Raw genomic sequence first — 144,179 nt, forward strand, 5'->3', positions numbered from 1 at the left:
CAACTCATCATGGCTTGTTGCATGTAGGCCAATGGGTAAAACTACTTTTTGATTGCAGAAACAAATTAGTTCCAGACAGAGATAGTCTTACCATGTCTTTTCAGATTAGCTTGGGTTCTGCCTTCCCACCAAACCAAGGCAGTGCCTCCTAGGCGTAGGCTTGCCAGCTGAATCTTGCTCTTGTCTGAGTCGATGTTCTGTACTCTGCAATAAACATCAATTTGTCTAATCCAATTGTCCAACTTTTCTGCATTTAGCTCTCCATCATATATAGGCAAATCAAATTTAACATCTAACTTGATCAAAGATGCTTTCTTGTTATGTACAGGGCTATTAGGAGGTGTGAGAAAGCTTTCCTCTTTCCCTTTTCCTTTTGAGTGGTCATGGAAATGTGATTCATCTTCTCCTTTGTCTTGTTTAGAGCTTGATGAATCTTCATCCTTATGTTTTCTAAAGTCCTTATACATTTCTTGTACCATGGAATTTATGGCTAGGAAACGTTCTATAAATTGAGGGTCTGGACCCATAGGACCTTCCTTTGACATCGTCTTTCGAGGATAGACTCTCCTAATTTTAGGATTAGTTTCGACCAACTCTCCTTCTCCTAATTTGAGCTTTGATCTAGTGAGCATTCACAGCTAAGCCAACACAAGCTTGTCTAACCTTACAACCTAAAGCTTTGATACCACTTGATCTGAAAATCACCCTATGAGTGGTCTTAGTTAAAGATTTATTAAATGAAGGTATTACAGACTCATGTGCTGGTGTGTGTCCATGTTATTTTAGGCAATGGATCGATCAAATTGCAAAATACACAGATACTAGTAAATGGAAAACAACAGAGAAACACAATAAGCAAATACAAGAACACAACAAATTAATAAGGAGTTCACCCTATCCTCCAGGGCTACGTCTCCGGTCCAGCTTTCAGTGGTGGCCTTATTTTATTGTGTCTTAAGCAGAGAATTACAATGAAGGAGCTCAATATGAGTCTCTTGAAACAGAATTGCTTGGCAGGGTGGTTCTTGGATTCCCCAAGCCACTAGAGTGCACAAACTCTTTTCCTTACCAGCTCTTGACCTTTCTGGTCTTTAATGGAAGGAGCCCAATGTGGTGCTCAGTCTTGATAGATCCTCTTAGGGATGGCTTGAACCTCTCAAGCTCTCTGGTGCTCGATGCTACCTGTGGTCAGCTCGGCCCTCTGTCTTTCTGCTTTTTGCTTCACTGTTTTTTCTGCGTTTTCTCTGTCTTGTTCATTTTATTCTCCATCTTCGGTGTCTTCTGCTTTGTCTGTTCATGGCTTTAAAGCCATTCGATCTCATGGCTATTTGATTCCCCTTCCACCTCCATCGGATTGCCTACTGCAGCATCGCTTAGAGTTCCCTGTCTCAGTGTCATCATCAGACTCATAGGGAGTGGCCACTTGTCCTCCTAAAAACTGCGCCAACTTTTTCCTCGTCTGTTTGATTCTTCGATTACGTTGTGGAATGAGTCATCTGCCACCTCGGTGATCAAATCGGACGTCAAACTTCTCTCTATCGCGGCTTAATCCCCTATCAATTCCGGCTTTCCCATCGGGCGTGATCTCAGCCATTAGATCCGGAGCCCCCAGATCCGACGCCATTCGCTCATTTCACGCAGTTGACTTGCTCAACTGTTAGCGCGCGATGAGTAGCGGTTTTCTCTATCCTCTGCATGCCACGCGTTGGGCGCTGAGTGGAATCACTAGGTTTTGGCCAAATTTGCTTACCGCCCAAGGGTGCCCCTGATGAATATCATTGGTTTTTGGAGCGTGGGCCCCGCCTTTAGCCTTTAGCGCTTTTTCCCCATGGTTCTCCCGGCTTCCATGCAACTGAGCAGTTGGGGCCTCTCCTTCTCGAGGGGTTTTGTCCAGCGATGCGCGATTAGCACTAATCGCGCATCAGAAATTGCCTCCTTTTCCCGATCCGGGCTTCCCACGTGCTAGTTCCGCTTCCTACGCAGTCTCCATGGGCCTCGGTCAGCACGTTTTGACCGAGGTCCTCGTCGTTCCACGCTGGTTGCTAACTGCCACTGTTTAGAGGTTTTTCTGATCGCTTTGTGCTCTTAGAATTCAAAGTTTATCCTGATTTGATACAGTCATGGTTCTCTGATAATTCTTCATGGATCCAATTCGGATCATCCATGTATGAAAGTTATTGAATGTTTGAAAAGCATCAGATTTTTTCTTCAATAAATAAACCCAACACATTCTAGTGTAGTCATCAATAAATGTCATCATATATTTATTTCCATTTGTAGAAGAAACAGGCATTGGACCACATAAATCTGAATGAATGAGTTCAAGTTTTCTATGTGCTCTGGAATGTGAATCATGAAAAGACTCTTTGCTATGCTTTCCTAGAATGCAAGCATCACATTGCTTAAGTTTCCTAGGAATTGTAGGCAAACCAGTAACACCATTTTTCTTCAACAAGCGGAGATTGTCATAGTTCAAGTGTCCAAATCTAGCATGCCATAATAAACTTGATGGAAATGTACCTTCTTAATAATTATAATTGTATGAGAAATTTTGTGCACAAGCAGAGGTACCCTGCAGCTTGAGAAGCCTTTCTTCTTCTATTCCCGTCATGACAAGTGAGTGATTTGATGCTTTTCTCACCTCAAGTTTGCCATCAAACATATGAATGGAGTGTCCTTGCTGGCGAATGTGGACCAAGGACAACAAGTTTCTCCTAAGCTGTGGGAGATATAAAACATGATGCAGAAGAAAGTCTGGATGACCAGGCAATTTAAGCTTGATTGTACCAAGCTCTAATGGCTTGAGTTTTGATTTGTCTGCAAAGTATATTGCTCCATCAACATTGTCAGAAAATTCTTCAAAAAAATCTCTTCTAAAAGTCATGTGGCAAGTTGCTCCTGAATTAAGCAACCAATCATTTTTCCAAGAAGCAAGTGAAGCATTAAATAAGTCTTCATTTAATCCAATATTACAGTGTGCCACAACATAGTGAGTGGATTCAAGTGCTTTACCTTTCTCTTTGTCATTAGTTTTACCTTTGGGTTGGTTTCTTTCATGCTCAATTCTGTCCCAAGGCAACTTGCATGTGGATGCATCATGTGATCCATCTCTTTTGCAGCATATGTAGTGCAAATCTGACTTTTCTCCTTGAGAGTGTTTGCCTCCCCTGCCTCTGAAATTTCTTCCTCTTCCTCTTTGACCACCTCTTCCTCTCGAAGAATTTTGAGAAAGATTCTTCTCTCTATGTGCAAGGCACACAACCTCTTCAGAAGACTGAGGATCTTTCTTCTTCCCAAAAGCTTTCTCTCTTTCAACAATTTTTTTCACAAGGGAGTCAAAGGTAATATCTTTGAGGTTTCCATTTGCTTGCAATGACTCAAGATAATTTAAGTGGGATAAAGTGCCTTGAGAAAAGCTATCAGAGGAATGTCCAGTTCAACATAAGTGACTTTGATATCATGCATAATAGATTTTACTTCTGATGCAAGAGAAAGAGGATCGTCATTTTGTAATTCAAGGGTGAACAATTTAATCATGAGTTGAACAACTTCAAGTGCCGAGTGTGAGTCATAGAGTTCCTTCAGTTTTTGTAAGGCTTCAAAAGCATTTGAAAATGGCGAAATATGGTGACTCACCTCTTCATTTACTAGTGTTGTAATCAATGCATAAGCCTTGCTGTTCTTATTTTCCCAAATGACGAATTCCTTGTCTGAGATAGGCTGTTATGGCTCTTTGTCTCCGTCTCCAACACACACTCCTTTCCACAACTCATTATAAATGAGTGTGTTTGATTTTCCGCGACCATTCTGGATAGTTCTACTTCCCGGTGAGAACCACTCCCACTATAGATATCAATGAGCGCATTTTAAAAACGTACTGTGTAAAAAAATCGCTCTTCTGCTGGTAAAAAATGACACACGAGGTTGACGTAGGAGGTTGACGAAAATGAGGTGCTAGTCTGTAATTCAACTACTAGTTAACTTTGTAACCAATCAGTTAGGCTTAAATCTGGTTTTGTAGGTGGATTTTCCCCTTGAGGGTCCCGCTCACCTGACCAATCACTGTCGGTCCCTTGTTGACTTCTCCTTTTATCAATCGCTTCAATCCACACTGTTGATCTCACTTCTCCAGATCCAATAGATATCGTGTTGTCCACTCACCAACTAACCCGGACGATCTCCACCGTCGATGTCGCCCGTGCAATTGAACGGCTGTTGCGCAATCTCATAATGGAACCAAAAGGAATTAAAACCCCAGTTCATAACCTTATCGCGTTCGAAATTTAAATTAACTCACATGCATCTTCCGACGCGATCACCGTCAAATCTGACCCGTCTAATTGAATGGCTATCGTGTCACCCGCTCACCAACTAGCTTGGCCGATCTCCACCGTCGATCAATCCCGCTTGATCCAATGTCTATTGCGTAATCTCGCGTGAAATCTTGCATGATGTATAACAAATTGAGAACGTGCGAGAAAAGTGGTTTTCTTGTGCTACGTGTCGCCTGCTAGGGTTAATCACGTGAAATTTAGGAATAGCATTTCCAACCTTTAAGGCACGTGAGATACTGCTTACCACTTGTCAAATACTACCCACGTGCTTAATTCAAAAGACGCTTAAGAAAAGGTTTAGCGCTTAAACTCAGTATTAATGCTTAACACTAATTGACTGTGATTTATAAATAAAATGTATGAATAGAGAAAAATACCCGATTAGGGTCCAAAACATCGATACACAGTCATAAGAGAATTTCATTCATCGCACCCGTGTTTAACACTATGAAACCAAGAGAGTGATACCTCAATTGCGCTTGTGGAGTAGTTTCCTCACATAACCAGCCGAACATTTGTAGAGTTGCCAGAGAGGGGCAGCAGTTGCAAGAGAGAAGTTACAAAGCAGAGAGGGAAGCCAAAAATGGTGCTGGCTCTGATACCATGTTAGACCAGGAGGTAACTCCTCAAATGTAATCGTATTATTCATTCAGGATGTTCATTATTATATACAAGAGGAAGTGACTGTTCAGTTCATCTCTTGATGACTCTCCATTTTCTCTATTATTTATTTACACTAATTACAGTTGTTCACCCAATCCCTATGATGAGGTGTCAACAGTATGGATTGATAATTATTATCAAATTTCATTGCTTTTAAGGGAATATTTTGGTGCCATATAACTATTTATTTCCATGCTCTGAATTATTTTGTAGTCTTTTGTAGGAAACTTAAAAGGCCATGTTATGCCCACAAAAGATGCAATGAAATGAAAACCTGATAGGCGGTATATACTTGCTCAAAAAGCTTAAGTTGCAGTATATTGGTTTTTTTAACAAACTTGTAATAGAATTTACAGTTACTGCTGCATGGTCTGTGCTGGGAACAACTGCTTGCTAGCCTTGGGGTATTGCAGAGTTGTGCTTGGAGTAATCTCAAAGAGAGATGACAGAGATGAATTGTTAGCTTTACATAAGTGTTATTATATGTATTAAAACTAGGTCGGTTTGACTTAGAATCAACCTAGTTGATCGAACCATACCCTTGTCGGAATTGATTAGGTCAATTATCTGGTTTAGCGGCCGGTCCATTACCGAATTGGCTGAGTTGGTCACTGATTCGGTAATAGACCGGCCCGGGCGGACTTGAAATCACATTTTTTTCTGTTTAAACTATTTCATAGCCCATCTACCCCTCTCCCATGGCTATAAAGGTGATCCAACCCCCTCATATTTCCTCATAGCTATCTCATTACATTTATGTGAGCATTTGTGAGGAGTTTGTGAGAAGTTGGAGTTGGTCTTTGGAACAACATTGAGGAGTTTCTTGGGCAATCTTTGGAGCATCATTCAGGAGGTTCTTGGGCGATCTTTGGAGTAGCATTGAGGAGTTTTTTTTTCCGGAGCAGCATTTTCCATTGAAGAGTTGGTTTTTGGAGCAACATTGGTTATGCGTTTTTGTTCTGATATCTATATATTACATGTATTGGACAGTGCGTTGGGTGCCATTTTGATATAATAGACATATTCATGAACATACTTTGTTCATATGTTGTCTTCTCTCTATTATTATAATGCTTTGAGTTTTGAAACATGAATGAAAATCTTTAAAAATATGTTTTTTCATAAAAAGAATAAATATTTAATCTTTTTTTTTACAAAGACTAAGTGGATATGGAGTCAGAGTCTACCCCCGACTTGTTCCGAGTCTAAGTCTGAGTTTTAAAACTATGGTGTTTGCCCCATTTAAACAATGGATCTTGCAAGTAATTTCAACCACTATAAGAACACAAGGCATCAACAAAGGTGATAAATAACCAAAGGCATTAAAAGGTGGTGAATAACCAAAGGCTGTAACTTGGTCAGATACCGCATCAACAAAGTTCATGAATAGCCAAACGAGTAAGCTGGTGAGATGTCTTTGCAGTGACAGATGAGTTTGCAGTTAGATACAACATTAACAGAGGAGGTGAATAGCCAAAGCCTTTAAGTTGGTAAGAGGTGAATAACCAAAACTTTTAAGTTGGTAAGATTTGCTTGTAATGACATGAAAATGGACAATGAATGGTCACTGACATTGATTTATCAACACCATCAATCACTATGATAATGGATCTCATACTACAAGAAGAAACATTAAATGATCTTCCAATGGCCATCCGCACAACCATTGTAGACATCTTGTTTTTTCATTCTCTTTGGTCCTTGGTTTAATCAGGAAATTAGGTTCTTGCATGGGCTGGATTTGTGTTATCCTTGCCAAAAGGCGTAGCGGATGAAAATGAATGAGAGATTTGAGAACTCATGTCAAGAGGAGAACGCATCACAATGCTTAGTTATGATAAGGATATCTTTTCTTTTCCTTGCTAATGAGCTTCATTAGCAAAACTTAGACCTAACAGTTATCCTATGCTTTGAAAGGTTTCAAAGATGAAAGACACAAGTATTTTCCCCAAAGAGGATGTAGGATGATGTCATTTTAAGGAATGAAGCACCCACAGATTTGTGTTTTAGTGTCAAAGATTTATATGTGTTAGTGTCAAGTGCTATTGTAGGTAACTTTTTGAAAGATAAAGAGTTTAAAAGTTGCAAAATTTTTCACACGATTCACTTTCAGAGAAGATAACATGATTGCTATTTTGTTTCATTTTTACTAGTAGACTAAAATAGAACAAAGTCAAGAAGCAAAAAAAATTTAAATAAAAAATTGGTTATTCTTTTTCTTAATCACTTTCAAAAAAGATAACATGATTGCAATTCTATTTCATTTTTAATAAAGTATTGATTATTCTTTTTCTTAATCACTTTAAAAAAGATAACATGATTGCAATACTATTTCATTTTTAATAAAGTACTGATTATTCTTTTTCTTAATCACTTTCAAAAAGATAAAATGATTGCAATATTATTTCATTTTTAATAGAATATTGATTATTCTTTTTAATCACTTTCAAAAAAAGATAACAGGATTGCAATTTTATTTCATTTTTACGAACAGAGTAGGAATCATAGAACAAAGCGGACAAGCAATACTTTTTAAATAGAAAATTGATTATTCTTTTTTATGTTTGTCACGTCGGAACATTTGATATATGTGTGGCCTCTATGAAACAATCAACGCTTTTTCTCAGGAATTGTTTAAATTTCTTAGTATGTATGTCAGGGGTGCCTCTTGTAATGAACATTTGGACCGTGGAAACAAAACATACATTTCCTGATTGGTATAATAATATCCGGTGCTCTTCAAGAGGTACTTGTGTTGTTCTCAAAACATTGGTGTAGACATTCCAGAAGCAGAAAGAAGCATATGACCTTGCTGCATTGGTTCAAAAAAGTTCAAAACATAGTAGTTGGGCTTAAAACTTCACAAACACATAATATTATCATCGGTTTATGCACATCTCTTGCTGTACAAAATACTCCTATTAATTTTACATGTATTATTGAGTAGAGTGGAGTATCACTTAAGCACATGCCTCCTTTTGTTAGTATTATATCAAAATGACTTGTATCTATCTATTACAGAAATTTGGAGGAGCATAGATGTTGTATACTCACAAATTAATTTGTATTTTTTACAATAAAATTAAATTACAAGCCACATAAATAGTGGTCATGAAATTTAACACTTTCTAAAATAAGAAAATATTGTTGAGAGAATCTTTCAACAGATTCTAACTACTAATAAACAAAATCTGCCTACATTTTAACGTAAGTATTATTCCATGTGCTTTTTTTAATTCTTACATTTATATCATTACAAAGATTAGTACAAAAAGGACAAATTACAATTCACATGACACCTCTATCTGGGTCTTCTTGGGCACTTATCCCCACTTTGAAGTCTCCCTTCTTTTCACCACCACAGTCTTTGAGCTTCCCTTTCAACTCATTTAAGACATAACTGCCTCTGACCATTTTTGATGAAATTTGTATAATTGACATAACATGTAACCGATGTTCTTGAAGCCCGAAGCACAATAAGATCCATCAATATATAACAGATTCACACAATTAACAACAAGATCCATCAGTATATAACATATTCAAACAATTAACTTAGCAATACGTTTTCTCTTAACAACAAAATATATTAAAAATCACTAGTTTAATTATATTCCTCCATTCATTAATTAGTTTCGCACCTTCAATTTACAAACCACAAAATATACCCAACTGAAATGTTATGCCAGACACACACTCTATTCCCACACTCGATTTATTTATTTAGCTTTGCTATGCTAAGCCATATCCGATGGAAAGACAAAATGATTAAAAAAAAACAGCCTGAAACCCTGTAATCAATCTAAGATGTGGATTGATGCGAGGTGCAGGCCAGAATTCATGCCGGCATACGAATAATCTACCGGCTGCAATTCGGATCATCAATACAATTAATGTTATAGCGGAGGTTGTGCAACAAAGCATATGAAAGTAAAAATTCTCAATAATGTTGGAGTGCCCGACGCCCTATAACGCTCTGATTATTTCTTTCAAATACGGTCTAGAAAATGCATTTGTGTCTTCCTATACAACGAACAAATACGCCTCTCAAGCGGGCTGCACCGATGCTCTCTAATTGATTGCAGCATTGGTCATTGAGGAATCTGAGATCTTCAATTCACGGGGAAGGAACCATTGCTTCGCCGGCTAGGAATGCGATTTCAAGAACCACGAATGGGGTGACAACAAAATGTGTACATGTGCGGAACCCTGTCTCCCTCGTTGGAAAGCAATTAATATTTCAAAAATAAAACAACTCCACGAATTACAAGTCTCCATCGGATCAGAATTTTTGGAATCAGAACCACCTTTGGAAGCTGGCCCACGTAGATGTCAACACAACATTGTATGCAAATTGTCTCACCGCCCATCTCACACAGCGTCAGCTCCAGTAAAAGATACGTGTTTTGGGACAATCACAAGCATGATTCCTAACCGTGGAGGAGAGAAATATCCTGAAAAATATATTCTCTGTGAGGAGTCGCCATATAAACACTAATAAACAGGGAATCCTATCAGGTAAATGACACTGTCGCCATCCATTAAATTTACATAGCCGGGCTCTCATTCTCGTTGTGTTAGAACATTAATCACCCCTAATCGTATGACGGCCATAGTGGGCGAGTCATCAATATTAGTTGGAAGTGGCGAGTGTTGGTGAAAAATAAATGACAATCAAGCTCAATCTATGTGTTTGTGAATGTAATTATTAAACTCTTTGATAGAGTCTTCAGTTTCTGTCATGGTATTAGAGCCGAGGGTTTCCGCTGTGGTTGCTGTTCGAGGAAGAGTGAGAGTTGTGGGCTCTGGGGTGGCTGTGTGTAAACTTGGAGCCAGCGGCAGCCTGGATAGCTGGCTAATCCTTGGGTGCGTGGAGTGTGGTTGACGGAGCCACTGCAAATCAAAGTGTGGAGAAAACCTGCGGTTATGGGTAGAGCTGAGTGAGGGAGTTGGCTGTTGTGAGTTCGCTGTGCCATTAATAGACGTTGCCGAATGCCTTTAGGTCGTGAAGAATCGGTTGTGTGAATAGCCAAGTGTTCGCTGAAGAGCCCATTGAGTGACTAAGGAGAACCAAAGTTGTATACCCCATTGTGCATAGTTAATCAAATCAATAGTTAAGATGTGTTGTGTGTTTACTGAGGAGAGTCTCCAAGGATCCGTAGCCGCTGTGAGGTGAAGTAGGGCGTTGTTCCTGTAAATGTGTTAGAAAACCTGCACAGATGAATCTAGCTAGTAAAGGTTGAACACACAGCTTTGCAAAGCAAAAACACTAAAAGAAAATCGAAAGAAGAGAAGAATGATTCAATAGAAAATTATGTTACAATGCTCATGATATAGCATTACTGGGTGAAGATCCCAAGGTAATGACTATATTGGTGATCAATGAGAAAACTCAACACCTACAACAAGTTCCGGAGATAACTAGTCAGTTGCAGAGTTAAAGAAGGAGCAAATCAAGGAGTAAATCATGCAAAAGGAATTTTGCATGCAATCCCATGCTCTAACTAAAAGTCCGCATGTAGATGTGTAGTAGTTCCAACATGCAAAAGGAATCTTGCATGCAGTCACATGCTCTAACTAAGAGTCTGCATGTAGGTGTGTAGTAGTTCCAACACCCCCCCTGAACACCACTATGGGGAAAAATAGAAAATGGGCCCTGGCAACTAAGGCCAAAGGTCACCCAAAATACAGTGCAACTTGTACTAAAATTGAGGAAAGAGGGAAAACCTCGTGGGAAAAACCCCCCCTCAAAATACAATGTAATCAAAAGAGAAGAGGAAGAAAAATACAGTTGCTAAGCAATCGTGTCCTTCACTCCAAGACGATCACGCAAAGAGCGAAACTTCTGCTCAGTGAATGTCTTGGTGAAGATGTCTGCAGTCTGTTCTGCTGAAGGACAGAACTGCAAATCAATGACCCGATCATGTACTAAGTCTTTGATGTAGTGCATATGGATCTCTATGTGCTTCGTCCGCTGCCGCTGTACTGGATCCCTGCAAAATTTGAGAGTGCTCTGGTTGTCACACCAGATGACAATGGGCTGGTGGAACTGGACGCCCAACTCAGTGAGGAAGTGTTGTAGCCACAGAGCCTGAATGGTGATGTTGACTACTCCTCGGTACTCAGCCTCAGCTGAAGAGAGAGCAATAGCAGCTTGCTGCTTGCTCGACCAACAGATAGGGCCAGATCCTAGACTGAGTGAATATCCGGAGGTGGACTTGCGATCAATGCTGTCTCCCGCCCAATCAGAATCTGTGAAGCCAAGGAGATTCAATGCAGTGCCTGCTGCATAGTGAATCCCGAAGGTGATGGTGCCCTGCACATATCGGAGGATGCGCTTGGCAGCATTCCAGTGTAGCTCATGCGGCTCCTGCATGTATCTGGAAACTGCCCCTACTGCGTATGAGAGATCTGGTCTGGAGTGGGTGAGGTACAATAAGCTCCCCACTAGCTGTCGGTAGAGAGTGCTGTCAACTAATGGAGTGTCACCTCCATCCTCAAGGCGGACCCCAGACAGAAAAGGAGTCGGTGCTGGCTTACAGTCAGTCATGCGAAATCTCTCGAGGAGATCCCGTGCATACTTAGCCTGAGAGAGTTTGATTCCTGTGGCATTCTGGCTGATCTCAAGACCAAGAAAGAAGTGTAATGGACCCATGTCTGTCATCAAGAACCTATCATGCAAGGCCCTCTTGACTGTAGCAATGGCTGAAGCTGAGCTGCCAGTGATTAGGAGATCATCTACATACAAAACTAAGATAAGAAGAGAATCATGTGTCCTAAGCATGTAAACATTCGGATCAGACTTACATCTTTCAAAGTTTTGTGATAAGAGAAAAGAATCCATCTTCGCGTACCAAGCTCTCGGGGCTTGCTTAAGGCCGTAGAGAGATTTCTTCAGTCTGCAGACCAAAGATGAATCCTGAATGAAACCATGTGGCTGCTCCATGTAGATCTCCTCAGATAGGTCTCCGTGAAGAAAGGCATTCTTCACATCCATCTGATGTACTTCCCACCGCTGGGCAGCCGCAATGGCAAGTGTAAGGCGTATGGAATCCATCTTTGCTACTGGAGCAATGGTCTCGTCATAATCAATGCCATGCACTTGTTGGAAGCCTTTGGCTACTAGCCTTGCTTTCCGTCTGGTGATTTGCCCATCTGCAGCACTCTTGGTCTTGTAGACCCATTTGCATCGGACAAGTTTCCTTCCTGAAGGAAGGGGGACCAGATCCCAAGTCTGGTTCTCGAGGAGGGAGTTATACTCCTCCTCCATGGCGGACTCCCAAGATGGATGCCCGGCAGCCTCAGCATAAGACTATGGATCAGAAGACTGAACCAAATGACAATGCCAGGAGGGCAATGGTTTAGTGGCAGTGAGGACAAGAGGAGGCTTAATAAACTCTGAGCTAGTCCTCTGTAGATCAGAATTATCCCCCACAAGACCATTTCTAGCAGCTGGTTGGTCTTGTGCATATATCTCACGTAAGCTCCTTGTTCTCTGATTTATGACAGGGGAATATGATTCACTGCTGGAAGCCCGATCTGGGCTTGGATGTGGATCATCATTTGCATGCACTAGATTTGTATCTGAAGACTCTGTCTTTGCATCTGCATGCTCTTCCTCGGCATCTGCATGATCTGTATCGGCATCTGAATGCACTGAGTCATCATCTCGGACATGAGGTAGATAAAAAGTGTCTGCATATGGCGCTTGAGGTGCATGCGAGAGACTTTCCTCAAATTTGACACTTCGCTCAATGATGAGCTTGTCCGTAGAGGGAATCAGGAGTCGATATCCCTTCACACCATCAGGGTATCCAACAAATATGCACTCAATGCTCTGTGGATCAAGAGCTTTCCTCTTTTCAGAGGGAATCTGGGCCCATGCTCGAGAGCCGAAAACATGGAGGTGAGTGACCTCTGGTTTAGTGCCGCTCCAAGCCTCAAAGGGGGTCTGGTCCTTGACAGACCTATGAGGAGATCTGTTCTGGATGTAGTTAGCACAATTAAGTGCTTCGGCCCAAAGCTTATGAGGTAGTGACTTGGCATGCAACATGCAGGAAGCCATCTCTTTGAGAGATCGATTCTTTCTCTCAGCAACTCCGTTCTGCTGCGGAGTGTATGGAACTGTATACTGCAACTGTATGCCAGACTGAAGGCAAAGGTTCTGAAGTGCTGTGTTAACATATTCCCCCCCATTGTCTGTATGGAGGGCTTTGATCTTTCTCTCTGACTGTGTCTCAACTAGTGCTTTGAAATCTTCAAAGTGCTCAAAAACTTCAGATTTGTTCCTGAGAAGATACACCCAAGTATACCGTGAGAAATCATCAATAAATGTAAGCACATACCTTGCTTTGTTGATGGAAGGATGAGGAAAAGGCCCCATGAGATCACTATGGATCAGATCCAGAGGAGAGGATGCTCTGTGAGTCTTGCCGGTGTCAAACTTTTCTCTGGGATGTTTGCCAAGAACACACCCTTCACAAACTCCTTTGGAGAAACTGATATTTGGCAAGCCTTCCACCATCTCATTCTTGCTTAGCTGCTGCATATACCTGTAATTTAAGTGACCAAACCTCTCGTGCCAAAGCCTACTACTATCATCAGCATGTGTAAGTACTAAGCAATAAGGAGGATTCAGATTCAATAAATTCAGAAAATGTATACAGTCTGGCTCCATTGTTTACCTCACCAGTTTCAATTTTGGCATTTCTATGTAGATCATATATGTTCACTGCATCTGGAGTGAATTCCACTCTCTTTCCGGTGCCGGAATGAGTGATCTGATAAATTGAAAGTAGGTTTACTGAAAGTTTTGGAACATGAAGCACATCTTCAAAGCTTCCGTGTAAAAGTTGCACTCTACCTTTTCCGGTGACCTCAATAGGTGAGTCATCTCCCATGAGGATGGGAGGTCCTTTGCATGCATCCAAAGAGGAATAGACTTCCTTTGCAGCAGCCATATGATGTGATGCACCAGAATCTATAATCCATGCATCAGGAGAAGAATTAATTGCAACTAAAGCATGAAAATTGTTACCTTTCCCGTGTGGCGGATCCTTAGTTTTCTTCTTGGCGCCCTGAGGGATGTGGTCCCCAAGGTTGTGCTTCTGAAGGATTTCTGCCATTTGGTCAATTTGTTTCTTCATGCAAGAGGATTCTGGATGGAATCCTCTTTGACAGTAGGTGCATCTGTTTCCTTTCTTCCCTTTCTCATTTCTCGAGCCGGAGGAGTCATTGAAGGGCTTGGTGTACCCTTCCTTCTTTGGATGGGAATGTGCTTTTCCTTTGTCTTTTTGCTGCTGATTTTTCTGATTTGAATCAGATCTGTGATTTTTATTGTGGCTGCCATCATGCACAGCAAGTGCATGTGCTTTTGGAGGTTTGATTTTCCCCATGCCAATGAGTTTATCTTGCTAAAAAATAAGGGACTCCATAAATTCTTTGAGAGAAGGCATAGTGTAGGATTTACCTGTTGCGAGCCTTACTGAATGAAATGTAGACACAAAGACGGAGTATTCCGGTCCGAGCTTTGACATAATAGAGAGAACTTGGCGACTCTCCTCCTTGGATTTGTCAATTCCACAACCCTTGAGTTGCAGCAATAGATCATTATATTTGGTGAAGAAATCTTGAATTCTGTCATAGTTCCGTGGATCCAATGATAGCAGCTCCACTTCGAGCAGATGTCCTTTCATCTCATCCTGTTTCCCGTAGAGCTCTTCAACCTTTTTCCAAATCTCATTGGGAGTATTGCAGGCAAATAGATGAAACTGCAACTCTGGAGAGATGCACATGTATATGGATCCATGGGCCTCATCCATACGGTTGAGGTACTTGGATTTCTCTATGGCTAAAGTGGGTTCCACTTCTGTAGCCATGGTAATCCTGTACAACCCTTTACAACGAAGGTATCGAGCCATTTGGTCCTTCCATTCATGATAGTTGTACGGTGTTAGGATCGATGCTTTGGGAAACTCCATTTTTCTGTCAATCTTCGATCTCCAAGCTGTAATACTTGCAAAATAAAGTACTGGTGCGCCTTTTATCTAGCAACCTGTGGGCTCTGATACCATGTAAATGTGTTAGAAAACCTGCACAGATGAATCTAGCTAGTAAAGGTTGAACACACAGCTTTGCAAAGCAAAAACACTAAAAGAAAATCGAAAGAAGAGAAGAATGATTCAATAGAAAATTATGTTACAATGCTCATGATATAGCATTACTGGGTGAAGATCCCAAGGTAATGACTATAGTGGTGATCAATGAGAAGACTCAACACCTACAACAAGTTCCAGAGATAACTAGTCAGTTGCGGAGTTAAAGAAGGAGCAAATCAAGGAGTAAATCATGCAAAAGGAATTTTGCATGCAATCCCATGCTCTAATTAAAAGTCCGCATGTAGATGTGTAGTAGTTCCAACATGCAAAAGGAATCTTGCATGCAGTCACATGCTCTAACTAAGAGTCTTCATGTAGGTGTGTAGTAGTTCCAACAGTTCCCTGTTGTGATGTGAAGTGAGAGGGGTGAAAGCCTGGAGTTGTTTGTTGCGGTGGTGTGCAGACAAAGCATGAAGATGTTTGTTGTTGAAATGATAATTTCAACTGCAGCACAAAAATTGTCATGGGATTTGTTAACTCTTTTTTTTCCTTTGCGATGCGATCTTATCGCTATCGTAAATTGCATCCACGTCCTGTTGCCTTCGTTACGCCCTGTGTTTTCTGCCGATTGTGATTCTGCGATGCGATCCAATCGTAAATCGCAAATCGCACCCATATGTTAATGCTCCACTTTTTTTCTTCCACCGACGTGACGTTGCGATGCGATGCGATCACAAATCACATATCTCACCTTCTTCAAACCGATCTCAGCCGTCTGATTAAATCAACGGTTGATGTACAGGCTTGCAGCAATTTGAGTGACGTGAATTAGAAGTTTCATTGACCGCCAGTTTTGTCAGTAAAACAATAAATTAAATTTACTATGGTTGATAAATGTAGGTAAAATATTTAATTTTATTATTATTTTTGTATGCACAGGAGTTGTTTGTTTTAGGGCACAAGTAAAACAAAAGGGTAATGTTTTTGTAGTTTTTTGGAGAACTTGCAATGTAAGGGAATGCGCAGCAGCGCGAGTAATTTTTTTTTTCTTTACAAAGTAGTGTAAGAATTTGAAAGCAGAGGCAAAGTTCTTTTGCAGCAACGTGAATGAAGAGGTTTTTTTTACACACAACAGTGTAAATTTTCAAAGGAGAGACAGAGTAAACTTTTGTGTGGAACTGAAGCGTTCATGTTGTAATCCCAGGAAGATTTTTTTATTTTATTTTTTGTAACAGGCAATTTTATTAATGAGTACAAGTTTCTCTGTGCATATGTTGCACTCTATTCTTCAGAAAACAATTTTAAGAGCATTTTTTTCTGTTCAATTTTGTTTGAAATTATCAGAAATTCCCAACATGGTATCAGAGCTTGTCCAGGCTCTTTGAAAGTGTCAAAGAAGCTGAAGGAAGGATTTCTTGTTGCAGTAGCTTCTCCAGCAGAGTGAAGACTCAGTCAAGAAAGAATTCAAGGTATTTCTCAAGTTAGTTCTTGTGTTACTGTTGAGGACAGTCGGTTCCTTTAAATTCACAGTCAAGTATTTTGAAGCATAGTTAAGAGTGCAAGAATGGCTGGAGCCAGCACTAGCATGGATATCTGTAATACCCAGCTCCCACAATTTAATGGAAAAACCTATGACTATTGGGCAATAACTATGAAAGCTTTGCTTGCTTCCCAAGACTTATGGGAATTTGTTGAGGATGGTTTTGAAGAATCAGCAGATGAAGATGAGTTTAATAACTTAACTCAGGCATAGAAAGATCTGTTGAAGAGCTATAAGAAGAAGGATTTTAAAGCCCTCTACTTTTTGTATCAAGCAGTGCATGAGAGTGTGTTTCCAAGGATAGCAGCAGCCAAGACATCCAAAGAAGCATGGAAAACTCTCAAGATAGCCTATCAAGGCATGGAGAAAGTGAAGACAGCAAAACTACAGTTGCTGAGGAGAGATTTTGAGAATCTATGCATGAAGGAGTCAGATAATATTGACTCATTCTTCACACATGTGATTGGTCTGGTTACACAGATAAGGTCTCATGGAGATATTCTTGAAGAAAGGAGGATTGTGGAGAAAGTATTGAAGATCTTACCCTCAAGGTTCAATGTGATTGTCACCACCATAGAAGAGACAAAGGATCTCACAAACTTCTCAGTTGATGAACTACATGCATCACTGATAACACATGAGCAAAGATTGAGTAGAAATAAAAACTCATTTCTAGAGCATGCCTTTAAGAACCAGATGTTCTTTGGAAGAGGAAGAGGTCAAGGCAGAGGAAACAAGAGAGGAAGAGGCAGAAGCCAAAACAGAGGTGGAAGAAACAGTCCAGCAAATGCTTAAGGAAGAGATAGCAATCCAAATCAGAACCAAGGCCAAGGCAGCAGCCAACAAAGTGGACAACATCATGCTCAAGGACAAAGGTATGATAAATCCAATGTCCAATGTCACTATTGTAAAAAATATGGGCATTATGAAAATGAATGTAGGAAGAAGTAGCATGATATGAATAATAGAACTAGTGCAAATTTCACTAGAGAAAATATCAACCAAAATAATTTGTTTTTAGCTTGTAATATGGCTGAAGAAAAGAGTGAAGATGTATGGTTTCTAGACTCCAGTTGCAGCAACCATATGACAGGAAACATAGCCCTGTTTTCTATGTTAGATCAGAATGTGAAGTCACAAGTCACACTAGGGACTGATAACAAAGTTTCTGTTATGGGAAAAGGAGAAGTAAATGTCTTAACAAAGAAAGGTGAAAGGAAAACCATAGCAAACATTTATTATGTTCCTGGAATGAAATGTAACCTCTTAAGTATTGGACAACTTATTCAAAATGGTTACAATGTTTTCTTTGAGAATGATGTATGCACCATCATGGATAAAACACCCAGCGAACGATGTATTGCTAAAGTAAAGATGACAAGGAACATGATATTCCCTCTCAAAATGAAAGCAGATTTAAAAAATGGAGAAGAAATAGCAGCAGTGACTCAAGAGGCTTTCCAAAGCGAACCAAAAGATGAAAATTAGTTGTGGCACTTGAGATTTGGACATCTCAACTTTGGAGGTCTTAACTTATTGAACAAAAAATGAATGGTAAGAGGATTACCATTGATAGAGAAACCAGACAGCCTTTGTGAAGATTGTATCTTGGGGAAAAAACACAGAGAAAGTTTTCCATCTGGGAAAAGAATAAGGGCAGAAGCACCCTTAGAGATTGTCCATTCAGAATTATGTGGACCGATGCAAACTCCATCACTTGCAGGTAGCCACTATATACTAACATTTATTGATGATTTTAATAGAAAAACTTGGGTTTATTTCCTGAAGAACAAAAGTGAAGTGTTTGAAAGATTTTGCAATTTCAAAGCACTCGTAGAAAACCAAAGTGGGTTGCATATCAAAGTTCTAAGAACTGATAGAGGAGGTGAGTATATCTCCAAAGAATTTCTACGTTTTTGTAGAGAAAATGGAATTCATAAGTAGTTTACCACTAGGTACACTCCACAGAAAAATGGAGTTGCAAAAAGGAAAAATATGACAATCATGGATATGGCGAGGAGTATGTTACAGGCAAAATATTTCCCAAATGATTATTGAGCTGAAGCTGTACACTGTGCAATGTACATTTTGAATAGATGCCCTACAAAAGCAGTCATGAACAGAGTGCCGGAAGAAGCATGGAGTGGGACAAAGCAAGGAGTCACCCACATGAAAGTTTTTGGATGTGTGGCTTATGCACACATTCCAGATCAACTAAGGAAGAAGTTGGACAACAAAGGGGAGAAATGTATTTTCATTGGATATAGTGAGGAATCCAAAGCTTACAGGTTGTATAATCCATCCACCAAGAAGCTTATTGTGAGTAGAGATGTTTAGTTCATTGAGGAGGAAGTTTGGGATGGAAGCATAGAGAAAATAGTGAATGTTAAAAACTCTTTGTCACATGATGAAGATGATGAGGAGATGGCTGAAATACATCCCCAAATAGTAGCACCAACACAAGGGTAGCAAGAGACACCCTTGAGGAGAAATGAAAGTGCTTCTCCAAGCACAACACAATGAGGAAATTCAAGTGCTTTTTCAAGCACTTGTACACCAAATGAAAGAGGTAAGAAGTTCAGAAAATTAAGTGACATTTATGAACAAGAGGCAACAAATGAATGTATGAATTCTTTGTTTGCTCTATATTGTCATGTTGATGACCCTGTTTATTTCGAAGAAGCAATTAAGGGTAGGAAATGGATAGAAGTTATGGATGAGGAGATCAATGCCATAGAAAGAAACAAGACATGGGATTTAGTTGAACTACCAAAAGGAAAGGAAGTCATTGGAATTAAATGGGTCTACAAGACCAAGAGTAATGCTGAAGGCAAAATAGAAAGACATAAGGAAAGAATAGTTGTTAAAGGATATAAGCAGCAGTATGGGAGAGACTATGAGGAAACTTTTGCACCGGTTGCTAGAATGGAAACAGTGAGAGCAGTGCTGTTCATAGCAGCACAAAACAAGTGGAAAGTTTACCAAATGGATGTGAAGTCAGCATTCTTAAATGGAGTGTTAATGGAAAAGGTTTAGATTGAGCAACCTCTAGGCTATGAAAAGAAAGGCCAAGAGCACAAAGTATGCAGATTGAAGAAAGCTCTTTATGGACTGAAACAAACACCAAGAGCGTGTTACAGTAGGATAGATTCCTATTTACTGGAAAATGGATTTGAAAAATGTGAGGGAGAACCCACCCTCTACATCAAATAAAAGGATGGTAAATTATTAATTGTTGTGTTATATGTTGATGATGTTATTTTCACAGGTAATGATGATTATCTTATTGAAAATTTCAAAACAGCCATGAAAGAGGAATTTGAAATGACTGACATGGGTTTGCTGAGATACTTTTTAGGAATAGAAGTAGAACAAAATGGAAATGAGATTTTTATTTCACAAGCAAAATATGTTAATGAAGTGTTGGAAAGATTTAATATGTAGGAGAGCAAAGTAGCAATCACTCCCATAGTGATGGGATTAAAACTCAGCAAAGAGGATAGTAGCAAGGATTTTGATCCTAGTTTGTACAAGAGCATAGTTGGCAGCCTCATGTATTTGACTGCAACTAGGCCTGATATAATGCATGCGGTTAGTTTGATTTCCAGATTCATGGAGAGGCCAAAAGAAGCACATTGGCAGATATCAAAAAGGATTTTGAGGTGTGTTAAAGGTACTAAAAGGTTTGGCATTTTATATACTACTTCAGAATGTTCAAATTTAATAGGATACACTGATAGTGATTGGGCTGGAAGTATAGATGATCGGAAAAGCACATCCGGTTATGTTTTCCACATGGGTTCAGGAGCCATTTCATGGGCTTCTAAAAAACAGCCTATTGTAGCGTTGTCTACAGCAGAAGCAGAATATGTGGCAGCTACAGCAACAACATGTCAAGCAATTTGGATGAGAAGGATGTTAAGGAGCTTATGCTAAGAGCAAACAAAAGAAACTGTGATTTTTTGTGACAATAGCTCAGCTATTGCATTATCCAAGAATGCTGTGTTTCATAAGAGAACAAAACACATTGACACAAAGTTTCATTACATTAGGGAATTGGTAAACAATGGAGAAATTGTTTTACAACATCGCAGAACTCAGGAGCAAGTTGCAGATATTCTGACCAAACCATTGGGGCAGAAAAGTTTTGAGTTTTTGAGGAAATCTCTAGGTATGACTGGTAACCCAGCAATTGAAATTAAAGGGGAGTGTTGAAATGATAATTTCCACTGCAGCGCCAAAATCATCATGGGATTTGTTAACTCTTTTTTTTCTTTCTTTGCGATGCGATCTTATCGCTATCGCAAATCGCATCCACGCCTTATTCCCTTCGTTACGCCCTGTGTTTTCTGCCGATTGCGATTCTGCGATGCGATCCGATCGCAAATCACAAATCGCACCCATATGTTAGTGCTCCACTTTTCTTCTTCCGCCGACGCGACGTTGCGATGCGATGCGATCGCAAATCACATATCTCACCTTCTTCAAACCGATCTCAACCGTCCGATTAAATCAACAGTTGATGTACAGGCTTGCAGCAATTTGCGTGACGTGAATTAGAAGTTTCATTGACCACCAATTTTTTTCAGTAAAACAATAAATGAAATTTACTACAGTTGGTAAATGTAGGTAAAATATTTAATTTTATTATTTTTTTTGTATGCACAGGAGTTGTTTGTTTTAGGGCACAAGTAAAACAAAAGGGTAATGTTTTTGTAGTTTTTTTGGAGAACTGGCAATGTAAGGGAATGCACAGCAGCGCGAGCAATTTTTTTTTTCTTTACACAATACTGTAAGAATTTGAAAGCAGAGACAGAGTTCTTTTGCAGCAGCATGAATGAAGAGGTTTTTTTTACACACAACAATGTAAATTTTCAAAGGAGAGACAGAGTAAAATTTTGTGTGGAACTAAAGCGTTCCTGTTGTAATCTCTCTTGAAGAGGAAGATTTTTTTATTTTTATTTTTTTGTAACAGGAAGTTTTATTAATGAGTACAAGTTTCTCTGTGCATATGTAACACTCTGTTCTTCAGAAAACAATTTTAGCTTCCCTATGTTAAGAAACAAAGCATTTTTTTTCTGTTCAATTTTGTTTGGAATTATCAGAAATTCCCAACATTTGTTGGGTGCCATTGTTGTGAGACATCAATAGGACTGTGTTGAGAGGGCTTGAGGGCAAATAGTTAAGATCTGTTGTGTGTTTACTGAGGAGAGTCTCCAAAGATCCGTGGCTGCTGTGAGGTGAAGTAGGCAGTTGTTGCCTTTTGTGATGTGTAGTGAGGGGTGAAAGCCTAGAGTTGTTTGCTGGGTGCTATTGTTGTGAGATATCGATAGGACTGTGTTGAGAGGGATTGAGGGTACGGTAGTGATTGTTAGAAGAGTTGTCTATTTTCATATACAAATCAAATGCAAGACAATATGTTTGTAGCAACAAAATTGATTAAAGAGGTTGAAGACATGAATCAACCAATTATATCAACAAAGAAAGAGGAAGGAAGCAAAGCTCTATTTAAAGAGCACAATGAAAAGAATCAGTATGGTTCTTTTTATGAATCTAACGTTGTGCAGATATTGACAATCAGGCGGAAGCAACAAAACTTGAAGAAATTGCAAGCATTAATGACAAGTATAAGTTTCAAAAACTTGTCGTGATGTTGAATACAAAGAATGTTAACCCGCAATCAAGAAAGGAGAAGCTCCATCACTATCTTATGGTAAGAAAAGTGTAGATGAAACTACACCAGTGAATGAAGAAGCGTGGATCCTTTAGCAAGAAGGAAAAAATGAAATGTTTTTAAATCCTCGGTAATTAAGAAGAAGTGTTAGAACATTAATCACTCCTAATCGTATGATGACTCGATAGTGCACAAGTTATCAATATCAATCGACAGATCGGAGTGTTGTAAAAAATAAATGACAATCTGGCTCAATCTATATATAAATCTATGTGTTTGTGAATATAATGATTAAGCTCTTTGATAAAGTCTTCAGTTTCTGTCGCGTTGTCATAATCAGCTGAAGGAGGTAGGTTAAGATCCAGCAGAAAAGAAGTCTTCCTCCACAGGGAAGAAGAGGTCTTCTGCTCAAAAATCGCAACGCAACGCAGGGAGAATTGTTACAAGACTCGAACTCGGGTAGCCAGTTGCTTGCCAAGCCGACTTTTTGAGCAACGCAACGCAGGGAGAATTGTTACGAGATTCGAACTCGGGTAGCCAGTTGCTTGCCAAGCCGACTTTACGTCTCTTGCTTGATTGCAAAGTCGGCGCAGAAGGAACTCACACTCGAGAAAAAAAAATGCGTTCCTCACACAATCAATCAAGTCACAATGTTTGTCAACAATCGCCAGTGTTGAAATATTAATTCCAACTGCAGTGCAGCGTTGTTTTTTGCAAAACCGCCAGTACTCCCATCGCACCTCTTTTCACAGAGCGGTGGTTTTCCTCCAGAGGGCAGTGATAATATCCATCGCTTGACACGTGGCTAGCAGTTTTACCAAAGCGGTTTTCATCCGAGCGTAATGTTCGTTTGGCTTGACCGAGTGATATCCGTTCGATTGAAATCAAGGCTGTCCACCATCGATTGAAACTAAAGCTGCGTACAGGCCTGCACATGGAGTTGACATTGCGTGAAGTAAATTTTGTTTGACCACCAGCTCTGTCATAAAAGAAATTAATGGAATTTAATGTGATTGGTAGAACGTAGGTAAAATTTTAATTTTAATGCTTTTTATTCACGGGTGTATTGCATAGGAAATATGTATTGTTATTTTTGTTTTAGTTTTGTTGTTGAACTAGTAATGGAGCACGTAACAGCGTGAGTGAAAGTAAATTGTTCGTTGAAAACAAAAAGAGAATGTGCAACAGCGCGAGGGTAATTTTTTTTGAAACAAAAGGAATACGCACAACAGTGTGAATGTAATGTGTAATGTTCACACAGCAGTGTGTTGATTTTTCAGCAGAGATAGAAGTTTTTTTTAATGAAAAATACACATCATTGTAAATGTAATTTTCTCTCTTTGTAATGCACAGTAGTGCAGAGATAGTTTTGGCTGTTGGTTAATATGAAATGTAATGCGCAGCAGCATATGTAAAAGAATTTTTTTTACAGCAGTAAATGTAAGATTTTTGTTTACACACAGCAGTGTGAAAATATATGGCTGAGACAGAGTAATTTGTTTTATGAGAGAGAGTGAAGGTTTTTGGAACTGCGTTTGAAGTGTTTCTGTTTAATCCCTCTGTTAAGAGGAAGATCCTTTTGTATCAGGCAGTTTTATTAATGAATACAAAGTTTTATTGTGCATGTGAACTCTGTTCTTCAGCAAACAATTTTTTCTTCCCTGTGCTAAGATCCTATGGTTAAAACAGAGCATTGTTCTCTGTTCCTTTTTGTTTTGGAATTAAACAGAAAATTCCCAACATGGTATTAGAGCTTGTCCAGGCTCTTTGAAGGTGTCAAAGAAGCTGAAGGAGGGATTTCTTGCTACAGCAGCTTCTCCAGCAGAGTGAAGAATTAGTCAAAAAAATCCAAGGTATTTCTCAAGATAGTTTTTTGTGTTACTGTTGAAGACAGTCAGTTATTTTAACACACAGTCAAGTATTTAGAAGAGTGCAAGAATGGCTGGAGCTAGCACTAGCATGGGTATCTTTAATACTCAGCTCCCACAGTTTAATGGGAAGATTTATGACTATTGGGCAATAACCATGAAAGCTTTGCTTGCTTCCCAAGACTTATAGGAATTTGTTGAAGATGGTTTTGAAGAACCAGCAGATGAAGATGAGTTTAATAACTTGACACAGGCAGAGAAATATCTATTGAAGAGCTATAAGAAGAAGGATTCTAAAGCCCTCTTATTTTTGTATCAAGTAGTGCATGAGAGTGTGTTTCCAAGGATAGCAGCAGCCAAGACATCCAAAGAAGCATGGAAAACTCTCAAGATAGCCTATCAAGGCATGGAGAAAGTGAAGACAACAAAACTACAGTTGCTGAGGAGAGATTTTGAAAATATTTGCATGAAGGAGTCAGATAATATTGACTCATTCTTCACACAAGTGATTGGTCTGGTCACACAGATAAGGTCTCATGGAGAGATTCTTGAAGAGAGGAGGATTGTGGAGAAACTATTGAGGATCCTACCCTCAAGGTTCGATGTGATTGTCACCACCATAGAAGAGACAAAAGATCTCACAAACTTTTCAGTTGATGAACTACATGCATCACTGATAACACATGAGCAGAGATTGAGTAGAAATGAAAACTCATCTCTAGAACATGCCTTTAAGACCCAGATGTTCTTTGGAAGAGGAAGAGGTCAAGGCAGAGGAAACAAGAGAGGAAGAGGCAGAAGCTAGAACAGAGGTGGAAGAAACAGTGAAGCAAATGCTGAAGGAAGAGGCAGCAATCCAAATCAGAACCAAGGCCAAGGTAGCAGCCAACAAAGTGGACAACATCATGCTCAAGGAAAAAGGTATGAAAAATCCAATGTCCAATGTCATTATTGTAAAAAATATGGGCATTATGCAAATGAATGTAGGAAGAAGCAGCATGATATGAGTAATAGAACTAGTGCAAATTTCACTAGAGAAAATATCAGCCAAAATAATTTGTTTTTAGCTTGTAATATGGCTAAAGAAAAGAGTGAAGATGTATGGTTTCTAGACTCCGGTTGCAGTAACCATATGAAAGGAAACATAGCCATGTTTTCTATGTTAGATCAGAGTGTGAAGTCACAAGTCACACTAGGGACTGATAATAAAGTTTCTGTTATGGGAAAAGGAGAAGTAAAAGTTTTAACAAAGAAAGGAGAAAATAAAACCATAGTAGATGTTTATTATGTTCCTGGAATGAAATGTAATCTATTAAGTATTGGACAGCTTATTCAAAATGGTTACAATGTTTTCTTTGTAAATGATGTATGCATCATCATGGATAGAGCACCTAGCAAACGATGTATTGCTGAAGTGAAGATGACAAGGAACAGGATGTTCCCTCTCAGAATGAAAGCAGATTTGAAAAACAAAGAAGAGATAGCAGCAGTGACTCAAGAGGCTTTCCAAAGTGAACCAAAGGATGAAAATTGGTTGTGGCACTTGAGATTTAGACATCTCAACTTTGGAGGTCTTAACTTGTTGCATAGAAAAGGAATGGTAAGAGGATTACCATTGATAGAGAAGCCAGACAACCTTTGTGAATGTTGTATCTTGAGGAAACAACACAGAGAAATTTTTCCATCTGGGAAAAGTATAAGGGCAAAAGCACCCTTAGAGATTGTCCACTCAGATCTATGTGGACCGATGCAAACTCCATCACTTGCAGGCAGCCACTATATACTAACATTTATTGATGATTTTACTATAAAAATTTGGGTTTATTTCATGAAGAACAAAAGTGAAGTGTTTGAAAGATTTTGCAATTTCAAAGCACTTGTGCAAAACCAAAGCGAGCTGCATATCAAAGTTCTAAGAACTAATAGAGGAGGTGAGTATATCTCCAAGGAATTTCTATGTTTTTGTAGAGACAATAGAATTCATAAGTAGTTTACCACTAGGTACACTCCGCAGCAAAATGGTGTTGCCGAAAGGAAGAATAGGACAATCATGGATATGGTGAGGAGTATGTTAAAGGCAAAGCATTTGCCAAATGATTATTGGGCTGAAGCTGTACATTGTGCAGCATACATTTTGAATAGGTGCCCTACAAAAGCAGTCATGAACAGAGTGCCGGAAGAAGCATGGAGTGGGACAAAGCAAGGAGTCACCCACATGAAAGTTTTTGGATGTGTGGTCTATGCACACATTCCAGATCAGCTAAGTTAAAAGTTGGACAGCAAAGGGGAGAAATGTATTTTCATTGGATATAGTGAGGAATCCAAAGCTTATAGGTTGTATAACCCATCCACCAAGAAGCTTATTGTGAGTAGAGATGTTCAGTTCATTGAGGAGGAAGCTTGAGATGGAAGCATAGAGAAAACAATGAATGTTAAAAACTCTATGTCTCATGATGAAAATTATGAGGAGATGGCTGAAATACATCCCCAAACAGCGGCACCAACACAAGGACAACAAGGGACACCCTTGAGGAGAAATGAAAGTGCTTCTACAAGCACACCACAAGGAGGAAATTCAAGTGCTTCTTCAAGCACTTGCACACCAAATGAAAGAGGTAAGAAGTTCAGAAATTTAAGTGAGATTTATGAACAAGAGCAACAAATGAAGGTATGAACTCTTTATTTGCTTTATATTGTCATGTTGATGACCCTGTTCATTTCGAAGAAGCAATTAAGGATAAGAAATGGATAGAAGGTATGGATGAGGAGATCAATGCCATAGAAAGAAACAAGACATGGGATTTAGTTGAACTACCAAAAGGAAAAGAAGTCATTGGAGTTAAATGGGTCTACAAGACCAAGAGTAATGCTGAAGACAAAATAGAAAGACACAAGGCAAGACTGGTTGTCAAAGAATATAAGCAGCAGTATGAGAGAGACTATGAGGAAACTTTTGCACCAGTTGCTAGAATGGAAACTGTGAGAGCAGTGTTGTCCATAGTAGCACAAAACAAGTGGAAAGTTTACCAAATGGACGTAAAGTCAGCATTCCTAAATGGAGTGTTAATGGAAGAGGTTTACATTGAACAACCTCTAGGCTATGAAAAGAAAGGCCAAGAGCACAAAGTGTGCAGATTGAAGAAAGCTCTTTATGGGCTGAAGTAAGCACCAAGAGCATGGTACAGTAGGATAGATTCCTATCTACTGGAAAATGGATTTGAAAAGTGTGAGGGAGAACCCACCCTCTACATCAAAGAAAATGATGGTAAATTACTAATTGTTGTGTTATATGTTGATGATGTTATTTTCACAGGTAATGATGTTTATCTTATTGAAAATTTCAAAACAGTCATGAAAGAAGAATTTGAAATGACTGACATGGGTTTGCTGAGATACTTCTTAGGAATAGAAGTAGAACAAAATGAAAATGGGATTTTTATCTCACAGGCGAAATATGTTAATGAAGTGTTGGAAAGATTTAATATGCAGGAGAGCAAGGCAACAATCACTCCCACAGTGATGGGATTAAAACTCAGCAAAGAGGACAACAACAAGGATTTTGATCCTAGCTTGTACAAGAGCATAGTTGGCAGCCTCATGTATTTGACTGCAACTAGGCCGGATATAATGTATGCTGTTAGTTTAATTTCCAGATTCATGGAGAGGCCAAAAGAAGCACATTGGCAGGCAGCAAAAAGGATTCTGAGGTATGTTAAAGGTACTAAAAGGTTTGGCATTTTATATACTGTTTCAGAATGTTCAGATTTAATTGGATACACTGATAGTGATTGGGTTGGAAGTGTAGATGATCGGAAAAGCACATCCGGTTATGTTTTTCACATGGGTTCAGGAGTTGTTTCATGGGCTTCTAAAAAACAGCCTATTGTATCATTGTCTACAGCAGAGGCAGAATATGTGGCAGCAACAGCAGCATGTCAAGCAATTTGGATGAGAAGGATGTTAAGGAGTTTATGCCAAGAGCAAACAAAAGGAACTGTGATTTTTTGTGACAATAGCTCAGCTATTGCATTATCCAAGAATTCTGTGTTTCATAAGAGAACGAAACACATTGACACAAAGTTTCACTATATCAGGGAATTGGTAAACAATGGAGAAATCGTTTTACAACATTGCAGAACTCAGAAGCAGGTTGCTGATATTCTCGCCAAGCCATTGGGACAGAAAATTTTTGAATTTTTGAGGAAATGTCTGGGTATGACTGATAACCCAGCAGTTGAAATTAAAGGGGAGTGTTGAAATATTAATTCCAACTGCAGTGCAGCGCTGTTTTTTGCAAAACCGCCAGTACTCCCATCACACCGCTTTTCACCGAGCGGTGGTTTTCCTCCAGAGGGCAGCGATAATATCCATCGCTTGACACGTGGCTGGCAGTTTTACCAAAGCGGTTTTCATCGGAGCGTAATGTTCGTTTGGCTTGACCGAGCGATATCCGTTCGATTGAAATCAAGGCTGTCCACCGTCGATTGAAACTAAAGCTGCGTACAAGCCTTCACATGGAGCTGACATTGCGTGAAGTAAATTTTGTTTGACCACCAGCTCTGTCATAAAAGGAATTAATGGAATTTAATGTGATTGGTAGAACGTAGGTAAATTTTTAATTTTAATGTTTTTTATTCACGGGTGTATTGCATAGGAAATATGTATTGTTATTTTTGTTTTAGTTTTTGTTGTTGAACCAGTAATGGAGCACGTAGCAACGTGACTGAAAGGAAATTGTTCATTGAAAACAAAAAGAGAATGTGCAGCAACGCGAGGGTAATTTTTGTTGAAACAAAAGGAATACGCACAACAATGCGAATGTAATGTGTAATGTTCACACAACAATGTGTTGATTTTTCAGCAGAGAGAAGTTTTTTTAATGAAAAATACACAGCAGTGTAAATGTAATTTTATCTCTTTGTAATGCACAACAGTGCAGAGATAGTATTGGTTGTTGGTTAATATGAAATGTAATGCGCAACAGCATATGTAAAAGAATTTTTTTTACAGCAGTAAATGTAAGATTTTTGTTTACACATAGCAGTGTGAAAATATACGCTGAGACAGAGTAATTTGTTTTATGAGAGACAATGAAGGTTTTTGGAACTGCATTTGAAGTGTTTCTGTTTAATCCCTCTATTAAGAGGAAGATCCTTTTGTATCAGGCAATTTTATTAATGAATACAAAGTTTTATTGTGCATGTGAACTCTGTTCTTCAACAAACAATTTTTGCTTCCTTGTGCTAAGATCCTGTGGTTAAAACAGAGCATTGTTCTCTGTTCTTTTTTGTTTTGGAATTAAACAGAAAATTCCCAACAGCCAGTGGAATTCTGGATACAGGTGCGTGGTGTGCTGGGGTGCAGAGCAATTGTATAAAATATTGTGGCTAATGATGTTATTCCTTGCAATGCAGGTGGAGAGCCACTTGAGCTATCTAACTGCAAATTTATATCTCACAGTAAAACAACTAGAAACCTCCACACACTTAAACTATTCTATTCTATGTACACAAAATCAATTTTCAAATCTCTTTCATCTTTCTAGATTGTCCATTGAAAGGGTCAAGCTCATATTCATACATAGGAAATGTCGCATAAATTCACTCACAAATCAATTTGTATATTTCATAACAAGACCAAATTACAAATCACATAAATAATGGTCATGAGATCTAACAATTTCTAAGACAAAAGAATATTGTTGATAAAATCTCTTAACAAACCCTAAATACTAACCAACAAAATCTGCCTCATTCTAATGTAATGCTAACATTATTCCCAGTCTACGGTGTATTGTGCAATACATTTAATGTCCAAAAAACGAATCAATCCTCTGATGTTTTGTTGCATTCAATTCCCAAAAACACCAATGAATCCTCCAAGAATTTTTTTTGGTCATAGTATAGTTTTGATGTTACCATGTGAAGCAAAACTAGCTCAATCTCTTCTCTTTCCATTCTTTGAAGTTAGTATCCATTTGTAAGTGTGCAGAATCAAGGGCTGCAATATGAGATGTTCTCTCGCTAGCATGCAGAAAAGAAATCGCTAGTTCTCTTCATGGACAAGCAGTTCATGTTGGTTAAGTCTATCCGTAAATGGAACTTATGGATAGAAAGTGTAACAACATTTCACAGATAGAATAAAAACGTGAAATATAGAACATATTTATTTAATAGAGTAGTCTGAAAATAACATGGAATTACTTAATCATCGAAAAACAAAAATGCAAAATATTCAAAACAAAAGCTTCATAAACACCTTGTATTAGCATTAAGTTACTATTATTAAGTTTACGTGTATTTTTTGTGTTGCATGAGTACAATTATCCCATTAAAATGACTATCTATTGTACAATGACCAAAAAACCAATGAATCCTCGGAGATATTTTATTGCATTCAATTCCAGAAAAACACCAATGAATCCTTCGAGATATTTTTTTATGCTGGTATGGTTTTGATCCTACCATGCGAGGCCAAAATGGCTCAGTTTCTTCTCTTTCAATTCTTTGATGTTAGTAGCTGTTTTTAAGTGTGCAAAATCAAGGGCTCCAATAAAAAATAATCTTTCTTGCTAACATGTAGGGAAAAAAGCACTAGTTTTTTTCATAGATAAGGAATCCATTTTGCTTCTGGCTAACATGTAACAAAAAAAAGCACTAGTTTTTTTTTCATAGATAAGGAATCCATTTTGCCCTAGTCTACGGATATATGGTACTTTAGGATAGAAAGTGTAACAAGGTTGTACGAATAGAATAAAAAATTGAAATATAAAACATATTTATGTAATTTCGTGGTTTAAAAATTAAGATGGAATTTACTTCATTATTGAAAAGCAAAAAATTAAAAAAGCTAAAAGCAAAGTAGTTCTACCTAAAACTTCACAAACACATTATATTGTCATCGATGTGCATATCTTTGGTTACACAAAATATTTTGCACTAATTGTCCTGTCATCAGTGTGCACATCTCTTGTTATACAAAATACTCTCACTAATTGTCTATTGCATGAGTGGAGTACTTGAAACCCATGCCTCTTTTTGCTTGTATCCGATCAAAATAACTTATATCTCTTGCTGTATAAAATGTCCTCACAACTTATATCTCTTGCTATATAAAATGTCCTCACTAATTTTACATGTATTATTGAGTAGTTTTCAGCTTATCTGTTTCATGAGTGGAGTACTTAAAGCCCATGCCCCCTCTTGATCTCATGAAAATGACATATGTATTGTGCAATGCATTCAATGCCCAAAAAAACAATGAATCCTCGCCTCCTTTTGCTAGTATACCATGAAAATGAAATATCTATTGTACAATGCATTCAATGCCCAAAATACAATGAATCCTCTGAGATATTTTATTCCATTCAATTCCAAAAAAATAAATGAATCCTTTAAGATATTTTATTGTCATGGTATTGTTTTGAGGTTACCATGTGAAGTAAAAGTGGTTCAATTTTCTCTTTCAATTCTTTGATGTTAGTAGCTTTTTCTAAGTGTGAGGAATCAAGGGCTGCTGCAACATGAGATGTACTCTCTTGCTAGCATGCAGAAAATAAAGCACTAGTTCTTTTTCATGGACAAGTGGACAAGTGATTCACGTTGGTTGAGTCTCAAACTTAGGATAGAAGGTTGAGTCTCAAACTTAGGATAGAAAATATAACAACACTTGATAAATAAAATAAAAACTTGAAATATAAAACATATTGTAGTACTCTGGAAATAAGATGGAATTTACTTAATCACGGGAAGACAAAAAAAACTGTACCTCTTCCATGTATTTGTTATGGCAATATTGCTCTAAGAAGTGTAAATTACAATGACTTAAATCCCATCTAATGTCGTAGAAGTTAATTAACTGTCCTTTAAAATGGAAAAAAACATCAACTTTCTATTTTTTGGGCACCTTTTAGTTACTAGAATTAAGATATAAATGTACTAGTTATATAAAAGTTAGAATATAAGTCTTTTCCACATCTATTCATAGTTTTTTATATTAAAAAGTAAATAGGTATAATTATGTTTATCAAGATATTCCCTTCAATAATTTTGAAACTAAAAAAATATTTTTGTCTTTTTCACCATTCAAAACAAATTCAAAGTTCTTACATGGACATGGAAATATAAATAAAACAAATGCACAATGCATTTTTTTGTATATATAGAAAGGCCATTGAACATAAAAATTTCCATGATATAAACTTTTATAATTGCAACATTTCTAGAATGCCGTCCATTGCAAATCTCACTTTATTGCTGATCCACATGCACCCAACAAGAAAGATGCCATAGAAAGAAGGAAAAAGGAATATGACTCAAACTACATGCAACCAATGGCAATGGACTCAAATTAGTTTATGGTTAAGCTAAGAAACCACTACTTCTTTAGGCTAGAATGTGGAAGAACTTTGGGCTTCGACAAAGTTATTTTGAGTAGTGCTTGAATTTCCCAACAAATGTGTTATATCTGATTGGAATGTTGGAATTCTAGTGACTCCTAAGAACATATTTCTTATGCTTTGGAGTGTACCCACAATATCCATCATATTAGGACGTCCTTCAGGGGATTCTATTGTGCATAACAAACCCACATTTATGAGTTGTTTGAGGCAATTGAGATATTTATCTTCTTCAATGCTCATACTAGTCCTCAATAGAATTGTGTCTACCACTTCCTCTACTCTGTTTGGAAAACCATTACCCACCCATTTCTGCAAGTTCATTCCTTCTACAAACATATCATGGGTGGGCTTCTTTCTAGTGAGCATCTCCAATAACATTATTCCATAGCTATAAACATCACCTTTTGTTGTGACACGTCCACCCAATCCATATTCTACATTCAAACATTATCATAGTAAGCTTATCAATTCACAATGTTTAATAAAAACAGGAAAATCGTAACATTGCCTAACATGCTATCTAGTTCAAATAATACCTGGAGGAATGTAGCCAGCAGATCCCTTGAGTGCATGTGTGGAAGTGAAAGTAGAATCTTCAGAATTTGCAAAGCATATGGTAGCAATGCCAAAGTCTATCAAATATGCTGTCATATCTTCACCCAGAAGCACATTGTTGGGTTTTAAGTCACAGTGGATCACTTGCACGAAACAATGATGGTGGAGATATGTTATTCCCTCAGCAATATCTATTGCTATATTCAGCCTTTTAATCAAACTCAAATCACTTTGTTCTTCATTATTGTGATATAACCACTTCTCTAGATTTCCATTTGGCATTAATTGAAATATCAAAGCTTTCACTTGGAGGTCTGAATAACAGGTTATGATTCTAATCAAATTCCGATGCCTAACTTTACTTAGAACCTTGCATTCCTTGTCAAAGCTCTTGTAAGCCCTTTCATCTTCCACATTAAGAAGCTTGATGGCAACCAATGTGCCATCATTCAAAACCCCTTTGTACACTTTCCCAAAACTACCCACTCCTAACAAGTTGGCATCACTAAATCCATCTGTTGCAGTGATGAGCTCTCCATAGGAAATTCTTCGGTGCCCCACATTTAAGGATGCACTAGACAATTTATGTTTCTTGTGACATCGTCTCCACAAAATTCCCAGAAATAAACATAATACAACAACAATGGCTATAATTGCACTAACAATTATTATAACTCTTTTTAGATGCCCAACATTATGATGTTTGCCAGTAGAGCATGGTGGCAAACTTACCCAAGGCCCACAGAGACCAGGATTTCCAGCAAATGCAGTGGCACCGAGCTTTCTGAAAACTCCCCCTTTAGGTACTTGTCCTGACAACTTGTTGAAAGAAAAATTCAAGTGACGAAGCATTTTGATATTTTCCAATGACATGGGTATTTGACCTGACAAATTGTTGGAGGATAAGTCCATGTCCTCAAGACTGAGAAGTTCATCAAGTGAATCTGGAATCAGACCTTCAAGTGCATTGTAGGAAAGATTAAGATATTGTAGTTCTTTGCAACTTCTGAGTGCATTTGGAATGTGACCGATTAGCTGATTTCTAGAAAAATCTATAGCTTGAAGCATAGTCATTTTGCTTAATCCGGATGGCACGGGACCATGTAATAAATTGTTTGAAAGGTTGAAATAAAAAGCTAAATTTGCAAGGCCTGCAACTTCTGGAGGTATGTGCCCACTAAGCTTGTTATATGATAGATCTACCAGTAATAAATTAACACATTTCCCTAAATTTGCAGGTATATTACCTGATAACTGGTTCTGATGAAGATATAGATGTGTTAGTTGTTGAAGATGACCAATAGAATCAGGGATTCTTCCAAAGAGATTATTTCCCCTTAAATCCAGTAAACTTAAGCTTTTGAGTTTCCCAATTTCTATTGGAATGTTTCCTTGGAAATTGTCATAGGCCATATATAAGCCCTGCAACTTTTGAAGCATATTAAGTGAAGAAGGAATTGGCCCTGTAAAAGAGTTAAGACTCAATGCAAGGCGTATTAAATTAGTGAGGTTTCCAATCTGTGGAGGTATTTCTCCTGTTAATTTATTGTCTACCAAGCCTAAATAGGTCAGTTGTGTAGAGAGCTGTCCTATAGAAAAGGGCAAACGTCCTGTGAGACGATTAGCCGATAACTCTATGTTCTTTAAGTTGGAACAGTTAACAAGAGCAGTAAGAATGGGCAAGTTCATGGTGCTGCCGCTAACCAGTTGATTATGGTATAAGCCAAGCGTGAGAAGCTTTGTCAATTTACCGAACTCCGTGGACACCACTCCACTGAGCTGATTTCTGGCCAAATCGATTATTTGAAAGTTCGTACAATTGAAGAGGGAAGCAGGAATGCTGCCAGTCAACTGATTAGAACCTAGATAGAGTTCTGTCAACCAGATGTTCTTGCTACACAACTCTCTGGGAATGTGACCAATCAACTGGTTTACAGCTATATCCAATACTTGAAGGTTTGTGCAGTTAGACAAAGAAGATGGAATGTGTCCTATGAGATGGTTAACATGCAGACTTATAAAGCTGGCCTGACTTAACATACCCAATTCGGAAGGAACACTTCCATGAAGATTGTTGTTACCCAAATCCATCTGGTCCAAAGAAGATAGGTTTCCCAAGCATGCTGGGATTGTACCCGTCAAATTGTTATTTCCTAACACAAAGAATTGCAAGCTGGATAGAACACATAGTTCTGCGGGAATATTTCCTGTGAGATTGTTAAAGGACATACTCAAGTCCCACAAACTACGGCACTTACCAAGAGTGGGTGGAATAGAACCTTGGAGTTGATTGGAAAATAGGTAAAGAGTATTTAAGCGAAACAAATTTCCCAAATCATAAGGAATATGATCGTGGAAACTGTTATTGCTAACATCAAGTACTCTAAGAAAGGAGAGATTGGCGAGAAGAGGAGAGATTGTACCTTGTAATGCCATGCTTGAAACATTGAGGGAAACGACTCTCTGCCTGCGCCTGCTGCATATGATACCCGTCCACTCGCAGAACGAAACATTCGGTTTCCAGGTAGCGGCTAAGGATTGGAAGGGATCATATGTAATTGCAGACTTGAATGCAAGTAGAGCGTGTTGATCGGTAGCATTGGTTAGACGAGGATGGTGACGATTAGAGAGATGAGTTGTTGAAAACACAAAAGGATTGGCAAAGAGAATGAAATAAAAGAGGAGGAGGCACCACCAGGAAAGAGAAGGGATGTAACAGATCTCCATATTTTCCTTCTCTAACAGAATGATCTCTGAAACACAACAGTCACAATGCTTCAGAAAACCATTGTGATTGCTTCCTTATATAGACGCATAGATTCATTTTTAACTTCAAAATGTTAGAAATGTAAAAGGAGAATAAATTCAAACTTAGAACAAAGTTGGCAAAACCGTCTAGCTGTCTGCCATTTTTTCCAAACAAACAAACGTCTAGTTGTTTTTCGCGCAAATCACGCTGTAAGAGAGGGTTCATGTTAGCTGCATTACTAAGCTGTTAATATGAGGGATTAGGAATGATTTATTAATGTTAAAAAAAGGGTGTTAAATTATGGATTAGATGTCAATATTTAAAAATGGGTGTTATATGTTTAAAATAATGGTTTAGAAGTTAGAAAGAGAGAGGTAAAATAATAAAACAAAATGTTAGATGTTTGAGTCGTGTCTATGTGTTTATGGAAGGAGGGGTACTTGTTGGGAAGCTCTGTTTAATAAAATGTGTTTTTTAGTTGTATGTTTGTTTTACCTTTTTATTATTATTATTTAATTTTATATTTTAATAAGATTGTTATGGCTGGTAGGAAAAATATTCGAAGAAAATATCAAGTTAAAGGTGTAGAAAGAAATCGCTAAGAGGACATTAAGGTGATTTCCAACAGATAGTTATGTTGATTTTCATGAAAGATGAAATGAGATTATGTGGAACATTGAGATTGTGAAGTTAGAATATTACAGTAGATAAGGGTTCGACTCTCAAAGAGTTCTAACCATGTCATAAAATTATGCTTGATTATTGTAAAGAAGATTTGAGATTTGTTGAGGGGTAAAATGCTTTCCATAGCTCCATCTCATTATGATTGAGTTGAATATGTTTGAGAGGAAAGAGGAAGTGTTAGGTGCTCATACATAAAGCTCCCTTTGTGAATACTTATGAGTTATTTTGTGAAAGGTGAGATTATTCATATGAATTCCTAGTAAAAGTTAGTGAAATGTGTTTTTCTATGTGAGTTATTATCAATATTGTTGAGTCGTTAGTAAGAGGGTGTAAGACCCTTGCCTAGAGTGGCATTAGGCACCTCCATCGAACTAATGCAAATGACCATGTTGGATAGATGATTTGGTGGAGACATCTTGATCCATTAGCAAGGTGAATTTTAGGGTTGACTTGCTTAGGCAAACTTCAGATAGACATTTTGGCCCATTAGCAAGATAGACTATGGACAAGCTTGGGTGCACTCCTATAGAGAAATAGGGTGCAATATGAAGACTTGGGTTCTTTTGCAGATAGATAGGGTGCACTACAGAGACTTGGGTTCTCTTGCAGATAGATAGGGTGCACTACAGAGACTTGGGTGTTCTTCTAGACATATAGGGCACACTACAGGTACTTGGGTGCTTCTGCGGATAGATAGGATGCCTGCGGATAGGGTTTGGGCACTTCTTTGGATGGATAAAGTGCATTTTTCATGGAGTTAAGCTGAATTCAACAAGGATTTGGACAGACTTGGATAAAGGCTTGAGAATTTGGAGTGTTGAGACTTATATGAATCAATGGAATTAGGTGTTTTGCACTGGGTTCTAACAAGCAAATGAGATGCCTTGGAGCACAAGTTGACATGGATTGAAATTGTGGGATGCACTCACTGAGTGCACTCCCTTGGGCATGCATCCATCATGATATGTTCATTGGGTGGTTTGGGTGCATTTGAGTGCAGAGAAAGTTGTGGATGGATGAACACCCTTGGCATGCTAGATAAGACAACCTAGGTGGATGGATGACTTAGTGGGATCAAGATGACTTGGACATGCGCTTCACGTGATGGAATGGTTTGGTGGAATGAGCTCGCTTGATGAGACTTCTTAGAGTGACATGAATTGTCAAGAAAAAGGAAAAACACATATGAGTGGATGTTTCATGAGGCAAGGCACCAACAATCATAAATGAATCATCACTAATTGATGGAAGAAAAAAGTGCTTTAAAGGAGGGAGTTATATGCTTGTGCCATGGAGGGATGTGATGAAGCAACCTGTATTTCCTTGGTGAGATGGAAAATGGAACATGGTTGTAGAAGGAAGACATGTCAAAGTTCTTGGGTTGGTTTGTACAAGGTCATTTGGACATTTTTGGGTACAAGGTTGTCCTTCCACGATTTATTTGTACTCTGAAATTGAGCCACAAGCATAGGCATGCTCTTCCTATTGTATCAAACACACACACACACATAAGAGTGTTAGGAACCTAGCTTGGGTGCTACCCATCCACATATACTAAGTTCTTCTGTGGATGTTTTACACATTTGAATGTATTGTCACATGTATGCGTAACACTATCTAAGTGTTATGTAAGTTTTAATCCTTTTACAATAATGCAATGCACATAGGATTCTTAATTATAATAATACTAAACAATGGAAAACACAAAATAAATAGAAATTTTCGATGGAAACCCTAACTAGGAAAACAAAAAATTGTTTAGAGCCACAACCTTAAGTTTTATCATCAATTAACTTCATTGTTTACAATATAATATATAGGATCTTGTGACATCCAAGGCACCTAATCGACTGACTCAGATTAGATTACAATCTTAATTCCTTAACCGTAATTACAAAACCATGGGTTGGAATTCTATTCACCGTAATAACGCGAAAAGAAAAGTCGTGTGTCAAAAACCACTAAAAACCAGACAAAAAATACACCCCTCTTTTTTTCCCTAGTGACTTCATGGAAAAACACCCCTCTTGGAGGAAGTCCAAATGTAACCCACTTTTATGGCTAAGTTAATAAACTTGGGAGTAGCTGAAGTGCTATAGACTTTAAGGGGGATGTTGGATATTCTAGTCACCTTAACAATAGGTTTGGGTAGACTTTCGAGTGGAAGCTTGGAATAACAGTTGTGACGATGACTCTCTTTGTGAACTCAAGGCAAACTTGTGTTATAGTTATTGGAGGTGATCTTGGTAGTCAACTACCACATTCCTTTTTTTAACTGAAGCATCAACAACTCACTACCATGAAGTAGGTAGTGGAATCGAAAGGAAATTCAAGGTGTTGAGCTTGGTGAAAGATAAAGGATATGGAGGAGTGGTTTTGTTAGAAACTTTTGATGGCAACATGCCATCCTCTCCTATTTAGAAACAATGAGTTGGATAGTTTGGAGTTCAAGATGTAGGTACTAGTGCGTGGGTGACTAAGAAGAATCATTTGAGTTGTGGAGGCAACTTGATAGTTTTGTAGAAGAAGTGAAATTTTCCCTTAGGTGACTGTGATGATAATGTGAAAGCACCAAATACTTGTTTAGTCAGACAAGGAAGTTCTATTCTATGTGATGAGTGGAGACAATGAAGGTGTCATCCAAGGAAACATTGACAATCGACCTATATGGGGCAACAAGGAATGTAGACCAAGTGACTTGGACAATGTCCTCCCACCTTTTGTACAACACTTAGGATGAGGTAGAGAATTCCTTAGGTAGCTTGAAAATGATTGTTGGATGACCTGAAGATTGGAAGGATCATTATTTGAATGTGATTGAAGTATTGGTACATACATGCCTCTCTTTAACAAGAGGTACGAAAGTATTTTAGCTATCTCATTTGATTTAGGACACTTTGGATAGATTATTGAGACACTTGAGGGATGCAAACATGTTGTTAATATGCCACCTTCATTTTGGATGTTGAGTTGCAAAAGGTCACTTGACAGTTGGAGGCAAAGGTGGGGAATTTACCTAGGTCCAAAGGAATTATGTAGATAGACTTGATTGTATCATGAAAAGATATTTCCAGCATGGTGTGTATTTATCATTACTTGGGCATGATCATTGGGTTGGTCACTTGACTTTTGAACACATAGATATATTTATGTACAAGAGCATGGAAGGTTGATTGAAGTAATGGTGTAGTATCAAGTTTGGACATGTAGGATTTGGATGAACATTGAACATGTTGGAGTAGAGGCTCACTAGACTTGGAACCATAATGGACACCATGGGGATGGTAGCGACTACATGATGCATGTTTTCTTGTCTAAGTAGGATTACTCAAAATTGTTTGCTTTTATAAGTAGGAAAACCCAAACTTGAGTAAGTATATGAAGACGATGGAATATTCAACCAAGGAAACCATGACGCTTTTGACTTGTATGGTAGGCTTGGCAACAAACCAAGATGACAAGTTTGAGGTGTAGAGACCTTGGTATTTGAGGACCAAGGAGGAGGTTGAAACTTTCTTGGTCACACTTAAGTGAGCCAGTTGGTGATAATACTCAAAAATCAAATGATTATTGGAAGAATGCAAGGGTAGAATTGGAGTGGATGTGCTTATATGGGCCTTTTGATGCAAAAGTACAATGGCCTTCCAACCTCATCACATGAATCAGACATGGGTGAATTATGGATATTGGAAATGGTCTTGATAGCCACTTGCCATGGACTTTTAATTGAGATGCAACAATATGGCTAATTGTCAAGAAGCTAATGGTGGAGCCTAGTGTTCCTTTGAAGAAGGTGCCTTGGCTCAATAGAGACAACATAATGTTGGATTAGAGGAAATGACTTGGCAATTGAGGTAAGAGTTGTGACATTTCCTTAGTCTAGGAAGAGTTGTGTAGAGGGAACAAATTACATAAGGATAAGACTATTATGGGGCATGGGACATGAATTCTCACAGATTGGACATGGCAGTTGGAATAGATACCCAACCAATTCAAGACTTGGGACGTTTAGAGAACAAAAGAATAAAAAAGGGGTAACGTACGAATGTTGTAGTAGGTTTTGAGGTGTGACATTTGGATGATATGTTTGATGAAGGATGGATTGCACTTATAGGAGATAGTAGCAATAATGGTGGATTAAAGTGCAACCATTGTAGCAAAAGGAAACAATGACCAAATGCATTGTTTATAGAATTGGGTAGTAGGCATTGTCCACGAAGTGGATATAATGCAATTACATGTCAACTCTATCATGGAAAATGTAGAGTAGTTGTGATTTTTTTGATATAGTAGGATTTTAAAATCCGGGTTTAAATACATTAGCATGAAATTCAAGGTTTCCACTAGTCTTTGGTTGCAAACAAATGCATGGATTCAGATGGACTTGAGAATAGAGGTTCTTGGGATGTTGTTGAGGATGTAAGATAATCACTTAAGAGTTGTGTTTAGAACCTTCATTGCATTGATGTAGACGACTATGTTTAATAGACGATTTGGTGGAGATGCCTTTGCCCATTAGTAAGGTGTGTTATGGATAACCACCTTGGTCCATTGACAAGGTGAATTTTGGGGTTTCCTTGGCAAAGTATAATCTATTCGAACATCTAGGACCATTGGATGAATGGAACGTGGAAAAGCTTGGGTGCTCCTATGGTGAGACAAGGTAAACTATGGAGAATTTAGTACTCGTTTGAATATATAGGGTGTAATATGGAGACTTGGGTGCTTTTACGAATATATACGATTTGTTGCAGAGACTTGGGAACTCTTGCAGATAGATAGGGTTCATTGTGGATAGGACTGTGGTGCTCATATAGATAGATAAAGTGTGTTGTGGAGGGAGATAGGATTGATGCACCAAGGAGTTACGTGGATTTGACTAAAGGTTCAAGGATTTGGTGTGTTGTGACTTATACAAATTGACAGAGTTAAGTTCCTTGGGGCGCAAACTACCATAAACCACAATCATGGGATGCACTCACAAAGCATACTCTCTTGGGCATCCATCCATTAAGCACATGTACATTGGGCGCTTTGGGTGCACTTGAAAATGGATAGAGTTGTGGATGGATGGATGACCTTGTTGTGCTTGAGATGACTTTGTAGATATAGTGACCTTGACATGAACAACCTAGCATATGGATGACTTGGATGTGGACCCAGTGTAAACTGTTATTTCTAAGATTGAGTATTCTAAGAAAGGAGAGTTTGTTGCACCGAGAGGTGCATTCTACAACCCAATATGAGTTGACATGTTCAACCTGGAGTTGAAATGTGTCTCTTTTAAAATAATCTCGATAAAAGAACAATGTCAGATAGAATATAAAACAAATACATACATACCTACATATATTAATGGTAAGTTTTAATTAAAAGCATTATAAAACATCAATAATACCACTCTCAGTATCCTTGCTTGGTTAGTTGTTGCGCCGGAGGCGCTCTACAACCTAGTATAGGGTATATGTGTAGGCATTAGATGTAAGATGTAAACATTTTTTAAATTCAATTTTTTTAATTGTAATTTTATTTTTATTAATAAAATTACCAAGATTTTTTTAGATAGAAGAAAATCATAATATATAGATAACATATAAATAAGTCATAAATTAACATCCATTTTACCATATAAATTCTATTGATGATTCTCTAACCATATTTAAATTTAACTAATAAGCACATAAAGAATTAATATCTACAATATAACAAGATTATTAACCATAAATATTCAATCTCGTTTTACCAAGGATATTATTAGCTTCTATATAAAATTTCTTACAATACCATAAGCCAATACCATGTTTTATCAATACCACATACCCAAAAACCATAACTCATATATATATATATATTTCAAATTTATTTTCATAACATTTTTATATTAAAACATAGTACTTACAATAAATTTACAAAATAACAAGATTCTTAATCATGGATATTCGACTCAACTTTATCATGGATATTCTTAACTTGTAAATAGGTTTCTTTACAATACCATAGGCCAATAACATGTTTTACAATACCATGGGTCTATCAGGTTTAAGAAAGTATATAGATATATATATTTTCACTTTTATTGTGAGAAAAATACATCATTCTTAAACTTTATAAAAATATTTCAATAGAAAACATAAATAAATTATTCGAATACTCATATTAATTAAATATTTCAGGGTCATTCCTATGTATATATAGGGAAAGTAGGGAAAGTGAAAAAACAATATTTTAATATAACCATAATAAAATATTTCAACGGGGAAGAGAATAAGTAATTGAAAATGAAAAAATTCAATTACTTCTTAAATTTCTAAAAAGAAATATATAGTTCATTTACAACTTAATATAAAAATGATATATAACATTTAAACCATAAAAAAATTCTACATAAAAATAAAATATTCCAATAAACAAAGTTAAATATTATTAAGGTTATTTTAAAATATATTAATAAAAAATATATTCATATAAAAAATAGCTATTCATATAAAAAACTTATCCAAAGAGTCATCGTGATTATTGACTCCTGGTCTGAATTTTGGATGGACGCAGATAGATAATCGAAAGCCACCTTTCCCAGTGACTAATTTCACATACCGATAGTCAAGATGACCCTTGACTCATCAAAGATATTAAATTTCAAATTAGTGGTTAACAACGGTTGACTATTCCTGCGATTGATCTAAGTCTCAACACTACGAAGACCCACCCAATTGAATAATGAAACTGTCTAGGAGATTCTAGATAGTAGGAAACCCTAAAAAAAGGACGTCCAGTTGTTTTGCGTGCAAATCAGGCTGTGAGAGACTGTACATGTTGCTACATTACTAAAGGTGTTAATATGAGGGATTTACGAAGGATTTATTAAGGTTTAAAAATAAGTATTATATAGTTAAAATGATGGTTTAGAATTATAAAAGAAAATAATTATGTTGGATCTTTGATATTGAGTTTGGTTTACATTTTTCTTATCTTATTTAAGATGCTATATTTTAGCATGATTGTTGTGGCCCGTGGAAAAATGATTTATTGAAGGAAGAGAGTAAAAATAATTATGTTGATTTTCATAAAAGATTAAATGAGATTATGAAGTTTGAATATTACAATAGAAGAGGGGTAAGATACTTTCAAAGAGTTCATACTTTGTCCTAAATTATGTTGGATTATTGTAAAGAAGATTCAAGATTTGTTTAGGGGTAAGGTTCCTTTCGTAGCTCTTTTAAGATATAGTTGAGTTGATTATGTTTGAGAGGAAAGAGAAAATGTTAAGTGTGTTGTAATATTGTTTTATATTTTACATTTATATCTCAATATATATATATATATATATATATATATATATATATATATATATATATATAAAGAAAATGAAAACAAAAAAAAAGGGATAAAAATATGAGTATGAAAAAATGAAAAAAATATAAAAAAGAAATGAATCCCAAAAAAATAAAATTAGTGAGCAAATTTAAATGTTGCTTTCAAAATGTGAAATGTTAATCTATAAGGTTTAAAACTTAGTATTTACGCTTTATTTGATTATTATTTTATATGGTATAATACGACAAAATGTTTTTTGTCATTTGTCAATAAACGCCGCGCCAAAGACAACAGTGATGATTCACTCCGTCCAGATCTACGATAAACAAGGCTTTTTGCTCTCCCCCCCCACCCCCAACGCTCTCGACAGTTAACATGGGGTGGTGGGAGGGCGGGGGGGGCGGCAAGAAGTAGTTTCTCCCAAAACTACTAACGAGACGTGGCAGCGGCTAGGCCATTTCAGGGGGTCACCTCCAAATTCCACTTACCATCGACACCCCCCCCCCAAAAAAAAAAAAAAATACCACCTTCACTCTCCCACCAACAACTCTTCCATCTACCTCTCACCTCTCGCCACATGTCTTCCCCTTTGTTGCTCATATCTTGCCAACGGCTCACCATCCATCACTCCGCTTTTGCCAGCACTCCCATCCACGCCATTTTCTCGTTTAACATTCAAAAAATGTCGCCAATTTCTAAATGAACGTTAAGACATTAAAACCCCGCACCCTATCCATTTTACAAATAATTCCTTTCCACTCCATAATCATTAAGAAATTCGTTACACAGTTAAATCCATCTTTATAAAAGACCCTCTAGAGCTAGTACACCATTTCCTTTTTCTTGTCATTCATCTCGTAGGACGAAGGACGAAATTGCTACCATATGCCAACCTTCAACAGTCAATTCCTTGTGCACAGTCAGCAATTTCAAGGGTAACTCTATCCTCCAAGCTTCTTCTATCCAAGTTTTCTGTAATCTAGTCATTGCCCTCTTTTCTCTATTTTCATTTTTCAAGATGTCAAACCGAAAAGGAAAAGGGAAGGCTATAGAGTCAAATCCCCTTATTCCTCCAGTGCTAGATTTTGACAAGGCTCTTTTAGTAGATACCTTGTACAAGATTGTTGAAGCCCTTTCTGAATTCGACCTCTACGAGTTCCATAACTGGGAAAAAAAATGCTTGGATAAGAGTGATGAATTAAGTGTCTGGGAATCCTTTCTCCCACAATTTGTTTTCCCCTAGACTCACTTCTTTCCTAAGTCTTTTGTCTGGTACCACCTAAGATACTTACCGAGTCAAAGGATAATCATTTCTCAGAACAATGAAGTCATTTTTCCTATCTTCCCTAAAAGTATCTACAAAGCCTTGCAAATTGAATATCAGGCCTCCCATGCCCCTTTTTCTACTGATAGTCTAATGGAATTATATAACAAACTCACATTCCCTTAGAGAGCCCTGATTTTCTAGTATTTTCTTCCTGAAAATGTTGAATTACCTAGGACCAGTCTCCCATATCCAGCTTCAATTTTCCCTTAAATCTCCAAGCAGGTGATTTCTATGGTAACTCGACTGCTCGGATACCATAATGATAAATGGGTAGACGAGGTAGTGTTAGTTTTTCTATCTACTTTTTCATTTGGCAAGCAACCCTCCCTCCTTTTCATTTACAATCATTTTTTGGCTAATTCAAGCCATGACTAGATTGTAAATTTTAAAGCAGAAGTTGTCTTTAAGTATCATCAAGTCCTAGTTTACCTTATGCTATTTTACCAGTCAGACAAATTTAAATATCCTTTACAAAAGACAAACAATGAAGGTAACCCTTGGTCAGTCATTCACTGAACTTCTCTGGTTAGAAATAACTTAGAGGAGTATTCTTTCACTGATTATGTTGACAAATTTTTATATACCTGACTATGTTTGTTAAGCAGTGATGTAATCCCAAGAATCTCTTTAGAGATAAATAATTTTTTACACTTAACAGAGCAAGCAAAAGTTGGAGACTAGTATTTATACCAGAACTAGATTGAGATTAGTGTTTATGGATCAGAATTGCCCCCTTACAGGCTGCCAGTTTTTGTACCTATTAGGATCTTTGCATTGGAATACTCTAGGTGAATGTTAGATATGGATGAATTGCATTTTGTCTCTTATAAGAAGAAAGCACAATTGAATATGAAAACTCACATAGGGCCATATATCATCAACACCAGAGCTGCATTAAAGGAAATAGAAGCAATCTTGTGTCACATGAAGTTCAAACTCAATTTTTCTTGGTCTTATGATCCTCAGGGCATCATTTCCAAGCTCATATTGGAACATAAAAGTACTCCCTATAGGTTAAATGATATTCTAGAGAAGTAGAGGATTGATGTATTCATAGGGAATTTAAAGGATAACATTAAACACGAGGTTTGCCTTTGGGAACCTGATTCATTAGATAAGACATATAGGTTGGCAAGAAAAACTGAAAGCAAAATTATGGCAACAAGGAAGCCTGCCACTCATAACTATAAAGATGGAAGTGTTGTTTCTCCTAGCCTTTCACCACCTACAAGGTTGAGACCACAAAAATATTTCAATAGAGAACATAAATAAATTATTTGAATACTCATATTAATTAAATATTTCAGGGTCATTTGTATGTATATATAGGGAAAGTAGGGAAAGTGAAAAAACAATATTTTAATATAACCATAATAAAATATTTCAACGGCGAAGAGAATAAGTAATTGAAAATGAAAAAATTCAATTACTTCTTAAATTTCTAAAAAGAAATATATAATTCATTTACAACTTAATATAAAAATGTATATATTGTTGAGATTTTCTGTTTGGAGTAAAATAGGCAAAAATCTCTGTAGGTGACAACAATAGAAATTCAGTTCCTAGATTAGCTCCAGGTTGTTGGGAGATGATTAATGCCTCCTATATTTGATGTGAGTGAGTTAATGAGGTGGTTAGATTCTCTTTGCTATTTAACAGGCAACCATTCGGATTGTTTGCTATGAGGGTGAGAGTTTTGTGAGGATTTCATTATGTAATCTCTTGTTTGATTAATAAGATTGCCGATGCCTATGTTGTGTGGACGTAACCCAGATTGGTTGGGTGAACCACGTTAAATTCTTGTGTCTTTATGTGCATGATTGTCTGCTGTTTATTTTGTTTCCGCTGTGCATCTGATCTCCAACAAAATGATATTCTAGAGAAGTAGAGGATTGATGTCTTCATAGGGAATTTAAAGGATAACATTAAACACGAGGTTTGCCTTTGGGAACCTGATTCATTAGAGAAGACATACAGGTTGGCAAGAAAAACTGAAAGCAAAATTATGGCAACAAGGAAGCCTGCCACTCATAACTATAAAGATGGAAGTGTTGTTTCTCCTAGCCTTTCACCACCTACAAAGCTGAGACCACAAAAATATTTCAATAGAGAACATAAATAAATTGTTTGAATACTCATATTAATTAAATATTTCAGGGTCATTTGTATGTATATATAGGGAAAGTAGGGAAAGTGAAAAAACAATATTTTAATATAACCATAATAAAATATTTCAACGACAAAAAGAATAAATAATTGAAAATGAAAAAATTCAATTACTTCTTAAATTTCTAAAAAAAATATATAATTCATTTACAACTTAATATAAAAATAATATATAACATTTAAACCATAAAAAAATTCTACATAAAAATAAAATATTTCAATAAACAAAGTTAAATATTATTAATGTTATTTTAAAATATATTAATAAAAAATATATTCATATAAAAAAACTTATCCAAAGAGTCATCGTGATTATTGACTCCTGGTCTGAATTTTGGATGGACGCAGATAGATAATCGAAAGTCACCTTTCTCAGTGACTAATTTCACATACCTATAGTCAAGATGACCCTTGACTCATCAAAGATATTAAATTTCAAATTAGTGGTTAACAACGGTTGACTATTCCTGGGTTTGATCTAAGTCTCAACACTACGAAGACCCACCCAATTGAATAATGAAACTGTCTAGGAGATTCTAGATAGTAGGAAACCCTAAAAAAAGGACGTCCAGTTGTTTTGCGTGCAAATCAGGCTGTGAGAGACTATACATGTTGCTACATTACTAAAGGTGTTAATATGAGGGATTTACGAAGGATTTATTAAGGTTTAAAAATAAGTATTATATAGTTAAAATGATGGTTTAGAACTATAAAAGAAAATAATTATGTTGGATCTTTGATATTGAGTTTGGTTTATATTTTTCTTCTTATTTAAGATGCTATATTTTAGCATGATTGTTGTGGCCCGTGGCAAAAATGATTTATTGAAGGAAGAGAGTAAAAATAAATATGTTGATTTTCATAAAAGATTAAATGAGATTATGAAGTTTGAATATTACAATAGAAGAGGGGTAAGATACTTTCAAAGAGTTCATACTTCGTCATAAATTATGTTGGATTATTGTAAAGAAGATTCAAGATTTGTTTAGGGTAAGGTTCCTTTCGTAGCTCTTTTAAGATATAGTTGAGTTGATTATGTTTGAGAGGAAAGAGAAAATGTTAAGTGTGTTGTAATATTGTTTTATATTTTACATTTATATCTCAAAAATATATATATAAATATATAAAGAAAAATAAAAATAAAATAAAAAGAATAAAAATATGAATATGAAAAAATGAAAAAAATATAAAAAAGAAACAAATCCCAAAAAAATAAAACCAGTGAGCAAATTTAAATGTCGCTTTCAAAATGTGAAATGCTAATCTATAAGGTTTAAAACTTAGTATTTATGCTTTATTTGATTATTATTTTATATGGTATAATACGACAAAATGTTTTTGTCATTTGTCAATAAACGTCGCGCCAAAGACAACAGTGATGACTCACTCCGCCCATATCTATGATAAACAAGGCTTTTTGCCCTCCCCCCCCCCCAATGCTCTCGACAATTAACATGGGTTGGTTGGGGGGGGGGGGTGGGTAGGAAGTAGTTTCTCCCAAAACTACTAATGAGACGTGGCAGCTGTTGGGCCATTTTGGGGGGTCACCTCCAAATTCCACTTACCATCGACACCCCCCCGCCCCCCAAAATACCACCTTCACTCTCTCGCCAATGACTCTTCCATCTGCCTCTCACCTCCCGCCATGTGTCTTCCCCTTTGTTGCTCATATCCTGCCAATGGCTCACCGTCCATCACTCTGCTTTTGCCATCACTCCCGTCCATGCCATTTTCTCATTTAACATTCAAAAAATGTCGCCAATTTCTAAATGAACGTTAAGACATTAAAACCCCGCGCCCTATCCATTTTACAAATAATTCCTTTCCACTCCATAAACATTAAGAAATTCGTTACACAGTTAAGTCCATCTTTATAAAAGACCCTCTGGAGCTAGTACACCATTTCCTTTTTCTTATCATTCATCTCACAGGATAAAGGATGAAATTGCTACCGTATGCCAACCTTCAACAGTCAATTCCTTGTGCACAGTTAGCAATTTCAAGGGTAACTCTATCCTCCAAGCTTCTTCTATCCAAGTTTTCTGTAATCTAGTCACTGCCCTTTGTTCTCTATTTTCATTTTTCAAGATGTCAAACCGAAAAGGAAAAGGGAAGGCTACAGAGTCAAATCGCCTTATTCCTCCAGTGCCAGATTTTGACAAGGCTCTTTTAGTAGATACCTTGTACAAGATTGTTGAAGCCTTTTCTGAATTCGAAGTCTACGAGTTCCATAACTGGGAAAAAAAAATGCTTGGATAAGAGTGATGAATTAAGTGTCTGGGAATCCTTTCTCCCACAATTTGTTTTCCCCCAGACTCACTTCTTTCCTAAGTCTTTTGTCTGGTACCACCTAAGATACTTACCGAGTCAAAGGACAATCATTGTTCAGAACAATGAAGTCATTTTCCCTATCTCCCCTAAAAGTATCTGCAAAGCCTTGCAAATTGAATATCAGGCCTCCCATGCCCCTTTTTCTACTGATAGTCTAATGGAATTATATAACAAACTCACATTCCCTCAGAGAGCCCTGATTTTTTAGTATTTTCTTCCTGAAAATGTTGAATTACCTAGGACCAGTCTCCCATATCCAGCTTCAATTTTCCCTTAAATCTCCAGGCAGGTGATTTCTATGGTAACCCGACTGCTCGGATACCACAATGATAAATGCGTAGACGAGGTAGTGTTAGTTTTTCTATCTACTTTTTCATTTGGCAAGCAACCCTCCCTCCTTTTCAATTACAATCATTTTTTGGCTAATTCAATCCATGACTAGATTGTAAATTTTAAAGCAGAAGTTGTCTTTAAGTATCATCCAGTCCTAGTTTACCTTATGCTATTTTACCAGTCAGACAAATTTAAATATCCTTTACAAAAGACAAATAGTGAAGGTAACCCTTGGTCAGTCATTCACTGAACTTCTTTGGTTAGAAATAACTTAGAGGAGTATTCTTTCACTAATTATGTTGACAAATTTTTATATACCTGACTATGTTTGTTAAGCAGTAATGTAATCCCAAGAATCTCTTTAGAGATAAATAAATTTTTACACTTAACAGAGCAAGCAACAGTTGGAGACTAGTATTTATACCAAAACTAGATTAAGATTAGAGTTTATGGATCAAAATTGCCCCCTTACAGGCTACCAGTTTTTGTACCTATTAGGATCTTTGCATTGGAATACTCTAGGCGAATGTTAAATATGGATGAATTGCATTTTGTCTCTTATAAGAAAAAAGCACGATTGAATATGAAAACTCACATAGGGCCATATATCATCAACACCAGAGGTGCATTAAAGGAAATAGAAGCAATCTTGTGTCACATGAAGTTCAAACTCAATTTTTCCTGGTCTTATGATCCTCAGGGCATCATTTCCAAGCTCAAATTGGAACATAAAAGTACTCCCTATAGGTTAAATGATATTCTAGAGAAGCAGAGGATTGATGTCTTCATAGGGAATTTAAAGGATAACATTCAACACGAGGTTCGCCTTTGGGAACCGATTCTTAGAGAAGACATACAGGTTGGCAAGAAAAATTGAAAGCAAAATTATGGCAACAAGGAAGCCTGCCACTCATAACTATAAATATGGAAGTGTTGTTTCTCCTAGCCTTTCACCACCTACAAGGCCGAGACCACAAAAGAAGGAAGAAAAAAGAGAAAAAGGGCTTTGTTACAATTGTGATATAAAATACACTAAAGGTCATAAGTGTGTCGAGAAGAAATTAATTTACATAGATGGGGAAGAGGAGCAAGAAAAGGAACAAGAAATGTCAAAAGAAGAGGATATACACCAGGAATCAATCCCAGAGAAAGAAGAAATGAATCTGACCATATCTTGTAATGCATTGGCAGGAATTATCACTCCTCAAACTCTCAAGATAGAAGGACATATCAAGAAGAAAAAGGATAACCTCACTTTCGCACAGAATCGAATGAAACAACAGGTAGATCAACATCACAATGAAATAATTTTTTATATAGGCGACTGGGTATTTTTACGAATACAACCATACAAACAAATGTCCCTCAAGCAAGCTAAGAAGGATATTAAATTATCACCAAAGTACTATTGTCCTTACAATGTGCTACAAAAGATTGGTACTATGGCATACAAATTGGAGCTTCTTGCATCTTCCTGGGTGCCCCCAGTTTTCCATGTTTCATGCTTAAAGAAGGTTATAGGTGACAAACTCCCAGTTCAAAAATATTGTCAGAACTTGACGAGGAAGGAAAAATGTTATTGGAACCTGAAGCAGTCATGGAAACAAGAACAGGACAGCTACGAAATCGATTAATTTTTTTGTGTATTTCATCAAGTGGAAGAACTTTCCTGCTGAAGATTCCACATGGGAGGACAAGAATTTTATACAGAAGCATCCATAACTACTCGAACGTTGAGGATAACACTTTTTGAAGGAGAGGGGCATGTTAGGTCCCTATACTACTAGTGTAACCCCTTATTTTTATTACTGCAACCCCCTTATTATATTGTTGTGCCCTTACATTATTATTGTTATGTCGGCTTTGATTATATTATGACCCCTTAGAATCCTATATATAGAAAGGAGGTCTTGTGATTTGTATCATCCAAGAATTTTTCATTTGTGTAATGTAGAGGAGGTTGCCCCCTTGAAGAGGCTGATTTTGAAGTCATTGATCTATCTTTTCTATCCTTTGTGAGATGGTTTCATAACAATTTCAAAGGGAAATGGATTTAGCTTTTGCTGGTAAAATTAATAAGTTTATTATTATTTTTTTGGATGATTTAACTGTGTTTTCAAACTCTGATGAAAAGCACTTAAAGCACTTGAGAAAGGTTTTTTATAGGTGCAGAAAATTTAGAATCTCGCTCAACCCAAAGAAATCTCTGTTTGCCATAAAGGAAGGAAAGTTACTTGGCCACGTCATCTCAAAAGAAGGAGTGGTAATTGATCCTAAATGAGTCTAAGCCATTGAGGTAATTGGTCTGCCTAGAAATAAAAAAGAAATTCAAGCCTTTTTAGGAAATATTCGTTCTCTAAGGAGATTTATACCAAACTATGCTGAGATTATTAAAGATATTACTAATCTGTTGAAGAAAGGTTATGAGGTTAAATGGATAATGTAGGCTAGATATGCATTTACACAAATCAAAAGGTTATTTATGAAGCTAGAGTATTAGCTAGTCCTGATTATATAAAGCCCTTTAGCATTTTTTCTTTTTCCTCTAACTCCACTTTAGTTGTTTCTTTATTGCAAAAGAATGATAACCAAGATGACCATCCAATTGCCTCCTTTAGTAAAGTTATGAGAGATGCAGAGCTGAATTATGACATCATTGAAAAACAAGCTTATGCCCTTGTAGAAGCCCTACAATCTTTCAGAACTTATGTCCTTCACTCCCTTATTACTGCCTATGTCCCAGATAATGTTGTCAAAATTGTTTTGACCCAACCTGATATAAATGGTAGGAGAGGGAGAGGGATAGCTAAAATTCTTAAATTTGATCTAGATATCAAATCCACTAAGCTGGTAAAAGGACAAGGTTTAGCCAATTTGTTGGGTGAATCTAATTGTAAAGTTCTGGCAATAAGCACTATCATGCAGGTATCAACAGAGAAGAATCCACAAAAACCTTCTCCAAGTTCAACAGAGAAGAATCCATAAGAACCTTCTTCATCTACAAACTTAGCTCCTCTTCCACTTCATATTGAGGAAAAGTTCCTGTTATTTGAATGGTATGTTGATATTGTACACTTTCTTCATGATTTTGAGTACCCTCTTGATTTCACAAGAAATCAGTGCAAAACTCTTAGATTAAAGGCTATGAAGTATTGTATCATCAATGCCAACTTGTATTGGAAAGACCCATTAAATATCTTACTTCTATGCCTAATTGAGAGTGAAACAAAATGTGTTATTGATCAGTTTCATGAAGGAATATGTGGGGGTCATTATGCTTGGAGAGCAACAACACATAAGATTTTGAGAGTAGGTTTCTATTGGCCAAAGTTGTTTTCACAGGTTGGGGCAAAAGTCAAAAGTTGCATTCCATGTCAGATTTTTATTTTTTTCTGGCAAACAAAGATTAGCAACACTCCATTTTGTTCCAGTTTTGATTGATGCACCCTTTTTATAATGGGGACTAGATTTCATTGGAGAGATACATCCAACATCTAACAATCAACACAGATGGATCTTAACTGCTACAAATTACTTTACAAAGTGGGTAGAAGCTATCCCGGTAAAAAATGTTACATATACTATTGTCATTAAATTTATTGAGAAAAATATAATATCTAGATTTGGTTGTCCTCAAAAGATAGTCACAGATAATGCATAGACATTTAGTAGTGTTAAAATGATAGAATTTTTCCAAAAATATCAGATTTATTGCATCATTCTACTCCATACTACCCTCAAGGGAAGGGGTTGGCAGAGTCATCTAACAAGAGTTTAGTAAAAGTGATTAAAAAGGTACTAGCAGATCATAAGAGAAACCGGGAAATTCATCTCAAGTGTGCAGTTTGGGCCAACATAATTTCACCCTAAAGATCAATAGGAAAATCCCCTTTTCAGCTTGTCTATGGCACTGAGGCCATTCTTCCTACACATCTAGCTTTTCCTGTCATGAAGCTTTTACAAGAGTCGAATGAAGAGCCTGATGATTTTTTTAGAAGAATCAATCAGATTATAGAATTAAATGAAAATAGAGATGAAGTTCAGTACAAACTTCATCAATATCAAAACAAGATGAAAAGTTTGTTTGATAGGAAAGCTAGAGAAAGAGATTTCAGGGAAGGAGATTTGGTTTTGAAATGGGATGCCCGAAGAGAAGAAAAAGGGAAACATGGTAAATTTGATAATCTCTAGTTGGGACCATTCAACATTGCAGATGTCAAAGGAAACAATATTTTTATTCTACGGAACCTAGAAGGAAGATATTCCTTATTTCATGTCAATGGACAATATCTCAAGCACTATATTCAGTACTGAAAGATGTTACAGCCATAGTTTTCATGGCAAGTGTGTTTTTCACAACAAATACTCCATAGCCCAAGGATAAGGCACATGGATCTACATGTTCTCTGCATCTCACAGGAAAACACAATCCCCAGATGGAGTCAATGTTGTAACATTGTTTTATATTTTACATTTACATGTCAAAAAGAAAAGAAAGAATAAATATATATAAAGAAAAAGAAAATGAAAAAATAAAAAGGGATATAAAAAATGAATATGAAAAAATAAAAAAAATATAAAAAAGAAATGAATCCCAAAAAAATAAAACCTACGAGCAAATTTAAATGCGGCTTTCAAAATGTGAAAATGTCATTTTATAAGGTTTAAAACTTAGTATTTACACTTTATTTGAATATTATTTTACACGTTATAATACGACCAAATGATTTTTCCGTTTATCAATAAACACCGTGCCAAAGACAACAATGATGATTCACTCTACCCAGGCCTATGGCAGATAAGGCTTTTCGCACGCGCCGCCCCCCCCCAACCCCCACCCCCGTGCTCTCGACATTTAACATGACGTCGGGGGGGGGGAAGTAGTTCTCCTTAAACTACTAACGAGATGTGGTAGACGCTGGGCCATTTCGGTGGGTCACCTCCCAATTCCACTTACTGTCGACAAAACCCCCCCGTGACGAAATACCACCTTCACTCTTCCGCCAACAACTCTTCCATTTGCCTCTCATCACATGTCTTCCCCTTTGCCATTCATATCCCGCCAATGGATCATCCACCCACCACTCCGCTTCTGCCACCACTACCGTCCGTGTCATTTGCCCGTTTAATATTCAAAAAATGTTGCCAATTGTTAAATGAATGTTAAGACATTAAAACCCCACGCCCTATCTATTTTACAAATAATTCCTTTCTGCTCCATAATCGTTAAGAAAGTTGTTACACAACTAAATCCATCTTTATAAAAGACCCTCTGGAGCCAGTACACCATTTCTTTTTTCTTGTCATTCATCTCACAGGATGAACTACGAAATTGCTACCATATTCCAACCTTCAATAGTCAATTCCTTGCACAAAATCAACAATTTCAAGGGTAACTCTGTCCTCCAAGCTTCTTTAATCCAAGTTTTTTGTAATCTAGTAATTTCCCTTTGTTCCTTGTTTTTAGTTTTCAAGATATCTAACTGAAAAGGAAAAGGGAAGGCTATACATTCAAATTCCCTTATTCCTCTAGTGCAAGATTTTGACAAGAATCCTTTAGTAGGTATCTTGTACAAGATTGCTGAAACCCTTTCTGAATTCGACCTCTATGAGCTCCATAATTGGGCAAAACAAAAATACTTAGATAAGAGTGATGAATTAAGTGTCCTTTCTCCCACAATTTGTTTCCCCCCAGACTCACTTGTTTCCTAAGTCTTCTGTCTGGTGCCACCTAAGATACATGTCGAGTCAAAGGGCAGCCATTTCTCATAACAACGAAGTCATTTTTCCTATCTCCCCTGAAAGTATTGGCAAAGCCTTGCATATTAAATATCAGGCCTCCCATGCCCCCTTTTCTATTGATCGTCTAATGGAATTATATAACCAACTCACATTCCAGCAGACAACCCTGATTTTTTAGTATTTTCTTCCTGAAAATGTTGAATTACATAGGACCAATCCCCCATATCCAGCTTCAATTTTCCCTTAAATGTCCAAGTAGGTGATTTCTATGGTAACCCGACTGCTCGGATACCATAGTTATCAATGGGTAGATGAGGTAGTGTTAGGTTTTCCATCTACTTTTGCAGTTGGCAAGCAACCCTCCCTCCTTTTCAATTAAATTCAGTTTTTGGCTAATTTAATCCATGATTAGTTTGCCAATTTTAAAGCAGAAGGTGTATTTAAGTATGAGTTAGTCCTAGTTTACCTTATGCTACTTTACCATTCAGGCAAATTTAAATTTCCTTTACAAAAGACAGATAGTGAAGGTAACCCTTGGTCAGTCATTCATTGGACTTCTCTGGTTAGAAATTTTTGGGTTGTGTTATATTCTTTCCACGACTGGCCCACGTAGTTAACCAGGGGGTTAGAGGGGGCCAAAGCCCCCCCTTTGTTGCGTCGATTGCGTAGCGGGAGGGTCACAGGGGGTTTGAGGGGGGCGGGTAGCCCCCGTCTACAGGGTCCTGGGTAGTGCCCCATGGAAATTTTTTTTGGACCCTATATTATCTTGGGCGGACCTACCTATGGTTTTGTGCATGGTTTATGCACATGGTTTTGGACACGATGGTTTTCGGTCCATGGTTTTGGACGTGATGGTTTTCGGTCCATGGTATTGGATGCTTCGGCATGTATAAATATGTATTGTAACATTAAAAGGAACATAATGAAAAATCAAGCTGGTAGTCATGTTTTTGGGATCCAGGGGAAAATCTCTGTGTATATGTGTTTTATGTGTTATGATCTCGCATTGTTTATTTTCTATGTTTTAGAATTCGTATGTAGGTGATTTTTTTACGGGGTTAAAACCTACATTTGGTATTAGGGATGTTTTAGCTTCAAGGGGATGCCTTTGTTGCTGAGGGGTTTCACTTGGGCCTGTGGTAGACCCCGTTCAGTGGGAGATAAATTCTGGTGGTGAAAGAAGATGGCAAGCAGTGGAAAGATAGAGATCAAGAAATTTAATGGTTAGAGTTTTGAGTTATGGAAACTCAAGATGGAGGATTTGTTGGTGGATAAAGATCAGTGGATCGTGGTAGATCCGGGTACTAAACCAATGGGAGTGTCCGATGAAGAGTGGAAGAAGTTGGATCGGAAGGAAAAGAGCTACGGCTAAGGCTTTGTGGGACAAGTTAGGGACTTTGTACTAATCTAAGTCTCTGGTGAATAAATTGTTCCTATGGAAAAAGCTGTCTAACTTGAGGATGAAAGATGGAGACTCGGTGACAGAGCATCTGAACGCATTTAATAATATGGTAAGTCAGTTATTATTTGTTGATATTAAAATTTTAGATGAAGATAAGTGCATCAGTTTGTTGTGTTCTCTACCAGATTCATGGGATAGTCTGGTTATTGCAATAGGTAGCAATGCAACTGCCTTGCAGTTTGATGAAATAGTCTCATCCTTGCTGACAGAGGAGATGAGACAAAAAAATATGGAGAGCCAGAATGGTGATGCCTTGTCTGTACGAGGACGGTCCCAGAACAGAAACAAAAATAAGTCATCGAGTGCGAGATCTAAATCTAGAGGGAGATCTAAATCTTTAGGAAAACCTGTAAAGGTGGTTTGCTGGAAATGCGGAAAGGAAGGGCACTACAAAAGGGATTGTAAATCTAAATCTTATAACAAAGGAAAGGCATCTGATGATGCTGCATCTACAGAGGTGAAAACCACCTCAGATGAAGGTGGGGATGTGTACTTGGCTTCTTCAAGTACACATGTAGATCATGAGGCATGGTTGATTGACTCAGGTGCATCCTTTCACTTCACTCCCCATAGAGAGTGGTTCTACGAGTATGCAAAATACGATGGTGGTGATGTCTTCTTAGGGGATGATAGGAAGGCTATAATTGTTGGTCATGGAAAAGTAAAGTTGAAGTTGCAAAGTGGAAGGGTTAGAACACTTCCGGGTGTTCTACATATTCCTGCATTGGCCAGAAAACTGATGATCCAATTTTGGATTCTCAAAATTTCATCAAAATTACCAAATGTCCAAGATGGTCATTTTGAAATAAGTAATTATCAATAATGTAATACAACCGGTGTTTCGACCAACATGGTCGTCGACTTAAGTTGAAATTTTCGACATCTATTGACATTAGTTTCAATATCGGTATCGACATCAGTTCGACATCAGTGTCGACATCAATTCAACATCAGTTCGACATGAGTATCGACCTCAACATCGCGTCAGAGCAAGACGTCATCATAGAAACCTGTGACATAAAAACACAACAAGTTATGATTGTAATGACTTAGAGGTGCTAAGAATGTCAAATGTCTAGTCCACTTTGCAAACCTTAAAGGATAAGAAATCCTAAGGTAAAAAGGACTAAAAGCCTAGATTTAAGGTCCTTGGTCTAAATCAAAATCCTAAGAACAAACCCTAGGTGTCAAAAGAAAATCTACTTAGGGTAAGGTGAGAAACCATGTAAAAGCTGTCATGCTAAACCTTGTCGGACCCTATACTATAATCCTAATACATTAAGACAATGTATTAATGCATAAACTAAGGTGCTAAACCCTCTCGGCCTATTGCTTTGAAATCATTGTAAAACATTACAATCAAAACATTATACAGTACAAACTACAGGTAGAGACCGCGTCGGAAGAAGTTCATGTGAACAACGCAATGTTTGAGGTTTGCTGTGGGTTATGCAACCATCGTGGGCTTAATGGTTTTCGGAACCGCAATCATCGCAGCCAGCATGTGAACAACACAACAGTTTTCGGTTAGCAGGTAAGGGTTAGCGTAACCGTGTCAGGGAGCAAGCAGCATGTGAGCAATGCGGAGGTTAACAAGCCGTGGGCTTGTAAACTGTGCGGAGACCGTAACCACGGGCTAACTGTGTAATGTGAACAGAGCAACGAAGTCGCGAGGCTTTGAAACTTAACTGTTGCCAGCAGTTCACCGTAACCGCCGGGAGTCAGCCTGCTCACATGGCACCGCCAGTCAACGTAGCCAGAACCGCCGGAGGGAAGCCATATCCGCAGCGGGAAAAGTCAGTTGGTTTCCATGTGACAGATGTATGGGAACCGTCGGAGTGACCGCCAGAGGAAAACCGTAACCATCGGTGTTACATCCGCACCCACCTGCGCTGATCACATGCGGAAAGTCAGATCTTCCACCCGGTTAGTTAGCCATCAGGGCTAAAATTATACCATATAGTTCTAAAGTGGGTTTTTGGATGCAAAAAGGGCGTTGTCTATTAAAAACAACATTATCCAAAGAAACTAGGTGTCATAACAAACCCGAGAGAGCTATGTTCAATGGGATTTAATATCTCTTCGAGGATATGAAGGGATTCAATTTGCCAAGTTTAACGAACTCCCCATATAAAAAAGAAAAGGATGTTTCTTTGTAATAAAGGAGGGATGGAAGAGTGACTTGAGAGGAAAGGAGATAGTGTTCTCCACTTCAAGATGAAGTGAACATTCTGGAGAACATATCAAATATGATTGGTGGAGAGTTTCTTTTTGCAGGTTATTGAAGGAGCAAAGGACATCCTTACTTGCATAGTTTCAGTGTCGAATTATGTTGATGATCGATGAGACCGACTTCGAATTTTCAAACTCTGTTCAGCCACCATACAGTCAAAGGTCCATAAAGCTTCAGTTATTCAGTAATAGTGTGCAATTCATCCTCATCCTTTCTCAGTTGTCGAAGGATAAGAATCTGTATTCAAGTAGCCTTTTCAGGAGATGATCCATATCTACAACATCAGTAGTGCAACTGATGATTCATTGTAAGCAATATTTCTTTTGGCTTAAGGAATATAGTGGATGCACATTTCTGAGGCGGACCCGGAGACGTAGTCCAGGAGGGACGAACTCCGTAACAAATTTTTGGTACTATGGTATTATTATGTGATTGATGTGGAATTAGTTAAATCTAAACATCCATAGATTTATACTTAAAATCATTTCATGTCTAACAGTTAACTCACATACACGAATAAATCTTTCAGTAACGCTTGCATTCCATTTTTGTACAAGAACTAGAAACGATCTTGGTAATTTCCGCATTCAGATCATATGATTTCTATAAGCAAGATGGATGATGCAGGTGTAAAAACAATGTTCGAGAAGGATACCTGCAAGATGGTTCGGGGAGAACTGGTATTAATGCAGGGAGTTTAGATTGGAACTCTGTACAAGCTATAAGGTAGCACTGTTGTTGATGGGTGCAACAGTTCTGTGGTTCCTGAAAGTGGAGCAGGAAATCTAGTGGTCTCTGGAGAGAAGACCATGATGTGGTATCAAAGACTTGGACATATTGGAGAGAAGGGCCTTCGAATACTTCATAGTAAAGGTATGGTAGAAGATATGACAAATAGCTCTCTGTATTTTTATTTATGTAATTTTTTTTTATATGGGAAGCAGAATCAGGTGAGTTTCCCCTTTGGTGGTAAGAGGGTGAAACATATATTAAAGCTTGTGCACAGTGATGTGTTTGGACCTGTGAAGGTTCTATAACTGGGTAAGTCTATGTACTATGTATCATTCATAGATGACTTCTCAAGGAATACATGGATATATTTCCTTAAGAATAAATCTGAAGTCTTTGAGAGGTTTAAAGAATTTAAGGCTCTGGTGGAAAACCAGACAGAGAAGAAAATAAAGGTGTTGAGGTCAGATAACGGTGGAGAGTTTTGCAGCAAGGAATTTGATGCTAGCCTAAGCTGCATATACCCCAATGATGTAGCCTAAGCCACATATACCCACAACATGCAATTAAGATTGCATGTCACACTATGTGTGTCCCAGGAATTTCAAGGATTCCTTACTTAGGAAAATTTCTCTTAGATCAAGGTTTAAGGCTACTTAATTAATCTCTACGCGGAAACATTTCATTTGACTATCCAAAGTCTAAAGCTTTGATAAACCTTTAAGCGGAACCTTACTCAACCCTTCATAAACTTTAGTTAAACCCCAAACTTAACCCACAAAACCTTAACTCTGCTTATTTCTATTATAATTCCCATATAATATAAATATTACATAACCACACTTAAACCTTTATCTTTCCGCCTTTCTTTGAATCTTTGCACATACATCGATGTTCTCCTTAGCATTAGATCTCTGCCGCCGATATTATTCCTTGATCCGATGGTTATCGCATCACTCGATCATCAACTAACCTCGAACGATCTCTACCGTTGATCTGCTCTATCTGATCCAATGACTGTCGCATCACCCGATTGCCAACAAGCTTGGTTGATCTTCACTGTTGATCAATCCCGCTTGAACCAACGGTTATCGCGCAATCTCGGGCAGAATTAAGCACGACCAATATCAGAATGAAGGCACGCGAGAAAAGTTGTTTTCTCTTTCCTCCATGTGCTACATGTCAATTGTTAAGGCTAATCGCATAGAATTACAAAATACGATTTATTACCTTTAGGCCGCGTGAGCAACTGCTTACCCTTTGCGAGACCACTTCATCCTTTTCTAGCACGTGGGTTTAATCTCCTCCGCTCATCTTCTTCACTTTATTTTGTGCGACTTAATATTAGCCATCTATCTCCCTCGCTCTTGTTCGTTGATCTGATTGATCCAACGACTGTGCTTCGTTGCTACGTTCTTCTGTTTCTTACTATGTAACAACTCATTCGACTTTTTGCCTGTGTATTTGCTCCCGCATGACGATCTTCATTGGTTCTGAACTCGATATCTGCTTGCGCCTTTACGCTTCCTTCACCTTCACTATAAAACTAAAGGCTTCCTCCTGTACTATCTGTATGTAAATCCGTAACACTCCTCTCTACACCTCTTCTTTGGTTCTGTACACCTGCAACCTATGTTACGCAGAATTACTCAAGTTCACACACAACTTATAATTCAAATACACATCACACAAACTCAGATCGAGTTATTTGTATTAATAAACAAAAGTTTACGCAGGAATTTCTTCTTCCGCCTGATCTTCTATATCAGTGGCCTTTCTTTTCTGCCCGTAGGCTTACAGTCAAACCTATCTAATCTCACTCTAACTAACACTCTACCCACTGACCACTATGCCTTTTAGGTTTTCATTTATACAAAAGTTTCCGTTTAACCAATTCTGGTTCAGATCCTTAATCTGCTAAACTAAATCCTGAATATCCTCTAAGTCCACTTTTAACTCTAGTTATCCCTAAGAATCCTCTCTAGTTCCACGAATCATGACACCACTTTCTAGTCTAAGACTTACAATTGATTTCCAATTCTCTCATCATCACTCACGTTCGCCTAAGTTCGAGAGCATTCAAAAATATCCTCACAACATATAATTAATTCCTATTCTAATCACTCAAAACATTAATAAATACATACATAGGAATCCAACTTCCTTGAAAACACAAGACCCCCTAAGTTAAATAGAACATAATGAAATTACTAAGTTGTATGCTTCTGCATCAGGATTTGAAGAATTCTGTAAGAAGTGTGGTATAGCATGACAGAAGACTACTCAATACACACCTGAGCAAAATGGAGTTGTAGAAAGAATGAACAAGACGTTGATGGAAAGGGCAAGAAGCATGCTCAGTGGTACTGGGTTATGACATGAATTCTGGGTGGAGGTTGTGGAGACAGAATGTTACCTAGTCAATAGATCACCTTCATCAGCGTTGGAGGATAAGACTCCACAAGAGGTATGGACTGGTAAGAAACCCTCTCTTTCACGTATGAGGGTATTCGGATGTGATGCATATGTACATGTTCCAAAGGAGAAAAGAACCAAGTTGGATAGTAAATTTGAAAAGTGCATCTTTATTGGGTATAAGGATGGTTTAAAAGGTTATAAACTTTGGAACCTAGTAACAAGGAAGGTTGTGTACAACCGAGATGTGGTGTTTAGAGAGGTGAAAAATGTTATTAAACATGAAGTCCCATCAAAGGAACCTGAGAAGATAGAGTTTGAGCTAAAGGAGGAAGAATCAAACTCTATAGTAGAAGAGGAATCAGAATATGAATAGCCACAAACAAAAGGTTGTGAGAAGATCAGTTCGAGAAAGAAGGCAGCGAGAAAGGTATAGTCTATCTGCTTTCTATTCAAATTTTTCTTTATCTATTATTGATGATGATCCCATAACTGTGAAGGAAGCAGTAGATTTAGAGGATGGAAAACTCTGGAAAGAGGCCATGGTTGATTAAATGGCATCTTTTCACAAAAATGAGGCTTGGGATCTGGTGGAGTTGCCAGCTGGAAGGAAACCCATTGGCAACAAATGGGTGTTCAAGAAGAAGACAAATGCAGAAGGAAAGGTGGAGAAATAAAAAACTCGGTTGGTAGCAAAAGGTTATTCCCAGGTGCCGAGAATTGATTTTGGTGATATTTTTCTCATGTTGCCAAGGTAGCTTCTATTAGATTACTTTTATCTGCTGCTTCTTTTTCTTTTGAGGTAGAACAAATGGATGTGAAGACAACATTTCTTCATGGGGATCTGGAAGAGGAGATCTACATGAAGCAACCTGAAGGCTTTGCGGTGAAGGGTAAGAAAGAACTGGTATGAAAGTTAAAGAAGTCTTTGTATGGGTTAAAACAGTCACCAAGGATGTGGTATCAGAAATTTAATACATTTATACAGGGACTTGGATTCACCAGAAGCAAGGCAGATCACTGTGTGTATTTTAAATTAATTGGTGACCATGTTATTTATCTGGTCTTGTATGTGGATGATATGTTGCTGGTTGGAAATGACAAAGAAATTATCCAGGATTTGAAGACCCAATTGTCCTCCAAATTCGACAGGAAAGATCTTGGTGCTACAAACTATATTTTGGGCATGGAAATTAAAAGAGATCGGACAAAGAGGAAGCTCTAGTTAAACCAGAGGAAGTATGTCGAGACAATACTGCAGAGGTTTAATATGCAGGATAGTAAACTGGTGAAGGTTCCTATTCCTATAGGTGTAAAGTTATCTGCTGAACAGTGTCCCAAGACATAAGAAGAGGAAGATTATATTTCCCGTGTTCCATATGCAAGTGTAGTCAGTAGCTTGATGTATGCAATGGTCTGTACTAGACCAGACATTGCACATGCAGTGGGAGTATTGAGCAGGTTTATGTCAAACCCAGGGAAGGAGCATTGGACAATAGTGAAGAGGGTTTTCGGTATTTGCGTGGAACTAGTGATTATGGTTTGTGCTATCAAGGAAGACCAGGATTGGACAGAGTTTTGGATATTCGTGGCTTTGTTTATGTGGTAAAATTATGGTTGTGAGCTGGCCCCATACAAACTACCTAAATACCTCCCAATGAGGTTATTTTCCCTGGAGTACTACAGGCAGATAATAAATTTAGATGAGGTAAATTTTGTTAAAGCCAAAAAGAAAGCCCAACTCAAGATCAAAGACCATTTGGGTCCTTTTATTTGTAATAGCAGAGAATTTGGAAAGGAGGTAGACCTGATCCTTCAGAGATTAAAATTAAAACAGAGCTTCATATGGAGATATGATCCCTTGGATTTCATTTGCAAGAGAAGGCAGAAAAAAAAAGATGGCTCCTTATATCCATCACCGCATCCCTGAGATAGAAATGTATGCCAACCAATTACAATGGGTGGAAAACACGTTAGAATATAGGGATAATACTGAAATTGCTGTGGAAAACAAGTTAATAGATCTGGAAAAACAACTTGATGATGGTTCTTTCCTGCAGGTGCTAGAACAATCAGATAAGCCAGAATAGTCAACTAGGACAGGACCATCGAAAGAACCAGCAACTACTTCAAGTGCCCATCCAGTCATGAAAACTCCTCATAATGAGGATAAGGTCCAGGCCCACCACTGATGACTTAGCTGAGGTCACCAATGCAGAGGTTGAAAGAAGCAGGCCCACCACTCCATCTGGGAGTACGCAGGAGCCCTCCAAATCACATACTTAGATGTTGATGAGGCAACAAAGTGTTGAGGTATCTTACTTTAGAATGCCTGTAGATAAGGACCAAGATATTAAGGAAAGATACAAAGAGATCAAAGCCAGAAATGAGAGGCTTAAGGCCCAAACAAATGCCCAATATCCGAAAATGACCCCCACTAATTAAACAAGGCTAATGTCAACCTTTGATATCAAAGAGGGGAAAATGAAAATGACTTTCATCAAGCCAACCACTCAGTAGCCAAGAGCAACATCAGATTTCAAAAAGGTGTATTTTGAAGTACTGGAAAGGGATATTCATCCCATTGACTATATTAAACTACACAAAAAAACAGGGGAGATGATATACTCCACATTAACAAGGAAGGCCATTGCTGCCCACCAATTACAAAACTCCCTAAACAATATATCAGCAAAATTTTAGTTGGAGAAGGCCTCCTCACAAGCCAAGGATAATAGGATCAAGTCCTCAGAGGACTTAGTGATTGAAATGGGACACAATCCCAAAGATGTAAAAGCTACAAAGTAGGTGATTAGAAAGAAAAATGATGACATTGCTGCACTCAAGAAGCAGCTAAAGATACCCCAGCTGCATCACCCACAGACAAAGGAAGTCCTAGAAGCACAACAAGGACATGAAGAGCTCATGGACTTGGTCCTGAATCTAAATGATCAACTCAAGGAGACAGAGAAGGAGTTGGACACTTTAATTCAGTCGAAGCAAAGTGACTTGGCCACAACTTCTAGAACTATCATCCCCATAGTATCTACAACAGTTCCTTCCACACTAGCAGCATCGTTGGCACCCACAACTCCACCTACCACAACATTTCCAGTAACAGCAGAATCTACAACAACAATAGGTACATAGGGAGAGAAAGCAGCAGAATTAGTCAAAGCCATGGAAGAGATGTCTATCCAGGCTATAGAGATGAAGAGACTAAAGGAAAAGGTAGCAAGTTTGGAAACTAATTGTAAACTTTCCCAACTCCAGCAAAAAGAAGAAACACAAAAGGCACTGAGAATGGGTGAGAGAATCAAAATCCTGGAGAAGGATTTAACACTACAGAAACCACTGGGACAAACCAAAGAAATGCTCTGGGCCAATATCATTGACTCTGTCAATGATATTTGGCCATCAATTCAAGTTATATTTGAGCAGACAAAATTAGTGAAGATAGCTAATGAAGCTATCCAAAAAGTAAAGGAAGAACTAGGGGATAAACCAGAGGATGCCAATCGACTCATCCACTTCCTAAACAACAAGAACATATATGAGCTCCATGAGCTTAACATAGAAGATAGGACTAAGGCCATTCTGGAGATTAGGAAGGTTCTTTCCAAAAGAAACCTTATGCTTAACTTAGAAGAGAAGTACCATAACATGCAGGTAGCCATTGGTAGGTTCATGGTTAAGTTTCAGATTTTGAGGGAGAAGGGTTTTCCCAGTCGTATGGTCATCAATGATAAGATTATTCCCCAACTAGACTATGGAGATAGATTGAGAAAATTGACTAAGGAACAAGCAAGTTCTTCAGCCATTAAAGCCCTACCAATAGGCAAAGTGTTATATGACACATTGGAGAACTTGTTTTTCCTAGAGCATGAGGTGAAACACTTGTTCCTCACTAAGCTAAATTTTGCAAAGTACACAGAGGCAAATGAAATCTACCGAAAGATGATGAATGTAAAACTACTTGGTGCGGAATGGTGGGAAAACATGACAAATTTACTGTAATAAATTTACATCAGAAAGTTACTGCATAGTAAATGAAGGCAACCAGTTAAAACAGGGAAAAGCAGAGCAACAGGGTCAAAGAGCATCAGTTGAGAGATGAAATTAAAGAAGATTCCAACGTAGAAATGATACAAATATCAGCTAGCTTAAAGGGCTCCAACCCAACTGAAACAACCAACAACACCACAATAAAAGGGACAACACGAAGCAGTTCAACATCTGTGTCTATCTTCATGCAAGAAGCTATTTTTATTCCCTAGTTTAAGTCTCAAGTTGTTTTGAGTTATTTTGTAAATATTTTTGTATATATACTTCATATTTCAAAGTATTAGGGGTGGATTCTTACAATTTCAATAGAAATCTTTTCAAAGACTGTAAAATCTTTTGTATCACTGATTGGGCCAGCATGCTGGATTGATGAATAAAGATCAGATATTTTAAGGGATTCATGTGTAAAGCGGAGTACAAATGAGTAATTTTCTTGTGTTGTTTTATCTCCCTTAAAGTTGTTTCATAATCTTAAATGTTTTATAAGTCTGAATGTTTAACTTGAATAGTATTTCAGAGTTTGCTTAACTGCACTCTGTCTTACTGTTATACATTCTTAATGTTTTCTCTTCACTATCTTAGCTAGGGAATTAGTAACTGCTCCTTAGCTTCCATAGTTTCTCCTCTAGTCTATAGTAAAGGATTCTTAATTTCCCTTTTATCATGATTCACTATTGTTCCCCCATCTTAGCCTCAGTCTGAGGATTCTTGATTGCCCTCTCACCCTCGTTAAGACTCATTTCACCATTTAGTTCAAGGATTTGTACTTCACTCTACTATCTTGCCCCTTGAACATTCCCTTTAGTGATTTAATTCCAGTTTTGTTGCCCCTTCTTTGACTCCATTGCCCAATGGCCTAAAGGCATCAATCTATCAGCATGTTTTAAGGATTGCACCACCAAATCCTCATATAAATAAAAAACCCCCTGAACTCTAGAAGTAGCCTAATATCTAAGCAAACATAGCTAACTTATATAGAGAGATCCCTCTCTGAGCCATAGGTTGGCTAGAGCCTATGCTTAAAAGTTGGTTTGTGGTTGCCTCGAAGCCTTCCCTTCTTCCAAAACTTCTAAGGAAAAGTTTTGAGTGATAACATAGTGGCAACCATATTGGGGAGACAAACCTCAGTCTCCTAAAACTTTAAGGAAATCTTAATCATCATCTTGAGCCCCTTAAAGTCAGTTTTTCCAGAAGTTTTAAAATTTACACTAAAAAACATTTAAAAAGTTATAATTTTGTCTACCATGAAAAATCATTATACCAGGGCCAACCTGGATCCAAACCATGTAGTTATTGTGGATGATCCAGATAGAATTATAAGAAAATCCAAAAAAGAATAGAGTTCAGCTGATAAAACACCATTAGTGAAAGCTAATTCTTGTCCTGATGAGTGGTTGTTTTTACAAGATTTAAATTTTGATGTGCAATTTGATCTCTCATTGTTTAGAAAAAAATCTAAAAGTGTGATTAATGTAACTATTCTAGATCCTGATTTTCTTGCAAACCTTGAAGTTCAAAGAGCTAATAGATCAATCGACGAATATGTTCTGAATACTCCACTATCATCCATTAATACTTCTTTGACTGCTAAACTTTCTGCTCAATCCTCCAACGTTATTAATACCCCTCCCATCACTACCACACCATCCATTATTGCTACTACGGTTCATTCCACTGGCCCATTCATTCCACATCTCCTCATTCAACCTAGAATCCTGTTTCCACCTATAGACATTCCCACTTCACCCATTAGCCCTTCGAGTTCACTTATAGATACTTCCATCTCCCCTATACACACAAATGTCCCTTTTATCCCAATTTCCGTTATAGAAACCCCTTCATCCACTGTTAATGTTTCAGTTTCATTTGTAGATATTCCAACTTCAGTTGTTAATATTCCAAATTCCACTGTTAATACTCCAGTTTCAATTGGCAATCTTTCATTTTCAACTGTAAGCACTGCTAGCTCATCCATCTCCATCTCAACCCAAACTAATCTTCCCTTATCTTCGAGCCAAGCCAAGGCTTTAGCCATGGCCAATAGATATGCCCCTTTGGTGTTTCCTAGTCAATTACATGACCTACCTCAGGACTATCAAAGCAAAATTCAATTATTTGATGCTACAGGCCTATACACTGCTCAGAAACATGTTAATAGAATGAACGATTATTTTGAGTTACATGAGATAGATGATGCAGATGTAAGAATGAGAATTTTTTCCCAAACATTAGCTGGGGAAGTTTGAACCTGGTTTAGAAACTTAGTTGCTAGTAGTATTACATTTATGAAAAACTTTCATAGGATGTTCATTGAGAGATGGGAGAGGAAGAAAAACCCATTGCATATACTTTATGAGTATGAGAACATTAGGAGAGGTCCTAAAGAATCAGTTCAAGACTACTACACCAAGTTTAATAGCACTTACAATGCCATTCCTGCCAACCTTAAGCCTCCTCCTGATCTCGCAATGATGAAGTTCCCTGATGGTTTTGATCTAGATATGGCCTACCAACTTAGGGAAAGAGAGCCTGCAACCCTAGAGCAAAGCCAAACCAATGCAGTAAAAGTAGAGGCTAATCTTTTAGCCAAAAAAGCCCGAGCAAAGATAGAAAGGAGAGTAGGATTTGTTGATGAAGCTTCAACATCTGATGGTAAAGTAGATCTTTTGGCCAAAACTGTAGAAAGAATCATGGATAGACTTGACAACCTAGATAGAAAAACATGGGATAATCAACAAGTAGCCCCAATTAGGAATGATAAGTTCAGAAAAAACCAAAATCAAAACCAAAACACAGGAAAGAATGGATTTGATCAAAACATTAGACCCCCTTTTCAAGAAAACTATTTGGAATCATCTGATCCTAATGATCCAGAACAAGATACCCAAATCAATCTAATGGGTTTAGATGATCAAAACCTTGTATTCCTCTCCCAGGATGAGGAAGAATTGCATGTCACAACAGCTTCAAACCCGGTCTGGAGAGTCATTTGACTATAAACATGGATATGACTTTGCTATATTTGAAGTGCACAAACAATATAATTTGAGAAGTAAAAATAATGTTGGTCATCCTGACCAAACTAAGAAAGAAATGGCAAATCAACCAAAAATAACAAATAAAATTCCTGTGTCGGAGGTGCTTAAAATCCTCCCTAGACCAAACAAAAATCCCCCTAGTCCCATCATTGAAGAAATAATTGCCAACCAACCCTTGGTTGAGCAGCCATCCACATCAGTTCCATTTAAAGAACCTGAGAAAAACACCCATAATGCCAGATCTGAAAGTCTCCATAAGGAAATCCCAAGTAAACAAAAGGAAGATAATTCCACTCAAAACCCTGTTCCAAAGGTCTACAACCCTTCCTCATCATTCAATTTGGGAGCAGAGATATCCAAGCTGAAAATTTTAGTCCCTTTGATTGAACTAGTTAAAAACAAAACTTACAAATCACAAGTAAATCAGACCTTGAACATTACTGAAAACAAAGACTCATTTAACTTGTTTAATGATAAACTAGAATTAATATTTGGACCAAATGTTAATGGAAAACCGCAAGAAGGAGGAATTCCGCCTTTTTACATTATCCTTAATATTCATGATAAAATACTACACAATGCCATGATGGATTATGCGGCTTCTCACAACCTGATGCCAAAACCAGTGATGGAAAAATTGAAACTAGACATTACTAGAGCTTACAAAGACTTGTTCTCCTTTGATTCAAGTCAAGTAGAATGTCTAGGGTTAATCAAATATTTGTGTATTAATTTAGTCCAATATCCTGCCAAGAGCATCCTCATGGACATTGTGTAGTTGATATCCCACCAAAGTATGGCGCGTTGTTGTCCAAATCTTGGGGAGCCAACCTTCAAGGATCCCTCCAACTGGATATGTCATATGCCACAATTTTTGTGTTTGGACAACCCAAGAAACTGAACAGAGAAACTTTCATGAAATACATGGTAAGCAGTCAAGATCGACCTCAAAAATATCCCATCTACTCCATGCATTCAGATGTAGACTCTTTTATTATGTTCAACATTGATCAAACACCAAATGAAACTCCTAACAGTGTTGTTGCAGAACCAAAAGAAATTGCAGTTTCCACTGCTAATGAATCTAATGAAACTTCGGAATTGTGCAATAAAGAAAGTAATCAGGCCACTAGAAATAAAAATAAATGGGATACTCATGATGAGAACTATGTACATGAAATCCTATGGCATTTAGAATTTTATGGCTTTGTAAATAAGTTAGGAGCAGGAGCAAGAGTATGGATTTATAATTTAGAAAACATCACTCAGAGGGCCATGCCTATAGGTTAAATTTTAGATGTACCAAAAATATGGCCGAATGTGAGGTTTTGAAACTAGGTCTCAAGGTAGTCAGGAATTACGTGCTCAAAGAGTTTCAATCATAGGAGACTCAGAGCTAGTTGTAAATCAGATTAAGGGTGTATATATGACTAAAGACACTAGATTAGGCTATTATAGAGGAACCATTGTAGAAATACTCAATACTTTCCTAGAAACACAGATTGAAGTAGTTCCTAGGAAGCTGTTGAAGCCCCGAAAATCGGGTCTACAACAAGGGGGATACCCGCCCGGTCTGGACCTTGGTTGGCAGCTCCTTATCTGTTTGGTATAGCGGGTCCGACTGGGGATATGGGACCAGTTTCCCAATCTATGAGTGTGTGTGTGTGTAGAATTTGATGTTCCTGATCTGATAGTTCCTAATTGAGATATTCTAATTTTAACTTTAATCTAATGCTATGCTATTGTATTCTAATAAGCAGCAACATCTAAGTCTATACTAACCCGGGATGTAATTCTTCTATTATTCGATCTAAAAATATTTTAAATAACAACTGGTAATAAAGATCATTCAGCTATTATGAGAAAAGAAATCAATAAGGATGAAGCACTTCGCATAAAAAGTTAGATGAAACAGTTGGGAAAAACATATTACATAATGAGCTATTCATACATTAAGCATAAACAAATAGCTATCACCGTACAAAAGTGCCAAATGATAATTTAGGCATTCATGCAATAATACATAAAAAACTAAAAACTGTATATCACTTTGACACATAAGCAGAAATGGTTAAGAGATAAAAGTACCATTTATAACTAGTCCTACTCATGAGCTTCAAGCGACAATGATTTATCTCTCCTTGCTCTAACATCCACTAAGAGTACAGAAGTGCAACATCAGTAGCAGATATCAAATGCAAACATCAACAAATCTTGTTCCATTCATTCACCAAAACCTCCTCGGAGGGTGCAAAAGTGCATGCTCTGAGGACAAGTTTTTGATAAGTTTTTGTACCCTTCTCTAAAATGCATGAGAAGGGTTTAAATACTACTAACTAAATAACTTATTTACAAAAATTCAGGATACGGTTTAAATGACCGTCCTTTTTCTAAGCAAAAATAAAGCAAAACTATTTCTAAAATTAAATCTAATATCTAACTATTTCTGCATTTTCTCCTTAACGTTGCAAGCATTCAGTATTTGCTTGAGTAGAGTCGACTGACTGTCTTCCGCTTTTGGTTGAGCTAAGCAAACAGAATTGGCAAGAGTTGGCACCACCTCTTCAGCAAAATCGATGATATACTTGAGAGTCATCCACCGACTATGTGGCTTTACCATGTATGCCCAGTACTAATCCAAGTTCAACTTGGTTAACCCTTGAATTGCTTTTGCCTTTTCCTTAGATTTATGTTTCCAGTTTGTTTTTATCATTGCTTTCTTTCAATTTTTGGGCTTACAGGTGACTGAGCAGTTAGAAGCTTTCCTTCTCGAGCAATTTTCTCAGTGACGCGGAAACTGCCTCCGTTCTTTGATCCGGGCTTCTCTGATGCGTTTTTCACCTTTTGCGCCTCTTTCTTTATCGGGTATAAAGCTCAAAATTTGTAAAAATAATGCTTTCATGAGCTCTTGACCCTGAGCATTAAACTGTCTGTCTCTGATATCAGCATCGCTCAGTACCCATTTAACCATGGCTGTATATGAAAGATCTGTAATGGATGGCTCGGCAACATTTTGTGAATCTGCGGCTCTGTTGCATGTAGTATCTGTTTATAAGGGTGCCTTTTCTCTGTCTTTAGACATTGGAGCCTTACCCTTTTTCCCCATAGCTTCCTGCACATTGCTTTGCGTAACTTTTGTTCTTCGTTCCTGCAGTTCACAAGTGAGGAGAGAGTAATGATAATAAATAATGACAGGAAAGCTTTAAATGCCACGGATATGCAAAAACACGCCACCTTACGTGAACTGGCTCTTCGAAAAACACAAAACCATATTTTATTAACAACTGGCATGAAATTCATTAATTAAAGCGCGTAACCAGTTCTTGGTTTATGGAAAAAATTCTTGAATATTGAGCCAGGAAAATCTGCGATGAAATGTTTCTACGATCAAATTTGTCCTGTGCAAATTTTCATTTACACAATCAATAACACTGCTTGCTACCGTGGCTGCTTGTTCTACCGCTTGTTCTGCCTCCCTGATTTTATCGTCCCATTTGTTATAGAGCATTTCCTTATGGTTTTCATTTATCCTTGGTGCACCTGCTCTTTTTCCCTCATCTTTATCTTGCCAAGCCAAAGATTCAGTCACCCATTTATCAATCAGATCATAGTCACTTCGTAAATCTACCACTTGATTAGTGGTCTGATCACTAATTTCACAATAATAACTCCACTGTGATATCTTTTGGCCCAACGCTTCTTGCTGTTGTAGTAATTGTTCATTCAAGGAAATGGACTCCGTAATAAATTCTGTAAGCTTAGGGTCGTCTTTGTGCATCTCCTGTAAATCCTGTAACTGCTTTCCTTTCTCATCCAAACTTTTCTGATATCCTATCTGCATTTGCTGGAAGTCCTGCTGCAACCTTTCAAGCTGTTTCTGTGCTTCATTATTGGTGTTAGCTTGTTGCAACTATTGTTGTAGTACTTGTATCTGGTCTTCCCTTTCTTTTAACAACTGTTGGACCTCAGATTCTTTATCAATAGTCGCAGAGGCGTATGCTCCTGCGATCTGAGATAGTTTGGTGAGATTTTCAGTAGGATTGCTAGTGGGATCTTTCCACAAGACGTCTAATTGTTCTGCGTCTTGAGACAATGTATTTTCCAATTTCCTTTTCTTTCTCTGTCTTCTTACCACTGCTTTATGTTGTGGGCTATAAAATATATCCAGAGGGGGAATTTCTTCTATGTTGAGTATAAGCTCAGAAGATGGGGCAACAGGAATGTGCTCCATATCTGAGACATCGCTGACTGTTGTTGTGACTACTTCTTTTGCTATCTGTGCATTGCTCACAGGTGTTTTTATGGCTTGTCCTTCACGATTGATCAGTTCGTTGAAGGTTTCCCATTCTTTATCTAGTTCGGTTGTGACTGGCGGCGCTTGAATGATGAGAGGAGGTGGATCTCTTTGCGAGGAGGCAATAACCTGCTGAAGTAGAAGTTCCATTGACTGGGTAGTATCCTTTACTGACCCTTCACTCTTATCCTGTTCATTTCCGGATCTTTTAGAGTGTTCAGACATTTCTTGTTCAGACTTGGATTTAGATCCGTTAGTGCTTGAACTCCCACTAAGACTAACACTTGGAGTTGGTTCTCTTGAGGGTAGGCGTAGTTTCTCTAGAGGAATACTGGCCAACCTTTTTTCTCTGTATATTGTGAACTTTTGGAAATCTTCTGGAGATAATTGCAATTGGGCTTCATGCAAAATTTCTTCAAGTGTGCTTTTCTGTTGGAATATATCATCAAATAAATATTTTTCTCCAAAGAACACCTTTATCTTGACTGTAGTTGTGAAATTCTGGGCAACCTCATTAGGGTCAAATGGTCTTCCCGGGAATTTGAATAGTTGTAAACACGTCATATTCTGTACTTCCGTGAATGTGTGACCTACATCAAATAGCGAAAAGGCCCCACAGGCTATAGGAAACTGTGGCCATATAGCCTTCTTTTTGTCCTTTAAGTCTTTAGTTAGACCACCTTCCCCACAAGTTTGATATGCAATCTCTCGAGCTAAGAGTTTATCAGGGATATACAAAGGTAGGACATGAGGGGGTGCAGTACTTCCAAATACCCTGACATAAGTAAACAATTCCTCTCTAAACCATCTTGCGACAGGGAGGATGTCTACCTCTGCTTCAAGCGAGCACCTCAGGGGGTCTTTATCATACAACATTCTCTACAAGGGCAGCATAATTCCATGACAAATTTGGTAGAAGTATGGAGTGAACTGAGAGTCCCACAATTCTTTATGATAGAAATGGATGGGTAAGGGGTCTTGAGTGGTCCACTTCCAACCCATAACAGGAAACTTAGAAACATAACATATTGAATCCATAATATATGCAGATAGGTAAAAAGGAGGATAAATTCTCTTAGCTGTAACTCTTTTGGACCGGTAACTGACAATGGCCATGACTAGGTTATCAGATAAAATTTTGGCCCAATCTACAATAGTGGCATTTGTGGCAGCATCCAATATTGGTAGCCATTCGGATGAAAATTTGTTGATATTTGGTATTCCAAATATTCTATAGAGCATGGCAGCAACAAAGCAATATGGGGAGGTAAGGGAACCAGTACTGTACATACCGTGTTTATCTTTCTTTAGCGGTTCGTCTCTCCTGGACCAGTCTTTGGTGGTTTCTGCCAGGTCCTGATTTTCCTTTACGAATTTCTCCATGAATTGCTTGTTATAAGTTGCCTGTGGCTCGGGCAGATGATACATGAGCTTTAAATCCTGCGCAGCGAATGAACCGATGAGTCCTTGACCATGAACTTTGAACTGTCTATTTCTGATTTCTGCACTATCCAGTATCCACTTGACCATGTCTGTGTATGGGAGGATTTTTGGCCTTGCTGCTATCCGATGTAAGAATGAGCAAGCTAGCTCTATTAGGGATGTTTCAGACGGACTCTGTGAGCCCGCAACAACAGTAACTTCCATTACTCTGGGGTTCTCCTCTTCGAGATGATTATACATGCCTTCCCACGTAGCTATTCCCACGTCTTTGTTACAAGCCGTGTTTGTATACAAAGGCGCCATTTCCTTTTCTTCGGACCTTGGGGCTTTGCTTTTCTTTCCCATTTAAGCCTGCATATTGCTTTGTATTGTCCTCTGTTCTCCGTTCCTGCAATTCACAAGTGAGGTAGAAATGAATGACAAGGAAGGGTGATGGGAGAGGTTTTAAATGCCGTAGATGTACCAAATACACCATCTTACGTGAAATGATTCTTCAAAAAGCACACACTCATATTCTATTAATAACTAACAACTAACTCCTTTATTAGAATTTAAACGGCATAACCATGTGTCAGCTTATGGAAAATACTTTTCTTGCATAACATGCCTGAAAGATCTGCGATGGAGCGATTTTGCAATTTGCTTCACAAGATCGCAGATCGCAACATCGCAATATCGCAAAATCGCAGAATCACAAAAGCACAACATCGCAGCGTTTATGTGGCCTAATGTCCAACATTGTTTTATCTCGAAATTGCGATATCGCAATATCACAGATCACAGGAGTTTTATGTATGACTAATTTTGTTAACCTGTTTCTTGCGAGATGCGATCTTGCGATTAGCATCAACGCATATCCGCAGATTTTGAGGTATTTCATGTAAGTTTCACTGAATGCGACGCGATATTTGTTCATTGTCACGATCTCGCAAATGTTGGGATTGTGCATGTAAGGTGGCATTCCGCTATCTTTTCACGATGCGATTTTAAAGATTTTTACCTTATCATAAACTTAGATTTTAAGAATTTCCAAGGAGCTTCCCAAGCTTATGATGGTAACTTTATTTGCAGAAAGGGAATTTAAGCACTACTTTGTTTTTCTTGGATTTTAACTAAGGGTCCCCACACATTTAGTATTTCGAATGACACTTAAATGAGAGGGGGGTTGTTGCTGGCCACAACAATTGGCAATTCACTTGGAAGAACCAATTATCTCTGTTTTTCTATTGAATTTTCCGAACTTCCAAAACGGAAAAATTTTCAGAAATTTAAACTTTATTATGGAAACATAAAGTACATTACACTCTAACTTGTCAATGACATTTTGTTTCAACTATTTTCATCTTTTATTATTTGCTTCCTCAGGCTAGTCCTTGTATTTACATCAGTCATTACTTGGTCTTGTAAAGATAAAACAAAGTCTTCTCTGTAAACCAGTTTTAAATATGCTCATTTGTTGTAGGTAGAGCCTCTGCTGCCAGCAGGTGTTTATAGCCTCGACAGGGTTACCTGTTACCCAGCAATGATGCTATATCCTACTTAAACCAGCCTACAACTATCAAAGAAGAATCCATATCCACACTTATTACTTTGATTTTCTTTTTACTCTTAAAGAACAATGTCTTGGTTTGATATCCAATTTATGACATAGTCATTCACTTGATTTATAACTTTGCTGAACAAGTTGGCTCGTGATGAGACCCCTTGTCTTTTGATTGCAACAATCTTGAGTCATTTCCCTGTTGTGGTGTACATTATATGGCAAAGTCAGCAAGTTATAATATCTGTGATTATGATAAGTCGGCTCGTGATGAGACCTCTTATTATTCAAGATGAAGTGTATTCTTGGGTTGTTCTTCTGAAAGTTGTGATCTCCTTAGCAGGGAGGAAGTCATTGTTTCCTTAAGATAGCTCTGGATGACAATAGTAGAGTTTTTTGGTAACAATTGTTCTATAGAGAATCTTTATTTTTTTATTGATACCTCTCATTGTACTGAGATAAAACAATTTCTTCACTAAAGGTTGTTTTCATCAAACTTTATGAAGTTGAAACTAGTATCATATCTAGGCTAGAGTCTTTAACTGTATCTATCAATAATAAAGATCAATTTTCCAAAAGATTTTCTATTTATACAAGCGAAAAATCAAAATCTGAAAGAGAATTGGTGTCTTATTTGTAAATGCCTAATGTAGCTAACGACAATAGATTTTATTATGGAAGATATATTTAAAGAAGATGAGAGGTAACTATTCCCTTGGATATTTATATGATATGAAGAGGGCTAATTACTTCCTTTATTTTTACCTGCAGACTGTTAAAAATAAACTATCAACATAACAAACTAACTAAATTAATTCTACTCCTATTTTAACTATATACATGAAATTGACTAGGTATAATCATATTTCCAGTGTAACCATCCTCTCAGTTTTATTCCTACACATATATACATTTCAAATATTAGAACTAGAAATAAAGTTTTTTTTGAACTAAGAACATTAAATGTGGAATTAGAATACGCAACTATTGTTAGAAGTTTACTCGAAATCTCCTTCTTACTAAATTTTTTCTCTAATTGAATACCTATTGGATCATAGAAATCTGGAGGGAACTCTATTACGGATTGATAAACGTTCAAGGAAAGAGATGTCAAGCTAGATTGAAGATATGAATTTTTGGATTTAACACCCTGTATCATATTATTAATGTTATGTGTGAAAGTTAAGCTTTTGACAATTCCTGGTGAAAGAAAAGTTTCCAAATATATTTCTTTGAATGGATCAATGAAGAATGGATGGAAATTCTTCAAAGGAAAATTATCAATTAAATTGAATTGCTGGCAAGTTTATAAAAATACATTCTTTTGTTGATATTGTCTTGGATAAGATAGAAGCTTTTGATAAAACATTGACATTGATTGAAATTGAAATTGAAACAACTCTACATTCTTTCGAAAAACTTCAACTTTCCAACAGGGCAATACATCACTCGAATGTCTGATAGTAAGGTGCTCAGTATGCCAGCGTAATATATCAAAATTCTGAAAATAAAAATCTAAAACTAAATCTGATTTTATACAAAATGGGTGAAGATGGAATAGAATGCAATGACTATCTGTACAACTAGTGTTATAGCACAATTGGGATCGTTTTGAAATATTCTCTCTTTCACAAGGATTGGCCAGAATTATGGAATTCGAGTAATTTCAAACTCCATCTTGTGAATTAGAAAGCGAATTATGATTATGAACAGGCGTGAAAGCTTGATCATGATATGAATCATAGACTGGAATACTTTCTTGGATAGTGAAGTCATGCAGATGATTTGCGGCTTTAGAATGAGGATTGGTTGAAATGATTTCTGAATTAAAATACCTCTCGTTCTCAGTTGTTATTTGAAGTTCCTGATGATTCTCTCGAGATAAATCAACATCTTCAATATCAAAGTAATTATCATAAATGACTTCACAAGATTCTCTAGATTTCCCTTCAGTTTCATCCAGTATATTCAAACAAGGGGGGACAAGCCTTTGATGTTCGTTAATGGAAAGAGAACGTTCTATAACTGCTTCTCTATCTTGAAAAAAACTTAATGGTGATTCATTTAGATCAGCCTCTGTGTTTTCTGAAATATCATTAATATTGAGAGGGGAAAAATTATCATCATTAAAAATATCAGGATAAAGAGAAAAATGTGACTCTGAAATAATGCATTTAAAAATATCTCTTTTTGAGAATTATTGTGCACTATGTTCATCGTATATTTCAGGTTTTAGATCATACCTTTGTGTGCTCATGTTTTTTGGAAGAAAATTACTTTGTTGTTCTAACCTTGGCATTTGCATTTGTTGGGTTGTGATCATATTTTATGAATTTTCCTCAAAGTTGCTTCCTGATTCCAAGGCGTCCTTTCTTCCAAAATTGCTGCTTTTGTCTTCTCGTATTGGATCAGAAATATCCTCTAAGCTTTGGGAAACTTCTTCATCACAATTTATTTGCATATCCAAATTGGATTTCTCATTTATGTTAGAAGGAAATTGAACAAAGCTTTGACTAATTTCCAATGGATCAGGAATAAGAGGTAGAGAATAATTATGATCAACACAATCTAGTGATTCTTCACTTATGGGTTCATTTTCAACATCAAATTTCAAACAATTCAGATGAAATCGAATATTAAAATCTCTAACAGACTCATCTTCTTTTCATAGATACTCAATTTCATCATATAACTGATCATAATCATAGCAGTCAAATTTACAAATGAAAATCGTGACAAATTGATCCCAGCTGTGAATTGAGGCAACCAGAAGGGTTCTACACCAGTTTCTAGCTTCTGCTACAAATGTGAGAGTAAAATTTTTGCATAAAATGCCTTCATCAATTCCTTGAAAATTTGAATTTGAAACATTTTGAATAAATTGAAGGGCATGATTAAAAGCAGAAGGCTTTCTCTTACCATTGAATTTTACCTGAGACAAGAGTCTTACCACTTCGGGTGGAGTGTTGGAAGATGCACATACATGGATGCAACTCCAAATTGGAAGTTTAATAGAGGCCATTGTAATTCAAATGTTAAAATTGAAAACAAATCCCAACAAACAACATGTTTTCAGGCCCTCCTTCTAGCGCCAAATATGTTGAAGCCCCGAAAATTGGGTCTACAACAAGGGGGATACCCGCCCGGTCCGGACCTTGGTTGGCAGCTCCTTATCTGTTTGGTATAGCGGGTCCGACTGGGGATATGGGACCAGTTTCCCAATCTATGAGTGTGTGCGTGTAGAATTTGATGTTCCTGATCTAACAGTTCCTAATTGAGATATTCTAATTTTAACTTTAATCTAATGTTATGTTATTGTATTCTAATAAGTAGCAACATCTAAGTCTATACTAACCCGAGATGTAATTCTTCTATTATGCGATCTAAAAATATTTCAAATAACAACTGGTAATAAAGATCATTCAGCTATTATGAGAAAATAAATCAATAAGGATGAACCACTTCGCATAAAAAATTAGACGAAACAGTTGTGAAAAACATATTGCATAATGAGCTATTCATACATTAAGCATAAACAAATAGCTATCACCGTACAAAAGTGTGAAATGATAACTCAAGCATTCATGAAATAATACATAAACAACTAAAAATTGTATATCACTTTGACACATAAGCAGAAATGGTTAAGAGATAAAAGTACCATTTATAACTAGTCCTACTCATGAGCTTCAAGTGACAATGATTTATCTCTCCTTGCTCTAACATCCACTAAGAGTACAAAAGTGCAACATCAGTAGCAGATATCAAATGCAAACATCAACAAATCATGTTCCATTCATTCACCAAAACCTCCTCGGAGGGTGCAAAAGTGCATGTTCTGAGGACAAGTTTTTGATAAATTTCTAGACCCTTCTCTAAATGCATGAGAAGGGTTTAAATACTACTAACTAAATAAATTATTTACAAAAATTCAGGATACGGTTTAAATGACCGTCCTTTTCTAAGCAAAAATAAAGCAAAACTATTTCTAAAATTAAATCTAATATCTAACTATTTCTGCATTTGCTCCTTAACGTTGCAAGCATTCAGTATTTGCTTGAGTAGAGTCGGCTAACTGTCTTCCGATTTTGGTTGAGCTAAGCAAACAGAATTGGCAAGAGTTGGCACCACCTCTTCAGCAAAATCGATGATATACTTGAGAGTCATCCACTAACTATGTGGCTTTACCATGTATGCCCAATAATAATCCAAGTTCAACTTGGTTAACCCTTGAATTGCTTTTTCCTTTTCCTTAGCTTTATGTTTCCAGTTTGTTTTTATCATTGCTTTCTTGTAATTTTCAGGCTTATAGGTGACTGAGTAGTTAGAAGCTTTCCTTCTCGAGCAATTTTCTCAGCGATGCGGAAACTTCCTCCATTCTTTGATCCGGGCTTCTCTGATGCATTTTTCACCTTTTGCGCCTCTTTCTTTATCGGGTATAATGCTCAAATATTGTAAAAATAATGCTTTCGTGAGCTCTTGACCCTGAGCATTAAATTGTCTGTCTATGATATCAGCATCGCTCAGTACCCATTTAACCATGGCTGTATATGAAAGATCTGTAATGGATGGTTCAGCAGCATTTTGTGAATCTACGGCTCTGTTGCATGCAGTATCTGTTTATAAGGGCGCCTTTTCTCTGTCTTTAGACATTGGAGCCTTACCCTTTATCCCCATAGCTTCCTGCACATTGCTTTGCGTAACTTTTGTTCTTCATTCCTGCAGTTCACAAGTGAGGAGAGAGTAATGATAATAAATAATGACAGGAAAGCTTTAAATTTCACGGATATGCAAAAACACGCCACCTTACGTGAACTGGCTCTTCAAAAAATACAAAACCATATTTTATTAACAACTGGCATGAAATTCATTAATTAAAGTGCGTAACCAGTTCTTGGTTTATGGAAAAACTTCTTGAATATTAAGCCAAGAAAGTCTGCGATGAAATGTTTTTGTGATCAAATTTGCCCTGTGCAAATTTTCATTTACACAATCAATAAGACTACTTGCTGCCATGGCTGCTTCTTCTGCCGCTTGTTCTACCTCCCTGATTTGCTCGTCCCATTTGTTAAAGAGCATTTCCTTATGGTTTTCATTTATCCTTGGTGCACCTACTCTTTTTCCCTCGTCTTTATCTTGCCAAGCCAAATATTCAGTCACCCGTTTATCAATCAGATCATAGTCACTTCATAAATCTACCACTTGATTAGTGGTCTTATCACTAATTTCACAATAATAACTCCACTGTGATATCTTTTGGCCCAACGCTTCTTGCTGCTGAAGTAATTGTTTATTCAAGGAAATGGACTCCGTAATAAATTCTGTAAGCTTAGGGTCGTCTTTTTGCATCTCCTGTAAATCCTGTAACTGCTTTCCTTTCTCATCCAAACTTTTCTGATATCCTATCTGCATTTGCTGGAAGTCCTGCTGCAACCTTTCAAGCTGTTTCTGTGCTTCATTATTGGTGTTAGCTTGTTGCAACTATTTTTGTAGTACTTGTATCTGGTCTTCCCTTTCTTTTAAAAACTGTTGGACCTCAGATGCTTTATCAATAGTCGCAGAGGCGTATGCTCCTGCGATCTGAGATAGTTTGGTGAGATTTTCAGTAGGATTGCTAGTGGGATCTTTCCACAAGACGTCTAATTGTTCTGCATCTTGAGAGAGTGTATTTTCCAATTTCCTTTTCTTTCTCTGTCTTCTTACCAATGATTTATGCTGCGGGCTATAAAATATATCCAGAGGGGGAATTTCTTCTATGTTGAGTATAAGCTCAAAAGATGGGGCAACAGGAATGTGCTCCATATCTGAGACATCGCTGACTGTTGTTGTGGCTACTTCTTTTGCTATCTATGCATTGCTCACAGGTGTTTTTATGGCTTGTCCTTCAACATTGATCAGTTCGCTGAAGGTTTCCCATTTTTTATCTAATTCGGTTGTGACTGGCGGCGCTTGAATGATGAGAGGAGGTGGATCTCTTTGCGAGGAGGCAATAACCTACTGATGTAGAAGTTCCATTGACTGGGCAGTATCCTTTACTGACCCTTCACTCTTATCATATTCATTTCCGGATCTTTTGGAGTGTTTGGACATTTCTTGTTCAAACTTGGATTTAGATCCATTAGTGCTTGAACTCCCACTAAGACTAACACTTGGAGTTGGTTCTCTTGAGGGTAGGCGTAGTTTCTCTAGAGGAATACTGGCCAACCTTTTTTCTCTGTATATTGTGAACTTTTGGAAATCTTCTGGAGATAATTTCAATTGGGCTTCATGCAAAATTTCTTCAAGTTTGCTTTTCTATTGGAATATTTCATCAAATAAATCTTTTTCTCCATAGAACACCTTTATCTTGACTGTAGTTGTGAAATTATGGGCAACCTCATTAGGGTCAAATTGTCTTCCCGGGAATTTTAATAGTTGTAAACACGTCATATTTTGTACTTCCGTGAATGCGTGACCTACATCAAATAGAAAAAAGGCCCCACAGGCTACAGGAAACTGTGGCCATATAGCCTTCTTTTTGTCCTTTAAGTCTTTAGTTAGACCACCTTCCCCACAAGTTTGATATGCAATCTCTCAAGCTAAGAGTTTATCAGGGATATACAAAGGTAGGACATGGGGGGTGCAATACTTCCAAATACCCTGACATAAGTAAACAATTCCTCTCCGAACCATCTTGCGACAGGGAGGATGTCTACCTCTGCTTCAGGCGAGCACCTCGGGGGGTCTTTATCATACAACATTCTCTACAAGGGCAACATAATTCCATGACAAATTTGGTAGAAGTATGGAGTGAACTGAGAGTCCTACAGTTCCTTATGATAGACATGGATGGGTAAGGGGTCTTGAGTGGTCCACTTCCAACCCATAACAAGAAACTTAGAAACATAACATATTGAATCCATAATATATGCAGATAGGTAAAAAGGAGGATAAATTCTCTGAGCCGTAGCTCTTTTAGACCGGTAACTGACAATGGCCATGACTAGGTTATCAAATAAAATTTTGGCCCAATCTACAATAGTGGCATTTGTGGCAGCATCCAATAACGGTAGCCATTCGGATGAAAATTTGTTGATATCTGGCATTCCAAATATTCTACAAAACATGGCAACAGCAAAGCAATATGGGGAGGTAAGGGAACCAGTACTGTACATACCGTGTTTATCTTTCTTTAGCGGTTCGTCTCTCCTGGACCAGTCTTTGGTGGTTTCTGCCAGGTCCTGATTTTCCTTTACGAATTTCTCCATGAATTGCTTGTTATAAGTTGCCTGTGGCTCGGGCAGATGATACATGAGCTTTAAATCCTACGCAGCGAATGAACCGATGAGTCCTTGACCATGAACTTTGAACTGTCTATTTCTGATTTCTGCACTATCCAGTATCCACTTGACCATGTCTATGTATGGGAGGATTTTTGGCCTTGCTGCTATCCAATGTAAGAATGAGAAAGCTAGCTCTGTTAGGGATGCTTCAAAAGGACTCTATGAGCCCGCAACAGCAGTAACTTCCATTACTCTGGGGTTCTCCTCTTTGAGCAGATTATACATGCCTTCCCACGTAGCTATTCCTGCATCTCTGTTACAAGCCGTGTCTGTATACAAAGGTGCCATTTCCTTTTCTTCGGAGCTTGGGGCTTCGCTTTTCATTCCCATTTCAGCTTGCGTATTGCTTTGTATCATCCTATGTTCTCTGTTCCTGCAATCCACAAGTGAGGTAGAAATAAATGACAAGGAAGGGTGATGGGAGAGGTTTTAAATGCCGCAGATATACCAAATACACCACCTTGCGTGAAATGATTCTTTGAAAAGCACGCACTCACATTCTATTAATAACTGACAACTAACTCCTTTATTAGCATTTACAGCACATAACCATGTGCCAGCTTATGGAAAATGCTTTTCTTGAATGACGTGCCTGAAAGATCTGCGATGGAGCGATTTTGCGATTTGCTTCGCAACATCGCAATATCGCAAAATCGTAGAATCGCAAAAACACAACATCGCAGCGTTTATGTGGCCTGATGTCGCAACATTGTTTTATCTCGAAATCGCGATATCGCAATATCGCGGATCGCAGGAGTTTTATGTATGACTAATTTCGTTAACCTGTTTCTTGCGAGATGCGATCTTGCGATCAACGTTATCACATATCACAAATTTTGAGGTATTTCATGTAAGTTTCGCTGAATGCGATGCGATATTTGTTCATTGTCGCGATCTCGCAAATGTTGGGATTGTGCATGTAAGGTGGCATCCCGCTATCTTTTCATGATGCGATTTTAAAGATTTTTACCTTATCATAAACTTAGATTTTAAGAATTTCCAAGGAGCTTCCTAAGCTTATGATGGTAACTTTATTTGCGGAAAGGGAATTTAAGCACTACTTTGTTTTTCTTGGATTTTAACTTAGGGTCCCCACACATTTAGTATTTCGAATGACACTTAAATGAGAGGGGGGTTGTTGCTGGCCACAACAGAAGCATAATATGCAAGCCCATACTTTAGCAATGTTTTCCAGTACCTGCAGGTTACCCTTCCAACCTAACCATTAACACACTGCTGAGGTCAGGCACAGACCTTCAATCCCAGATAATGTGCAGAACTGGAAAATATTCTCAAATGATAGACAGATAAACAACTTATTAACTTTAGAAGAATAATTTGCACATAGTAACATAGACACTGATACATACATAGATCTTAACTCTAGGGATGAAGTAATAATAAATGAGCTAGAAGGTAATGAAGTAGATAGTTTTAATCCCACTAAATTCACAAGGTCAGATATAGACAACCTAGAACAGGTTGAGATTGATGAAACAATTAATTACGAAAACGAAGTAATTAATTTCAAGGATAATTTCTTACCAAAAGGTTTAACCCCTCTGGAATAATTATTTGATTCAAATGATGTTCCCAGGAAGCCTAAAATGGAACCATTAAAATCTGATATTGAAGAGTGTAACATAGGCACTGCAGACAATCCCAAGCTAATCAAATTGTCAAAGTCACTCCCTTTAACAGAAAAGGTGAAATATATTGAGTTATTGAAATAATTTCAGGATGTCTTTGCTTGGAGCTATGAGGACCTTAAATCCTATGACACCAACATCATCCAACACACAATTCCTCTCAAAGAGAATAAAAAAACCTTTCAAACAAAATCTTTGGAGAATTAATCCTGTCTTATTACCTTCAATAGAAAAAGAAATTAAGAGAATGTATGATGCCAAGATAATAGCACCAATAAGGTTTCTTGAATGGGTCTCAAACTTAGTCCCAACCAGGAAGAAAACTGGTGAGATCAAACTCTGTGTAGATCTGAGGAACTTGAATAAAGCATCACTTAAGGACAACTACCCTCTTCCCAAAATGGACCACATCTTACAAAGGGTAGTTGGGTCAATTAGAATCTCATTACTGGATGGGTTTTTTGGTTACAACCAAATTTTGGTTCACCTTGATGACCAACCCAAGACTACTTTCACCACTCCTTGGGGCACCTTTATGTATGTCAAAATGCCTTTCGGGCTAATGAATGCAGGAGCCACTTTCCAGAGGGATATGGATATAGCCTTTTCCAAAGAAATCCATGATTTCGTTGTGATATATCTTGATGATATTACTGTTTTCTCAAAACAGACAATCAACATCTAGATCATCTAAGGCATGTCTTTATAAAATGTAGAAAGTATGGCATCTCTTTGAACCCCAAGAGATCTTTACTTGGATTGGAGGAAGGGAAATTGTTAGGACATATCATTTCCAAACATGGCATAAGAATAGATCCTGCAAGAATTGAAGCCATCTTGCCGATACAACACCTTAGGAATATCAAAGAACTACAAGCCTTTTTAGGAAAGATTAACTTCCTTAGAAGATTTATTTCTAACCTAGCAAAGTTAATTAGAGCACTAAATAACATTTTGAAAAAAAGATTCGACCCTAAGTTGGACAGTTGAAGCTAAGAAATCATTTGAAGATATCAAGCTAGCCTTGACAAAAACCCTGGTATTAGTTAGTCCCAAATTTGATAGGGATTTCATTTTGTTTTCCTTTGCTTCTAAGCATACAATAGCTATAGTTTTACTGCAGAAAAATGACCAAGGATATGAACAACCCATTGCTTTCTTTAGCAAAGCCTTAAGAGATGCTCCCTTAAAATACAACATAATGGATAAATGAGCATTGGCTTTAGTCAAAGCTATCAAAGATTTTAGAGTATATATTTTGTATTCTCATATAGTAGCCTATGTTCCAAATTCTGTAGTCAAAGACATCCAGACACAGGAAGGTCCTGATGGGAAAAGGGGAAAATGGATTGCTACTATCTTAGAGTATGATATAGAGATCAAACCTACAAAGTTAATTAAGGGCAAAGGCTAGCTAAACTTATGGCTTAGTCGAACTGTTAGGCCTTAGACATAAACTTTATTGCTGCACTAGGTGAAGGAGCGGAGATGGCAACTCCATCGATCAGTGAAGCCTTTGTTGAATCACCATGGTATGCTGATATCACCTACATTTTACGAAACTTACAAGCTTCTCCTGGATTATATAGAACCAAAGGTAGGTTCTTAAAAATGAAATCTTTGAATTTTTTGTATACTTGATAATGCTTTGTTTTGGAAAGATCATGAAGGAATTCTCCTTAACTATTTGATAAAAGATGAGGCTGACAAAGTTCTACAAGACTTTCATGTAGGTGACTGTGGTGGACACCTCTATTGGAGAACCACTGCAAATAAAATCTTAAGGGCAGGTTTCTACTAGCCAACTTTGTTCTCTGATGTCAAGAAATTTGTGACCTCTTGTCATAAGTGTCAAATTTTTGAAGGAAAAAGAAAACTTCTGCCATTACCCCTTAAACCAATCACTGCTGAAGTACCTTTTCAACAATGGGGTTTAGACTTCATTGGTGAAATTCACCCGCCCTCCTCTACCCAACATAAGTGGATCCTCATAGCCATAGACTATTTCACAAAATGGATAGAGGCCATACCTTCAAGGCAAGCCACAGATACTTTTATTATTAACTTCCTTGAAGCCAACATTCTGTCTAGATTTGGATGCCCAACCAAGCTCATTACCGATAATGTAGCAGCTTTAAAATCCAAATGAATGATAGACTTCTGCAATAAGTATCACGTTACCCTGGGTCATTCTACAACCTACTACCCTCAAGGAAATGGACTGGAAAATATTCAAATAAAATCCCGGTGAACATTATTAAGAAGTTACTTGAAGATAATAAGAAAACATGGAACAAGAAGTTAGTCAAAGCCTTGTGGGATGACAGACTGACCATTAAGAAGTCAATTGGTACAGACCCCTATCAGCTAGTGTATGGTATGGACGTTGTTTTTCCATCCTCTTTGGGAGTACGAGTGATGAATACGCTCCAAGAACTGCAATCAGAACCAAATGATATCCAAAGGAGAATAAACTAGACTATTCATCTCCAGCAAACCAGAGAAGAGGTCTACATCAGATCTCAAGTTGTGTAGGAAAGGATCAAAAATATTTTTGATAGAAGGAAAAAGGCAAATTATTTCTACTTAGGTGATAAAGTACTCAAGTGGGACTGGAGAAGGGAAGATAACGGTAAGCATGGGAAATTTGATTTCCTATCGAAGGCCCCTATATCATCTATGCTTACAGAGGGAACAATGCTTTCTTCCTTAAAGGACTAGATGGTATTGAAGAAGGAGGAGGACCAGTGAATGGTCGAATTCTCAAACACTATGTTGAACCTAGTTAATAATTTTACTTATCATTTGTACATACTTTGGTTTCAAAAAGTCTAGAGTTGATTGGATGCTGATTTTTGAAGTTGAAGCCCAGAGAGATGGCCCTAAGCTTTAAAGGTTTTACTGTCATAAATAGTAATAATGTAGAAACATAAAAGGGAAATGTTGCAAGGTAATATCACAGCAATTCAGAAGGCCATTGATCTACAAATTTCTTGACATTTCACCAGGAAATGTCATCCCCAAGTGGAGCCACTATTAGCTTCCTATACCAATAGGAGTCATAATTTTGAATGACTGAGATTAAACGTTGTAATATTGTACATAACTTTGCTTTTGCAAATGTTTTCCATATTAAAAAAATTAAAAAATGTAAAGAGGGTATGTCCTAAAAGAATAATCAAAGGACAAAAAGAACAAAAAGGTCAAAAAATATGAAAAAATATGAACCCCAAGAAAATGAAAAAGACCATGAAAGTGAGCAAGCCAAAATGCCACTCCTATTTACTTTTATGCATAATAAAAGATTATGTGCAACTTGTGATCCTTGCCACAGTCCATGATAGTAAAAATGTTTAAACTTGGTTATTTCATGTTTTCAATTTCATGTCTATAGGTAGAGAATAAAAATCTGGCCAAACAGTGTAACCTTGGCAGATAATTAGATAGGTAGAGTAAATAAAAGGAGCTCAACTGTTTAATCTGAGCCCTTGGATGTAATAAGGTTAGATTTAGTTAGTTTACTATTGTAAAGAAAAAGAAAAATATTTGATAAGGGTTTGCTAGCTTAAATATACCCTAATAAAGTGAAGTAAAAATGGTAGGAAAAATAGATGGGTAAGTAGGAGAAAGGTTGCAGAAGTATGATGATTGATTAGACAAAAGAATATTTATCATTCTCATCATAAAAGTTCTAGATATGAATGAACAATCAAGCATGCAAATGGATTTCAAAGTCAATTAATTAAATTCTTCCATTCATTTCACCTTTTACTTAACTAATTTCCCATAAATAAAGTTCAAAGTACTTAAAACCTTTAAGTCAAAGAGGCTCAGAGCATTTCTCTGACTTTTGGAGGGATCGGACCCTCGGCTCAATGATTTATGGATATCAAGTACTAAATTCCCCTCATAAAAATTCATCCCCCCCCCCTTTAGTTCATTCATTTTCCTAAATAATGTCCCTTTCCTAAGGATAAAATACTTTTGCCTGGGAAAAACATTTTCCCCCCTACACAAAGCATTTTCATATCAAAAACCAAACGAAACACATTACCATAAGTATTAATGTTAATATGTGAAAAGCATTCAAATCACAAAAGAGCATTTTCTTAGTGTGTTGTGTCCCTTTTCCGCCCATTCTTTATTAACTACTAATATATTCTATTAGAATCCTGATAATAAAACCCATTTCCATGTATATATGTAACTCCTACATATTAATTAACCCCACAACTTAGTTTAAATATAAACTATAATATATAGTCAACCCACTAACTAATCAATCTGCGATTATGTTAGGAAAAACCCCATTTAATTCCTCCGTTAATCACCTCGATGGCTTAATCTTGCCTTAATCCATCATTAACCCTGATATCGCTACACTTAAGCACCCGTCGGTCCCCCCCCACTATCCTCCGTGTAGCTTCCCCGCCCTATCACTATGCGATCGTCTCCCTCCTCATCTGACGGCCCTCATCCATATCGGGCCAACCTGACATCCATCCCTTACTCGCTCGAAAAAGTGGTTTTTCCACCAGCCCCCAATTCTACGTGTCAGCCGATGAGTGGAATCGGGTGGCCCCTCCTAAAAACGACCCAACATCCATAAGCAGTGCCAATGAAGCTATTTATCGCCCACCCGCTATGTGAAAAAATGACCACTAATAAAATAATAATTCAATAATAATTTTAATCCCTAATATCTTAAATATAATTAAAATAACAAAACATAATAGAATAATTAAATTATAATTAAAACAAATAGAATAATTCAAATAATAATTTAATAAATCCTAATATCTGTCGGCAATGCATCTCTTATCTATATATTAAACTGAATAATAAGACCAGTCTTTCAATAATCTTTCACATCCTGAAGATGAACCACCATCGTTGGTTCGAAACGTCGATCAATAAGAAACCTAATGCGATGAATTCGGAAGATGATCTACACAATTATGAAGTTTGTAGAAACCTCAAAGACAAAAAATGACCACTGTTCACCCCGTACCCAACAAAATTGATTTTTCGTGCTATTGACATGGAAAATGTGCACAATGCCAACAAAGGGAACTAACCCAATCGCAAGCCCCAATTAGACCTACTTTCGTTTGGAATGTCTAGCTCCGACGAGTTTTAAGGGACCCCGTAAACTATTAGAACATGTCAAAAGATTGCTTCTGGGAAGAAGACTTCAATTAAGTCAACAAAATAAAACAACTAACCTCTATGTATTAAATCCTATCTATACTACTTCTAACTACTCTAATCTAGTCCTAGCTATCCTAATCTATCCTACAGGAGCATAATACAGAGGTTTAAACATCACATATATGTTCTGCAGGAGCGTGATAAAGAAGGTTAAACATCATGCATAAATTCAAGTCCAAATGAATCAATCACTGAATACATAGTTGGAGAAGATTGTATTAACGCTAAATTGCAATCCAATCACTCATATAGGAATCCACATTCTTCTATGGAATTAAAACTTGCAACTGATGTTTAACTTAGTTTCAAATCAGAGACCATTCACAAGTTAACCATGAAACTGAATCACATTCAATTTAACAAGACTAATAGTGAACTGTAAGTCATCAATATGCATAAACACAAATCACATTTACATTCATGCCAGTAACAACACTCTGATCCAAAACAATACAATGAGTCTGAAACTATGGCTCCTCCTTGAACCAAACAGTCCCCTTTATTCACAATAAATCAAAACTATTCTTCTCCAAGCCCAAAAAAGCCCTTCTCCTTTCTTTGGAGGTAATACTTATGCGGCCGTGAATGACCCTCAGCCTTCCATGACCTTTCAGTTCCCTCTTGTCATTACACAGATCAATATGTACAGATGCAAAAGGTTGGTGAAACTGCCGACAAGCTGAGGTCACCCTTGGTGGGGCATTCTCCTTCTTGGGGAAATGGATGGATCTCCTTGGAACAAGAGAGGACTGTGTATAATTTCTCAGCTCTTGTGAGGAGTGGCTATTATTCTCTGTCTTTTCTTTGAAAGAAACTGAAGATTCTTGCATCATCCCCACATCTGGCATGCTTCGTAATGTATCTTGTGATGATGACATTTTGGTGGATTAGCATTGTCCTGAACGCTTCCACTGAAGTACAAGAGCACCTTCATTATGCACTATGGTGGTCCGTCTCCCCTTTAGCAAAGTGAGTTTGCAATACTGGCACCGGTGGCACAGAGGTCATCCAAACATACAATGCCTTCATCTGTGACCGGATCCACTCAAACTTGCCTGCAGAGACAATTCGTATTATTTGTGCTTATAAAATATGATAGAAACGCTCAAGAACAGCTTTCGCTATCATCGAAACTTCAAAAATGATAAGGCGCTGCGAAGTCAAATGGAGCTATCGTAAAAGAAAATGGACCCTGGTTTAGCCAAAAATCGTGTTGCGAACGAGTCGCAATGGGACATCCCAATGGCACATTACATGTAACATCAACCCTGTCGGATTTCCTTTGAAAAAGCCCCACCCTCAATATCTTTCTAAAACAAAGAAATACACAGGAAAACCCGACTTGAAATATTATATGCCCAAACTCACAATTGTCGGCGGGTCCAGCAGACAGAGGCGCACTATATATATGAGCTTTGGGACAAGGCCGATAGCGACATGCGATATAGCCCCAGACCCGAAACATATATGAAATATAATTGATAATACCATCGGGTCCGACAGATCGCGATGCATATGTGCATAAGACCCGAGATCCCGCCAATATGCGATATGTGATAGGGTTGCAAATCCGAAACACATATATGTTAAGGTTCATAAATCCCTTTGGGTCCATAATGTTACCCTTCGCTTTGGAAAACCCCGACTTCAATGCTTTTCCCGAAACACAAAGATATAAGAGGAAAACCTGTGTATCCAGCCATAAGGCCGGACTTGAAAATTAATGCACCCAGTTTTATAATCATCGGCGGGTCTGGGTGGTTAGGGCACACCATATATATAGATTCTGGACCCCACCGATAGCGATGAGTGATGGGTCCCGGATCCGAAACATAATATATCTCTGTTAATATGGCCGCCAGGTCCAAAATACTTATGTGCCCTTTATATAAGGCTTTGGGGTTTAACCAGTTGGCGATTTACGATGCGATGGAGGACTTACTCACATCGCTCTCATTCACTCATGATAAACCAACCTTCACCCTTTGATCAAGGTGAAGTGCAATGAGCGAAATGGATGATTCATGTATGCTTTGTGAAGGATTTCCACTATAAGGCATTGTGATGGGACTAATAATGCGATGAGGGTTTTGAGGGGTTAAACAAATATCGATAAACATAGAAATGAAGGGTTTAAGCAAGGGATTTGTTAAAGGGCTTTACCCATTTGTGAATGGAAGATTTGAATCTCCATAGAGTTACAATCACTGGGATGAAACAGATTATTCAGAGAGATTAATGATCCAGCTTCAAGGGGACCCATTTAAAATTTTCTATCAGAGCATGTTTTAATGGGGTGATAGTTTTGGCCACAACAAATGGCGAACCGTTGGGCAAACCAGTTATCTCTATTTCCAAGTAACCTTTAGATCAATAAAACATCAGGATGTTAAGATAAACGTGAAATTAAAACTATATAGATGGACAAGCATGGGTTCCACTTAAACATTAACTACTTCTGGAGGGATAGAGACAAATAGCTTCTACTTATTGATATGATTTTGACAGGAATTTTCCAATGGTAGTATTATGGGGTTTATTGACCTTCCTTTACCTGTTTCCCACTTTCAAAATCCCTTTGGGGTCATCACTAGTCTGTCCATACCTCAGCTCTTTATTGCTCATCAAGCTTGATGTAGACATGTTTATCTTGCACTTTATATGAGAATTTTAATGCTATATTTTCATTGATTGAATGGGGTGCAGTCATGGATCATGCCATATATTTAAAACACTTAAGCAAGGTTGGGCTTGTTGTGTCAACCAGTACTCTGAGTCTAGCAATATTCCTTACTATAACCTGCTTCCCAGACAACCTGTCCTTCCAGATTGGCACAAGGAATTGACATTTCATTTCTTTTTAGATAAGTCCTTCCAGTTTTAGGCACAAGGACTAGAGCACAATTAGATTTGCCAAAGGGTATGAGACAGTGAAATTAGCCCATGAAAGGAGGTTTACTTGTGAGTAACAGGTATTGGACCATTTAGTGTGGTAGATGGGACTAATGGAGAATGCATGTATTGTTAGGATATTCCGACACATAGGAAATAGTTAAGTACAACTTGGTCTAGTGTAGAGTTAGGTAAAGTGTGTTTCTTTACCGTTGTACATTTTGTAACTTACAATCCGACAGTCACGATATGTAGTGATCCGACGGTTCATTCTCTCCTCGGTATTACCGACACTTGATCCGTGGCTTGACACCCAATTGGTCCATGAATTCTATTTAAAGCGCATGGAGGGTCATTTGTAGGGTAATCCATGCATGAGAGAAACATATGTAAATTTTCATTCTTTTATTAATAAATTGCCTGAAGTGGCCGCGTTGGCTAAGGCCGTGGACTGTTTCCCTCTTTGAGGGTTTTAACCACGTCAAAATACTGGTGTATTGATTTGCTATCTGGTGGTGAGCGATGTCCTTTTGGTGTTCTGTCTGAGGAACTTACCCTGTAAATTCCTACATGGTATCAGAGCTATTTGAGGGCCGCGTCCGTTGGTGATCCAAATCTGAAGCCGGTAGAACTGCATTCGACTGCTGTTTCCTAGATCTACTGTTTATGACTGCTTTCGGGCCGAGAGGACTGCTCTGTTGTGTTGGGAGCATCTGTTCCAGTGAGGAACCCCTTTCGTTTCACGCGAAAATGTTTCCGGTAGCCCTAGCTGCGTCATTTTTAAGATCTGGAGGTATACAGTGTTTATTTGCAGTTTACTGTTATTTTCTCTCTGTTTATTTCGGTTTCGGTTTATTTAGCTCTTTTATTACCAGATCTATACCTTTCATTTCTGCGTATGCTCTTTTCCCTGCGACTTTGTGCGATCTGGGCAAATCAGAAACAGAAATGAATGATTTTTCTCATGCGTATGCTCTTTTCCCTGCGCCTTAGTGTGATCTCGGAAAATCAAAAACATTGAGAAAAATATTTAGTTTTTCGGCTAAAGCTAACTTTGAGCCGCAAGGTTCATTTTTGAAAATATTTAGTTTTTTGGGTAAAGCTAACTTCGAGCCGTAAGGTTCGTTTTCTTTGCATGTCCGTGTTGGGTTTTGTGTTTTTTGTTTTGTAGGGAAAAAGAGCTTTCTTAAAGCAAGCACGCAACCCAAAGCCCCCCCCCCTCTCTCTCTCTCTCTCTCTCAAATTTTTTGTATAGATCAATTGGTTCAAAGCTATTTTAAGAGAGTAGAGGTCTTGGGTTCAAGTCTCCATTTTGTGGGGGCGGACTTTTTCATTTCCGGACATTCCCGCACTTCATCGGCAACTTCAACAACGTTTTTTCAAAAAGCCATAACTTCTTCATCTGGAAGTCGTTTTCAGAGCCGTTTTTTTTAAACCAGCCTAATTTTTCGAGATCTATCCATTGGAACACTTATTTTCAGCATCTTTAGCTTCATTTTCCATTGAAATGGAAAGTCAATACCAAGTTACCCTTGACAGCACCAACTACTTTCAATGGTTGGCTTACATTGAGGATTTACTTAGAAGTAAAGGTCTCTTCAGAATAGCATCAGGCCAAGAAAAGAAACCAAAGGATGAAGATAAGGCTTCTAAATGGGAAAATAGGCAATATCAATCACGTGGATTGATAGGGATGTCTATTTCTCCAGATCTTAGATTCCATATTGCAGAAATTGATTCTCCTGATGAAGCAATGAAACAAATCAACAAAATTTTTGGGATTAAAAATGAAATTAGAGCCCATCAACTTGAAAATGAGTTGCTTACATTGGACCCTAATAATTTTTCTTGCATTGAAGATTTCTTGTCCAAGTTCAAGACCCTTAGATATCTTTTGGAAGGTGTTAAAGTTAAGAAAGAAGATAGTAACCTTATCTATTCTATTCTTACAAAGTTGGAACCAGCCTACTCTGTGTTTGTTTCCACCTTCCATTCTATAAGAGAAGCCTTCATTTCTCAAGGAACAGACTACAAGTCCCCTTCCTTTGACTCTTTTTGTGATTCTTTAATAAGAGAACATGAAAAACTCTTACACCTTGGTCTTCTTAATCTTGGAAACTCTTCCAAGAAAGCGTTAGCCGCCCAGCAGCAACCAAATTCAAAGAATCCTAAGAAGTCATATCCTAAAAAGAATGGTCCTAAACCAAACAAGGGTCCTAAGCAATTTCAGCCCCAAAATAAAAAATCATTTCAACAAAATGATAAGACAAATAAAAACAAAGGGAAGAACACTGATAGACATTGCAATTTTTGTAATTGAGATGGGCACTTAGAATCAAAATGCTTTAAGAAGATGGAAGCCTTGGAAGCAACAATGAAGAAGCATAACATCCATTTGGGGCAATCTTCAACTTCAACTTCATCTTCAGGAATGGCACTTTCTGCTTGTGGTTGTCAAGCATCTCGGTCTGGCTATGCATTAAATGTATCTTCTTCTTCTCATTCTCATGAGTGGCTCATTGATTCTGGAGCTTCTTATCACATGGCCAAAAACAAAGCCATGTTTTCTTCTTTAAATGATTGTAACACCAAAAATATATATGTTGGTGATGATAGATCTCTTAATGTTGTAGGGACTGGAACTGTTCATCTAGACAATGGTCAGTTTAATGATGTATTATGTGTTCCAACCTTATCCTGCAACCTTCTATCTGTATATCAGATAACTCATTCAGGTGAAGGTAAAATCGTTGAATTTTCACCTCATGATGTTATAATCAAGGACTTAAGAGATCCTAAACAGATTTTGGCTACTGGCATTACTGATGATTCTACAAGGTTGTATAAGTTTCACAACTTTGGGTCATCAAATCTTCCCTCAGTATTTGTTGCTCATAACGATGAAGTGAGCAAACTTTGGCATGAGCGATTTGGTCACTTAAACTATCGCTCCCTTCAACATCTATGTAAAGAAAATATGGTGACAGGTCTTCCTATGGTATCTTGCAGAGATGGTGTTTGTTCCGGATGTGTACTTGGAAAACATCATCGGGACAGTTTTGAAAAACGTGCCTCTTGGCACGCCTCAGCCCCTTTACAGCTTGTGCATAGTGATTTATGTGGTCCACTTCCAGTTGTGTCATTCTCTGGTTGCAAGTATTTCTTAACTTTCATTGATGATTTCTCCAGACGCACTTGGGTATACTTCTTAAAACTCAAGAGTGAAGTATTTAACACTTTTTTGGCCTTCAAGGCCTTTGTTGAAAAACAATATGGACATCAAATTCTTAAGTTAAGATCTGATAATGGCGGAGAATATGTTAAAAACACATTCATCAACTATTGCACTGAGAATGGAATTCAAATGCAACATACTGTTCCATATACTCCAAAACAAAATGGTGTAGCTGAAAGGAAGAATCGCACCTTAAAGGAAATGGCTAATTGTATGCTACAATCTAAAGGACTTGGTCTTAGTTTTTGGGCAGAAGCAATTAACTGTGCAAATTACATAATAAATCGCACTCCTACTAAGGCTTTAAAGAATATCACTCCAGAAGAAGCATGGAGCTCAATCAAACCAGATGTAAGTCACTTTCGTGTTTTTGGAAGTGAAGCGTGGGCCCATATTCCAGATGAAAAGCATAAAGCTTTAGAACCTAAGAGTGAAAAATGTACTTTTGTTGGATATTCTGAAGATGTCAAAGGCTATAGACTTATTCCATTTAAGTCCAAAAATGTTATCATTAGAAGAGATGTAAAATTTGATGAAAATATATTGGCCTGCGAGCCTAGTCTGGCGGATGTGCCACCTCTCCCTATCTCTTCTACCTTTGAAAACATTTCCTCTTCAGATGATGAAAGTGAGGATGACAATCATCCCCCACCATCTCAGGATCCTCCTTCAGCTCCTGAGCTTCCAAAATGGGTTCGTGCTACTCGAGATGCAGCAGGTGATCTTGCCGGCGATCCTACAGATCAGCGACGCACACGTTCTCAGTTCGAGAGAGCCTCTTCTTTACTGGCTCAAGCTCCAGTAAATTATGATCCTCACACTTTTGCAGAAGCTTCAGGCCATCCAGATTGGGAAGCATCTATGAATGAAGAATATCATTCATTATTGGCAAATGATACATGGGATCTTGTTCCTTTACCAAAGGGACGAAAACTTGTTAGATGCAAATGGGTTTACAGAACCAAGTATGGACCAGATGGGAAAGTTGATAAACATAAAGCTCGTCTTGTTGCTAAGGGCTTTTCACAGGTTGAAGGCATTGACTACACTGAAACCTTCTCCCCTGTTGCCAAAATGAACTCTATCCGCCTTGTTCTTTCCCTTGCTGCCTCTTTCAAATAGGAAGTCCATCAGATGGATGTTAAATCTGCCTTCTTGCATGGGGACTTGCATGAAGAAATCTATATGGAACAACCCATTGGCTTCATACAAATAGACTCCAGCCTTGTTTGTCGACTTAAGAAATCCCTTTATGGTCTCAAGCAGGCTCCTCGGCCTTGGTATGCCAAAATGGATAGCTTTCTTTTAGAATCTGGCTTTTCTAGGTGTCATTCTGACAATACTGTCTACACCAAGAAAGTGGGCAACTCTCTTATCATCCTTTTTCTTTATGTTGATGATCTTATCCTTACTGGTAGTGATCCCAACCTTATAAACCATGTGAAGTCTAGCCTCAAAAGGAAATTTGAAATGACAGACTTAGGACACTTACACTATTTTCTCGGTCCTCAAGTCTTGCAATCCAAGGAGGGTATTTCCCTTTCCCAGTCCAAGTATGCTTGTGATATTCTACGTCATTTTCACATGGAAGACTGTAAGCCAACCCCTTCTCCCTCTCAGTCTGGAGTCAAACTCTCAGTCACTTGTACTTCTCCTGAAGTTGATGCTACCTTATACCGTCAACTTGTAGGAAAACTTTTGTATCTAACCCATACTCGTCCTGACCTTTCCTTTGCTGTTGGCCTTGTTGCTCGGTTCATGCAAAACCCCCGTGAAAGTCATTGGAAAGTAGCTAAAAGAATACTTCGTTATGTTCGAGGTATAGTTCAGTTTGGGATTCATTACAGTGCCGAAGCATCTCCTCTATTGGTTGGTTTCACTAATTCCGATTGGGCTGGTGACCCTGATGATCGGAAGTCTACTGTCGGTTATGTGTTCACTCTTGGTTAAGGACCTATTACATGGGCTTGCAAGAAACAGGGTGCCATTTCTCTTTCATCAGCAGAAGCAAAGTATCGTGGTGCCGTAGAAGCTAGTAAGGAAGCCTTGTGGCTTCGGCAGATCCTGTCAGAGTTTGGCTTTGAGCAGCAGCATCCGACTACACTTTGGTGTGATAATCAAAGTGCCATTCAGCTATGCAAAGATTTAGTCCAACATCAGCGCAGCAAACACATTGAACTGCACATGCACTTCATCAGAAAGCTCATTCACGACCATGTTCTTGAAGTGCAATATTGTTCAACAGATGATCAAGTTGCAGACATCTTCACAAAGGCTCTCACAGAGGCGAAGTTCACTAAACTTCGATTTATGGTTGGAGTTCAGGAAGTTGTCACTAAGGGGGGATAGGCTCTAGTGCCTCCTTCCTTCTCCTATTGTGTCATATTTGTAAATCCTTCAATCCTATCCCAAGTTGTTCTTAAGGGGGGATGTTAGGATATTCCGACACATAGGAAATAGTTAAGTACAACTTGGTCTAGTGTAGAGTTAGGTATAGAGTTAGGTAAAGTGTGTTTCTTTACCGTTGTACATTTTGTAACTTACAATCCTACATTTATACCTTACAAGCACGTATAGGCTAGGTCTGAGTGGGATTTATTCAAAATGCAGCATTCCTCCATGCCAGTCCAACTATAGTTACACATTTTTAGTTTTATAAATATGCCCCTACATGCTCCAGATATCCAAGTTATCAACAGATCTCACATAGTTCCCAATAGATGCCCATGAGGGGTTTCGGTTTGCATTCCATTGCTGATTCTCAAGTGCTCATGGGATGATAGAAAGTTTGTTTGATTTGCAGGGAAATGATGGATTCAGGAACAACAAAATCATCAGAAAGTTAATGAGGAAGAGGAAGGGCGAGAGTGGTGAATGAGGGCAAATATGAAAGGTAGAATGAGACTGGAGGGCCCCATCAGCTGGCTGAAAAGGAATGTAATTCAAAATAGCAGGAAAATGGACTTTGCAGAAAACAAAAGAAAGGACAAGAATATAGCTACACTAACAACAAGATGAAATGAACTCTAACCTACTCAGGAGGTAACCACCATGTGGTGGCCACTGGAAGTATCTCTTGAGATGCTGGCCATTAACAGGGAGTTTTTCGATTTTTCCCTGTAAGGCTTTCAATCTGTAAATTCCACGACCAATTTTTTCCACAACCTGGAATGGGCTCATCCATGAGTGTTGTAATATTTTTTGCTTACCTGTTGGCTCACTCATGAGAGATGAAAGTAAATAAATTTCTCAATGAAAGATATCACCTCATCTTCACTTCTGTTTATAAGTTTTCCATGCTCCTTTTTGTTAATGGCTACATTTCTGAGTGTTCTTTTGCAATGCAAGAACTCAAGGATTTGATTATCACCTTTGAACACCTGCCAATTTGAGATGTTATCAGTTACGGATGATCTGAAAATCAATTCAACATAAAATTTATTCTTGTTTAATCTAAGATTAGGAAAAAGTTTCGCAGCCATAACAGCCATCAAATCGGCATCGTGGTTGTACTTTCAAGGTATGTATGTGACATTGAAAGAATCAAAATTGCCAATTAAACTCCATAACTCATGTTGGTACCTCACCAGGTGTGGCGAACTGTAATGTATCTTTTTCTTTACCTGGTTCACCGTTATCTGTGGGTCATTAAAAACTCTGAAATTTTTTACATTCCTTTCAATGGCTCTTCTCAGGCCTTCCAGAAAGCCTTCGTGTTCTGCTGTGTCACTGGTGCGCACGCATTCCAACTCGCTGGCCATCAATCATTTGTTCCCTAGTGGGCCAATGAAAATGCTCCCAGTGCCTGCACTTTCAAGACAGTTAGAGTCATCAAAGTGGAGTGTCCCGAAAATAAACTCTAATGTTATGCTAAAAGAACTACTTCCTATGAAATTAGTCCTATCATCTACTATAATACAAGGTAATTCATCAGTTGGATTATGGGGGTGTTTAATTCTTTCTTCCAACTGTGTGTTTGTCAAAGCCTCCTTGACTGTTTCTGCATGGCACTCCCTGAAATAGGTTTCCGTGGCATAAACATCGGAACTGTAATTCCCAAGGATAGAGTTATAGAACATTACAGGTTCATTGGGGTTGTTTGGTTCCGTTACCATGTACTTCATGTATCTTTCCCGGTCCACTCTCAGCATATCACTTTTTCCCCTCTAAGGCAACAAAATATGGGACCAATCAGTTGAGAAATATCCATTTAGATTTGATGACCAGTCCCTACTAAGCAGCATCCCATAAGCCTCAGGTATATCCACTACCACTATATCAATGACTTGAGTGTATTGAGGTTTGGTAGCCATTCGAATCAACAAATCTTTCAGCTCCCCAATAAATCTCACATTCGTTTTGTCTAACTGCATAATTCAAGTTTTATTTTTATTGGGTATTGCCTGAAGTCTCTTAGCAAAAGCGTAAGGCATAATATTGGATGAGGCGCCAGAGTCTACCAAGCAATTATGCACATTCATGTTGAATATTTCGAATGTGATAAGGAAAGGTGGAGTCATAGATTTTGATTTTCTCCTTATCATGGCTGCACTGACATCTTGGGGCTTTCGATTCATTTTAGATAACATGGCCTCCATAACTGATGGTATTTGGGTTGCACTAGTTTTACTAGTAGGTTTTGACATTGGCTTCTTGGTTTGGGTGCTTGAGGTGGTGGGGGTTTCGCAGTTCCGCTCATTTATAGCTTTCAGCAGAAAATCTCTTTGTTGTGTTAATTTTAACAAGTCAAAATATGTGGTATTAGCCCTAGACTTCTTGAGATCATCCACAATATTGTAATCAATGTTATAAACAGGATATGGCAGAGTAAACATACCTTCTTTTCCATTCTTAGATGGGAGTTTACCTTCTTTAGTAGCCTTTGTTGCAGTGGGAGATGCATTTTCTTTCTCTAGGTGACTCGCAACAGGGGCATTCTTGGATTGACTGCTAGGCTTACTCTTCTCGACAGGGACTCTTGGAGTGGACGCTTTCAAAAGGTGAACATATTGCTTTGTTAGATCTAAGGGTTTTGTCACACCTAGAAGCAGCCCTTTACTACGCGTGTGGATTTCATTAGCATTGATTTCTACAGTGTTATCTCCCTCGTCGTCATTCTCATCACTATGGAAATCCCACAGCACATTAATTTGGGTTTCCTCATCCAAGGGTTCTTCTACTTGGTATTCCTCCTCGTCTCCTTGTTCTGGTTCAAGCTCCAGTATAGGTTCTTCTTTGTTGAGGAGCGATCCAATAAGAGCCAATTCTTCTGTGTTTAAAGCCCCTTCATTAGGTGGAGCAGGCAATGCAAGCTGGCCATGACCACCTTCTATTTTCTTACAATAGAAAGGCTTGAAGGGCTTTCTATTGTTATAGTCTCCTCCATTACCACTAGTACTCTCTCCATGATTCCTTTTCATATCAATGACTGTGTTCGTTAGTTTCTTAATGATCTGATGCAACCCTTCCACATCTGTGGTGTCCTTTTCTTTAGTTTCAGCCCCTTTGTTATCATTTCCATTATTCTTCTTGGATGTCTGAGAGGCTTTCTTTTCTCCAGTTATAGGGTGGCATGCTGTAAGGCTGAGAATTTCATTCTCGACCTTTACTGCTTCATCGATAACACCTTGTAAGGTTTGCACATTACTCCTTTTAACCCACATCGTTGTAGGGATAGGGAGAGTAGAGATATAGAATTCCATTAGCACCTCTTTAGTAGGTCTAGAGATGGTTGGGATTCTGTTGAACAAGGTGTTGAACCAGATGTTAAAATCCTTAACTTTCTCCTTGCTTTCCATTTTCAGACGGGATAATTCTAAAACTAAGGGCGCAGGTGTTTTGTCATCAACAAACTTGTCCAAAAAGGCTTGCTAAAAAGCATCCCAAGAGGTGATTGACCCTATTCTCAAGCTGAAATACCACGTGGAGGTTGCACCAATCAAAGTAAAAGAGAATAGGCGGTACACCACATGTGGATTGGCGACCCCCAACCTGCGCAAGGCTAGGAAGAAAGAGCGAATATGTTTATCAGCGGTATCTCCCCGCTCAGGGTCGAAGTTGGGTAACACTCATTTTTTATTTTTGGGTAAGGGATGTTGTTGCCCAGGTACCGCTACAACATCATGTGCAAGCTAGTGAGGGAGTGCTCCTGGAGGAGGTGGGGTTGATTCCCACCCGGAGGAGGAGGTGGAGGTTGATTCCCACCCAAAGGAGGAACGTTGGCCATATTATGGGCAGGGAAGTTTTGCTCAGAGGCTTCTCTATTAGGATTCTCAAAATCAAGCAAGGAGTTACCTTAAGAAGGGGAATCCTCAGGAATTTATTCCCAAGGGGTGTCGATACTTTACAGGGATTCTATCACAATGTCTTTGATAGAAGTGGTTGTAGATGTATCTTCGCTCAGGGTAAAGATCCTTGGCTTTCTCTTAGTGGTCGAAGGTAAAGAGTGAAATATGGGAAGCTGAGAGAGGGAAGAAGCATAAGCTCGAGTAAGTGTTCTGACTGGTTGTTCCTGAGTAACAGGATACTCCCACAGCCTTTCTTCCTTACGTGACCTGGAAACAGGACTTAGAGGGGTCTCTGTTTCTTCAAAATGAGGCTCTTTCAAATGTGTGGTAGGATCTCTCTGACCTTTACGATCTATACATTAATCCTTTTGAATCCATGTGTGGCACTCATAGATGAAATCTTGAAAGGCTGGAGAGGGCGGTTCAGGCCCTCCTTCTAGTGCCAATTTGTTGACATGCAAAATGTGCACAATTCCAACAAAGGGAACTAACCCGATCGCAAGCCCCAATTAGACCTACTTTCGTTTGGAATGGCTAGCTCCGACAGGTTTTAAGGGACCCTGTAAACTATTAGAACATGTCGAAAGATTGCTTCCAGGAAGAAGACTTCAATTAAATCAACAAAATAAAACAACGAACCTCTATGTATTAAATCCTATTTATACTACTTCTGACTACTCTAATCTAGTCCTAACTATCCTAATCTATCCTGCAGGAGCATAATATAGAGGTTTAAACATCACATATATGTTCTGCAGGAGCGTGATAAAGAAGGTTAAACATCATGCATAAATTCAAGTCCAAATGAATAAATCACTGAATTCACAGTTGGACAAGACTATATTAAAGCTAAATTGCAATCCAACCACTCATATAGGAATCCACATTCTTCTATGGGATTAAAACTTACAACTGATGTTTAACTTAGTTTCAAATCAGAGACCATTCACAAGTTAACCATGAAACTGAATCACATTCAATTTAACAAGACTAATAGTGAACTGTAAGTCATCAATATGCATAAACACAAATCACATTTACATTCATGCCAGTAACAACACTCTGATCCAAAACAATACAATGAGTCTGAAACTATGGCTCCTCCTTGAACCAAACAGTCCCCTTTATTCACAATAAATCAAAACTGTTCTTCTCCAAGCCCAAAAAATCCCTTCTCCTTTCTTCGGAGGTAATACTTATGTGGTCGTGAACAACCCTCAGCCTTCCATGACCTTTCAGTTCCCTCTTGTCGTTACACAGATTAGTATGTACATATGCGAAAGGTTGGTGAAACTGCCGACAAGCTGAGGTCACCCTTGGTGGAGCGTTCTCCTTCTTGGGGAAATGGATGGATCTCCTTGGAACAAGGGGGGACTGTGTATCATTTCTCAGCTCTTGTGAGGAGTGGCTATCATTCTCTGTCTTTTCTTTGAAAGAAACTAAAGATTCTCTCATCATCCCCACATCTAGAATGCTTCGTAATGTATCTTGTGATGATGAAATTTTGGTGGATTAGTGTTGTCCTGAACTCTTCCACTGAAGTACAGGAGCACCTTCATTATGCACTATGGCGGTCCGTCTCCCCTTTAGCAAAGTGTGCTTGCAATACTGGCACCGGTGGCACAGAGGTGTCATCTTGACATACAATGCCTTCAACTGCGACTGGATCCACCTAAACTCACTTGCAGAGACAATTCGTATTAGTTGTGCTTATAAAATATGATAGAAACGCTCAAGAACAACTTTCGCTATCATTGAAACTTCAAAAAATGATTAGGCGCCGCAAAGTTAAAAGGAGCTATAGTAAAAGAAAATGGCCCCTAGTTTAGCCAAAAATCGTGCTGCGAACGAGTCACAATGGCACATCTCGATGGCACATTACACGCAACATCAACCCTATCGGATTTCCTTTGAAAAAGCCCCACCCTCAATATCTTTCTAAAACAAAGAAATACACAGGGAAACCTGAGTCCGACTGTTAGGCCGGACTTGAAATATTATATGCCCAGATTCACAATTGTCGATGGGTCCAGTAGACAGAGGTGCACTATATATATAAGCTTTGGGACAAGGCCGATAGCGATGTGCGATATAGCCCCGGATCCGAAACATATATGAAATATAATTGATAATACCATCGGGTCTGGCAGATTGTGATGCATATGTGCATAAGACCCGGGCTCCCGCTGATATGCGATATGCGATGGGGCTGTGGACCCAAAACACATATATGTTAAGGTTCATAAATCCCTTCGGGTCTGCAATGTTACCCTTCCCTTTGGAAAACCCCGACTTCAATGCTTTTCCCGAAACACAAGGATATAAGCGGAAAACCTGTGTACCCGGCCATAAGGCCGGACTTGAAAATTAATGCGCTTGGTTTTATAATCATCGGGAGGTCTAGGTGATTAGGGCACGCCATATACATAGATTCCAGACCTCACCGATAGCGATAAGCGATGGGTCCTAGATCCAAAACATAATATACCTCTGTTAATATGGCCGTCGGGTCTGGAATACTTATGCGCCCTTTATATATGGCTTTGGGGCTTGGCCGGTTGGCGATTTGTGATGCGATGGAGGACTTACTCGCATCACTCTCATTCATTCATGATAAACCAGCCTTCACCCTTTGATCAAGGCAAAGTGCGATGAGCGAAAGGGATGATTCATGTATGCTTTGTGAAGGATTTCCACTATAAGGCATTGTGATGGGAATAATAATGCGATGAGGGTTTTGAGGGGTTAAACAAATCTCGATAAATATAGGAATGAAGGGCTTAAGCGAGGGATTTGTTAAAGGGCTTTACCCATTTGTGAATGGAAGATTTGACTCTCCATAGAGTTACAATCAGTGGGATGAAACCGATTATTCGGAGAGATGAAAGATCCAACTTCAAGGGGACCCATTTAAAATTTTCTATCAGAGCATGTTTTAATGGGGTGATAGTTGTGGCCACAACACGTGCTTAAAGCCAAAAATCCCCAAATCATTTGTTTTCACTGGAATTTTAACTGTAAACCTCTGTATGCATGCACGCCCCCTGTGAACATCGAAGCCATCAACCCACGTCTAATTTCACTCCAAAGATGCTGCAGACGGCCCAGAGAACCTTGCAGCCTGTACAAAACCCCTTCAAACATATGCAGTTTCCAACCACCCTGTTCAGAGCCATTTGAGCTCATTTGCAAGTATTTAAACCAGTATTCACCCACTACCCTATCAATTTCAAAGAAACCAGTGATTGAGTATTCTTAATTAAGTTTAAAATTAATTAAGGAATCTCAAGCAACCTAAGCCTACTCTGTTTTGAACCACCATTGCCCTAAAATACTGTAAATCACCTCCTCCATACTCAAATCCATAATAACTGAGAGTGGTTGCTCCAATTGCCATGGATGTGAGACCCATCTCTACACCTCACTTGGACCTGGACCACCTCCCCTTGGCTGATAGGGATTTCTAGATAAAGGACACCTCTGTCCAAGAATCCCCGCTCAAAGTATACTGCCAAATTAGGGATAGATACTTGAACCACGTTGATGAAATTGGTCTGTGGGAGTCCAATTTTCCTAAGTACCTGTTACAGATCCATTTGGGCACATCAACCCCAACTTATAGATTGATACTATTAGGACCCGTCAACCCCTAATGCAGCTGTTACATGCCCTAAATAAGTTGAACATCATAATGCCTCATTTCTCAAGATGTTCCATCACTAAAGGCATCCAAATACTACCTCTAAGAAGATCAATGTAGGTAGGCCTTAATTAGAGTGCGCTGCAATGCAAACCATACACTATTGAGAACATTTCCGTGAGGGTTTGAAGATTCCTTATCCATTGGAAGCCTCTAGAAGTTTCTAAAGGCTAACCACTCCTTTGAGTTCGCATTTGGATGAGGAAGGGAGTTAAGGAACATCAATCCCCTATCCCTTCTTCCATGGAACTGATTTCTAAATTTATAAAGGCATTCATTATCACCATTGATGGCATAACCTCCTTCATTCACCTATAAAAATACCACTCATCTAAGTGATCAGGGGGCTGGAAATTGTAGAGAGATGTTGTTGGTATGAGATTTGAGCTGATTGCAAGTATTGTAATGATGTCAAAGTGTCTTGCTTGTTGTGAGGAGAGGATGGAATTGAATTGGAGGAGTGTCACTGGATCAAGCATATATGGGTTGTAGCTCTTCCTCTTATCAATAAAGTCTTCAAAAAATTTTCCTTATGTTTGTGTTATCTGTTAATGCTTTCATATGTATATCATGCTCTTGATTCCATGCTATTTTTAATCAATAGATCATTATCATATGCTTTGATGGGTTCTTGTTTTTGTCTCTGTGCAGTTACTTCTCAAGTGGCTTAAGTACGGGAAGGAGCAACAGAATCGATCGAAGGGGATAAGGAACAAGTGGAAGCTACAAGTAGGTTCTCTGTTCTCTTATTTTATCTATTGTTTATAGAAAAGGTATAGATGCTTTGTACTATTGTTTCTAGATTAAGATACTAGTCTAGAGGGTTAGGCATTTATCCAAGAACACTAAATTTTCCCAAAACAGTACCAGTTCCCCAGAGTCCACATTTTCCAAGAAATTGTACATTATTTCCATGCCAACTATGTCCCCAGTCAAAGAGCAGTCATGTCCCCTAACCAAGCCATGCTTTTCACTATCACTGCTGAATCTATAAATGAGATGCTACAACTCCAGCCTGGCCAAAACTTGACTCCCCTCTCAATTGGAGACCTTTTGGACTTATATAGCAAACTCAGCCCTACCAGATTGGCCCAATTAATCCAAACCTTCATCGTAGAAGAGAAGTATACCTCCAAAGACCCCCCTCCATATGTAGCAACTTTATTTTCACCTTGGGGCATAACCTTCTAGTTTATTGGGTTATACCACCAGTGAATATATTGATGAAATTATTTTAGCTTCCATGTCCATCTACACCCCAGGATAGCCTCCTGCTGTCATATATGACTATGCTTAGTTCATAGCTGACAGGATGCATGAACAATTCCTCAGAATGAATAATGAGAGAGTCTTCAAATACTCCTCCGTCTTGTATCACCTTTTCCTATATTACTAGTCAGACAGATTCCCACTTACCTTGCAAAAGTTGGACAACAAGGGCCAACCAAGATCAGTCATCTTTTGGACCCCATTGATTCATCAATATTCCTCCCCCTATTCATACAATGAATTCATAGATTCCTTTGTCCACCCTGTGATGACCATGCTCAGTGGAACCCCTCCACCAAGAATCATTCCTAAGATTAGGAGAGTCCTTCATCTAAAAATCAATCATCGGGTGGGAGATTGGTACTTGTACAAAAACCACACTGAGATCAGGATTTATGGCTGCGAACTGGCCCCATACAAACTACCTAAATACCTCCCAATGAGGTTATTTTCCCTAGAGTACTACAGGAAGATAATAAATTTAGATGAGGTAAACTTGGTTAAAGCCAAAAAGAAAGCCCAGCTCAAGATAAAAGACCAATTGGGTCATTTTATTTGTAATGGCAGAGAAGCTGGAAAGGAGGCAGACCTGATCCTTCAGAGATTAAAATTAAAATAGAGCTTCATATGGAGATATGATCCCTTGGATTTCATCTGCAAGAGAAGGTATAAAAGCAAGTGGCTCATTATATCCATCACCACATCCCTGAAATAGAAAAGTATGCCAACCAATTACAATGGGTGGAAGACATGTTAGAAGATAGGGATAATACTGAAGTTGCTGAGGAAAACACATTAATAGATCTGGAAAAACAACTTGATGAGGGTTCTTTCCTGTAGGTGCCAGAACAATCAGATAGGACAGAACAGTCAACCAGGATAGAACCATCAGAAGAACCAACAACTACTTCAAGTGCCCATCCAGTCATGAAAACTCCTCAGAATGAGGAGAAGGTCCCAAAAAGGAACAGAGAAGGGGCTTCCACTTCAGGAATGCCTACTTTTGATGTACAGCAAGAATCAAACAAAAGGAAAAATCCCAATCTAGCCTTTGAGCAAGAGTTCATTGATGACTCAGCTGAGGTCACCAACACAGAGATTGAAAGAAGCAAGCCCACCACTCCATCTGGAAGTATGCAGGAGCCCTCCACATCACAGACTCAGATGTTGATGAGGCAACAAAGTGTTGAGGTATCTTCCTTTAGAATGCCTGCAGATAAGTACCAAGATATTAAGGAAAGATACAAAGAGATCAAAGCCAGAAATGAGAGGCTTAAGGCCCAAACATATGCCCAATATTTGAAAATCACCCCCACTAATAAAACAAGGCTAACGTCAACCTTTGATATCAAAGAGGGGAAAATGCAAATGACTTTCACTAAGCTAACCACTCAGCAGCCAAGAGCAGCATCAGATTTCAAAAAGTTTGATTTTGAAGTACTAGCAAGGGATATTCATCCCATTGACCAGATTGAACTACACAAGCAAACAGGGGAGATAATATACTCCACATTAATAGGGAAGGCCATTGCTACCCACCAATTACAGAACTCCCTAAACAATATATCAGCATCATTTCAGTTGGAGAAGGCCTCCTCACAGACCAAGGATAATAGGATCAAGTCCTCGGAGGACTTAGTGATTGAATTGGGACACGATCCCAGAGATGTAAAAGCTACAAAGCAGCTGATTAAAAAGAAAAATGATGACATTGTTGCACTCGAGAAGGAGCTACAGATACCCCAGATGCATCACCCACAAACAAAGGAAGTCCTAGAAGCACAGCAAGGACATGAAGAGCTCATGGACTTGGTCCTGAAGCTAAATGATCAACTCAAGGAGACAGAGAAGGAGTTGAACAGTTTAATTCAGTCGAAGCAAATTGACTTGGCCTCAACTTCTAGAACTGTCATCACCATAGTATCTAGAATAGTTCCTTCCACACTGGCAGCATCGTTGGCACCCACAACTCCACCTACCACAACATTTCCAGTAACAGCAAAATCTACAACAACAACAGGTACATAGGGAGAGAAAGCAACAGAATTATTCAAAGCCATGGAAGAGATGTCTATCCAGGCTATAGAGATGAAGAGACTAAAGGAAAAGGTAGCAATTCTGGAAACTGATTGTAAACTTTCCCAACTCCAGCAAAAAGAAGAAACACAAAAGGCACTGAGAATGGGTGAGAGAATCAAAATCCTAGAGAAGGATTTAACACTATAGAAACCACTGGCACAAACCAAATAAATGCTCTAGGATAATATCATTGACTCTGTCAATGATATTTGGCCATCAATTCAAGTTATATTTAAGCAGACAAAATTAGTGAAGATAGCTACTGAAGCTATCCAAAAAGTAAAGGAAGAACTAGGGGATAAACCAGAGGATGCCAATCGACTCATCCACTTCCTAAACAACAAGAACAAATATGAGCTCCATGAGCTTAACATAAAACATAGGGCTGAGGCCATTCTAGAGATTAGGAAGGTTCTTTCCAAAAGAAACCTTATGCTTAACTTAGAAGAGAAGTGCCATAAAGCAGGTAGACATTGATAGGTTCATGGCTACGTTTCATATTTTTAGGGAGAAGGGTCTTCCCAGTCCTATGGTCATCAATGACAAGCTCATGCCCCAGCTATACAATGGAGATAAACTAAGAAAATTGGCTAAGGAACAAGCAAGTTCTTCAGCCATTAAAGCCCTGCCAACAAGTAAAGTGTTATATGACACATTGGAGAACTTGTTTTTCCTGGAGCATGAGGTGAAAAATTTGTTCCTCACTAAGCCAAATTTTGCAAAGTACACAGAGGCAGATGAAATCTACAGAAGGATGATGAATGTAAAACTACCTGATGCGGAATGGTGGGAAAACATGACAGATTTACTGTAATAAATTTACATTAGAAAGTTACTGCATAGTAAATGAACGCAACCAGTTAAAACAGGTAAAAGCAGAGTAGCAGTGTCAAAGAGCATCAGTTGAGAGATGAAAGTAAAGAATATTCCAGCATAGAAATGATACAAATATTAGCCAGCATAAAGGGTTCCAACCCAACTAAAACAGCCAGCAACACCACAATAAAAGGGACAGCATGAAGCAGTTCAACATCTGTCTCTATCTTCATGCAAGAAACTATTTTTATTCCCTAGTTTAAGTCTCAAGTTGTTTTGAGATATTTTGTAAATATTTTTGTATATATACTTCATATTTCAAAGTATTAGGGGTGGATTCTTATACTTTCAATAGAATTTTGTTCAAAGACTGTAAAATCTTTTGTATCATTGATTGGGCCAGCATGCTGGATTGATGAATAAAGATCAGATATTTCAAGGGATTCATGTGTAAAGCAGAGTACAAATGAGTAATTTTCTTGTGTTGTTTTATCTCCCTTAAATTTGTTTCATAATATTAAATGTTTCAGAAGTTTGAATGTTTAACTTGAATATTATTTCAGAATTTGCTTAACTGCACTTTGTCTTACTGTTATACATTCTTAATGTTTTCTCTTAAACTATCTTAGCTAGGGAATTCTTAACTGCTCCTTAGCTTCCGTAGTTTCTCCTCTGGTCTATAGTAAAGGATTCTTAATTGCCCTTTACTCATGATTCACTGTTGTTCCCCCATCTTAGCCTCAGTCTGAGGATTCTTGATTTCCCTCTCACCCCCGTTAAGATTCATTTCACCATTTAGTCCAAGGATTTGTACTTCACTCTGCTATCTTGCCCCTTGAACATTCCCTTTAGTGATTTAATTCCAGCTTAGCTGCCCCTTCTTTGACTCCATTTCCCAATGGCCTAAGGCATCAACCTATCAGCCTATTTTAAGGATTCCACCACCAAATCCTCATACAAATAAAAAACCCCCTGAACTATAGAAATAGCCTAATATCTAAGCAAACATAGCTAAATTATATAGAGAGAACCCTCTCTAAGCCATAGGTTGGCTAGAGCCTATGCTTAAAAGTTGGTTTGCGGTTACCTCGAAGCCTTCCCTTCTTCCAAAACTTCTAAGGAAAACTTTTGAGTGATAACAAAGTAGAGGTCAGTGCCTAGGACATCTATACAGAAAGATAATACGTTTTACTTGTTGCCCCATTATGATATTTCAGAAGACTGTTCCACAGGGAATGTTAAATAAATTGTCACACCCTCACTAACAATGAAACTGGTTGTACAAAATTGATAGAAAGAAATGATAAAAAGTTCAAAACAAAAGGATACTTATTGCAAAATATTTTGCCTCAAACTTTAGAAGAAACTATGAAAGATTGAGAAATGAACTTGCAAAAAAGAGGAGTGCATATTAAGGTTATTTAGTTTAAGATTACATGTACTATAATTTCAGCAAGTCTGTATGATAAAAACAACCAACAACTTCATTACTCTTTTCCATAGAAGAAATATAGTAAATGATTTACAAAGAACAAGAATACATATCAGTTTCAAAAGATTGTTTGGAATCACCTTAAAAAGCTTTATTATTCTCCAAGAAATGATAAAAATATTACACAGAAAATTATTGCCTTCCAAAGTAAATAATTAGAACCCCAAATGGTTCTCTCAAGTTTATTTTATAGTTACATTATAATGGTGACAATTATAAAATTTGTTAACTATCACAAAAATGTTGAACTACTTTAAAACTACTTTACTCTTATTCGGTCCTTTTGAGGACTTAAACTTTTACAAAACTGAGAACAAAAATTGCGTAATTATTACAAATACAATATTCCAAATTTCATCAAATAAAGCCAGGTGGTTGTTTTTCACTGGATGACTTGTGATTCATATGCAGGTTCGCTTGTAGAAGGTCCAACTTCCGTTGTTGTTGTTGTTGGAGACATCCATGGTCTGCATTTATTCCATATAGTGACATCTGAACTTGGACACTTTATAAACCTTGTATGAGCCATTATGAAATTAGTGATTCTATTATAAGATTACTTTTCTGTAAAAAGAGTTTTTCCAACCACAGTAGCTAAAAGTCCCTGTGAAGATAATTGACAATGGTTGACCCTTTGAGAACTGTTGTTTTCTGATTAGAAGAGTCAATCTTGCTTTTAGATTCCACCAAAAAAGTATCATAAGTCTCCTAGGGAATAAAACTTCCCTGTTGGTCCCAACAGGAGGGAAATCCTGCCCTCATTCTCTTATCAAAATTTGTGTTAAATCTCAAAACAAATTCTTTAATTTCAACAATTTTAGCCTCTGTTGTTTTCCCATACAATTTTTTCTACACTAGCTCTGTTTTGTCCTCCACTTGAATAGTTCTTAATTCTTGATAAGGCTTGGAATTAAAAAAATTGATCATCTTCTTTGCCAGTTACGCACATTACTGGATTTTCTCCTTATGAGCAACAATGATGCTTCCCAGGTCCTTGACAATCATATTTTCTTTTGTGATTATCAACATACTGTCCTAGACAACTTTACTTAATGAATGATATCATTCCACATTATCTCTCTGGCCTGTATGAGTGACATATTTCCCTTTACTTTTTCCCTCAATTCCTTGATTTCATTGCAGGTTGTTTGATAATCCTTTTGATATTTTGATGCATTATCCTTTTCCATATTCAATTGTCTTTCCTTAATCTTCAAGAGTTCCTATGTGTCATCCAAGTTCTTTTGCATCTTCTTCATTTCATCTTCTGAAATTTTTAATTTTGTCATAACCCTGGTCAATTTATCAGTTGGATCCTCTGAATCTGGTTGTACTAGAATGGTGTAGACATGAGTATCCAACTTCTGTTGTAAGCTAGTATTCATTTCCTTCAAGGTATCCACTTCATTGTTTCTTTCCAACAGCTCTCTAGTCAAGATCTCCTTTTCTTTCTCTACTTTGGCTACCTCTGGGGTCATGACATGTTCTATATAAGGTAACTTCAACTTCTATATGAGTACTTGGATTTCTATCTCCGCCCCTTGTAAGAGTTTATGTATAGTGCTATCACAAAATCAAGCACTGAAGGGCTGCTGATCAGGTAGACTATGTGTAACTGTTTCAGACCAAGCTTTTGACTAAGGATTAGCCTCCCTAGCCTGAGAGGGCTCTCTCAAGAAAAAGTTATTGATTTTGAATGTTGATAAGAGGGCTAACTCTTGTACAATAGATTTAATGAACTTGCTGGCTGGACAAACATACAAATACATCCATTGGGCTTATGGAGTCAAACATGCTACAACAAACAATGATATTTCCTCTACATAGAAGTCAGGGCATGTGACATTTAAATGATCAAAATATAACTCTTATAAAACCACAGTTCATAGAAGAGTACAGGAAGTCAGAGCAACATATGTGAATTCTGAGTGATTACTCCTCTAAGCAACTGAAAAAATACATGAAGGACAAAGTAAAACAATACATCTTGAACATGGAAATGCTGTATGAATCCTGAGAAGAAAGGCATATATCTTATATTACTGCAAACTGTTCTTTACACAAGCCAAAATAGCACTCTGTTTTCATAAGATATCCAACCCTTTGTACATCAGTTCTCCTCCCATATATAGAGTTCATGTAGATTCCTTCCTCCAGCATGAGGGGAATTCGAATTCCTCTTGACCTGACACCTAATGACACTCAAACTAACTATTAAATGCAAAGGACAGCTAACTAGGAGTCCTAGAGACCTAATACAACTAGGAGTGTAACTCCTTATTATGACTAAAACAACCTTATCTAAACATTTAAAACACTCTTTGCCACCTAAAACTCCATGAAGTCGAACTTGATGAAGTATCCCACGTGGTCATCTGACTGCTGAAGACAAACCCTAGAAATTAGGGAACATGTTTCCTTGTTTTCAGGTTTAGGATCCCTGAAAATGGCACGTGGTACAGAGCCTTTATCTCTTCATCCATGACACATTTTATGAAACTGAAGGAGGTTTTTGTAGCCCATGTTGTCTAGAACAAAAACATCTCCTGGTTTTTTAAAACATCCCTCCAGCTGTTCAGAATCTGTCCTTGAACAACACGTGTCAAACAGGAAACTGTCCCTTGCTCTGTTCTGGCTGAAAAATAGGTCTTGGGACAGAGGTCATAACTTCTCGTACAAAATGTATTTGGAAAAACTGAAGGAGTTTTTTGTGAAACAATTCATGCTGAACAAAAACCTCTTTTGTTTTTTTGAAACACTTCTCCAGCTGCCCAGAATAAGTATTTGAAAAACAGGTGTAAAACAGGAGATGAAAAACTGCACCTACAGCAGTTTCATAGCGCAACTGTGACCACACATTTCTCCCACCTCAGAATGGAATTGAAGAAAATGAAAGAGGTTTTTGTAATTCAACATGTTAGGAAGAAAAGCCTCTTTCAGTTTGAAAAATTGAGTTCTCAGCTGCTCTGGAAAGCTTCTGGAAGTTACCTAGTAAAACAGTTTTCTCTGCTGAAACAGGCTGCTACAGGGGTTTCGCAGCGCGCTGCGAAAACACTGATTTCATAGCGCAAGGTTTAGCATGCGTATGTATCTTCATTTCTTGAATTTTCCTTTTGATTAGGGCTCAAACCTTCTCAAGTGATCTTATTTCACCTCTGCAGCAACATCCCTTTCAAAATAATCTTCTTTTTATTTCAAGGTAGATCCTCAAAAAACAAAACTGTCACCTTCAGCAGTTTCGTAGCGCGCTACGAAACTGCTGAGTTGTTTCAAAAATCATAGTTTCAACCCAAAACTTTGCTATTTGAGAAATTTTCTATTAAAACATTCTTTCAAATGTTTCAAGACCCTCCAAAACTGAATGGAAATGTTTGAAAAGATTATACCAAGCATAACTACCAAAACTTTGAAGCATATCCTTACTTGAAGTGAGATTTCTTTATGGAGATCCCCTTTTTTTTTTCTTTGAAATTTTGTCAGTGATAACAGTGGCTCCACTTGGGATAGTGTGCCCTTGTGGTATACTAAGAACCTGAAGTTCCAGTTCCTTATCCTCTTATCATGAACAAAAATTTATTTGACAAACATCTTCTTTCCAGCTTCTTGGGCCTTCACCTCGGGCTTAAGCTTGATTATCACTGTAGGAGAAAGGAATCTACATCTACTAAAAAAAAATGCTCAGTCAACCTTGAGCTTATTTGCATTTTCCTACCTACCTACCCTAACAATTCAAAATTCTTTCAGCTCAATCAATGTGAAATTTCCAATGTAGCCAATCATTTGTCTTATCTGATATTGGATTTCTTTGACTGCATCGGAGTTCAGAGCCAATATGATATTGTGATGACCGCTGCCACTGAAGTTGCCTCTGATCTTCATAGAAAAACTGAAATGCTGGAGAGTAAAACTCTTCCATGTAGTCAGCTATAGGATCCCAGAATACTTGATCAGCTTGATGATTCTTGTAACTTTCTGGTTGTGCAAACTGATCTTCAACAACAATGTTCAGTTCCTCAATCGTGAAAGAGAAAGGAACCAGCACTCTTTCCTTGTGTTCTGTCACAGAAAGCTTCTGAAAATAATGATCATGATTATGAAAACTATATGCCTGAATTTGACCTTCTAAATCTGCAATGTCTTTCTCAATGTCCTTAGCAACTTCATCCAAAAATTTCATCTTATCTTCTCCCTTGCAGTCCAATGATTTTAGATAAGAAGACAAGGACAAAGAAAAATTTTCATTTGTATCTCCATTACTATGATCATTATTCCATTGTTTGAAACCTTGAACTGAAGGAGAACTTGCCAACACCTCTGATCTATCTATCCATTCGTCCACAAACATAAACCAAAAGTCTTCAAATGACTTGATAGATTTGGCAGGAAAGCTTTCAATCCACTATTTACATTTCCCTTGAAATGAATCATAGAATAACATAATGCAAACATCCTCATGCTTAACTCTAAGAAGCTCAGTAAAATGACAGAAATCTAATATATGCCTCAACGTTAAACTCAAGTCTTCTCCATTGAATTTTGGACCATTCCTTAGAAAATATGCATCCTTGGGAAAATGATTTGGGAAACCATGAATTCCTGAAAAATTTACGCATGCATACCTTGAAGTAAGAATGGTAGCATCTGGGTCCTTCATAACTCCAGTGGAATCACCATGAATCTATGAATTTCGAATTCTTCAACAATGGAGTCGCCAAGGTAGATTTGCAGCCTCAAAAACCTTCTGAGCTCCTGCTACCTTCAGAAGTTCAGTCTCATGATTTCGGGAATGAATAATCTTCAGGCTCCCGGCAGACGCACCAAAATGTTATCACAAAATCAAGCACTGAAGGGTTGCTGATCAGGTAGACTCTGTGTAACTGTTTCAGACCAAGCTTTTGACTAAGGATTAGCCTCCCTAGCCTGAGAGGGCTCTCTCAAGAAAAAGTTATTGATTTTGAAGGTTGATAAGAGGGCTAACTCTTGTACAATAGATTTAATGAACTTGCTGGCTGGACAAACATACAAATACATCCATTGCGCTTATGGAGTCAAACATGCTACAGCAAACAATGATATTTCCTCTACATAGAAGTCAGGGCATGTGACATTTAAATGATCAAAATATAACTCTTATAAAACCACAGTTCATAGAAGAGTACAGGAAGTCAGAGCAACATATGTGAATTCTGAGTGATTACTCCTCTAAGCAACTGAAAAAAGACATGAAGGACAAAGTAAAACAATACATCTTGAACATGGAAATGCTGTATGAATCCTGAGAAGAAAGGCATATATCTTATATTACTGCAAACTGTTCTTTACACAAGCCAAAATAGCACTCTGTTTTCATAAGATATCCAACCCTTTGTACATCAGTTATCCTCCCATATATAGAGTTCATGTAGATTCCTTCCTCCAGCATGAGGGGAATTCGAATTCCTCTTGACCTGACACCTAATGACACTCAAACTAACTATTAAATGCAAAGGACAGCTAACTAGGAGTCCTAGAGACCTAATACAACTAGGAGTGTAACTCCTTATTATGACTAAAACAACCTTATCTAAACATTTAAAACATTCTTTGCCACCTAAAACTCCATGAATTCGAACTTGATGAAGCCTCCCACGTGGTCATCTGACTGCTGAAGACAAACCCTAGAAATTAGGGAACATGTTTCCTTGTTTTTAGGTTTAGGATCCCTGAAAATGGCACGTGGGACAGAGCCTTTATCTCTTCATCCATGACACATTTTACGAAACTGAAGGAGGTTTTTGTAGCCCATGTTGTCTAGAACAAAAACCTCTCCTGGTGTTTTAAAACATGCCTCCAGCTGTTCAGAATCTGTCCTTGAACAACACGTGTCAAACAGGAAACTGTCCCTTGCTTTGTTCTGGCTGAAAAATAGGTCTTGGGACAGAGGTCATAACTTCTCGTAAAAAATGTATTTGGAAAAACTGAAGGAGGTTTTTGTGAAAAAATTCATGTTTAACAAAAACCTCTTTTTTTTTTTGAAACACTTCTCCATCTGCCCAGAATAAGTCTTTGAAAAACAGGTGTAAAACAGGAGATGAAAAACTGCACCTACAGCAGTTTCGTAGCGCAACTTTGACCACACATTTCTCCCACCTCAAAATGGAATTGAAGAAACGGAAAGAGGTTTTTGTAATTCAACATGTTAGGAATAAAAGCCTCTTTCAGTTTGCAAAATTGAGTTCTCAGCTGCTCTGGAAAGCTTCTGGAAGTTACCTAGTAAAACAGTTTTCTCTGCTGAAACAGGCTGCTACAGGGGTTTCGCAGCGCGCTGCGAAAACACTGATTTCGTAGCGCAAGGTTTAGCATGCGTATGTATCTTCATTTCTTGAATTTTCCTTTTGATTAGGGCTCAAACCTTCTCAAGTGATCTTATTTCACCTCTGCAGCAACATCCCTTTCAAAATAATCTTCTTTTTCTTTCAAGGTAGATCCTCAAAAAACAAAACTGTCACCTTCAGCAGTTTCGTAGCGCGCTACGAAACTGCTAAGTTGTTTCAAAAATCATAGTTTCAACCCAAAACTTTGCTATTTGAGAACTTTTCTATTAAAACATTCTTTCAAATGTTTCAAGACCCTCCAAAACTGAATGGAAATGTTTGAAAAGATTATACCAAGCATAACTACCAAAACTTTGAAGCATATCCTTACTTGAAGTGAGATTTCTTTATGGAGATCCCCTTTTTTTTCTTTGAAATTTTGTCAGTGATAACATATAGCATCCCTATCTTCAAGATTGACAACAATTTTGACAATTAACTTCGTCAACTCTTCATTTTGAGTAAACAAAGCTCCAGACTTTTCTTTTTCCAAATTTAACTGGTTTACAACCTTTCTCAATAAATATTTTATCTTATTTTCACTAGCGATGCTTTACTCAAATCATTGTAAATCAATTCTCCACTTTGCCTATGCAAGTTGATTTTATCAGGCAATGGAATCTCCCTTGCATCCACAGTTAGATTTACAGTCTTGAAACCTACTAATGAAGAAACATTTAAAGCAGATGGATGAGAAAAAGACAACGTAAGATAATTTCTTTCTAAATCCATGGTTGACAACAATCTGGTATGATACTCAGAAATTGATTGAGCTTCAAGTTGGGACACAACATTTTCTTTAATTTTCTTTTTCTTTTCTTCAATTTGCCTATACATCTCCTTTAAAACTGAAACAAAACTTTGTGAGGATTCTTCAGGGATAGGGGAAGAAGGTGTGCATGTCACTTCTCCTAATTGCAATTGAAAACCAAATAAAATAGAGGAACTTCCAACCAGAGTCTCAGACTCCTCCTTTTCATGCAATTTTGGCTTCTTAGAGTTGTGACTTGCTTCATTGTCTAAATCAATTATCTGTTCAACTGTTATTTTCAAGCCTTTTTCAATAGGATGAGAAGTTTCAATCTCCATTCCCCTTTCTATTTTAGATTTACTACCATTGGCCAATTTTTCAATATCTGGTCTGGAATCATGGATGTAGGGAGCATAAGAGTTCTCCACCCTTTTTCTTGAAATGATATGGTGAGGATCATAAGGCCACTTTTCCCCTTACTGGAGTTTCATATCTCAAAGTATTCTCTCAAATTCTTCCATAACATGTCTATTATTAACAATAAAAGGCCTCGAAATCTTGGGAAACTTGACTAAATGGCCCTACTTCACTGGTATAAAATGAATTTGATCCGCACTTAGATTTTGTCTAATGAATTCTAGAGCAAACAATCCCATTGGCACAAAATAAGGAAGCCTGTAAGGGGCAACCTCTGCTCCATACAATTTGATCTCAACATGATCTTCAAATTGAAACCAATCTCTTACTTTGACATCTTTGCTAAGTTGTAAGAAGGCTTGGGATTTTGGTAAGAGGCATGGTGGAACAAAACTGTTTATAATGGAATAAATGATTGACATGAAAGAGGTAGTAAAATGTACAAAACCTTCATGATTAGGGAGACTTCTTACAGTATCTGTCCAGTTTACTACTGACTATTTTTTCTTATGGACATCCATTATGTTTAGGCCCAAATGCATAAATCTTTCCACATGAACATAAAGGAACAGATAAAACACCAGTGATGGAAACCTAAAACAACCAGTAAGATTCAAATTTGACAACTAAGAGTTTATTAATCCTTCCCAGAAAGTTGGAATATCAAGGATAGTTTTAGGCTGCATGATTAAATTGAACATCCCTAGCGTAGCATGGTCAACCACAAAAGTATCATCCCTTCCCAAAACCCCGACAATTACTTGTAAAATTGGCTTAACATGTTCATCAAAAGTTTGCAAGGAAAACTGAGTTGGATCAGTAGATACAACTTGTCTTGAAGCCATAAGATAAAAAGATAATTGGGTATAGTCGTTTATAGACAATTTTTGAAAATTTTCTACCAAGATTTCTTCTATAAATGGAGTATAATGTTCTGAAGAGGGAAAGTCTAGAGCTTGTTGAATTAGAAGGGCAGAGGCCTAAAAGATGTTTTTTCCTACTGCATTCATTACAAAACATTTCTGGGGATATGGTGCAAAAGCTAACAAAGTGATAAACTTAGGATAAACATATGTATGGGGCATTATGGTAGAGAAAAGACATGATTTTACTACTGTAGTGTATATAGGGGAATCAATTTGGCCTGCTAGGACATTTTGGCGAAGTTCCATCAAATTTAGGGAGCAAATAAGGTCAAAGATATCCCTTTCTATGTCCATGAGGGGAATGTGAGTTGCAGAGCCAGTCAGGGAATATTTCTTTGACATTGTAATGGCCTGAGTGGGTGAACACAATATATAAATACTTAGACACTGAATGCTGATGTTGGAATCCAAGTGTGATAAGCTGGAAGACGTGGACATTCTTACAAATGTGTAGAAAAAGAATAGGCAATGTACGTTATGAGGATGGAAAATGAGATTTTATGGGAAAATGAGAAAAGTGCGAGGGAAAACGAGATTAAATGTGGAGGTGACAGGTGTACGGAGTGACATGACATGGATGATGTGGATGATGTGACAGGGGTGACGTGGAGGACTGGGATGATGTGGTGATGAGGTGTTAATGGAGAATAACAATCGTGCTTGCTTGCTGCAGACCTGAGGTGGTTATCCTCTACCGTTCACGGGAGCACCCATGGTGGTAAGTGGGACCATCCTCGGGTGATCCTACAATATATCCTGGTCGTTTATCGGAAGTCAGCGATCTGGCGCTAACTCATTTACAGGGGCACCCACATAAATAACCTTCGTGCAAGTTGTGATGTCCGACATCGTTGTTGAAGCTACACGACCAATGTGCCCACCTTTTAACTCTTCGATCATTTGAATATTCTTTTGAATCCTGCCTATGCCCCACCGAGCACATGCCTTTAATAAATGTTGCATCATATCAGTTTATCATTAACCAACCTTTGTTTTTTGAAAACAAACTCTTATCCTAAAGAAACTTTTGGTTCTGAATTTTGCCTTTATATATTTTTTTGTTTTTGAGATATATGATTTTTATTTTTCATATTTTTTGACATATTTTTCTTTTCTTTGCTCAACCAGCAAATAAAAGGATATGATGTCTACATCCCTAACAAGGGAATCCAAAGGCTCACACCTCCACCCTCAAGTAATACCAAGATTCACCTCCTTCATTGGAAGTCCAGAATCCACTGCAAGGTCAAATTTGCATCGAATGTCCTGCGCCACTTTTCCTCTTTGTGAACAATTACCAACTCATTGTTCCAGGGCACACTCCCAATGTGAATTTGATTCCATTTGGCAATGCTAATGACAAAAACAAATATACCCCCGACCTTCACTTCTCTGCTACATAGTCCCTCGGGCAATCTAGTCACCCCATTCCGTGCAGTTACACACCTTCCAATTTCCGCAAGCACCCCAATCCCGAGTAATCCATCCCTTGAAAAGACTTCCTCGTATCGAAAGGTCAACAACCAAGGAATATCTCTACCTCAAACCATCATATCGGTCATATCATGATCATGGCAATCAATGGATACTACTGGGTACCAGTGTCCCACAATGGCTCTGCTCCTGAAGTGTTTTACCAACATATTACTACCTGTCTATTCCTTTTATTGGAACTGCTAATTCTTGTAGTCGATTTCAATCATCCAACCAGACATTTTCATGTTTTCCTGTACCAAACACATAATTTTTATTAGATTCAAAATAAATTCAAAATCATATCTCGTTGGTGGTCTGTCAACAAGGTACACTTGCAATTTTGTTCGCTTCCTATCATGACAAGTCAAACTAGCATCTTTGACCAAAGCATCATGTATAAACATATCACATTAGGTTGGCTCAAAACAAAACCATCATAGATAAAAATCATTAATCACATGTAACCATTGTAAACTAGAATCACAGATTGCATGTAATCATCATTAACCAGAATCATAAAATACATGCATAATAAAACTGAAATAAAATATTAATACTTATCCTTTAATCAATCCTTATCTTCTATCTTTGTCGTTATTCCGTACACAACCACACCCGACATACAACATCATGCAATACATGCACCTACACCTGACATCTCACACATACATCTACACCCAGTGTACAACACAACACAATATGTACTCCTATATCGGGTGTACACCACAACACAATAATTACACCTATAACCAATGTAAAACACAATACATATACGTACACATAGTACAACAAAACGAATACACATGTCATGATACCACAACTACACAATGCACATATATAGTATTGTAGGTACACAACACAACATGTACGACATGCACATAATACCACATGTAGAACATGTACATAGTACCACCAATTCACAACACCACCTGCACAAAATGTACACATCATCACATGTACACGACACCACCTACACAACTTGTACTCAATGCCACATGTACATTATACCACATGTACAATGTGTACATAATGCCAGACGTACACAACACCACATACATGACATGTACACGACGCCACATGTACACAACACCATATGCACGACATGTACACAACACCATATGTACATGTACATGACACTACATGTTCAAAACACCACTTGTACAATTATGCATACAACACCACATGTACATAGCACCACATGTACAACATGCACACAACACCATATGTATATAGCACGACATATCCACCATGTACATAACACCCTATGTACACAACATTGCATATCCAACATGTGCATAGCATATATGCACACAACACCGCATATTTGTCATATGCATAGTATAATATGTACACAACACCGCATATACAACATGTACATAGCCCCATCTATACCCAACACTGCATATGCAATATGCGCACAACACTATCTGTACCACCCTGTACATAACATGGAATAAACATGTACATACACTATATATACACAATGTTGCATGCGCACTGTTAGCGCTTGAAATTTCAGCTCAGGCTGAGAAAGGTAAACCTCAAGGCAACATCAAACCATTTAGCCTCGTAGCTAGCCCTACGGGGCAGGAGAAGGCTCTCTCCGGTCTATCTCGTAAAATCTCCAATAGATGAGATGACCAATAAGGTAACACTGATATTAGGCTAGTAAACTGATCAGAAGATTGGTTTTGGGGTTTTTGGTGGCAAATTGAAGAGAGGGCAATTTTGGGTGCGGGGATTGGACACAGTTTTTGCAGGGGGTTCCTTGGGGCGAGGTAGGAGACAGTGTTGATGCCTTTAACTGAAGTGGATGGTCAGGAAAGAAAGAAGGAGAGCTAAAGAGAGCAAACAATGACTTTGAATTCTCTTTAGACAGTAGAAAACATTGAAATTAAACAAACTTAAAAGCAGAGCATGGCAAGCATGAATTCTTACTTTAACACTTCATTTGTTTAATGTGCAGAAGTAAAGAAAGGAAATGCATCACATAACAAAGCTTAAAAGAACATTGAGAAACACACCATCAACACATGAGTCCACAAGAATCCCAAAGAGGACTACAAAACCCTGGTCTTCCTTAGCCAAAAATTGCAGAGATACAAGTGAAATAATACAATGATAGCTTCTCCCTCAAGAGTCCAACCATGAAAATGAGCAAGAAAGTACATAATATAGATGATCTAACCTCTTTGCCTGCCTCCATGGGTCGAGCTCACTATCCTAGGAACTGTTTGAACCACTTCTAAACTAAGCACTACAATCTAGACAGTCAAAACAACTTGCCTCTATAAACTTGGAAACCAATTCATACATTAAATATTTACCCTTTACATGAATGAATCTTCTAGAAGAGTTACAAAAGGGCAAAAGTATCTAAAAAATGTCACAATTACATCCAAAAGGACCATCATTAACCTCAAAAAGTCAAACTAGAGCCAAACTGTGTTTTCTGGGCTGAACTGGTCAAATCTGGCAAAATTTTCTCAACGGGTCGCGCACCTTTTCTCAACGGGTCACGCACCTTTGCAGCTCTGTTTGGAGGCCTTCCCGGTTTCAGAATTGAGCAAAAGTGGGCTTGTTGGAAAGGTCTGCGAGTCTACTTTCCAACCCAACTAGAATTTTTGAATTTGGATGTCATGTGCCCTATCAAAATTCAATTCTCCCAAGACTGGTTTCTGCAACTCAAAAAAGGGGCAGAAAGTCAAATTTTGCATGTATTTTGACCTTCTGGAGGCCCAAAACCTCATAAAAACTCAAGTCCATCCATAGGCATATGTAAATTTTCATAACAAATCTATAAATGCTGAGTTTTTTCAAAAAGGAGCTGCCATGACAAAGGGTCTCACCGGGGGTGAGACCCGTTGAGGAGCCAAAACCTGTAAATTTCCAAAAATTGCCAAAATTACCCAAAATGCTCAAAATTTTTTGGGATTTGAGCTGTGGCTAGGCTATTGAGTGCCATGATCTTTGAGAGAAGCCTTAGCCAAAATACGGAGTGGATTGGTCTTCTTCTTCCCTTTTTTGTGCCTTGGCCAAACTCCTTGGATCCGACGATTGTAATTTTGGCATTTCTCTAAAACCATGACACCTGTGCAAAAAGTGAAGGAGGTTTTTCTTCTTTGGCATGTTGTGGACCAAAACCTTTCTCAGTTTTCCAAAATTCATCTTTGATTGCTCTGAAACAACTTTTGAGTGAAACTTATCCCGATGTGTGAAACAAGGAATTTTGTCGAAATGAAGCGAAATGAAGGGGATAGGGGGCTTCTAAATTCTTGGGGAAATTTTTGGGAGTGAGGAGGGATGTTAGGAAGCAGGGGAAAGTGGAATCTCAGAGATTGAGCGAGGGGAAGGGGTCCAAAAGGGCAAAACACAGGCCAAACCTAGAAAATTGCCAGGTTGTAGCTAGAAACTAGGGTTTGTGAAAAAATGAGGAATTTGGGGGATCTGAGTGATGGGAAGTGTTTGATAAGGTACCTTAAGGGTAGGGAAAGGTGTATGAACATCAGGAAACAAGTTTTGCCAGTGATTTGACCATCCAAGAGAAATTGCCTTCAAAACCCTAGGAGAGGGAAATGACCTTGCCTAGACACAACTGAAACATGAATAAGGTGTAACATGACCCAATGGAACCTAATATGATGATAGCAACCCTCTGAATGATGATAGGCTCAGCTGAATGATGACATGGACTGACATTTGGACAACTTTGAAAAGTGTGAAAGCAAACCCTAGATCTAATGCCTAGTGACCAAATTTTGCTTGAAGACTTACTGAAATGACAAAATTTGACCTTGACACTTCAAAATCACTTTGTAAGAGCACGTTTGATCACTGGAGGAAGGCTGGAAAGACTGACACTAACATTGGCTCCAATGGGGATGGTAGCTCCTTGGAGGTGCCAAGAACCTTAGACCTCTGGGAGAGCAGACCAGTGCCTTTCAATCATTGGGCAATGGAGTCATTATTTCGGCAAACGACACAAGACTTTGACTCATTTATTGAATGAAAACTTGACTGAAAACTGACTGAAACTTAACTGAAACTTGACTCAAACCGACTCGATGGCAAACTGAAATAACTTGAAAAAACTCACTCAACAGACCAAACACAAATGACTCATGACCGACTTAAAACAAAACTTTACAAAGCTTTTGGAAAAACGACAGCAATCCATCAAGATTTGGACCACCTGCATACTAATGAAATATGTACAATCATGTATAATGAGCTTTCCAATGTAACCAATCTAGCAGATGGCTACATACCAAATTTCTGCTCTCGCTTATCTCGAGCAGGCGAAACAATGAACCTGTAGGCAACTCAAAATAACCACTGAAACCAAAGCTTATGATAATGAACCAGGCAACATTTATCTTTTCTAATGCTTGCAGAAGAATGCCAAAGGGATCTTGATAATCCTGAAGCACTACCTTGTTTGCAGATCCAGCTGCAAAAATATAAGTACTCGCTTCATTCTGATCTGAAAGAACAGTGGGTTGCTGATTGATAGGAAGGCACAGAGAACTATAAGCTTCTGCCATATGAGTGTTGGCTGTAAATTCCTTGACTGTGAGAAATTTTGACATATTGTCTCTCTCAAGCTTATATTCCTCAATTTCATGGTCTAGGTCATTCTTAAACAGAAAACAATCCTCAAGATCATCAAACATGACAGCCTCATCATCTTCATGAAAGAAAATATTATCTGTTTGCTGATCTATAAAACTAATTACAACACTGTCATCATTTTCAAAAGAGGAAGAAGTTTCACCAACACTTTCGTGACCATGTGCACACTGCCGATTTGCTTTAGCTTGGGTTGTAGCATGACCTTTCAAAAGCTGATCTATCTCCTCTTCAGACAAAGGAGATAAGACTTTCTGTTTCCCTTTGCTCAAACAAGTCTTGTCTTCTTGAAATAACATTTCAAAACATGAAAAATCTGAATGACAGTCCTGATCTTCTGAAACTTGGAAACATTGTTGATCATCTTCATATGACATGGCAATCAAACTATCCAAATTATGATTGAAAGAAGAGTTTTCACTTACTTGAACAAAGATCTCATCTTGATGTTCATGAGCTGGCTGAATTACCTCCTCATGCAGGCTCTGTTCTGATGGCATAAGGACATTTGGATCAAGAACTTTGTCTATGATCTTAACAACAAAACCCTCCTTTTCAGGATTCAGCACAAGGTATGCTTGGTCATCACAATCTGAATCTAGAACTGAAGTATCTGTCCTGTCTTCTTCAATATGCATGCTGTCTTCTATGGGCAGATCTGAAATGTCATTCTCCCTTTCATCAATTACAGCCATATGGCCATCTTCAACCTGCTGATCTTGACAAGTATCCTCTAAGATTTCTATGTGCTGCTGAAACGGCTTTTCATACAGGGCTTCCATGATCTCTTCATCCATGAAATTATCATCTTCATAAAACTTCTCAAGGCTTTCAATAAAACTATAGGCATGCTTGCAACAGTCTTGAACTAAATTCAATGATGGATAAGAGTCCTTATATCTTTCAATGAACATAGCATGAAAATCCTTTAAACAATAAATACAAGCAGGCGGCAAACTTTCATACCATGATTGGGCTTCACCTTCCAGAGTGGCCAAGAATATCTTCATCAAGCAATCTTCAGGAAAATCTACTTTCAACTTGCGAATATGCATATGAAATCTAACTAGATGTAAAGCAGCATCCTTCTTACCATCATCATTAAATGTAGGTAAATTCCTTGACCAATCTACCTTCGGAATTTTATTCGGAAAACCTGGAATGTGATCTCGGCTCAAGGGAGCATATCTTCTTGCAATCTAATCCATCTTGAAAATCTCAAAGCTACTGATCTCTCTGTAGTGAAGTCACCATGAAGCACAGATCTCTGGAGTTTTCAGTGAAGGAGTCGCCAGTGAATGATTTCAGCCTTTCAAGTGTCTGATCGTTGTCCACTATCAACAATCAGATCTGAACTTGATACATGTACTGGGGTAAAATACAAATGAAGTGTTGTATTCACAAGCTCACGGAGATTGACTGAAGCAGCGTTTATCTACTAACGCTGATGTAAAACAAGAGCGTTTTCGAAGGCTACCTGGCGTAACTTCAGGCTCCGTCTAAGACTTATGAAATAACACGTCAATGAGCAAACGATCAGTTGTTCTCCCCAGTATGTTAGCGCTTGAAATTTCACCTCAGGCTGAGAAAGGTAAACCTCAAGGCAACCTCAAACCATTTAGCGTCGTAGCTAGCCCTACGGGGCAGGAGAAGGTTCTCTCCGGTCTATCTCGTAAAATCTCCAATAGATGAGATGACCAATAAGGTAACACTGATATTAGGCTAGTAAACTGATCAGAAGATTGGTTTTGGGGTTTTTGGTGGCAAACTGAGGAGAGGGCAATTTTGGGTGCGGGGATTGGACACAGTTTCTGCAGGGGGTTCCTTGGGGCGAGGTAGGAGACAGTGTTGATGCCTTTAACTGAAGTGGATGGTCAGGAAAGAAAGAAGGAGAGCTAAAGAGAGCAAACAATGACTTTGAATTCTCTTTAGACAGTAGAAAACATTGAAATTAAACAAACTTAAAAGCAGAGCATGGCAATCATGAATTCTTACTTTAACACTTCATTTGTTTAATGTGCAGAAGTAAAGAAAGGAAATGCATCACATAACAAAGCTTACAAGAACATTGAAAAACACACCATCAACACATGAGTCCACAAGAATCCCAAAGAGGACTGCAAAACCTTGGTCTTCCTTAGCCAAAAATTGCAGAGATACAAGTGAAATAATACAATGATAGCTTCTCCCTCAAGAGTCCAACCATGAAAATGAGCAAGAAAGTACATAATATAGATGATCTAACCTCTTTCCCTGCCTCCATGGGTCGAGCTCACTATCCTAGGAACTTTTTGAACCACTTCTAAACTAAGCACTACAATCTAGGCAGTCAAAACAACTTGCCTCTATAAACTTGGAAACCAATTCATACATTAAATATTTACCCTTTACATGAATGAATCTTCTAGAAGAGTTACAAAAGGGAAAAAGTATCTAAAAAATGTCACAATTACATCCAAAAGGACCATCATTAACCTCAAAAAGTCAAACTAGAGCCAAACTGCGTTTTCTGGACTGAACTGGTCAAATCTGGCAAAATTTTTTCAACGGGTCGCGCACCTTTGCAGCTCTGTTTGGAGGCCTTTCCGGTGTCCGAATTGAGCAAAAGTGGGCTTGTTGGAAAGGTATGCGAGTCAACTTTCCAACCCAACTAGAATTTTTGAATTTGGAGATCATTTTCTCTGTCAAAATTCAATTCTCCCAAGACTAGTTTCTGCAACTCAAAAAAGGGTCAGAAAGTCAAATTTTGCATGTATTTTGACCTTCTGGAGGCCCAAAACCTCATAAAAACTCAAGTCCATCCATAGGCATATGTAAATTTGCATAAAAAATCTAGAAATGCTGAGTTTTTTCAAAAAGGAGCTGCCATGACAAAGGGTCTCACCGGGGGTGAGACCCATTGAGGAGCCAAAACCTGTAAATTTCCAAAAATTGCCAAAATTACCCAAAATGCTCAAACTTTTTTGGGATTTGAGCTGTGGCTAGGCTATTGAGTGCCATGATCTTTTAGAGAAGCCTCAGCCAAAATACGGAGTGGATTGGTCTTCTTCTTCCCTTTTTTGTGCCTTGGCCAAACTCCTTGGATCCGACGATTGTAATTTTGGCATTTCTCTAAAACCATGACACCTGTGCAAAAAGTTAAGGAGGTTTTTATTCTATGGCATGTTGTGGACAAAAACCTTTCTCAGTTTTCCAAAATTCATCTTTGATTGCTCTGAAACAGCTTTTGAGTGAAACTTATCCCGATGTGTGAAACAAGGAATTTTGTCGAAATGAAGCGAAATGAAGGGGATAGGGGGCTTCTAAATTCTTGGGGAAATTTTTGGGAGTGGGGAGGGATGTTAGGAAGTAGGGGAAAGTGGAATCTCAGAGATTGAGCGAGGGGAAGGGGTCCAAAAGGGCAAAACACAGGCCAAACCTAGAAAATTGCCAAGTTGTAGCTAGAAACTAGGGTTTGTGAAAAAATGAGGAATTTGGGGGATCTGAGTGATGGAAAGTGTTTGATAAGGTACCTTAAGGATAAGGAAAGGTGTATGAACATCAAGAAACAAGTTTTGCCAGTGATTTGACCATCCAAGAGAAATTGCCTTCAAAACCCTAGGAGAGGGAAATGACCTTGCCTAGACACAACTGAAACATGAATAAGGTGTAACATGACCCAATGGAACCTAATATGATGATAGCAACCCTATGAATGATGATAGGCTCAGCTGAGTGATGACATGGACTGACATTTGGACAACTTTGAAAAGTGTGAAAGCAAACCCTAGACCTAATGCCTAGTGACCAAATTTTGCTTGAAGACTTACTGAAATGACAAAATTTGACCTTGACACTTCAAAATCACTTTGTAAGAGCACGTTTGATCACTGGAGGAAGGCTGGAAATACTGACACTAACACGCACAACATCACAAATGCAACATGTACAAATATGCACAAAAGTAGTACCACACTATCTCTACCAATCAAACTTGCTTCCATTGTCTTATCCATACTTGTCCCAACATGCCACAGACCAAACTACTTTCATTTCGCTGATGTATCCCTTGTCCTAGCCTGTCCATAACATAAACATACTATAATAACATAATATCAATTTATATCCACATGATACTGACCTCAGAGATCTATCAAGCTACTCTTCCCACTTGATTCCTCATGAACCAAGAATCTCTTCATGCCATCCACTTGTATAAGAAATCATTCCTCCATAAGAACTATCCTTGACAACTTTGTCGAACAGTGACATAGGTACATAGATATATATACATAAACATCAACATAAAACAATCATGATTCTCTCAGACAACGACATACATACACACATATATACATATAACATTAGCATTAAACAACCATGATCCATGATGACCTTGTCAGATACGACATACATGCATACACACATGTATACATATATAAACGTTAGCATAATCATGATCATAACATAATTACCAAATAGCATAAGGTCAATATTAAGAGACCTCTCTTTATCTGTGCACATCATGAAAAACATTGAGAATAATCATTCCAAACATAGCCAAGGCATCTGATGCCTCAGATCTATTTATTTCACCTTTCCTGTTACCTTTCTCATGATTGTACTACCACTGTCCATTTACACCAATGGACTGAACCAATCCAAACGATTGTCATATTCTTACCTTCAACTTCCCTTACTCATGCATTGAGCTTCATCTGAGTCTCATATTACCTGATGGGTTTCATTCAACTTCTCTAGAGCTCCATTAATTTTCCTCTTTCCCAACCAATTCCCAAGACTCAAACATAAAAGACAAGAACAAGAAACAAACAAGAAAAACACGAAGAACAAACAATGATACGACACCACAACCAAAGTGGCATGACCATGCACAAGACACAAACAAAACCGCAATCAAGCATAAAAAATCACCAAAATACCAAAAGCACAACACGGACAACAAACACCATGACTCAATTCTCATGGTTGCCAAGGAAAGCTCAACCCGAGCCTTCTTCAAGATTTCATGGTAACCTCTCTTTCCATGCAACCCCCTATATCGCACTACTATAAACACATAATTTTCAATGCATAAATAAACATCACAATATACCAGTTGCCTTACCTTGTTGTGCCAAGCACATTGCTTGCCACTAAAGACATCCACAACATCTCTCAAGGGACTCCAATCCTTTGATGAATCTAGCCATAACTAGAACCAATTCTTATACCTGTCAAATACATATTTATGAATGTAACACATATCCTCATAATGTTAGACAAATTCAAGGTTAAGAAGACTTCATGTATGCAAATCACTCATTCGTTTGGAATTAGGGTTTCCAAACATAACCAAAGGAATTCTTGCCCAATTCCTTTCGTTTACCTTTTTACTTTATTGCAATAGAGTCTTACTATGCATTGTCAGATCACCCAACTATTATTTATATAACACATCAACAATTACCTTGTCAAGCTAATACCAAGCATGTTGCCATGCAACTTCTCACACATGTCAATTTCACGTTCCAAAGATCAAGACATCATGTATATTAATTTGAAATCAACCTTTACCGAGTCTAATAACCATGCCATGCTCAGCAATCAACTCACATTCATTAGTCAAAATACATAATGCTACAACTATTACCTACTTACGCTCAAGTACATATCATCTATCTCAACACATATGTATTAGTACAACCATCTTAAAACAAGATCATTTCGGCAAGAAATATTATAGACACATACTCATATCATTCAAGTAATCAAACATTTAGACAACAGATAGATGACATAATAGACACCAAACACTCAAACACCAAATAAACGACATAGTCAAACATTCAAACACCAAATAGACGACATAAGAAAACTCATACCTTAATGTATCTCAGGGGAAGCTATCTTATTTGCACAATAAAGCTAGATTAGCACGATGTAACTTCACAACATATCAACTCAAACATATATAAGGTCATGATATCCATAATAGTCACTAGCTAACATGTTCACATCATAAACTCATAACTGAATGTCATAACCCTAACAATTTTCATAGACCAATCCAACTTTGTATGATACATATAACATCAAGATCTTAATGCAATAACCCTAATCTTTAACTAACAAAAAGTTATATATCATATTCATCAACAACATATAACCTAATCATAAAGCTAATTATTGTATAACAACATCAAGTTAACTTATAACATACTCATCAACAACATATAACTTAATCATCAAGTTATCTAACCCAAAACAACAATATCAATGCATACAACCACATGTTACTATCATTCATGACTATCTCACACATGTGCATATGACTACACTAATAAACTAACATCTATCAAGTATGTAACCATAACATCAGTAGAATGAAATGCATACACATAACCATAATTCATATAACAATCCTTAACCTACATACCTGAATGCCCAACATACAAACATGTATGACGACACTCTCTTGCCTCGGGGTCAAATGCTGTAACTTCAGTCTGATGACCTAATTTCATACAATGACCTTATGCACAATAACTTTCACCATGAAAATGCATGCATAACAACATATAGACACTGAAAATGTGTAACAAATGCATATACAACCATACACTCATGACGACACATTCCACAAAAACACCATCAACCTTCCCATGATGACATCACTACAATGATGATCAACACCATGCAAATGCAACAAGAACATGGACTACAACCAACATGAATGCATGACCAACACACTGCCCATCCAGTCCAAGGGGTGAACCATGCTCTGATACTGCTCTGTAACACACTCCTCCCACATCTACCCAAGTAACCGACCAACCGGGGTAAATATGTGATTAGAAGTTACTATGATATGATTCAACCTCCTAAGTCATGTTAAGGAAGTTTAACCGACGAAAACACACCATATAGACCTTCCACAACAACAACAAGATTCTCCAGAACCATCCCCACCTCTCAGGTAACCGGCGCTTGAGTCCCACTGAGTTTTTGACTAATTAAACTCTAGAGTCTCCCATGACATGGGAATGCCAACATCTAGAGGGCTCTGGACACACCCACATCATGGCTTGCCAACATCTAGGGACTATTTTTCTCAGTGTTGTGCCAGCATCTCCAAGATTTGAGCCACTTTTTTAGGCTCAAACCCTAGGTCACTGCCCAGAATTGAGTGACACGTTCAGAACATAAAGATAACAAGGGAATGATGATACACAAATATGTAATCTATATGTGTACACAATAGATCTAAGCATAGGGGTCTCATACTCATATGAGAATCACTAAGAAGCATTGATGCCTCAATACATTAGCTGCAGTTTCATCCATTAGGCCATAGATACATTGTTCATTCATTTACAATTAAAAACAAGATGAGAGCCATACATAGCTACTGTCATAATACATGCTTGTAACCAACATAATAACAACATAAATATCAAGGAAGCTACAACCATATAATCCACATATAAACTAGTATAATACTCATGAATTAACAAGGAGAAATAACCTCATATTAATGATGCAAAGGCCAACCCGATATGAGACTACCACGCTCCACCCGACTGTATACATGGCTGAGTCAAATCTTTCTTCAGCGAGTCACCCCCATCCCATATTCCAAACATGAATATGAGATTTCATGAAACACATCAATCAAACGCATCCAGGGCTTCAAGAGGCCAAACCACCTCAACACATCAAATAGTGATTCCACTTCGTGGTTGGACATCACAGAACCATCATTAGATTGGTCTCTTCCCAAGCATTCCATGGCAGCAAAGTGATACTTCCAACCCGGATTCCAAGACTAGCAACTCAAACCATGACTACTATTGGGCTCCAGAGAATTTTTTCAACCAAGGCTCTAGGTCTAGTAACTCAACCCACAAATTTTTCTGGGCTTCCAGAGTGGTTGTCCAACCAGGGCTTCCAGGACAAGTAACTCAACCCACCAAGGGCTTCCAGAGCATTTGTCCAACCAAGGCTTCCAGGACTAGTAACTCAACCCAAGATGATACAAGGCTTCCAAAGCATTTGTCCAACCAAGGCTTCAGTGCTAATAACTCAAGCCAAGCCGTTACAGGTTTGTTCAACCAAGGCTCCCAGTGCGTTTTTCCAACCAAGGCTCCAGGAACTATTAACTCAACCCAAGCCAAAGGAAACATGAGAACCAATTCTCATTGTGCTTCTGCCCATAGTTAGGTTGTCAGTGTATTTCTTGCCCAAGGACTTTTTCTTTTTGAGGAATCCACACAAAAGGAAAAACAACATGAATGAAGGTAAGTGCTTTCTCGGAGCATGACTTTCTCCTTTTCTGTTATTGATAATTTATTAATTACCTTTTTTAAATATTTTTGCCCAGCAAAATAAATGTTTTATTAGCTAAGTTGAAGATGCTAAATATGTCTTTTGGTTCATACTATGTAGATGTTGTCAATATTAATAAGGAAATTTTAGTTCCAGAGCACTGTAATTTCCCTATTATGTTTTTCTTATCATGTGGTAGTCTATTGTTAAAGACTATAATGAGTCTATGATTTTCTTATCATGTCGTCAATATTAATAATGAAATTTCAGTTCCAGATCATGGTAAGTGACCTGCTACAAATTTTATTCTTCTTTTCTTATCATGTGGGAAGTTTTTTGTTACAGATAGTCATGGGTCTGTGATTTTCTTATCATGTTTATCTAATATTTGGCTTTTAGTTGCCTTTGATTTTATTATTATAGATTACATATGCATTAATTTTATTATTTTATAAACAGACTAATATATGGGGAGGATAGGTGAGAATCCAGATGTAACACAAATTCAACGAAGACAGGGAACATGCGATGAGAAGGGTTATGCAACCAGTTCCAAATGGCATATTAGGCACAATTTTATCTATTATCTAATGTTAGTTACCTGTGATTTTATATTCTATATATGCATTAATATTATTGTATTATGAAGGGATTAAGTTTATTGTTTTATAAATGGATAAATAGATGGGGGGATAGGAGAGGATCCAGATGTAAAATTCATCATCTCCACTGGTCACAACTTCAATGAGGACGTGTAGTAGGTGTAGAAAACCTAGGTTTTTTACAATTATACTCTTAAAAACTACATTGCAAAGAGTCTACAAGCCTTGGTATGTTGGTATGTATGGATTGATAATTATTATCAAATTCCATATCTTTTAAGGGAATATTTTGGTGCCATGTAACTATTTATTTCCATGCTCTGAATTCTTTTGTAAGAAACTTAAAAGGCCATGTTACGCCCACAAAATATGCAATGAAATGAAAACCTGATATGTGGTATATACTTGCTCAAAATTCTTAAGTTACAATATATTGGTTTTTTTAACAAACTTGTAATAGAATTTACAGTTACAACTGCATGGTTTGCGCTGGGAACAACTTCTTGCTAGCCTTGGGGCATTGCAGAGTTGTGCTTGGAGTAATCTCAAAGAGAGATGGCAGAGATGAACTGTTAGCTTTACATAAGTGTTATTATATGTTTTAAAACTAGGCTGGTTTGACTCTGAATCAACCTGGTTGACCGAGCCATACCCCAGTCCGAATCGATTAGTTTAATTATCTGTTTCAGCACCCTGTCCGAATTGATTAGGTCAATTATCCGATTTAGAGGCCGTTCCATTACCGAGCTGGAAGAGTTGGTCACAAATTTGGCCAGTTCGGTAACAAACCGGCCCGACCGACCGAGCCTAACTTAGATCGGCCAGTCCCGATGACGAAAAAAAACGCAAGTTGTGCGGACTTGAAATCACGTTTTTTTATGTTTAAACTATTTCCTAGCCCCTCTACCCCTCTCCCATACCTATAAAGGTGACCCAACCCCCTTATATTTCCTCATAGCTATCTCATTACATTTGTGTGAGCATTTGTGAGGAGTTTGTGAGAAGTTGGAGTTGGTCTTTGGAGTAGCATTGAGGAGGTTCTTGGGCAATCTTTGGAACATCATTGAGGAGGTTCTTGGGTGATCTTTGGAGTAACATTGAGGAGTTGTTTTCTGGGGAAGAATTTTCCATTGAGGAGTTGGTTTTTTGGAGAAACATTGGTTATGTGTTTTTGTTCTGATATCTATATATTACATGTATTGGGCAATGCATTGGGTGTCGTTTCGATATAGAAGATATATTCATGAACATACTTTGATCATATGTTGTCTTCTCTTTATTATTATAATGCTTTGAGTTTGGAAACATGAATTAAAATCTTTAAAAATATGTTTTTTCATAAAAAATAAATATTTAATGGTTTTTTTACAAACACCGAATCACTGAAATCAACGAGATCGAGTCGATACGGAGTCAAAGTCGACCCTCGACCTGTTCTGATTCCGAGTCTGAGTTTTAAAACTATGGTGTTACCCCCTTTAAACAATGGATCTTGCAAGTAATTTCAACCACTATAAGAACATAAGGCATCAACAAAGGTGGTGAATAACCAAAGGCAGTAAGCTAGTCAAATACCACATCAACAAAGTCCTTGAGTAGCCAAGCGAGTAAGCTGGTCAGATGTGTTTGTAGTGATAGATGGGTTTGTAGTTAGATACAACATTAGCAGAGGTGGTGAATAGCCAAAGCCTTTAAGTTGGTAAGAGGTGGTTAGCCAAAGCCTTTAAGTTGGTAAGTTTTGTTTGTAATGACATGCAAAAGGACAATGAATGATCACTGACATTGATTTATCAACACCATCAATCACTATGATCATGGATCTCATTCTACGAGAAGAAACATTAAATGATCTTCCAATGGCCATTCGTACAACCATTGTAGACGTCTTATTTTTTCATTTCCCCAGGGCCTTGGTTCAATCAGGAAGTTCGGTTCTTGCACGGGCTGGATTTGGGTTATCCTTGCCAAAAGGCGTAGCGATGAAAATGAATGAGATATTTGAGAACTCATGTCAAAGGAGAAGGCATCGCACTGCTTAGTTATGATAAGGATACCCTTTCTTTGTCTTTGCTAATGAGATTCATTAGCAAAACTTTATCCTATGCTTTGAAAGGTTTCAAATATGAAAGACACAAGTATTTTCCCCAAAGAGGATGTAGGATGATGTCATTTTAAGGAATGAGGAACCCACATATTTGTGTCTTAGTGCCAAAGATTTATTTGTGTTAGTGTCAAGTGCTAGGGTAGGTAACTTTTTGAATGGTAGAGAATTTAAAAGTTGCCGAATTTGTCACGTGGTGCACTTTCAGAGAAGATAACATAGATTGCAATTTTGTTTCATTTTTACTTGTAGACTAGCTTGATAGAACAAAGCAAAAAAGAAAAATTTTTTAAATAGAAAATTGGTTATTCTTTTTCTTAATCACTTTCAAAAAAGATAACATGATTACAATATTATTTCATTTTTAATAGAATATTGATTATTCTTTTTCTTAATCACTTTCAAAAAAATAACATGATTCCAATATTATTTCATTTTTAATAGAATATTGATTATTATTTTTCTTAATCACTTTCAAAAAAGATAACATGATTGCAATTTTATTTCATTTTTACTAGCAGACTAGGATAGAACAAAGGGAAATAGCACAAATTTTTAAATAGAAAATTGATTATTCTTTTTCTTAATATCACAACTACTTATTTCATTTTATGTTTGCCATGTCAGAACATTTTATACATGGGTGGCATCTATTAAACAATCAACCTTTTTTATAAGGAATTATTTAAATTTCTTAGTATGTATGTCAAGGGTGCCTCTTGTAATGAACATTTTGACAGTGGAAACAAAACATACTTTTCCTGAATGGTATAGTAGTATCCGGTGCTCTTCAAGAGGTACTTGCGTTGTTCTCAAAGTTGAAAATAATTAATATTATTTTGTACTAATGGAGAAATGGTTACATAGTTGTAACGTATCTCCTTAGTTTAGGATTTGTTCCTAGAGTTTAGGAGTGTGGTTGCAACTTCCTGATTTCCAGAGTTGTATTTAATGATGTAATATTTTCATTGATGGTAATAGAGTGTACGAGAGTGATCTCTCTGTTTTGTGAGTGTAGTCTCCAGGTGCAGGCCACACCTGAGAGCTACATCTCCGTCTTTTCAATTTTGTTCACATTTTATCTTGGTATCAGAGCTCAGATTGGGTGAGCCTGATCTTGTATCACCTTTGTGGCTGAAGCGCCTTTGTAGCTAGCTTGCCTGCGCGGTAGAATTTCCTGTGTGGCTTGAAGTGCCTTTGTGGCCGCGTGTACACAAGAGCTCTATGCTCAATTGAGTAGGTGGACTGCAGAACACCTGGCTCGGACTCAGAAATTTTTTTCCTGAGTAGAAGGAAGTTGGTGCAGGTTTCTGGCTCGGGAGCACGCCAGAATTCTATATTGGCGCATCTGTTCGGTTATTAAGCGCGCCATCGCGCCAGAATACTGGATTTGCGCGGAATTTAAGGTGGAAATAGCGCCAGACATTTTTCCTCGCACCGATTCTATCTTGGCACAGGATTTTCGCTCAGGAGAGCGCCAACTCACCTTTAAGGGGATCTGTGGGAAGCCTCATCTTCGTTTGGCGATTTCCGAGAGGTGTAGATCGAAAAAGTTGTAGATTTATCCGGGAGAGGCAGATCAGATCAATTTTGATCAGATCAATTCTTCAGCTGTATTGAAAACGCTGAATTTTCTCATTGGAGCGAGATTACCAGACACTGTAGATCGGTGGCAGAGGTGACAAATCGATCTGACAGGTATCGTTTTTTGTTGTTGGGTAGATTCATTTTGTAGATCTGATCAGAATGAGTAATACGATGGAATCTTACCTTCACGAGTCTGGTAAACTTGATGGATCTAACTTCACGAATTGGAAGTTTAAGATCCAGACCTTGCTTGAGGGTGCGAATGCTTGGTCCATAGTTACAGGCGATGAGCAGAAGCCGAATGCGGGGACACAGGAGCAAGACTGGGAAAAACGAGAGAACAAGGCCAAAGTCTTGTTGAAGATGTCCGTGAAGGACAGTGTTATCCCCCACATCAGAGACTGTAAAACGTCCGCGGAGATCTGGACGACCATCAAAAGCCTGTATCAGACCCAGAACACCAGTCGAATTATGGCGCTTAAAAGCAAGCTATTTTCAATGAGGATGGACGAAAGGGAGACTGCTACTGCATTTGTTGCGCGAATTAAAGATGTGAAAGACAGATTGGGGGCCATCGGAGAGACAGTGTCTGACCCTGATCTCGTCTCAATCACACTGAGCGGGATGCGCGATGAATTTCAAATGTTTGTTATTGGATTGGTGGCAAGGGAGAAAGCGCCCACATTTGAAGATCTGACAGGGATCTTGCTGCAAGAGGAGGAGCAGCGGCAGAACCTGAACCCCCAGAATGATGATCTTGCGCTGATGGCGAAACGACGATCATTCAGAGGAAAGCAGTCACAGCAGAAATCAAAGCAGAAAGGAGGAACATCACATAAGAATTCACATTCTCATAAAGGTATGCTTGCAAATCATTCTGAAAAGAAATGTTATTATTGTGGAAAGAAGGGTCATATACAGAGTGAATGTTATAAGAAGCAGGTTGATGATGTAAAGAGGAAGCATGCAAATGCAAAGCACAAAGGATACTTTGTTGAAGAAGAAGATAAAGACTTCAATCATGAATTTCGACTGTTCACAGTCGACTATGCCCTTTCAGCATCTAATGAGGACGACATTTGGTATGTCGATTCCAGAGCATCCTCTCATATGACAGGTAAAAAGGAATTTTTTGATAGTCTTGAAGAAAGTATAAATGGATCAAAAATCTACCTAGGAGATGATAGTGGATACGAGATTAAAGGTCATGGGGTGATTTCAGTCAAGTTACCAAATGGAAAAATTAGTCACCTTACAAATGTTTTATATGTACCTGGAATTAAGAAAAATCTGATATCTGTATCCATGATGGTTGATCAAGATATGCAAGTCGAGTTCTTTAAGACTCATTGTGTGATAAAGGATTGCAGGAATGAAATAGTTGCAACAGGCATGCGAGTTGGAAGCCTATACAGACTAGATGCAAAAAGTATACCAAAGCAAGCCATGGTTGCAGGAGGATCGACAGCCGAACAACTCTGGCATCAGAGGTTCGGTCACTTGAATTTGCAGGACCTCATGTTATTGCAGAAGAAAGGTATGGTTGAGGGGCTCCCTATCTTTCGTAATATTCAGTTAAATTGTGATGGTTGTGCCTTAGGAAAAATGCATAGAGAACAGTTTCCTGTGCATGATAAGAGGAAGGAAATAGATATTTTAGAACTAGTGCACACTGATGTATGCGGACCTATGCAGACAAGGTCGCTAGGAGGAGCATATTATTTTTTGTTATTTACTGATGACTGCACTAGATATTCATGGGTTTATTTTTTGAATAAGAAAAGTCAGACTTTCCAGTGCTTTATAGAATTTAAAACCTTGGTGGAAAAACAGTTTGGTAAGAGTATAAAAATTCTCCGATCTGATCAAGGGGGGGAATATAAGCTAAGGGAATTCATGAAATTCTGCAAATCTCACGGGATTGTTCAGCAGTATACAGTGCCACACAAACCACAGCAGAATGGAGTTGCAGAGCGCAAAAACAGAACCTTGGTGGAGTGCGCAAGGACCATGTTACGAGGTAAGGGTTTGTCTAATAGTTTTTGGGCAGAGGCTATTAACACTGTTGTATATTTGAAGAACAGAAGTCCTACCAGGTATCTTGGCTTCAAAACCCCTTTTGAAGCTCTATATGGATTTAAACCAGCAGTAAACCATCTAAGAGTATTTGGGTCAAAAGAATTTGCCCATATACCCAAAGCTGATAGGAAGAAATTAGACCCTAAAGCAGTTAGATGCATCTTTGTTGGTTATGGCACAGAATTCAAAGCATATAAATTATTCAATCCTGAGTCTCGTAAGACATTTGCAAGAAGGGATGTAGTGTTTCCTGAACAGGTACAGGAAGGGAAAGATGACGTTGGAGATGATTGGCACATTCCATTGTTGTTGGAAGAAAGCAACGAGGATGAAAAAGAGCAGGAGTAGAAAGAAGAGCAAAAAGAAGAACAACAAGAAGGTGATAATGCAGGCCCAGTTATAGCAGAAGAAAACAAATTTGAGGTAAGTACCCTACCAAGGAGGTCAGGTAGGAAGACTCAATTACCATTAAAATTGAGAAACTATGCTTTGATGTCAAATGTTTTGAACATTGTAGAGCCCTCTAATTACAAAGAAGCTAGTCAATTTAAGAAATGGAGAGCTGCAATGAATGAAGAGATGGAATCAATTCTTAGAAATGATACTTGGGATTTAGTTGAGCTGCCTAAGAATAAAACACCCATAAGATGTAAATGGCTGTTTAAACAAAAAATGAATGCAGACAGAAGTATAGAAAAATTAAAAGCTAGGCTGGTTGCAAAAGGATATTCACAGCAGGAAGGTATAGATTTTGATGATACTTTTGCACCTGTAGCAAATTTAAATACAATCAGAATGCTTATTGCTTTAGCTACTAAATGTAATTGGGAATTACACCAGCTTGATGTTAAATCTGCATTTTTAAATGGTGATTTAAAAGAGGAAATTTACTTAGTACAGCCAGAAGGATTTGTAAAGTAGGGGCAGCAAAATCTTGTTTGCATATTGAAAAAGGCTTTATATGGTTTAAAGCAAGCATCCAGGTCTTGGTACGAAAAGGTTGATTCTTTCTTTGTAGAGCATGGCTTTCATAGAAGTTTAAATGACCCAAATTTGTATACCAAGTACAATAATCAAGGGCAGATTATTTTGATTTCTCTGTATGTGGATGACATGATTATAACAGGAGATGCAGATAATTTAATCAGAGGAATCCAAAAGGCTTACGGCACAAGTTTTTGAGATGAAAGATCTCGGAAGTCTTCATTACTGTCTGGGATTAGAAGTATGCAGAGATACTGGGCAAACTTTTCTTACCCAAGGGAAGTATGCCAGAAATTTGTTGGAAAAGTTTGGTATGGATCAGTGTAGATCAGCAGCGACACCTTTGCAGCAGAATCTGAAGTTGAGCAATGACGATGGCACTAAAGAGGTTAATGCTACAATGTACAGACAACTGGTTGGCAGCTTGATATATCTTACAAAAACCAGACCTAACTTGGCATACTATGTTAGTGTGTTGAGCCAATTCATGTCGAAACCGCTTGAAAGTCACTGGGTAGCAACAAAAAGCGTGTTGAGGTATCTTTTTGGTATTGTTAATTATGGTATTTTATACACTGACGCATCTGATGTTACTCTAGCAAGTTTTTCAGACTCAGACTGGGCAGGTAACTTGGATGATCGGAGGTCCATCACAGGTTACGCATTCAGCATAGGATCTGGGGTCATAGCATGGAGCCGCAAGAAGCAGAGTATTGTAGCTTTGTCTTCGTGTGAAGCTGAGTATCAAGCATTGTGTGCAGCGACGTGTGAAGTGATCTGGTTGAGAAGGCTTCTCAAAGATGCAGGAAAAGAACAGAAGAATCCCACTTCCATCAAAAGCGACAACCAGAGCACCATTAAATTGGCATACAATCTAGTGTTTCACAAAAACACCAAACATATAGACACTTAGTTCCATTTTGTTAGAGAGAAAATACAATCAAAAGAAATAGTTGTTGAATATTGTAAAACTTGTGACAATGTGGCTGATATTTTACAAAGCCTCTCGCACGAGTGA

The 144,179-nt window shown here is 37.9% G+C and overlaps 1 protein-coding gene across 1 annotated transcript; it reads right to left on the reverse strand.

The window, feature by feature from the left end:
* Positions 1 to 32,565: 32,565 nt before the first annotated feature.
* Positions 32,566 to 65,799, reverse strand: LOC149173775 (uncharacterized). Its single transcript, XM_089426825.1, has 4 exons — positions 65,638 to 65,799; positions 36,025 to 36,124; positions 33,114 to 35,885; positions 32,566 to 33,011 (listed from the first exon to the last, which is right to left on the reverse strand). The coding sequence occupies exons 1-4, from the start codon at positions 65,797 to 65,799 to the stop codon at positions 32,566 to 32,568; spliced, it is 3,480 nt and encodes a 1,159-aa protein (XP_089282951.1).
* Positions 65,800 to 144,179: the final 78,380 nt, after the last annotated feature.

Source organism: Pinus tabuliformis, chromosome 4_2 (assembly GCF_031772625.1).
Source record: "Pinus tabuliformis cultivar Carrire ecotype Pingquan chromosome 4_2, CPIR1, whole genome shotgun sequence".
Taxonomy (NCBI): Eukaryota; Viridiplantae; Streptophyta; class Pinopsida; order Pinales; family Pinaceae; genus Pinus; species Pinus tabuliformis.

Bases quoted from the DNA above. Each gene is read 5' to 3' on its own strand.
- LOC149173775 (XM_089426825.1), bottom strand. From the start codon at position 65,799: ATGGCTTTGACTAATTCTGCTGCTTTCTCTCCCTATGTACCTATTGTT. The intron at 35,886-36,024 runs GTTTTGCCAACT...GTTGTGTTTCAG, and splicing joins AAATGGCAGACAGCTAGACG to AGATCATTCTGTTAGAGAAG. The intron at 33,012-33,113 runs GTATTATTTGAA...GTTTGAATGTAG, and splicing joins TGCTGGCTACATTCCTCCAG to AATATGGATTGGGTGGACGT.